This window comes from Acomys minous (genome assembly GCF_964271855.1).
Source record: "Acomys minous genome assembly, chromosome: 9".
Classification (NCBI taxonomy): domain Eukaryota; kingdom Metazoa; phylum Chordata; class Mammalia; order Rodentia; family Muridae; genus Acomys; species Acomys minous.
The window spans coordinates 96,161,071-96,304,724 of NC_140490.1; the positions used below are offsets into that span (position 1 = coordinate 96,161,071).

At 48.0% G+C, this 143,654-nt stretch overlaps 1 protein-coding gene, 1 long non-coding RNA gene and 2 pseudogenes across 6 annotated transcripts; 1 reads left to right on the top strand and 3 right to left on the bottom strand.

The window, feature by feature from the left end:
* Window positions 1–6,027: 6,027 nt before the first annotated feature.
* ELK3 (ETS transcription factor ELK3) lies at window positions 6,028–74,100 on the bottom strand. 2 transcript variants are annotated; one of them, XR_014781576.1, is made up of 6 exons: window positions 73,718–74,100; window positions 45,121–45,329; window positions 20,897–21,240; window positions 20,440–20,570; window positions 10,989–11,111; window positions 6,028–6,777 (listed from the first exon to the last, which is right to left on the bottom strand). XR_014781576.1 is itself a non-coding variant. In XM_084794645.1 (5 exons), exons 2-5 carry the CDS (start codon window positions 45,325–45,327, stop codon window positions 6,679–6,681), a joined length of 1,230 nt encoding a protein of 409 aa, XP_084650771.1. In that variant the 5' UTR covers window positions 45,328–45,329; window positions 73,718–74,100; the 3' UTR covers window positions 6,028–6,678. The 2 variants fall into 2 exon arrangements, 1 of the variants encoding a protein (XP_084650771.1); XM_084794645.1 differs by having other exon boundaries at window positions 20,440–21,240.
* Window positions 34,679–46,794, top strand: LOC311604610. Of its 2 annotated transcripts, XR_014781578.1 has the most exons (3): window positions 35,891–36,025; window positions 36,597–36,813; window positions 46,259–46,794. It is a non-coding gene; the product is annotated as an uncharacterized lncRNA (long non-coding RNA). The 2 variants fall into 2 exon arrangements; XR_014781577.1 differs by lacking the exons at window positions 35,891–36,025; window positions 46,259–46,794 and adding an exon at window positions 34,679–34,784 and having other exon boundaries at window positions 36,597–38,460.
* A 30,628-nt stretch (window positions 74,101–104,728) lies between the features above and the next one.
* Window positions 104,729–105,347, bottom strand: LOC311604533 (peptidyl-prolyl cis-trans isomerase A-like; annotated as a pseudogene). The gene has a single exon. The product of its transcript is annotated as a peptidyl-prolyl cis-trans isomerase A-like (transcript).
* A 27,508-nt stretch (window positions 105,348–132,855) lies between these two features.
* LOC311605031 (ferritin light chain 1-like) lies at window positions 132,856–133,405 on the bottom strand (annotated as a pseudogene). The gene has a single exon. The product of its transcript is annotated as a ferritin light chain 1-like (transcript).
* Between the last annotated feature and the right edge of the window lie 10,249 nt (window positions 133,406–143,654).

The window sequence follows — 143,654 nt, forward strand, 5'->3', positions numbered from 1 at the left end:
TAGTTTACTGAGTATTTTTATCATGGGAGGTTACTGGGGTTTTGTTTTGTTCTCTAAAGCTTTTTTTCTGTCACCTTTGATGATCATGTTGTTTTCTTCATTACTTTGATCGATTTTCATATGTTAAATCAACACTGCACTTCTTGGAAAAGCCCCCATTGGTGATGAATTAAAGTTCAAGCATCCTTTGTGAAAAATGTTTGAGAACAAAAGTGACTCCAATTTCAAGGAAATTTTCCCTTGTTTGGAATATTTGCATAGCCTGTGGTAGTTGAACACCCTGCTTCAAAATTATGAAATCTGAAGTGGTACAACACCTGAAAATGTTCTGAGCATTGTTACTCTAAAAGCTTCAAGGGTTAAAGGCCTTTAGATTTCATATTAGGCATGTTTGAAGTTGCAATTCTTTAAACATGCTGCTGAATCCAGCTTGCTAGTATTTTGTTGAGAGTTTTTGCCTGAATTCATAGTGGATTTGGCCTGAAGTCTTTGCAGCATCTGTCTCGCTTTGTTGTTGGTGCATTGCTTGTGTCAGAGGTGGAGTGAAGGGCATAGTCTCCCCTTCCCATACACAGAGTGGCTTAGGACTTTGTCCTCATTCTCCTGATACTTTAGTGTTTTGTATTTAGTTTTGATTTTCTTCCTTCCTTTCTCATATATGTGTGTGTATGTAGTCATTTTGATAATACATATTACATATATTAGTTATTTTTTTAGTTATTTTTTTAGTTATTTGGTTTTAAGAGCTTTATCCCCAAATGGCATCCCTTTTTATTATTTCTGTCAGTGCCTCTAGTTAAATATTTTCATCTAGGGCTGGACATGGTGGCGCTCGCCTTAAATTCCAGCACTCCGGAGGCAGAGGCAGGTGGATCGCTGTGAGTTCGAGGCCAACCTGGTCTACAAAGCAAGTCCATGACAGCCAAGGCGACACAAACAATTCTCATCTAGATTCTTAAATCAGTCCTTTCTTTGCTTTACATGTTCATCCATGTCAAAATGTTAAGTGGCAATACAAGCTCACAAGCTTGGTAGAATTAAAAAAAATAATGTGTTACATTAGAGTCAAAGAAATACATGATTTCCTTTGGAACTTTTTCTAATGCTAAGTTCAGACCCTGGAATTGCATGGTTAGGAGGCTGTTACCATCATTCCTACCCGAAAGTTCATACTTACGACCTAGAAAAACTACTGACAGCATCTGTCACTCCAAAACAGGAAATATCTAAGTAAATTACCACTTTTAAAGGAATGTAATGACCTGTGGTGGTTGGAAGGCATTTTTGTTTGTGGGTTTTTCTTAAGAGAAATTAGTTCACTGGAAAAAATTTTAACATTTTTGGAAAGCTGCCACTTCAGAGACTGGCATGTGTACTTGTGAGATGGACAAGCCTGGCATAGGGATTGTGACTGTCCCTACTGTCCTCTTCCACCTCAGTCCGATTGCAGCATCGACGCAGAAATGCCTGGGATAAGTGTTAATGTGCACAAGGATGTAGCCGAGGAGCCACCCTAGTCTTAGCACCTCTGTGTAAAGAAAGCTCAACAGCTGGACCGTGGGCAGGACTTGACTCCTGCTGGGCTCTGGCCTCCTAGGACAGTGCTAGGAGGCACTACCTCTACAGCTGTGGGGACAGTTCTTACCACCTGCCTTTTGGTTTCCCCCCGGGCTAGTATGTAATGAATCACAGGTGGTGGCATGAACCATGGGGGTCATTTGGGGATGATGTCCCTGCATCTTTTTTTTTTTCCTGGAAACATTGGAACTCATTAGAAGATTGCTTTGGAAGCAGTCCAGCTGTTTGGCTCTTCCAGACCACTAGCCAACCATTCTTTTCATTACTTCTTAGCTACCTAGAACCTGCCCCCCTTCCTCTCGACCTTACACTTGGCTGCTGCTAATCATTCCACACTGCCGTCTCTCACCATGATTTGTTCTTCGATCTCTTGTACTCCCCTAAATGTTTCTTTTCTTGCCTCTTTTAGAATCCCAGCTCTTTGTTCTGGACGTCCCCTGTACCCTACCCTACCACAGATTGGGCTGTGTGCCTTCCTGTCCTACTGCCTTCCTGTCTATTGTCCTTGTACTTCAAAATAGAATAACACTTAATCGCTTTTCATCATTGCTCACTGAACCAAAGGTCCTACGAGGGAGACGGTTATGCCTCGGGCCAGATAAAATCGTAGAGAAATAGCAGTGTTTGTTGATCAAGATGCATGAGTAAAGACATCCACGTTTGTAAGAAAAACTCATCACTTGCATTAACTTGGCCCGGTCTCTTCTCTTTGAGTGAACTAAAGGTGCAGCAGTCAAAAATTACACTAGAACTAAGCTTCAAGTTGTCTGTCTGTCTGTCTGTCTGTCTCTCTTTCTCTCTCTCTCTCTCTCTCTCTCTCTCTCTCTCTCTCTCTCTCTCTCTCTCTCAACACACACACACACATGCCTGCCCTGGACTCCCTTCATAGACCGGGTTGGTCTTGAACTCCAGTGATCTACCTGCCTCCGCCTCCCGCGTGGGATTACAGACGTGCCCCAGCACACCGGCCTCACTTGTAGGATAGTAGTACCTCCTTCCTAGAGCTGTGTGGCTGGCCCTGACTTTGAGCAGTGCTAGTATATCTGAGGTAGTTCAGAGGTTGGTAACTATCACTAACTGAAGCTGTCATGTAATGAAGTGAAAATGGGTCGTAGTTTCCAGACCCACTTGGAAGAGGGTACCAGAACACAGTATCAGTCCTGTCAGGCCAAACACGCCATGGGGGAAGGAAGTGTGGGTACAGAGAAGAGATGCCTGAAGATTAGAACAAAGAGGCATTCTGTAGCGCGATGAACTGTTGCATACAAACAGTACCACACGTTTCCTTCTTTCCTTCTTGCGTAGAAGGGGTGTTTCTGCAGTGCTTCCTGGAGCATAGTTGTGTTCACGTGCTTTTACCTAAGTAAATGAGTAATCCCCTGGCACACCTACAGATGTGTTACACCCTGTAGAGCTATGAACTTGTGTCCCTTTTGAAACTATACTACCATTGAACTTACCAGTCTGGGTCTCTGCGTATCCACTGTTTCTTCCTTCACACACATATACAAACACACACATACACATACACACACACACACTCTCTCTCTCCCCCTCCCTTACTCCCTCCCCATCTCCCCTTCTCCCTCCCCACCCCCCTCCTGAACCAGCCCACCTGGTGACTGCACTGAGCTCTTTGGAAGTAAAGCAAAGAAGAAGAATAATCTTCACTAATAAGTCTAGTTCATGCCCCTCTGGCAACAATATGGCTACAAAGGAAAAATTATGACAGTGTTTCCCTTTTACCTCAATCCCCCATCTCGGCATAGAGCAACTGACAGACCTTGTTTGTTTTGGTGGTGGTGGTGCTGTGGTGTGTGTGAGTGTGTGTGTGTGTGTGTGTGTGTGTGTGTGAGAGAGAGAGAGAGAGAGAGAGAGAGAGAGAGAGAGAGAGAGAGAGAAATCAGGTGCGTGTGTACATACACAGAGACGAGATGACATCAGATGCCCCCACCCCGCACTCTGCCTTACTTCCTTGAGACAGAGACTTTAACTGAATCTAGGCCTCTCTCCATTTCAGCTGAACTGGTGACCAGCAGGTCTCAGGCCTGTCTCTATCCCGCACAGTGCACAGCCATGCCCTGCTTCTCCCATGGACGCTGGGGATGAGCTTAGGTCCCTGTGCCTCTCCTTACTCACTAAGCAGTCTCATCAGTCCATGGCTTACAAGATCAGGAGACCACTTCAGACCATTTATTATTCCTTAATTCAAGCTCTGGTGAAGGAGGGAGGGTGTGTGTGTGCTCATGTTCATGTTCTGCACTGTAGAGTCTCACGCATGCCACTGTGCTATAGTCCTTGTGTCTATGTAAAGCATTTGATGTGCCATATTTAGAGATAGGAAACTGTATTTATCCGACTTGTTTACATAGGAAAAGTGATATCTGAGTCACTGTAAGTAAATGGAAGTAAACTATCCCACTTGCCTCTTAACACTTTTTGTTACAAAGTATTTATTCAGCAAAAACAGTATTACAGTAAACACCACACCATGTGGAAGTGGAGGAGGCTCTGTAGCTACAGAGAAGCTGTGCGCAGAAATTGAGCTCAGGCTCCACAGTGAAGTTCTAGTGCTGGGAATGTGCAAGCATTGGGGGGGTGGGGGGGGGAGAGAGAGAGAGAGAGAGAGAGAGAGAGAGAGAGAGAGAGAGAGAGAGAGAGAGAGAGAGATATTAATGTTCTTTGGAGCCTATTTTCTGCCTAACTCAATCCTGTTAAGAACACTGAAGACGGTAAAGCTGTTACTCTCCACACCTCCAATTCTCTTCAAAACAGTGAGTATTTGGATCCACCAAGACTTATAGTATTTTCCCATTTCTAATCAGTGAAACAAGAATATAGGATAATCCTAGTAGTTGGAAGAAAACAATAGCCAGATTTATAGTCATTTGAACAGTTCCAGCCAGCCGGCACTTATAGTTTAAAAGTTCACAAGAAATAACTTTGTTGTAAAAGCTGCACGTGAATCCCTTTCGTTTCCTTGTAAGACTCATGCATATCAAATTCTCATCAAGCACACTTCTCAACACTGTACCCGTGTGTCTGTGCGCGTGTGCGTGTGTGTGTGTGTCAGAGGGGTTGGGTTTTTCGTTTTCTCGAGACAGAGTTTCTCTGTGTAGCCCTGGACTCGCTTTGTACACCAGGCTGGCCTTGAACTCAGAGCGATCCACCTGCCTCCCAGGTGCTGGGGCTAAAGTCTTGACTCTCCCCTCAGCCACTGCTGTGGCCCCAGGCACTTGCCAGCCTCTCCCACCTGGTCCCGAGTGCCCATCCTGAGTAGAGAACAGCTGGAAGAAAGCATTCTCAGAGTCCCTCCTGGCTCTGACAGCACGTTCAGCAATTACAGTTCCCTGGGCCAGCTTTTTATTTTAGTGCAGATGTGTTCTTTACCATGAGGGAGGGGCGGGGCGTCTATTTATGGACTTGGAGCTATTTCCATGACTTTACAGTCAGGGCTTTTCCACCCCTTAGACAGGCAATTGCAGCAGAAAGTCTCAATTTGTAAGTATATAAACATAATTTTGGATTTTTAAAAATTCAAATGTTTTTCACAAAGTTTTTTTGTTTGTTTGTTTGTCTTTGTTTGTTTGTTTTTAACCCCCATATAATCTTTGACTAAGTACCTGGTTTGGAACAACCATCGAGGCACATTTCAGATTAGGTTTTTTCCACACGTGTAGATGAGTGTTCCAGCCCAGCTCATCTTAAACTGGAAGTGCTTCAAGTCCACAGTCCTGCATCAAAGCATCCCCTTATGCACAGGTGCTCTGCTGCCTTCACAGCTCTGACTCGCCACACACGAAGCCTTTGCTGCAGATCACCCAATGGCTCCATAGTGAGGCTCCTGAACAATTTTCTTTTCTCAGATTGCCTTTATTCTCACCATCAGCCTAATACAGAAAGGGCGTCTCGTGGCTGCTCATCTCTAGAAGCAAGGCCTCCAATTCCTCATCAAAACCTGTGTCTGTACACAGGAAGAAACCTGGTGTTACATAATCATCCCTGGGTTGTTTGAATTCACCATCTGAGCGCATCGTCCACAAAAGCCTTAGTTTGATCCTCCGCCGCCCCATCACCCCCTTTTTGGGAGAGACATGGGGACAGATCGCTAGGGATTGCACACGCCAGGCACACATTCTACTAAGCTATACCATGGCCCTAAAACATTAGGTTTTTAAGTATTAATTGTCATGCCAGTGGTCTGTAGGAACCCAAACTCCCAGTAGTGATATAGATACCAGATGGTTGTGGTTGTACGAAAGGAAAAGAGCAGGGCTAGTCTTTTAAAATTAAACATAAACCTAGGAAGTACCCTTGAGAGTTTGGCTGGCGCAGACTTGACGTAGCCTGAATACGCCAGACTTCCACCAGGAGTAGAAAGGCTACTGTAAACGGCTTTGCCAGCTGGCCTCTCTAAAAGTTCGTCTTTTAAAAAAACGCACTTTGGAACATGTTCTTTAGAGAATGTTTATTGTCTAAATATGGCTTCGTTCATTCTTATAAAAACATTACTTGGACATTACATTTACTGAACTTCAGCTCAAAAGAGGTTCTAAGGCGGGTCTTACAGTGATAGGAGTACACGTGGATATTGTCTACGTGAGGAAATAACACTCTACCGAGAGATGCTTGATGCTAACGTGTGCTTCAAACATTTCCTCTCAATACTAGAAATACATAAATCACATACATAAAACTAAACGCAAAGGAAGGCACAGCTGGCTATATTGTGTGTACAAGCAGAGTTCAGCATATGCGGAATTAAAGCGAGAAAGGCTTCACATCCTTATTAGTTACATTGAAAACATTTAGAAAGGTTCTTCACTGTCAGTGTTCAACACTTCAGAGCTAAAAGGATAGAAAAACACAAACGTTAAAATCCACTTAATGCAAAACAGACTTTCGTATATAGCTGAATATATATATAAAAAATGGGCTTTTTAAAAAAATGCTAACATACATCTAGATTATCCGTGTTATGAAAAGTGCAAACCAAGTTAACATGGTTTTACAATGTCCTTCTCATGACACAGGTAAACTAGCCCATGGGGACAGACTGGGTTCCTCAGCTTTTGAGTCCTTGGTTCTTGACGGCCGTCATCATGACTTCTGAGAGCTGGAGGGAAGCAGTGCTGGGGACGGAGCTCTGTCCAGGCTGGGCAGTGGCACCGGCATGTGGCCGTTGAGCAGTGTGGGGAACTGGAAGGGAAAAGGGGCAGTTAGTAACTGTGGCAGATTCGCTGAGCAGCGGCTTGCGCCTTCCATGCATAGACACATCAATGGAGGCAGTTCTCAGAGCCCAGCGATGGAAGTTGGTGGCTGATCCTAGGGCAACAGAGGGGGCCCAGAAAACGCCCCCTGTTCTGTGTGCCTCTGGTCCTAGAGTGCACTTTACGTGCTGCTGTAGATCTTATCCTGTTTTGTTTTTTGTATTTTTAAGAGGGGCTAAGCTAGCTAGCTTACAGATTGGCTTTCAGTGTTGAGGGAGTGAAGCTGGAAACCAAGATTCTTGTTCGTGCATACTAGTTTAAAACGAGGACTAGGGGGCTGGACAGGTAGTTCAGCCATTGTCCGTGCTCTATTAACAGAGGAGCTAAGCTTAATTCCAGCACCCACGGCACGTACATGGCTCAGATTAACTCCAGTGCCGGGAGATCTGTTCTCCTGGCCTCTGTGGGCATGCATAATTAAAAATAAAATGAATAGTTTTTCCAAAATTAAGTCTTTTACAAAAACGTTTTGGGGATGAGAAAGTGCTCTCACTGATTTACTGCCGATGCATCAGGTCACCCTCACACACACACACGCGCGCCGCACAGTAAGACTTGTGTGTCCTAGCTAGAGTAGTAAACAGTCTGAGAGCCGGATGGTCTGACTTCATAACTTGAACACTTAAGCTATCATCCCAGATGTGATGGCGCACTCACAGCTCGGGTTCTGCACTGCCAGAGATGAAACGTTATCCCCTGTTTCGTTCCGCAAAGTTAAATATTAAACCTAAGCACTCGTTATCAAACTGCAGAGCCTGGCACATGTTAGAAGTACAGTAAATATTTGTAGAATGAGCACATACTCTTTTCCTCCCTAAACTATTTCAGTGACATGTCCAGTGCCGTTGGTTCTAAGGGCTGCCATCTCATGGGGCATCTGGGAATAAAAAGTAGGCTCTGTTATCCACACTTTACCTCCAGCTCCCATTTTAAATTCCTTCACTGGTAACTGGCATGTGTGCAGTTTGCTGTCTTTACTGGAGCTTTGAGATTTCTACATTTTGTGGGACTTCGTTTCGGTCGTATTCTCAAATCTTTCTGCATGCAGTTTATATTGTCTAAGTCAAGGCCCATGTCCTTGTCACTACTCCCAAGGTGACTTGAGGTGAACTGCAGAAGAAGTGGCCTTGAGCTTCCATACTGTAAGAATAGTTTCATCTTCTCTCTTTTTGGTACCGATAAAAGAATAGTCTTTGGTTCTGGCTTTCTCCATGTGTTAGAATGCATTGCTGCCTGTTGTGCATGCACTCAGCTGTCATGCTCCTTTTGATTGGTTTGGTTTTGCTTTTGTTTTTGTTTTCCTAGCATGTTTATTGCCTATTCCCCCACCATAGCTGTAAAACTGTGCTGAGCTACATTGTCATTTGGAAACTGAGCCACTTCTGTCCCCTTCCTACATGTACCTGCTTGTGAGGTACATTCCAGATTTGATCCACCGGCTAGCTAAAACTGAATTGCACTGTATTTGGAGGTCAGGCTCTAGATTTATGCTCAGCCATGGCTGCTTTGGTCTCTGTCTCTCTCTTGTCTCTCTCCCTCTCTGTCTCTGTCTGCCCCTCTCTCTGTCTCTCTTTACTAAGACATTTTGTAAATAGAAACATTGCTTTTCCAGAAAAATTAGTGTGTTTTCTTCTCTCTTCTTCGATGAACTTCTGCCATATCTGATCTAATCTGCTCTAATCATGGCCTCACGTAGGCTGCTGCACACCTGTAACCCAGCATTCAGGAGGCTGAGGCAGGAGGACTACTGTGAGTTTAAGGTCAGCCTGAGCTACAAACTGAGTTCCGGGCTAGCCAGAGCTACAGTACAAAACCCTGTGCCAATGCTCTCCCTCCAAGATAGAAAAGCAAACAGAAGTGTCTCAGGGGATCTGCGCAGGCGCACCTCAGCTCCAGCCACTCTCTCCCTAAGGCTTTCCATTTGCTCTTCCAAAGATCACACAGCACACTTGCCCACTCTGTTCAAAATGTACTCAGGCCATATTTTCTCTTTCATTCACCAGTCTATGTAAATGAGGCTTATTACTACTTTTGAAGGGGCACAATAGCGTCTGAATTCCGAGAAATCCATTTTGATGTTTATTTTCATCGGAAGTCTCATTCCCCTTTGCATGCCTGTTGCTTACCGTTTTCAAAACTGCCACCTCCAACTTTTACCATACTCCAGTGCTTTTTTTCTTTTTTAATGCAAAGACTACTAATATTTTAAATGGTCCAGGGTTGTTCCTCCTTGTCTTATGGATGCTGTCATAACTTGAGAACCCCAGGCTATGCAACCTGTCAGCCATCCAGGCTAAGCTGTAGCCCCCTCCCACCCTCCCCGGCTGGTTTTCAAGTGGCTCTTGCAGTCTGTTTGTTGAAATTAAAACAGAAACATTTTGCAGGTAGCTTTTACAAACAGTAATCTGCAGAATCTAAATGTAAATTAGGAACCCCTAGTCTACAGAGGTTTTCAAAATATGGTTCCTAGACTAGAGTATCATTAGAAGCATGAATGAAATGTTTCATCGGGCCGTATCCAAGCCCGAGGGCGGGCCTAGCATCTTTACTTGACACACTATTCAATGTGACCCTGCCGCATGCTGACTTAAAAGAACCAACTGGGTGTGTGGTATGGAGCTCCCACAGATCCTGGCTCTCAGTCCACTGTGGACATGAACTATATTTACTGCTAGGAATACTGGAATAGAAACATAAAATTCCACTGGTTCCTTGTGGCTTTTCTCCCAAGCCCCGCCAATCAAATGGCAGAACTCCCAATAACAATGGAAATGAGACGCTGTTTCTAAGTCAGACATTTACTAAGCTCTGTAGAAGTGCCATGTGAGACTACAGCATTGCAGTCTTACAGTCATGCAGTTCCTTCCTGCTCTGCTTCTACTAGACTATGCCAATCAACTGTTCACTGTGCCTGACCAGAGCTGAGGCATGATGGGACTAAGGGCCAACGAGAGAAGGAAACCCGATTACTCCAGGGAAGAGTCACATCATGACATCCTACTCCAAAAGCCAGCTAGGAAACCAAAGGCACATGATAGCAATCAAAACCTCCGTAGCTTCCCCATTCTTCCAATGAGACCCTAAATCCTATTGTGTATATACACTGTGTTCTTGCAGAGAGAGACTCTGCAAACACTAACCTTGATAAGCCATGTGGCCAGCTTAGGTGAGAGAGACGTGAGCTCATAACATCTTCTGTTAACATCTGCACTTTGGCATCTTGTCACTAGGTCACCATCTGTGTGCCAATCCATGTGCTAGGGCCTGGGAGATAGCACACTGAACAGGACATGGCTCCCATCTTTTGGGGGGGGCTCACTCTAGTGGAATTTGCCAGGTCAACTGGCACTCATAATACAAAATGTCAAATGAAGCGGGAACAGGGGGCTACAGCCAGTTTGGGGTGAGGCTGGATAAGACCAAGCTAGAAATAGGGGAGCAAGGAGCTGGCACTGTGTCCACCTTGGTGTCCTTCCTGCCCCTCCTTGTATCACATATTCAAGACAGGAACACTTTGAGTTGGTGAGGAGCAGTCTTTGAGACTGGGAGGAAATACTGATCTCCACATGATAGTAAGGCTCCTGGAAGATTCCAGAGTGCTAATGAATGATGAATGTGCTCACCTACCTCAGGGAGGTCTTCATTATTATTTAACCATATGCTGCACGGTATTTTATTACGGAGATCAGAGCTCGATTATAATTCATAGAATGATGCAGGTTAACTTTTCTCCTCCAGTTTGGAAAAATTGTTCACTTATCTTTAATTTTTTCAATGTATTTCATGTGACTATCTTGACTAGTTGGATTCTAATTTTAAAGTCTTCTGTTGGGATTTTATAAAAAAAAAAATCACATTTTAATTTTAAGTCATTTCTGCAGTAAATTTTCCAGTTTTTTCTAGTCATGCCTAGGTATCCAGAACACTTGAAGAATCCATGTTTGGAGTCCTGATATGAGCACATCTTTTCTGCCTCTGAAAGGCTGTGCAACCTTAAACCTTAACGAATTCCTCTTGGAAACCTAACATAGTGCTCGAGTATGTGGCAGAAGGTACCATTAGAGCCTTTGTGGAATTTAGAGAAAAGCCGTCCCGTGGACGACCCATGTTTAATTTAAAAGCTCATTTTCAAACACTTACCTGGAAAAGTGTGTTTGGCCCTTGCAGCCTGGCAGGACTCAGCGGAGCAACCGGGCTAAGGCTGCTCCAGAAATGTATGCTGGAAAGCAGAGGACTCGGGGTCAGGAGCAGTCCATTTGGTGTCTAGAAGACAAGGCAACAGGCAGGTCTTGATAGGGGTTCACCTAACACCAGCCATGACGGAAAGCAGCAGAGTGGTCAGGTGCACGGGCCACGGACAGTGACCCAAGCCTCGCCTTCTCAGGGAAACTGGGCAACTTCAGTTCTGTCCACACGACTAAGAAGAGTTTAATCTTCTTCAATACTAATTGCACCCACAGTTCTTAGGTAGGTTATCCTGCCGAAAACATTCTGGTGGAAAGGTCCGATGTGTAGCGGCTTGTCAGAACAGTTCCTTCCACCCTTCCCCCTGCTCCCGGTAAACAGAGGCATGTACAGACAAACACAGGATCCCTAGGAGGGCCTGGGTTCTTATCAAACCCTTTGGCCACAGTGGACACCAATTACACCCAAAGTTTACAATCCCCCAGGGGCACACACATGCCTATAAAGGTCGTCTCAAGCTTCACTGCCCATTATCAACAGCCCTTTTAAGAATTGAAATTCTATTGGCATAGTCTGCGGCAGCTTGCTCGGAGCTGATTTTTGCATACTTCCCTCTGGATGTGGAGCCGGGAAGAATTCATTGCTCTGGCAATGGAAAGTAGGGCTGGAGAGCCAGAACTCAGCGTTTCTTAGAAGTGACAGGACTGGCATTTGCTTGCCCACACTCAGTAGGAGCCCTGGCCCACCAGCCAGCTAAAGGGCAGGAGAAACAACCCGCCCAAGCCAGGAAATGTGCACAGCTTTTATTCTCCACTGTGGGCAAGCTCCCTTGCTCGGGGTGTCTGCACCTCTGGTGAGCAGAGGGAGACCCTCAATAAGGCTCTTTGTGTGTAAGGACACAGCAAAGGCGCCAGCGTTTTCAGATTGCATCATGCTGGATGCTGCCCTGTTATTTTTTCCTAGAACCGGCCCTCGGCAGCTTCAATAATTTTATCAAGAGCATTTGAGCTTAAACCTAAATTGAAAGGTCTGTTCTGTTCAGCGGGAGAGAGGCAAACATCCAGTGGTCTCCCAGCCCAAGTGCTGAAAGGTAAACAAATTTAAACCAAGTTATTTGAGTCTTGGGTTCCATGGCATTTCCTTCTGCATATTGAATGGCCTGCAAGGTTACTAGGATAAATACGTGTTTTGAATCAGTGCTCCATTTTTTTTATTTCCCCTAGTTGGAGGCAATTTGACAAGTGTGCTAGGCCAGCTAGGCCTCATGGTTAAAAATCAATGCCTAAGCAAGAGCTCTGCCAGGGTCCCCGTGTTCAGAACCTCTTCTCACTAGCTAGACAGCCTCAGACAAGCAACCTACCCTCTCTGGGCCTCAGTCTTAATCTGTTAGCTGGGGAAAATGAAAACGCATGCGTGGAAGACAGTCAGATAACCTGAAACTCTTAATTCTACATATATGACCGACACAGAAATGTCAAGTCATGCTAAGTCTTAACTTTTTTCTTAAATTAGTGATTCAGTAATAAATATAAAAACATACCCCGACATACTCATTAAATGCACTTTATCTATTCGGGGGAGAAATTCTCAACTGTGAAGCCAACAATGCGGGTGTGTTGGGCTCCCGTCCCCAGACAGACCCAGGTGATCTGAGATACCCCACAGCCAGGTTCAAACTATAGTGTGTCACATTAACATTTAATAACTAATGTCATGGCTTCCTGGTCCACCCTCAAGGAAGACTTCTCAAAGTCTACACAGCCTTCTAGTGCATAGAGGACAGTTGCTGTTTTCTCTTCCAAGGCCACCAACTCACACCTCTGGGCAACAGAGGCTTTTATTTCCAGAGTCTACAGTTTACGTCCCCCTCTGGATTTGAGGTGTTTGCGCATTTGTTTCCAAGGAATACAAGATGTACTTAGAATGCAGTGGCCTTCTGTTACTCACGACTAATGCGTCTGAAATGTCTTCTGTAATATATGCAAACACTGCGCTGACTTCGTTCGCTCCTCCTCCCATCGCTGTGCTCTCTGGAGATCCTACGGCCTTAGAGGAAGACTTGTCTTCTAACTGAAGGGGAGCTTCCTGAAGAGCCCTGCCTGGGTTATCTCAGGACATTGTAGATCCTCTGTGGTGTCTGCCTGGCCTCCTGGAGGGAAGACTGCCCCCAGGGAGAGAAAATGAGGGGCAGTGTTGGGGGGGGCGGGCGGAGGAGGGTGTTGAGGGAGGCCATGAGGGAAGCTGCTAGCTGAACCCGTGCTTCCATTCCTCTGCCTTGGCAATGCCCGTCCTAACATGGCCATAAGACCTCCTATCTCAATGAAAGAGACAACCAAGGTCAGTGGACGATCATTTGCAAGCAGAAGGGCTTTCCCACAAAGATCTCCTTTCTCTTCCTCCCCACCCAACTCCTCTTAAAACTGGGTCTCGTAGAGAGCTTGCACATGTGACCTTCAACAGCAGCAGCAGCAGCAGCAGCTGACCTCATCCAGATGTGTTGCACATGTGTATTCTGGCTCATGGCCCCTTGTCTGCACCATGCACTTCAACTGTTTATTTTCTACCCCTGCCTCCCCTCAAACAGATGGGATTTCTTTTATTTTTGTTGACTCTTCTAAGAATGCCATGGAGCCACTCCCCCCTAGGTCCCCCACCCACCCAACATCTTAAGTGTTTCGCCTCGTAATTTGCATATTTTCTGATAACCTCTTTCCCCAGCCATTGGAGAATGTGTTGCTTGTACTTAACCCCCAAGTTAAGAGCTGAAGAACTCGGCTCTCTGACCTCCCTTCTCAACATCTGACTTCCCTTAGGTCTCAAGCCCAGGACAATCTCACTCGGTACCCGTACCGTGGCTCCTCTCAGCACTTCTCACCCCGCCTCCTACCATAAGCCCCTCCCTCCCAGGGGCGGGGCTTCGCTTCCCTTCCCCAGCCTGGTCCCTATATAACCCAGCCATTCCGGCTACACTGGTCTCTTGGCCCTACCACCTCTTTCTTGGTCAGAGGCTCCTCTCTTACTCTCCCTCCCCATCTCGCCTCTCATGGTTCAATTTAGTCTGCTGGCCATGTTCAGTCTGGGCACTTCCCTCTACCTGATCTAACCCTTTTATCTACAATTAAAAATCTCCATATTTTAGAAGTGGTCATGTCCTCCTCTTATTTTGTTGTTGCTGTTTTTCCCCCATTCAACTTCTCTACCTGGCATGACCTACACGTTCAAACTTGAACTGATCTTTCACATCTACCACTTTGTAAGACTTCCATTTCTGTCCACGGTACCATCAGCTGTATATCTCAACATATATGCCGACAGAGACCGAAAACATTTGCAGAGGCAAGAACACAGCAAGACATGATTTCTGCATACGTGGCCCTACCTACCACTCAGTGACCTGGTCACCAAGGTACAAACCGTATCTTCCTTGAACTCGTTTTCAGTGTTCTCTCTTTTCACTTCCTTCTGGACAGCATTTAAGACCCAATGACGTTATCAGTGACATTCTACAATAGCCACCCAGGCCAGACTACCTGCCTCGTATTCCCCGTCTATCCTGTATACAATGGCAGCGTGGTCACTCTAAAATGCCTCATCTAAAATCCATCCCGTTTCAGGAAAAAAAAAAAAAAAAGGCAGAGGGGGTGGCCTCCTTAGCCACAATGCTAAGCCCCTATAACTTACTACCCATCTCCCAACTGCTCCTGTGAACCCTCCTCCTAGACTTTATGCGCCCTGAGCTATCACATAGAGATTCATAAATTTACACCAATCTTTCCACACTCAACTTTCCTCACTCCCCAGCCGTGGTTCCCATGGTTTTAACCTTCCCTCACATGTTGGTGCCTCCCTGGCTTTGTCCCTTTATTCTCGCCTGAGCCTGGTACATCTTTACCAGAATGTATCATAACCTTCTCTGGTTTATCATGGACCACACCCCATAACCTTTTCTCCAGTAGCTTCCCATGGGCTTTGCGTTTGACCTCTGGCTCTCTCAAGAGGGTCACCAATTCCTATGGCTGGGTCTTCTCTACACGTCTCTCAGATGCAGCTCCTCTGGCAGTGTCTGCCCCTTGGCTGGGTATATCACACGCTAGCCTAGTTAGGTACAGCCCCTCCTCCTGTGTCTGTGCTATTGGGGTGATCTCTACCACTGTCACTCGCACCCTGCCAGGGTTTCCTCCTGCGCCATCCCCACTGCTGCCTTTACTGTTGAGGATGCCCTCCCATCTGACTAAACTACAGCTCTTCCTCTACTACCCAAAGCTGTCCTACATCCTTGTCTCATGCCCACAGTGCTCCCGTCATGTCTGCCAGAAAGAGTCCGGATGCTTCCTCAACACCCTGACCCAAGTGTGACGACGTGATGGGTCCCTCCCATGGCAACTCTCAACATTCTTTCAGTCCTCTGAACAAGTTAAACAAACCCCTTTGTGTCCTTTAACATTCCTTTTTTGCCTCCTAGCTCTCAGGGACTATTCGGCTTGGGTTTATGCCACATGCCTGTCTCCAACAACGGTAGCTTACGTGGGGGTGGTGCCCCCTTCAGGCTGAGGGAACGAAGCTAGGTGTTCTTGCGCCTTGTGGTCCTCGGGTCTCCTCTGCAGGGCATAACTGTCTTGTGTGCGACTGGGCGTGCCGATGTGTGCACTTCACCATGGCTGGGTCTGAAGGTTGTAAAACTGGTCACTTTTCATGTCCTTTTTATGTCTTGCAAGAACTTAGGTCTGGTGGTTATTTATTAACTCTACTGAGGGATTTGTGTTCCACTTGGCTTATGCCTATAGAAGCTGTTAACTTCCTATCAATCCATGTCTGGACCTCTCAGGCGGTTTTCATAACCCTAAATTATATATTGGCCATACTCTCTCTTCTGGGCAGCACCTGGAAGCTCATGAGAACTAGAAGAGTGCATCTCTCTAATAACCTTGGTATCCCCAGATGGCATTCACTACGTGAATCAGAGAAGAGAATGTGCTCTAGTCAGCGGCAAGGACTCGCTGATGACTTGAGTGGGTGCTCGAGGCAGTAGGAAACCATTCAGACTTTAGGAAAAGTAAAGGAACCCCTGCTCCCCGCAACATGTGCACCTTAAAAAGCGACATAGAGGCCAACAGACGGCAGGATAATGGCCCCTCAGAGTTAAGCGTTATTCTCAAAAGTTGGGCCAGTGGTAAAGGCACTTGGCACCAAGTGATAGTTAAGATCGATCTCTGGGTCTCACACAGTGGAAGGAGAAAGCCAGCTCCCACGGTTGTCATCTGACCTCCACGTATGTGCCATGGCACAAGTGCCCCGTCATCTCACACACACAATAAATGTAATATATAATTTTAATTATCAGAACTGGATGAATCTCCAGAAAGCCACAGAGTTGTCTTAATTTGATTTAAAAAAAAAAAACAAATACAAAACAAAACAAAAACCCCACAGTTTTAAAGAGTTCAAAAGAGAACTAGGATCCCAGGAGAGTCTGATCTGGAGGAATGAGCTAGGAGAATCTCGCGCATCTAATAGAACTGCCGAGAACTAGATGAGATGAGATGAACAAAGAGAGAGGGGCAAAGGAGGAGGGGACCCAGGGCACAAGGACAGAAGGCACTTGCTCCTTTTAATTGTTTATCTGGGGCACCTCACAACTTGGGAGCCAAAAGCATCGTATCTTCTACTTATAAAGACCTCCTACAAGGAAGTTCTCTGCCTGCAGGAAAGGTCATTGTGAGCAGAGCTGGAGGCTTGGCTAGGGAAGTGTTACCAGAAGAAGAAGGAAGTTGAACAGCCCTTGAGAGAAGGGAGACCAAAAAAAAAAATGTTTTTCTCCCGATGATAACGGTAAAAAGAGGAAGAGGGATGGGGGGGGGAAGGGGGGGAACGACACACAGGATGCCTGCTCTCTGGTTGTCCCACATTGCTCCAGACTCCCACTTTTTGACATTGGCTGAAAGCTGTCTTGCCACCCCATAATAAAGGAAGTCGGCTTCAGCATTTCAAACCAAGCAGGCTGTATCCAGGCAGCCACTAATCCCAGGACACTGCTAAGTAAATACCCTGGGGCATGCACACTCACACTCTGGTGGTGAATGCAAGCCCAGTGCTAAAACATATCAGATGTCAGCATCTTGCAGGGAATGGGTGAGGTGAACCCATGGGTCTTGGCATAAACGAGAAATACAGTGCACTGGTCCGGTCAGCCTTAGGTTCTAAACGAAGTTCACCTTGGAAAAGACAGGAGGCAGGGACGACGGAACATGTCAGGAGGAGGGACAGAATGAAACCCACAGGCAGAGGACAGAAGATCCAGCTGGCACCTGGGACTGCCAAGGTGCCTGGCTAGAGGCCAGGAGGGTTCCACGCTCCAGCTCCTTCCCCTCTCCTTAAATGTGGAAACTTGGGCCAACAGAGATTGCAAGCACCTTGCTTTTCAGCCACGTGCAGATGGGACCTCTGTGGCGGGGGCTCTGATCTCATCACTTCTCTGTACCTAGGTGGCTTTTGTCCCAGTTTTCTCATCCCGTATTGGAGAAGCTCCTGCCTGTGCATCGGGAACTGTTGTTGATTATCAACTTAAAACCAAGGGCAGTGTCCCCAGCTCTGTATAGCTCCTGTCAGCAGGGCAGTGTCCCCAGCTTCGCCGGTGTGCCCCTGACGTGAGGTGGCTCTGGCGCTGAGTGAGGGGTAGCAGAATCATGCCGGGTTTTTGTTTCTGCACATCAAGTTAAAATTGAGAACTTTCAAACCTGAATTTGGAACTAATGGCAGATGAATAAAAAGGACAGTGGTCACATGACGTGTCATGTCTAGGCTCCTCGACTTTAGGGGACTGGGTTAGTTAAGAGCACACACCTCTTATTTATATATATATAAATATTTCTTATATAAATATAAGAAAGCCGACTTGAGGGGAAAGGTTTGAAGGGTGTTCTCAGAGAAGACCAAATGCTATATGCTGACAGAGCCCCACTTCACATAGCCCACAGGAGAACGGAGCCGGTTTCCATGGTTAAGGGATGTGCTAAGGTAGGCAGGGGAGCCCCTGAGCCAGGGAGTGAGCCCTTCCTTATAAAGAGGTTCATTGTTTCTGAACCCCCCCCCCCAAGTAGGAAGTGCTTTGGGTGGGTGAGAGAGCTAAGAGTGGGTAGGTAAGCTTCTGGAGCAACCTGTTGTGGGGAGTTTTCCTATAGATCGGAATCTTACACTTACACTGACTTCAAGCATTGCCTAATCCTGAAGGACGTAAGGTTTGCCAGGATAAACCCCTTAGTGGCCTGTCTGCTCCCAGATAAAACCACTGAGTCAGGAGGCAGCTGTGGCTGAGTTTTGCTGGAGCTCTGCCCTTCTCTCCCCTGTCAGCTGCCATCGCACACTCCAGGACCATGGAGGGCCTGAGGCTCTACCGTGTCCCCCACACAACCTCCTTTACTGCCCACATGACTCCTTCAAAGCTTTCTCTGTTTCTCCCAAAAAGCCTGGGCCCCATTTTTTTTTTAATTTCCTGGCACCCGCTCAGTGAAGGGGGCATCCTCTTAAGCTTGACTCCCACATGCCTGGGGGACACAGGCCCTCTGTTACAAAGCCAGGCTTTCCTAAGCAGTCTCTCTAGGCTGTTCTAGTAGGTTCTCTCTCTCTGCTCCTCCTCCCTCTACTCCTAACCCCCCCTGCTCTGCCACCCTCAGCCACACTGACAGGTCCACCCCTACTAAGTTCACACTATCTAGGACCAAAGCCACAGGAGAAATCTGGGCAATTTCCTTTGAGATAGACAGGGTTGGCGCCAGCCCCACCCCAACTCAGAGGAGGCCATACAAGGCTCACAGAGAACAGATGCCAAAACTGGAGGTGACCTTGGCCTTACTTTAGACCACTCTCAACCTTACAGTCATAAACGCTAAGGCCAGACTGTCCACCTAGTGGCTCTAACTCCTAACTTGCACAAGCTGCCGCATAGAGGCAGTTTCTTGCCTGTTGCCGGGCAACCTTGCTTTGTTAGCTGGGATGCTAATTTAGGAGTGTGTGTGTGTGTGTGTGTGTGTGTGTGTGTGTGTGTGTGTGTGTGTGTGTGTGTGTGTGCCCATTCCAACCTCTCCCAGAGTCCTGGGCTCCTCCTCAGGAATGAATGCCGCTCTTAACTGGCACTTCACAAGAGTAGGCTGTCATGTCACCCCCCTGGGAAGCCTTGCAAAGCAGAGTAGGAAAGAGTTGCAAGCAGCTGGTCTGCAGACCCCACGGACTGCTGGTCAAGATAAGAGCAGCCGCTTTTCTCCCAGAGGGGTGGCAGAGAGTGTTTTGCTTCAGAGTGGATACTGAAGGCAGACAAAGATGGGTCCAAACCCATTCCTCCTACTCAATAGCTATGGAACCACGTCAAGATACTTCACCCTGTGCCCCAGTCACCTCAGCCAGGCCGTTGCCATGACAACAGTATCCACACCAGAGGGCTATCGTGACCCAGATGGCAAGGGGTGTGATGTGTGCCAAGTGCTTTGGTATATGCAAAGAATTTGGCGTCTGCTGTTGGGGCGACAAGGACAGCTAGGACAATGACAGAGGCAGAGCCCAGATTTCCATCTATAGCAGGATCCCACAGGGAACCACCATGTTCCAGGATACTGATGCCTGCCAGTTAGTTGGAGCTGGCTAGGTAGGGTAGCATGGCCACCATCCCAATGTTACTGTTGTTACTAAACAGCATCGCTCAGAGAGTAGCCGCCCACTGTCCCACACCTAGGAAGCTGAGGAGGCAGCACGTAGGCCAATGCTACTAACTCAGCATGACTGTGCTTTGGTCTGGGACCACCTATCCTGTCTGCCCTGCAGCTGAACCAGACACTACTGTGACACTTCTAAAGGGGAAAAGGCCGCCTTTGCCAGGGGCTCGCAGCAGCTATGACTTCTGCACTCCTTGAGCTTGCTTTCCTCTCGCCACGGTGGGACCTCAGCTTTCCCACAGCAACCCTGCTGGGGACTTTCCTTCTGCGTGTCACCCTTGTACTTCTTGTTAAAGGTCAGTGTGACACACATATCTCTAACACTGTTACCTGTAAACACAGATTTTCTTACCAGGATGCCTATGGCTTCCAATTGCCTCCAGGAAAAAAATATGCCTTAAAAACTTCCTAAGGCCTAAATGACCCCTAAAGTACAAATGTCCCTAGAGGTCTCCCCACCCTCGTCGCCTGTGTGTATGATCTATCTGAGGTCACTCTGGGTCGCAAAGAGCAAATGCCCCTCTGTTGCCAGGATACCCAGCCTTTCCTTGTGTGTGCCTCTCAGTCTACACAGTGACTTTTGGGACGCTGGCCAAGGGATGGATCTCGAGGAGATCGGGGCGGGGGGGGGTTGGGGTGGGGGGTTGGGGGTGATGGGAGGAGTTGCTCCTGCTTCCCACTAGGGTCACAGGAACAGTGTTTACCTGTGCGGTGAAGAAGGCTGGAGTGAGAGATCCCGAGGGGAGGGCTGGGCTGTTGAGCGCGATGGAGCCGATGTCGGTGCCGGAGAGCAACAGTTGAGGTGCAGAGATTTCCAAGCCTTTGGGTTTTTTGCCTTTTGGGGGAAGAGATGGAGACTTGGTTTTGGAGCCCGAGGACAGATTTAGGGGCTCCAGAGAATCCGAGTCATGGCAGGCTGCCTCCAGAAAGAGGCTTCTGTGTTCGGAAGGGAGGGGAGAGTTGGGGGACAGGGACGGGGACCGAGATGAGGAGGGTGACGCAGACGAAACGCTGGCAGCATTTGGCAACATTAAAGAGGAGATCTTGGCTGAGACAGACGAGGCCAGGAAAGCGGATGCCGCCGCCGCCGCGGCCTCGGATGTGGAAGGCAGGGACACCACAGGCCTGGTGGTATGCTTGTCTGTTTTATTGGTCACAAACCTGATCACAGTCCTGACTTGTTCCACAGGGGGACTGTCGTCACACGGCTCTTCAAGCTTCTCGGTCTTGATGGCCTTGAAGGCCTCAGGAGGGTTCTGCAGGGAGTTGATGGTGAAGGAGGAATAGAGGCCTGAGTGGATGTATTCGTTGCGGCTTGTGCTTTTGAGGGCAGCCAAGCTGTGCTTGTGGACCTCTCGGCCTTCGGGGGACACCTTACAGTCGCTGTCCTGCAGCAGGAGGCTCTCCCGGCTGATCTCTACCGCGTGAGGATCCATTTTTAGGATGTCCGGGAAAGAGACGAACTTGTACACGAACTTCTGCCCGATCACTTTCTTGATGATGTTCTGTGAATACAAGGGCAGCCGTTTAAAATGGGTGAGCCGGAGACAAGGAAGGAGGGCGTGCTAGAAGGACGAAATGTTGGCAGCAAAGACACCAACGTTGTCCCGATGTGATATCCACGGGGTGGCTAAGAGGGACGAAGCCGGAGACTGAAGGCTCATGTGTGTACTCTGGCCCTGCTGACCGGGAAGAGTGGCGTGGGCTCCAGCCTTTGACCACTTTCTCATCTATTATTTGTAATAATTGTGCAAAAGCTACCACTGAGTTAGCACTCAACTGTGGGAGCTGGGATGATTCCTACCTCAGCTGATGACGTAACGTGCACAGAAAGCCCACAAGCAGGTTTTGTCGTTTCTGTTTTACTGTTAGGAAAGAGAGCTGCGGAGATGGCTTGGCGTATAAACTGCAAGCGTGAAATTCAGTTCATCAGCACCCACGTAAAAGCTGGCCGGGGGTGGGGGCCAGCACTTGGGATAAAGGCGATCTCTAGGACTAGCTGGCTAGCTAGGTGAGCCTGAAGCCATGAGTGCCAGGTTCAGCAAGGGTCCCTGTCTCAGGAAGTAAGTAACCGAGGGAGGGACCTGATGTCAACTTTGTGCGTACACGTATACGCACACACGCACGCGCATACGCATACACGTACGCCCACATGTGCGCCGCATACACATGCAAAAAAAGTTCTAAGAGTTAAGGAAACAAACTTTCAGCACTGAAGTGACTCACACAGCCAAGATTAGGTAAGATGTGGCCAGGGAGTATTTCCTTCACCCTAACACGGTACGGTCTGACCTGCCTCTGGCCAGCTGAAAGAATGCAATGAAAAAGCAGCGTCGGGGAAATGTTAAGTCACCGCTCCTCAGCAATGCAACGTTTTCTTCTGTCAGGCAGCCATTTCTGGCAAGAGAGCCACTGGAGGGAAACAGATTGCCTGCTTGGATATTTATGGCATTTGGCTCATATTCGTAGTCGCTAGCTACTATCCTCTTCTGGCCCTTCAGTTAAGGCTCTATCCCTCCGACATTAGGGCGTAAATGAAAAGGAAAATCGCTATGAAGGCAAACGTGTTCTCAGCCCGAGAGAAAGTGGGTTTTATATGGAAGGCTATGCTTTATAAGGCAAATGGAGCCGGGAGAGTAGTCCCTGCAGATCCTACCCAGCTCCGGGTCTGTCTGGCAGATGCTTACTGCAGGTCTTGCCCTGTGGTTGACTCGAAGCCTTAGGTACTTCTAGGAAGGAAAAGATAGCTTCCCTCTGGCTCAAAGAGCCAGCACTGTTCTATGTGGGGGGAGGGACCCTAAAGGTTTCCCTACAAAATCTTCCTCCTAAACTTTTTTTTTTTAGATTTATTTATTATGTATATAGTATTCTGCCTGCCGGCCAGAAGAGGACACCAGATCTCATTATCGATGGCTGTGAGCCACCATGTGGTTGCTGGCAATTGAACTCAGGACCTTTGTAAGAGCAGCCAGTGCTCTTAACCTCTGTGCCGTCTCTCCAGCCCCATTTCCAACTAAACTTTGTGGAATAAAGCTGGGCGTGGTGGTGCACGCCTTGAATTCCAGCACTTGGGAGGCAGAGGCAGGCAGATCACTTTGAGTTCAAGGCCAGCCTGCTCTACAAAGTGAGTCCAGGACAGCCAAGGCTACACAGAGAAACCCCGTCTCAAAAAAAATAAAATAAAAATAAATAAAATCAATCATTTGAGGAAGAAGCACTTTAATTGAGAGCCCCACAAGAAGTCCGGCCATCACTGTAGAAATCCTACAGCAGCCCTTATAGAAGGAAGAAGGCAGCATCCTCCCACAGGCAAGCATAGAGATGGAACCACAACCCCTACACTGCCAGGACCTACTGGGGCTAAAGCCAGGGTCTTTCCACATCTCCACACAGCCGGGAAGAAAACACAGTCTTCCGAGGGCGAGGTCTCTATAAGTTCTGACTCTCCTTGGGGTGGTCATGGCTTGTTCTAAGTATGAGCATGTTGGGGTTTGGCCTATTAGCTTCTTTGTTACACTTTGTCCACCCCTTTAACAACAGGAGAGAACCCATTTGCCATGCGACTGAAGTTTTCAAGAAGAAAGTACGTGGGGGCATGCAAGGTCCCTAGGCAGCCCAGGAATGAACCCCAGAGAGACACCTTGTCCAGCACAGCACAGCACACAGGTACGCCTGTGTCTAGGGACAGGTCAGATGAACACCAGGTGGCTGGTGTGCTGGGGGTTCTGACCTGCGACTCGCCCCACCAAAGCCCATGACTCTGCTTCTGTGACTCTAGCTGACCTCACTCCCACACCCCAAGCTTGAAAATCTTCAGAGAAATGAGGGAAACGGAAAGCTTCCACCTGCGGCTGGCAAGTGGCATTTCTACAGAGAAGAATACCAGGCCTCGAATAGATACGACCATGCTGGGAAAACCAGCTCCCCACAGGAAAAGATCAAGCATGGGAGTCCCGGGCCTGCATGACCCAAAGCTATTCCTGTCATAAAGGAGGACGCAGTATGGAGCTTCCGCTGCTAAAGGCTGGGTGTTTGTATCGTGTGTGTGTGTGTGTGTGTGTGTGTGTGTGTGTGTGTGTGTGTGTGTTGTGTGTTGTGTGTACATATATATATTATATTTTGTCTTATTTATAGCTCATAATACTTTCCTGTTTGGCAGAAAGTTTTACTATTTTTTTCTTCTCATCCACTTTGAATACTCATCTAAATTGAGTGAATTGATTGAGCCTAAATAATTATACAGAAGGAGCAGGGAAACTGTTGCTTCAACTGTCCAGTCTCACAGACTACTCTTTTTTTGTGAAAAGTGTATAATTTTAAATTATTAGCTCAGAGGAATGATTACTGTATTTATGAGTAAGCCAACAAGTAATTAAGGGCTGTTGTAAAAGTGACATTTTTAGGGTCTAAAAGAGATCACATAGGTTGCTCTTTGGGAAGTCCTGAATTAGGTTGCTAGCATCCACACTGGGTGGCTCACAACGGCCTGTAACTCTCCTTCCAGGGGATCTGACGCCCTCCTCTGACTTCCTTGGACACCCACACATGTGGCATAGATGCACACAGACCACATAGACATAAATACAAATCTTCGAAAAGCACTTTAAGTCTCTCTTCAAAAAACAGGTTGGGGATTACAAGGCGGACACTGATGGAGGGCTGCTGGGCCCTTGACTCACAGGCCTTCCAGCTGACAAAGGACAGGAAAGTACAATAAAGACTTAGAATAGAGTATTACCCAACACCAAAAAAGCAGGAAGGACTGAGACATGCTACAACACGGATAGAGGTCACTGTGCTCTATATGTCACATTGTCGAATTACATAAAATGTGCGGTGTGAATGTATCAACCATCAATAAAGTGCTGTTTAGCCAATCAGCTGGGCAGAAGGACAGGAAGTGGAAGGCGGGACTTCCTGGGAGAGAAGAGGTTTTTGGACAGTTGGAGGAGGACGGTGGGAACTGTACACGGAGCGGCCCAGGGGTCATAAGGGCAAGTGTTCGGAATATATGTATGTTATAAGGTTTAGAGTAGTTTGTTTAGTTTACGAGTAGATTAGAATCAGGTCAGACTCTGCCCAGCGAAGTGCTGGCAGCTTTGAAGTACATTTTAGTCTCTCTGTGTCAGTTATTTGCTTTGTAGGCTGAACAAGATACAAAATACTGTAACAGTGCAGTAAGAAAAATACCCATCACAGGCTGCTGAGGTGGCGCCTGGGAAGATGCAATGGGAGGATGGGAAGTTTGAGACCAGCCTGGGCGGCACAGTGAAAGTTTCTTAAAAAGCTGAAAAGAAAAAGAAAACACAAGAAAGGGGCACAAAGAAGAGGGGAAGGGAGGGGAAAAAAATGAAAGGGAAGGGAAGGAAAAGAAAGGGAAAGGAAGAAGGAAAGGAAAGGGGAAAACCATTCAACTAGAATGTAGATTACAGTTACTCAGGTCTGAGAAGGTTCGGGAAGGAGTGAATGGATGGCTTCCTTAAGCATGGGCTTAAGGGCTTAAGCAATGCTCCCTCTGGGTATAAGCCTCAGTTGCAGAGCTACGGCAGCTTTCGGGAGTCGGGTGAACAGGGTGAGGATTATGCCTCATAAAGCTGTTTCCTAAGAAGAATGTGAAGAGCCTAATATGCACGTTCATCGGAAGACATTGGGTGTGACCCAGCTGCTCCATGGTGACACCCGTACATGCTAACCCCCTGCTCCGCAGAAAGAAGGTGGAAACACGTTGGGAACGGCTGGGGAGGTGGCTCCATGGGTTAGGGGCTTGCTTTGCAAACATGAGTGCCTGAATTCAGATTCCCCAGCACCCATGTGAAAAGTCAGGCATGGGGGCTAGACAGATGGCTCAGGGGTTAAGAGCACTGGCTGCTCTTCCAGAGGACCCGGGTTCGAATCCCAGCACCCACATGGCAGCTCAGAACTGTCTGTAACTCCAGTTCCAGGGGATTGGACACCCTCACACAAACACATGCAGGCAAAACACCAATGCACATAACAGGAAAATAAATTATAAGAGTATTTTATGACAAAAAAAAAAAGTCAGGCATGGTGGACTATGCCTATGATCTCAGCACTGAGGAAAAGGGGCAGAGACAGGAGGATCTCTGGGGCTCACTGCCCAGTCTAGCCAAATTGGCAAGTTGTGGTTTCTTAGTGAGACACTGAAAAAAAAAAAAGGTAGAGAGCTATTGAGGAAGACACCTTAAGTCAGCCTCTAGCCTCCTCCTGTACATGCACAGCTGAGTGCACCTGCGTGCGTGCACACGCACAAACACACATGTACGTGCACACACATCCCAAACCAGAAAACTGGCAACAGGGAGGCCTGTGACAATCATGGCTCTGGAGGCCCCACAGCGGGGCGTTAGAAGGGCTTTAGACCTAGGATGGGCTCCACCTCCTTAAAAGGCCAGCCTGCAGGGTGGATTCCATCTGGCTCCTTAGCCACAGGGGAACTTCTGCAAGGGCTGAAGCCTAGAATGAAACAGAGGCAAGGGTCGGGAAGGAACTGAGAGGTGCAAACATCAGAGAGATGCTCCTCAGCGCGTTAGGGGCTCCAGGTAGCCCTAGGCACATCTGCTGTCATGGAAAGTCAGGTATGTATCCGCAGCTAGAGCATGAGAGGAAAAGCAGGCTGGGGAACAGCTAAAAACAGCAGCTTTCTCTTCTTCCAGGGCAGATCCAAGGAATAAGAGGGACCTGAATACATATTTGCAGGCCGTGCCAAAAGGGCATGTCCTACTGAGTTGGCCAGGAAACCAGGGAAGGCAGCCATAACAGCTAGGGTTGGCTGAGCACGCATTTGCTAGACACCGCTGTAAGGGCTCAACAGCTAGTAGCTCATTTAACCATCTGTAAGACTATTACTCCATCTGACAGATGAGGAAACTGAGGCCCATGGACCATAAATTACACGCCATCAGCAACTCAGACTTGGAAACCCATACTTGGCTTTCCGGGCTCTTGGCCAGGGTAAAAGGCAATTTAAAGTCAGCACCAAGGCAGACCAGCACTTGGGTAGGGTACTTATTACGGTAAGTGAAGAAGATATTTTTGAAAATGTCTGCTTTTTCACCCCTTCCGTACCAGACGCACAAGTATTTGTTGCTCCCTGTTGCCTGGCAACCTGACAAACACCAGCGTGTGTCCAGCTGAGCCAAGTGACTTTCTGTGGTTCGAAAGAGACAGTTGCGGGCCTCTGCCTCCGTTCTGTGTGGGGGAACCAGCCACTATGTAATCTCTCCCATGAAATGTGGAATGTGACGCCTAGCCAGAGCCAACTCTGCACCCTTTCTGCCGAGCCTTAGGCAGCAAGGACAAGGACAATTTCAGAGAAAGGGGGGGGGGGGACAAGATTCCCCCACTTACAGCAGGCCCACAACTGTGACTCCCTGCAAGTGAAGGTTGCGGTTGGAAATGACCTCATTGTCATGTGACGCTGCCACTTCACTAGTGCAGGAGCCTGAGTTGTGAGCAGTCCCGACAGGCAACGGCACAGGGTGTCGGGGCAAAGACACCTCTCCCAACTCACCTCCCACTTCCCTCAGCTACTTCAGAGAAAGCAGACATCGCCAACAAACTGACTTCCGTTTCCCCTGCAAGACCAAGTGTGTCCCTAACTGTGCTTAAAGATGTAGGTGTGGACACTTCCCTCTCTCTTTGAAGAGGACAGGGGCCAGTGTAAAAAAAATCCCAAATACTATGTTCTCATACCTGTCTGGGTGGCAGTGCTTGGCATCTGGACCCTGCAGATGCTCAAGTGTCTTACATAAGGTGACCCAGGCCTCGCAGATAGCCCGGGCACAGCCTCCCCTATACCTTAAACCATCTCCATATTCTTCTTAGCCCTTAACTCAATGTTCGTGTTATGTGCATGGTCCGTGTTGACACAGAGAGAAGCATACACACGTTCAATACGGGCACATCGTTTTAAGTCACCTCCGTTCTGTGTCTGCTGAGTTCTCAAGTTCTGCTGCGTCTAAGTATGGGGGACAGATGAGAATTTCCCTAAACCTTTATGACCTGAATATATATGCATATACATATATATATATACCTACATATCTATGCACACATATGTGTGTGTACACAAATAGTACTAGGTAACAGATGCTTCTGTGATTGGATTTGCACTCCTAGTTATATTAGAATAATACTCAAATAAGCTCACCAAGCATTTGTATAGTACATGAATTTAACAACAGAGAGCAATGGCCCTCGCTGAAGCCAGTGGCCGCTGTTAATTTCATACATGTGTCTCATACATATATATGTCTACATGTGCTTTGCCCCCCCCCCATTTTTATAACTATATAGTTCTATTGTTGGATGGTTTCATACATGTCTATTAGGAACTGTAGTCTATCTCCTTCCCCACTCCCATTCCCCCTCCCCCTCCCCTGCCCCCTTCCCCCCTCCCCCCCCCCCCCCCGGCCCCAGCTCCTACCGTTGAAGGCCTTCTCCCTCTTCCTAGCCTTTCCTATGTGGGCATGCTCTACTTGATGTTAATAGTGCTGCCTGCATGAGCAGTGGGTGGGATGTTAACTCCTGGGGCGTGGGCAGCATATCCAAGGCTAGACCACTGAAGCCCGAGCAGATGGTAACTATCAACGGTCCCTCAGCAAGTGGTGGGGCCCAGTCTTGTACAGGTAGCCACAGCCACAGGTTCTTGAGTGCTTTGGCCATGTTCAGAAGATGCCTTTGCAGTGGCAATGTTTTCCAAACTCTGCCTCTTACAGTCTTTCTACACCTTCTCCCACCATGGGGTTTTCTGTTTTTGTTTTTGTTTGTTTGTTTTTTGTTTTTTTGTTTTGTTGACAGTGTCTTAGTGTCTTTTTGTGTAGCTCTAGCTCATCTGGAACTTGCTGTGTAGACCACACTGCCCTGGAACTCAAGAGAGATTAGCCTGTCTCTACCTCTTGTGTGCTGGAATTAAAAGCATGTGCCACCACACCCAGCACCCCATGGCATTCTTAAGCTAGAGCCCTCTACATAGACACCATCACACCACGTGCACACCCTTACAATGTCACACCTCCTTTGAGAGCTTCTAAAACTTGTGTTTCATCCCTGTGTTGACTCACTAAATACTTATCATGTATGTGTGGGACACAGTCCGGCAGCCCAGTTTTGATCTCTGGTTAAGGTGTCAGACTTTCGTGTGCTCAGACTTGTTACCCAACCCCCATCTTCTCAGCGACATTCTCGTCCTTCTACCTGGCCCAGCTCCCCTAACATTACTCTGAGGGCTCCCTGGAATCACAGCCTCTTGCCGTCTTCTGACCTTGCCACGTCCCCGTGCTGCACTCAGCCCTGAGAAATGTCAGCAGGTCACACAGCTGGGAGGGAAAGCTGTACAGAAGTTTCCTACAGCATCTGGGGTTTTTCCCAACCTCGTGCTGAGAGCACAGCTGGGAAAAGGGGACAAGGTAGGAGACCCTTTCCCATAGAAGCCTACTGGATACTCCTGCAAGGCTGTGCTTGGATTAAGTCCCAATGCCACCCGGTCTCCTTCCAGCCACAAGACCCGACATCCTCATCTACAGAGTGGACTGACCTACCCGCCTAAAGCTTGTAGCCAAATACCCAATAAATAAATCGACACAGGGAAAGACCACACCATTTCTCAGCTTTAGCGTTATCATCCTTATTTTTCTATTCCCATTTAGCCAATATTAATCCATTAACACTACCTGCTCCTAGCGTGGATGACAGTGTAACGGTCAATATGAACCTCCTAGGGTAACATGATCCATGGCTCAGCAGGCAGATAACATCTGGTATACACACACACACACATATATATGCATGTGTGTGTATATATATATATACTGACATTTACCATGAAGAAAACCTCATGTGACCCAACTAATTCTTGGAGGGGAGAAGCTGGGGAGGGTGGGCAAGAGCAGCGGCCTTCAGGGATCCACTGCTAAATTGATGAGTCCCGGGATTCACAGGGATGCCATGGCAGAGACACTGCACATCCAGTCCTAGGAGGTGCAGACAAGAACCAGACACCCAGAAGATGCCAACTGCTGCTTGATGACTCATGAAGCAGGAAATGTGCTGCCAGATGAGGAGGCACAGCCCGGATTCCTGATGGTGCCCGTGGCTCCAATGGAAGACCACTAGAGGCTGCTGGCCCCAAGGGCCTGTCACTGAAGTCCCTGACATGGGAACCAGGAGCCTGTGTGCTAACAGAGGGTGGCGGGTTCCCACGGGGCACATTCTCCCAGGAGATGCTTAGTATGAAGTGAGTTGTGGGAGAGAAGAATAAATGAACACACAAGCACACACACAGGCCACCATCTACCATGAGCCCAGCCACTTTACAAGGTCCACACGACCAGCCTGCTTTAAAGATGAAGAAGTCAAGAGTCACTGCTATTGTGGAGACAAGAGTTTTGACCTCATTTTCCACCATAGAGAAGTGAATTAATTATTCGGGCAGCCATAGGCCTGGGTCTCGTCACATTTCAGAGAACAACCGTGTTTTCACTTCCTTGTGAAAAATTATAATACCCAGGGGATGTCCCCCATCATCTCAGTGAACCAATGTTAATATATACATCCACATATAATGTTAATATATATACATACATGTGTGCATACATATACATATGAATACATGCTTAGAGGCGAAAGAAAGATCTTAAAATATGGATAATATAATGTAACCACGGTTATAGTATTCTTTTGTAATCTGTGTTTTCTACATGGAATAGATTTAGTGTGTGCTGCTTTTCAAGTTGAAACTGAGCCCAAGTCGCGTGGCTTGTAACTGCACCTGAAGTCTAAACGGGGCTATACTCACAGCCAGGCCTGAGACACTTCTGCTCAGCGACCTTTTCCAGAAGGCAGCGGCCCTAGGGCCACAGGCTGCTACTCTTGCTAAGGCAACAGAACCCACGGCAGTGCAGAGCAGCGGTGGGGTTTGCTGACAGGGGCCCAGGAACTGGCTCTTTGCTGAGGAAGCAAGGCTCTTGCTAAAGAAAGAATCCTCCTGGCTCCCTGCAAGGAAGCTCACATCCTAGAACCACAACCAGCCCTGCCCAGTCTGCCCATCCCTGCGGCAGGGAGGCACCTGCTTTTTTTTTTTTTTTTTTTTGGTTTTTCGAGACAGGGTTTCTCTATGTAGCCTTGGCCATCCTGGACTCACTTTGTAGACCAGGCTGGCCTCGAACTCACAGCGATCCGCCTGCCTCTGCCTCCCGAGTGCTGGGATTAAAGGCATGCGCCACCACGCCCGGTTGGGAGGCACCTGCTTTAATGGGACACCCTGGCATGAGGCACTAGGGCCTCGTCATCCTAGAGTGACAGGAAACTACCACCCAGTGCACATGGCTTGGTGTGGTGCACACAGTTAATTAAGGCTTAGCACCTATGGACCAACATTATGGGAAATAACACTGGTGTGGCCAGACCTGGGTTCAAACCCCAGCCTCCCTACTTGGTATAAGCCTAGGAACATCATTCAACTTCTGTGGGCCTCAGTTTGCCTAAAACAGAAAGGAAAATAGCGTATGAGACGGTTTGCTCTTAGCCAGCACCCTGCACACAGAGTCCTTGAACAACGCCTGGCTAAACGTGCCTGGATTCTGCTCGGCCAACAGTGATCATTACAGCACACGGTCTTATTAGTCCGCTGTGAGGCAGTCAGAAGCCCTTGGATGGCACCTCACTGTAAAGCCTATGAGGGACCCTCTCCACACTCAAATGCCCATTTCCGAGACAGGGGCCCCAAAGCTTGGAGCTGGGCTCCCACAGTCTAGCAATGAGAGTGGCATGGCTCCAAGTCACTGGCTTCCCAGGCAACACCCCACAGAGGTTCATCATGTGAGGTCATGTCCAGACTGGAGGCTTGACTCACTCTCCTGACACAAACCCTCAAGCGTCCCCCTCTCCAAAGTCAGAACGCAATGCGTGCGGGAGCCACGCTCAATGGTCCCTGTCCTCAACCAAGAAATCACCCTCCAAAAAAAACCCCAAGAGATGCTTTCCTATGGAAATGCCCAGGCTTTGAGAAACAGAACCAGAGTAGCCTGGTAAGCCTCCAAGTGTCACGTAGCTGTGCAGTGCGCCAGGCCCTGCCTCACCTCAGCCACGGGCCTGCCTGTGGGCTTTCGGGGGCTCGAAGCAGCTGGTTAGGATCAGCTACAAATTGGTTTTAGGCAAGGTCCTCTCACATTTGCCCCTCAAGGAACACTTACAAAAGCCTCCTTAACCCCATCAACCTGAGCTACTTCCAACTGGGAAGCCTCCTCTACTCCCACAGTGTGGTGAGTGGTATCCCCACCCCCGCCCCCGCCCTCGTCCTCCCCCTCCCCCCCCCCCAGAACTCGGTGCCTACTCACAGCCTTAGTATGTGACCTTATTTGGGAATAAGATCTCCGCAGATGAAATTGGCCAAGGGTGTTGAGGTTCGGGGTGGGGGGTGGGGGTAAGCAGGAAGTCCAATGACTGTGAGAAGAGGACACATAGGGACACTCAGCAAAGATGCACATGTGAAGAAGGCAAGAGGCCAGCGTATGGAGAATACTGCTCTAGAGTACCAGGGCCACTGGGAGCCACCAGGGATAGAAGGAGAGAGAGACTTCCTTGAAGCCATCCAGGGGCCCAGCTAACGCCTCACTTCAGATTTTTGGCCTCCTGGGGACAACAAAGTTCTGTTGCTTTGAGCTACCCAGTCTAGAGTTATCTGTTACAGCAGCTTTGGGGGGGAGGGGCTTCTTAAAGTTACCTGCGCTCAGCAGAGCCACCACCTCGGCTGAGAGCCCAGCATGTCCTCTGCACTGGTTGCTGGTCTAGGCACCAGGCTAAGCAGAGACGGGACAGCCTTTGCCTAAACCTTACATTTGGAGCGCAGAGGCACGCACGCATGCGCGCACAGACACCATCGCAGACTTCTAAGAATAACACACCCTGAGTTCGGCTCAGAGCTGGCCTGCTCCACCAGCTCCTGGCTGAGAGGTTTTTCTTGTGGTTTGGGTCACCCTTTCTTTATTTTCTGGCATCAGTGAACTGCAGTGTGAATCGGCTCACCAAATGCAGTCACTTGACACTGCGAGGGCTCCTCAGACTCGCTGTCTGAGCCACCATGGCATGCCGCCGAGGGTGCTACGAATGAGGACTCCCTTTTCTTGATGGTATGGCAGGACACCCGTCTCGGGGAGGCTCAAGCTGGATGCTGAAGGCATTGCTGTCCTGCTCTTTTCGCATCCACTTCGTGCTGGGTCCAGCTCTAACTCCATCCCGGCTCCTTTAAACACTCCTCCAAGGGTGTGTGTCTTACATCAGTTGGACCATACGGCTGCTCTGCCAGAATAACCCTTGTCAGGCTGGGCTGCCGAGTAACTACAATGGTTCTCCCGTGTTGACTGGACAATTCTAATGATGGCAGTTGGCCTGGGGACATTAGGGCCACAGGTGGTGAAGTATACTCCTACCCTGCCTCTGCCTGATTTTTGACATTTCATACTGAGAGTCTTAGGCTCAGCCTTCACCCTGTATTTATTTATTTATTTATTTATTTATTTATTTATTTATGTCTATTTGACACATGCTAGCATCATCATTTGGGAAAAGGAACCTCAATTGAGAAAATGCCTCCATCAGATTGCCTAGAGAAAATCTGTGAGGATCCCTTCCCCCTAGCTGGGCTGCCTTGTCTAGCCTCAGTGGGATAGAATACACTTAGTCCTGCTGCAATTTGAGGTACCAGGGTGGGTTGGTGCCTCTTAGGGGGTCTCCCCTTCTCTGAGAAGGAGACGGGGTAGGGGGTAGGGGTGTGAGGGTGGGACTGGGAGGAGAGGAGGGAGGAGACTGAGATCAGGCTGTAAAACAAATAAATAAATGGGGGGAAAAAAAGAAAAAGTAAAGAGGAGAACACAAGATAAAAAAAAAAGAAAATAGCCGGGCATAGTGGCACACACCTTTAATCTCAGCACTCGGGAGGCAGAGGCAGGTGAGTCTAAGACAGCCAAGGCCAACACAGAGAAACTCTGTCTCAAAAAACCAAAAAAGAAAAGAAAAAGAAAAAGGGAAGAAAGAAAATCCGTGGGGGCATTTTCTTGATTAATGATTGATGTGGGAGAGCCCAGCCTACAGTGGGTGGTGCCACCCTTGGGCAGGGAGTCCTGAATGGTGTAAGAAAGCAGGCTGAGCAAGTCTTGGGAAACAAGCCAGGAAGCAGAGTCCCTCCTCTGTGTCAGCTCCTGCCCCCAGGTTCCAGCCTTCTTCATGATAGAAACGAACCCTTTCTTCCTCGAGTTGCTTTATTACAGAAATAGAAAGCACTCTAAGTCAAGCACCAAACAAACAAACAAAAAAACAGGGTTACAAACGGTAAGAATGAGACCGATTTCCCGTCAAGATCTCCGCCTGTTAGAGGTGCAGCAGGCAGGGCAAGGTGGCTTCTAGAGCCTTCCCAGGGCGGGCATTTCATGACAGAGTTCCTTCTCTGCTATGTATGGAGGATGCCTGCTTCCTTCTCACTCATACGTTCTCCAGTTACAGGAAGCTACCACAGCAGACACTGTGGAGATGATACCTATGTTAAGAAGAAGAGGAAGGAAAAAAAAAAAGATGGGGGAGGGGGACAGTAAAGTGGATACAGTGCGGGACTGACAGGAGAGGGGAGGGAGCACAGAACAGGGAAGATAGAGACCAAGCACAGGCTGGCAAGGTACTGTCAGAGCTGAGTTGCAGTGGTGTCCTGAGGCAGGCAGGTGACAGGCGGGGCTAATGATGAGGCTGAGAGGTAGGCAGGCTCAGAACCAGTCGTGAGGCCTGCCGGCAAAGAGATTGGGGGGCGGGGGGGTTCTATGGCCATTGGGTGGCTAGGGTGGCACAGACAGGAGGAGGGTTCCAACCTAGCTTACCTGACTTCTCCCTCTTTGTCTTTCTTCCTCCTCCCTCTCCCTAACTGCGCCCCTCCCTCCCCGAACCCCCGGACAGGGCCTCACTATGCAGCCCTGGCTAGCCTGGAACTCACTATGTGCAGAAGACTGACTTCAAACAGCATCTGCCTCTATTTCCTGTATACTGGGTAACTATATCCTAGCTGGGTAATTTCTTGTTTTGTTTTGAAGATGTATTTATTGTTATTTTATGTGTAAGAGTGGTTTTTTTTTTTGCCTGAATACATGGATGTACAACCACATGAGTGCCTTGTGTCCTCAGAGATCAGCAGAGGGTGTCAGATCCCCCCTGGGATTGGAGTTATAGATGGTTGTGAGCCCCTATCTGGGTGCTGGAACCCAATCCTGGGTCCTCTGGAAGAACAGCAATTGGCCTTAACCACTGAACCATCCCTCCAGCCTTCAAACTGGCTTCCTAATAAAAGAAGCACGCCTTACCAGCCCAACACCTCCCATTCAGAGCGAGCTCCGAGCAATCCTTCCATTGACCACGTGAGCAGTCAGCGTTGGGACCTCTCTTTCTCCTAGCCTTGTGCCAGAAGACCCCAGCCTGGGCCCCCAACAATCTGCACTCATGTGATCCGTACCTTCACTCATGGAGTCAAAGGCTAAAACATCTAGGATGGATGCCTGATACCTGCTGTTTCATCTTAGGTGTGGTATTTAATAACCGCCCACACCAGACTCAGGGTCTCCGTCTCTAGAATTGGGTCCATCCCTAGGCACAAGGCCGGGTGCCTTGGGAGTCAGACAATGGTTTCAACAACTGTGCTATACCTAGTACAGGGCCCCACACACGTGGGCTTCCCTCCTGGCGTTAACCATCTGGAGCAGGAGCTGAGCCTGTTAAGGAAAGTGGGAAGAGGCCGCCCAGAGGAGCAGCTGGCGGCTGGTGGGTGGTACGAGGTGTGATGTGAATGTTAGTGGGTTTTGTTAGTTTGTCTACATGATCCCTAACTTTCCCTGCAGCTAAGAGGCCGGAGCAGGAATGCTAGTGCCCGCCAAGGGGGACTCGGCGTGGGCTGGGGCGAGAGCCTGATGCAGAGATTTGGCAAGGCTGCGGGACCCTCAGCAGCTGGGTACCACACAACAGCAGCCAGCCCGTTGGCGGTGGTGGCCTGTTAACTGTGTTCTCAAGACTGCCTCATCCTGTTTCTTAGCAACCGCTCTATTTGGGGGGAGGCGGCGGGGTGGGGGGGGGTGGGGGGGGTGGGAATGTGGAGCGCTACAGGGACACTAACTTGGAAGCATGTGCAAGACAGGAAGCAGCCCCAAATGACTCGAGGTATCCGACCACCTTGCACTCGCACGGCCTGCCCCCTTATCCTGGCAGCCTCTCCTGGGACAAGGGAGTGCAGCTACCAAACAGGTCTCTAGGAAGCAGCGGGGGGGGGGGGGGGTGCGGGGGGGGGGGCAAACTCACACAGGGACATCCTGGTTACCCCCCCTCCCTGCCATTGGCCTCTGGACAAGAGCCCAGGTGCCATCTGTTGTCCCCCAACGATCTGAACAGCTGACGTGCTACAAAGAGACACCCTGCACTCGGGCCCTCCATCCGCCGGCCCAGGGCCAGGCAGAAAGCTTCTCAACCATACACAGAGCACTGTCCAGCAGCCCAGACGGGCATTACAGAAAGTTCGAAGAGAGGGACACTTGCTGGACTCGTGTTCTTTCTCCACTCTGAAGATGTATCATTTTATCGTATCACAATTTATTGGGGGGTATTAAAGGATCCCAGCAGAGCCAAGGCTTTTTGGCACGGGCGGCTAGCTGCCTTCAGATGCATATTATTATATTATAACGTTTTTCTGGTCGTGACTGCACACCCCCATTTAAAATGAATTACCCAATTAAGCTAAGAAGGTGATGCATTCGACTTCCTGGGATTTGCTGCCAGTGACTCTGTCTTGACTGTTCGCCCCTAATTTCCCTCCAATTAGGTAAAGATCGCTCGGTGCCCTGTGTGTGGATCAGCTGGGATGTTGCTGTGGAGATCAGAGAGCTGGTTCATCCTATCACCGTTTTCGTCTGTGGGTGAGAAGGGAGCTGGCAGAGTTTCCAGCCCACACCCCCACCCCCACCCCACACCCGCGCCCGGGATGAATGTTCACTGCCAAAAACAACAGAGACAAAAGACGGAAAAGGATAAGGGACTGGGTAAGCTTCCGGGTCTCCAATCTGTAGCAACCCAGGTCGATGCTGTCAGCTTCCCATGAGCAGCTGCACCTACGGGGGTGCCAGGCAGTGTCACTTTCCCTCCCTGTCCCTGGGGTTGCTGGAGGAGGGGGGGGTGTGTGTGTGGGCTGCAGGCCCTGGCTCTGACGTCATGACAAGGCCGATTCACTCAGTGTGGAAAATGCTTTCTCAGTAACTGGCCAAAAAGGTTTTTATTTCTAAAATGCAAGTTGTATCATGGCTCCTTCTTGCTTTCCATGCCTTCCGGGCTCCCACAAGAAAGTACCAAGTACAACATGAGATGCTCCACGCTTCTCTCCCAGAAGAAGACGAGTGTCTCATCTCAATCCCATCTCCTAAATATTTCGCACTTGCAAAGGTCAGACGCTCACACTAGCCACCCTCCCACGTGCCGTTCTCCGCCTAGTCCTCCTTCCTAGCTTCTCGCAGCCTGGCACTAGCTGAGGTCAGGTTCAGCCCGGGAGCCGCTGGTCAACACGCAAGCTGACCCACCCAGAAGTCGGCTCTTCATCTCTGCTTCCCTACCTCCCTCATCTGGAAGGCCTGGCACCATGACAGTGTTAGCACTTTCCATATTTAGGGGTGCAGGAATGATTTGTATGTCTGTCCCCCCCAGCCTCACTGTTACTGAATAATGCAAGGGGAGGGAGGGACATTTTCAACGTGGGGACAAACGGTAAATCTGCAAATGCCCAAGAGTTATTAAGGAGTGAACCACTGGAACCGGGGAGGCGACTCAGTGGTTAAGGGCACTGGCTGCTTTTCCAGTAGACTTGGGTTTAATTCCCAGCACCTACAGGGCAGCTCACAACCATCTGTAACTCCGAGTCCCAGGGATCTGGTACTCTCTTCTGGGACCAGGTATGCACATGTGGTACATACATGTTTGATGCGCAAATATGCACATCAAGCACCCATACACGTCAAGTAAAATAAAATAAAATATTTTCTTTTGGTTTTTCGAGACGGGTTTCTCTGCATAGCCTCAGCTATCCTGAAACTCACTCTGCAGACCAGGCTAGCCTCAAACTCACAGAGATTTGCTTGCCTCTGCCTACCGAGTGCTGGGATTACAGGAATGTGCCACCACTACCCGGGCTTGAAATAAATTCATTTTGAAGTGAATGAGAGCAGTGTGCCCATTGGTCCATGGGGGAGGGGCGGAACAGCTACAGACACTGACTATGTACCAGCCCCTCCGTCCTCTGTTCTAAGATGGAAGATTTAAAACCAAGCTGGCCCAGTGTCCTGAAGGAGTGAAAAGTCAGCTTGTTAACAAAAATCTCCAAAAGACAGCCATATAATTACATAATCAGGTCTACCTTTCTGGGACTGTTGGCTTAAAACTAACTAGGGAGCCTACTAAAACCCTCAAGTCGCCAGGCGTGGTGGCGCACGCCTTTAATCCCAGCACTCGGGAGGCAGAGGCAGGCACATCACTGTGAGTTTGAGGCCAGCCTGGTCTACAAAGCAAGTCCAGGACAGCCAAGGCTACACAGAGAAACCTCGTCTCAAAAAAAAAAAAAAAAAAAAAAAAAAAAAAAAAAAAGCAAACAAATAAAAAACAAAAAACAAAAAATAATAAAAATAAAAATAAACAAATAAAAACCTCAAGTCATAAGAACTGTGCTGAGATGCTCATCCAGAGCATAATGCCACATCAGGGAGAGCAACCTATCCCAAGACAGTGAGTATCACTCAGGGCTTTGCTCAAATTTCTACTACCTCTGTCTTCCATGGCCCAAGGCTCAGACACAGTGCTCTCTCAATGCCTAAGAGTTTCTGGCTAGGGGTCCTTCAGCCCTCACCTAACTAACCTAACCCCCAGGCCTCCCCTAACACACTCCCGGAAGTAAAGCATACTGCTCCCTAGACTGGATATCCCTCTGTCCTGGAATGCTACTGGAAAGCTTCTGGTGGGCCTGTGGGGAAGGGGGTTGGTCCTCACTGGAGCTCATCATGGCAAACCCTGACCCCTCAGATTTTCCTAACATAACGTGTGCATGCATGAGGAATCTCAGAGATGTGCAGGTGGAAGCTGTGGCCACCCCAGAATCTGAGCCCTCAGCCTCAGTCACTTCATAAAACCCTTGGTGTCAGAGATCAGGGAAGTGCTGAAGTCCCAGTAGCTCGTCCCAGCAGCTCAAAATCTCCCAAGGCCAGGCTCAGCTCCCTCATCTCTGACCTGGCCTGAGTGCTGGCCGACAGTAGATACCGTGTGACATACGTGCTGTTGAATCTAGTGTCATCCCTGTCACAGCATCCTACTTTTGTTGAGCTACATGGATCAACAATAATAATAGTAATAACAATAATAATAGTAGCATGTGGTTCTGGGAGGAAGGGCATCTAAGTAACCAAGCTCCGTTGCCTAATGCGTTAGGAGTCGCAAACATGATCGGTAAAATGCCACGCACTTCTGAGGCTAACGCTGCCGAGTACCAGACACACATCCTCAACTCCAGATCTTCGTGAGATCCGGGGAGGAGAGTCACTGCCAAGACTCCGCTTTGTGATGGTGGAAGTGAAAAGAGCTGGTGGCCTCCAACATCCTTGGTCCCAAATCCAAAATCGTGATACTAAGGCCACCGGGAGATGGCCATCTTCCCCCTGAGTACCCAGGGACATGTGCAGGCTTTGACTCAAGAGGGACAGGGAGATGCGTTGAAATATGGGAGGGTTTTTTCAGAACAGCCTGACTATGCAGAAACAAGCAACTGCTATACGTTGCTGGCATCTCAGTCATTGAATGGCAGGGGGAAGGGGCCCTGACACGTCCCATGTCACACACCTATTCCGGAGGTTGGAACAAGGGCTTGACTTTCCTTCTCTGGATTCATCCAAAAATTTAAAACTAGTGGTAGACAAATGCGACTGTCCACATGACGATGCTGGCCAAGGCTTCATCCTATCTATCATGTGATGGGCACTGTGCTGGGGGGGGGGGGGGCAGGTGCCACAGACTATCCACCATGACCCTGAATTGATTCTGTTGTTGCTCTCGCTGTACATGAAAAGGAGGGTGTACTTGCCTAGCATGTGAGGGCCCTGGGCCCAATTCTCAGTGCCACAGGGGGAAAAAATGGGGTGAGGGAATGCTAGGGAGACAGCCCAGTCAGCAAGAGGACCTTAGTTCTGATCTTGGTGCTGGGGAGGTGGGGGGGGGGGGGTCAAGAGGACCCCTGAAGCTTACTGAGAGACCCTGTCTCAAAAGACAGCATGGAGACCTGATGCTGACCCCCAGCTTCCACATGCACCCACACACATGTACACGCAAAACCTAATAATGCAAACATATTCACACATGAATAAATAAACTTTAAAAGGAGGCTAAGGCCCGGAGAGATTGCTTCTTTCCCGACTGGATTCCAAACCTAACATCTAGTCCAAAGCTCACCCTATGCCCGCCTCTCTGTTCCAAGCCCTCTGTGGGCTGGAGGGCGCATGTTTTGAAGAGACGCTTGATTATAGCCCGTCACCCTGCCAGATGTCATAAGCAAAAAAAAAAAAAAATTTCCCTCCGTGTCTTAACACACATTTCCATATTTCTCCTCTGCCCACTTTTAATATGCTGAAACAAGCTAAAAATACAGCATATATCATATAAAAAAACAATGCTGTTCACAGGCTCCTCTGCTCTGACGAGCAGACGACAGAGAAACTTCCTTGCTAGGACAAACCAAAGGATGTGCATTTTCAGCCACCAGGGAAAGAATGCTCTAGCTACATACAGAAGGCCAGAAAAGACAACAGAAAAAAATGGCCATGGCTGCTGAGTGACAGAGTCGCTAATTTATCCCACTCACAGGCTGAGTGTGAGGGAGCAGCGGGATGAGGAGGTTGGCGACAGCCACAAGGACACTGAGAAGCAGAGGGGACCAGCCTGAGTCTGGGACCACTTCTCCCATCGCTGCCCTGAGAAACAGGGCAGGACAGGGCACATCACGTCATGCCTGTGTGGCCCGAGGGCTTCATATCCATAGAGACCCTGATCCAAGCCGCCCCTTTCCAGTGAGAGGCCTGACATCTATGTCGACCACGATGGCCAATCTAATGTTGTTAGATTTTAAACTAGAGATGTAAACCAGCTTAATGGATGCAGCCCATATCAGAGTGCTGCTGGCAAAAACGGAAGTGTTGGCCGGAAAACACAAAAGACGCCATCTTAGTGATGCAGTGGCGGTTTTCTTCCTGTTTTCCCCCCCTTGGCTCTTCTGCTCCTCCTGCAGTTTCCTTTCATCTCCTTTCTTTCTTCCCTTTCATCATCTTCCCCTCTTCCTCCCCTCCTTTCCCTCTTCTTTTTAAACTGTGTGTGGAGATTCTGTGGCTGGCTGTGGCTGGTCATGGCCTGGAGCGTGTCCCCCAGAGTTTGTCATTTGGAAGGCGAGTCCTCGGTGCGGCAATGCTGCACCTTTCAGAGTTGGAGACTGTGTCCAGTGAGCATGTGTCGTGTCACTGAGGGTTGTAGGCAAGATGCTCTCGCAGGGATGGGTCTTATGGGAGTGGATCATTGTAAAAGAGGGAGTCCCATCCCAGCCTCCTTCCCATGCATGCGCCCTCCTTGATGCCAACCCTCCCATCATGACTCAGCCAAGGGGACCCTGACCAGAGCCACTGGCTATGCTCCTAAGTCTCCAAACCTCTTTTCTTTGTATACTACCCAGCCTCGTGTATTTTGTAATAGCAACAGAAAATACAGCTTTCCATCTCTTTCATCTCTTGGGAGTGTTACAGGTGAAGAGTCAGCTGTCCTGTCAATATGTGTGCGCACTTCTGTAAGGTGAAAGGTCAAAGGTGGGGCAGACCTTTCTGGTGGCCGAGCCTGAACAACACACTAAGACAGGGAGGGCATCAGAAGCTCCTGCCTTCACTACAAGCTCCAGCTCACTGCTCCAAGGCTGCTTCCAGGCCACATGACTGGACTGTGATCTGCCCCAGGAAAAGAGGAAAAAAGGGGACAACCTAGCGAGCTGGCCACAGTGGCCAGCTGGGCTCCCGTGTTTGGGTTTTAAGCTGACAGGTGACATTTGTTTGGGCTTTTCAATACCAAAACTCTTGGTAATGAGAGCTGCTGAGGTGAGAAGAGCATGTGGCCAGCCTACCTGAACTCAGAGGTCCCAAAGCGGAAGTGAAGGTTTGTGTCCTAAGGAACCACTTGTTATGCTTTGTATAGGAGCACTGGTGCAGAGGACCTGTCTTTTGTTGTTGTTGTTGTTGTTGTTGCTGTTTTCGAGACAGGGTTTCTCTGTGTAGCCTTGGCTGTCCTAGACTCACTTTGTAGATCAGGCTGGCCTCGAACTCACAGCGATCCGCCTGCCTCTGCCTCCCAAGTGCTGGGATTAAAAGCATGTGCCACCACGCCCGGCTCAGAGGACCTGTCTCATGGGAGTGTCATCTAGTTTAAAGGAGACAACAGGAAGTGCCTGGGACTGGGCCCTAGACTCCTAAGAGACTGTCAGCCATGGAAACTCCTTCTTTTAAAAAATGTATGTGTGTGTGTGTGTGTGTGTATGTGTGTGTGTGTGTGTGTGTGTGAGTAATACTTGTGTATAGGTGTGTATGCATATATATGTATGCTTGTGTGTATGTATATTGTACTTGTATATATGTATGTTTGTGTGCATATATGTGTGCATGTAAGTGAACTGTACCTGTGTGTGTACATGTATGTGCATATGTAGGTGTGCTTGTGAGTATGTATATTGTACTTGTGTGTACATGTGTGTGTGCGAGTGCACTCACCTGTACACAGCATGCACATGCATGTGGAAGCCAGGAGACTTCTGGTGTCATCCGTAGAAACACCTGTCCCCTCCTTTGAGACAAGGTCTCTCTTTGGCCTGGAGCTCACTTATTAGGCTAGGTGGGCTGGCCTGTGAACCCCACCGACCTACCCCAGTGCTGGGACTGCAAACATGAGCTCTCACGCCCAGAGTTTCTCCGGGTGGGGCTCTGTGAGCTGAGGACCTCTTGCTTTGCTGTCTATCCCTCCAGCCTGAAGCTGCTCTCTCTATAGAGCCAAGGCCATGTGCTGTCTAAACAATGGCCCCGTCAACCACTCAGTCTGTCCCCAGCCCAGGACACAGATCCCTTCATATTGACAGGACACACCCTCAGGGACAAGGCCCGGGCCACGAGGAGGTGACTCTAGTCCCAGGCACACAGGCTAGCCCTCTTTTCTTTGATACCTTGATTTAAAACAATGGAAGGGCCAAGCTTCAGGCTTTCCGCCAGCAGACAAGGCAGACTGTTTTCCTGCAGGGCCCCCAAATCCCATGGCAGAACACAGAACCTGGGGAAATTGCAAAGCGAGACGCCATCTGCTTGGCTTCCGGGCGGTGCAATTAGCTGAGAAGTGCCTTTACATCTTCGTAGGGCTCGGAATTAAGTTGGGATTAATTAATTGCCACACTAATGGGAAGCACCTTTAGCGCTCCAGTGACATAATCACATGCAATTAGGAGCACAGAAAGGATCGCTTTATAATTAATGACGTCTTCACGTCCTGAAATGTGTAATCCTCCTGTCTCCAGTTCCAAAGAGGTTTGCAGACAGCTTGTACTAAATATAGAGCCGGAACTAATATTTAAATCATTTTTAAATTCACCTTTCTATATGAATAATGAATCCAGAACAAAAGCTCACTATGATTACCAGGATTCTAAGCCTTTATGTCTATGAAGCTAAGTAGTCAGCAAGCATGGCTACAACAGAGATGGCCAATAATTGTGGGTCTGACACATTTATCCTGAATAGAAGGAATTTTGCCCTACTAACCATATTAATTTTTGAGAAATGCCATAAACTCGCACCAATCGTCCTGGCTTCGCTGTGATTCATCTTAAAAAGCAATCTAGCAGCTGGGGAGATGGCTGAAGGGCTTAAAAAAAAAAAAAAAAAAAAAAACCATTGGCTGCTCTTCCAAAGGGCCTAGTTCAATTCCCAGCACCCACATGGCAGCTGACGGCTGTCTGTAACCCTAGTCTTAGGGGATTAGCGCCCTCTCCTGGCCTCAATGGGTTAAGTACACACAAGTGAAACACACACACATATATTACAGCACTGACTCTTAACCTTATGATGTAGAAATGAAGCTGGCTTTGCTTCTAATTTGGGAAGTTACTGGCAAGTCAAATGTCACACACTGAGCACAGATCTAAGTAGTTAAGAGTGCAACGAACAGCTCAGTGAATTCTCACAGACACCCTGATGCTGGAATTGCTATGCCTCCCATTTCACAAACGGGGATACTGAGGTGTCAGATCCTTAATGGCTGTAATGTGTCCAGGGCTGGGAGTGTAACTCAGTGTGGAGTACTTGCCTACCACACACATGGCCCTGGGTTCAGTCCCTAGCACACAAGAGTGAAATACAGCACGGCAAACTCCCAGGAAAGGCCTTCTTGACCGAACTCCCGACCAAAAAGAGCAGACAGACTTTTGCAGACTGTAATTCTTTGTTTGGTTTGGTTTTTGAGATAGGGTTTCTCTGTGTAGCCCTGGAACTCATTACGTACACGAGGCTGGCCTCGAACTCAGAGATCCACCTGCCTCTGGTTCCTGAGTGCTGGGATTAAAGGCGTATGCACCACACGCCCGGCTCAGCCTGGATTTTTTATTAGGTCCCTAGTGCCACCTGACGTCTTACCCTTGCTACCAGCAGCCTTCTTCAGCAAATTACACAGGAAAAGGTGGGTGGCAGGCTCGGAGCCCCCATATACTAAGGGTTTCCATAGGAGGGAACTCCTCAGCAGCTTTTCTCAAGATTAAAGGTGTTAAGTTGCCTCTATTTTCTTGTGTTGTGTTTTCTGTGTGTAGTTTGCACACATGTTTATGTGTGTACGTGGGCATAGAAAGGCCAGAGGGCAATGTCAGCCATCATTCCTCGGGTTCCATATGCCAGCCTTTCAAAAACAAAAAACAAAACAAAAACAAAAACAAACAAGAAAAAAAAAAAACTGGGTCATTTAGTGGCCCGGAACTTGGCAATTAGGCATGGCCGGCCGGCCAATGAGTTACAGGGATCCTCCCATCGCCGGGACAGCAAGCATATTCCATCACATCAGGCCTTTGTCATAGATTCCAGAGATTAAATTCAGCTCCTGGGCCTGTAGGACAAGCTCCTCACTGCCTGAGCTGCCCCCTAGCACAGCACCCATTCATCTGAGGATTGCCCAACCCCTCCACCCCAACCCCCCCACTGCCCCCACTCCAGCCGCTGTCCCCACCCCACCCCACCCCACCCCATGCCGGAGGCGGCTTGCTTTACCTTGTCGTAATAGTATCGCAGCGCTCGGCTCAGCTTGTCGTAGTTCATGTTTGTCTTGTTCTTGCGGAGGCCCCACAGCTTGGCCACCTCTTCCGCCTTGAGGAGCTTGAACTCGCCATCATTTGAGGTCCAGCAGATGAGGTGCTCATGTTTCTGGTCCAGCAACAAGTGCAAAAGGAACTGCCACAGGGTGATTGCACTCTCCATACCTGGGAGCGGGAGGCAGGAGGCAGGCAGGCAGGTCAGAGCTCAGGCCTGCAGGCCAGAGGCTAGAGGCTGCGCATGGTCCGTTCCACCCCACCCCAGTGGGCTGCCTAACCGCCCCCCACCCCCCCCCACACACAGGCTTTCTGGTTGCAAGCAGCTTTGATCCAGAAACACAGGGGCAGGTGCCCTGGGATCCTGAAGTTCAAGACACGCAAACCAGCAGAGGCCACTCTGTGCGAGGTAGAATAAACCAGAAGAACCTACCATCTGTGCAATACGACCCCGTGCAACTCTTCCTTGGCCAACTTCGTCTGTTCCCACCCATCACATCAACTTCGCGTTGGCCAGTAGTCTCTGCCTATCCCTGCTGAAATGGGGCCATGGGCACCTGCTAGGGCCAAGTGAGTTTCCATGGAGAGGCGGGGGCGGGGGGGGGGGGTGATAAATAGCATCCCTTGGTTGAACTGTCCTTGTCACGGGATATAGCCAGCTTTGCTTTGCAGAGAGGGGACCTCGGTTACTCTTTGCACTGTCAAGGATCTCCGAACCCAGGACAATGCTTGCACAAGGCGGATGCCCAGTCAGTAGACGCTGGGTAAAGAATCAGTCACTGAAGAGAACTTCAATTTCTCAAGCACGTGTCATGGAGCTGCCCCAGCCCCACAGTGTCAAGCACGCAGGTGGGAAGTGGTTTTCCCATCAGGAGAAGAAGTCCCATAAAAGATGTTATCTTTCACATTTGCCCATAGCATCAGCTTTGCTGTTCCCTTCTCCTGACATGCTGCTCTCTAGTTCTTGAAGCCCAGCAAACTCCCGCTCATCCACCCTGTGCAGTGCAAGGGGGAGGGGGGCGGCCCGCTGGAGGTTTTGAATTTTGATCACTTGAGTATATTCATAAGAAATTACCCCTTTGGCTCTCTTTCTCTTCCAGTCCCAGGCGCTGTGGGAGCTACGAGTTACTGTGCAGACATGGCCAAGTCCAAGAACCACACCACACACAGCCAGTCCCACAAACAGCAAGGAATAGTATCAAGAAATCCCCGGTGACAAAGGTACGAGTCTCTTAAGGGGGTGGACCCCAAGCTCCTGAGGAACATGCACTTTGCCAAGAAGCATAAGAAAGCCCTGAAGAAGGTGCAGGCAGTGAGTGCCCGTGCAGAGGCCATCAAGGCCCTTGTGAAGCCTAAGGCCATTAAGCCCAAGATTCCCAAGGGCCCCAGCTGCAAACTCAGCCGGCTTGCTTCCATCTCTCAGCCCAGGCTTGGGAAACAGATTTGAAGCTTCATGACCAAGGGTCATAGGCTCTGCCGACCAAAGCCCAAGGTTCAAACCAAGGCAGAGGCCGCAGCCCCAGCTCAGCCTCCCAGAGGTGCCCAGGCCCCTATGAAAGCCCCATAGAAAACGTTTCTGCCAATGTGAAGACAGATGGACTGGTGTGACACACCTACTTACAACTATTTACAGATGACCAGGGTCCTATACTGTTTTTACAATAAACCCGAGACAAGATTTTAAAAAATAATAATAATTAGAAGGAGGAGGAGGAGGAGAAAAAGAAATTACCTCTTTGTTTTATTATTCTTATTTATTGTACGTGTGTTTACGCATGTACATCCATGCATACCATGGCATGTGCATGGAGGTCAGAAGACAACTTGCAGCAATCTGTTCTTTTCTTCCACTGGGACCCTAGGAATCGAACTCAGGTTGCCAGGCTTGCAAGCAGGCGCCTTTAGATGCACTGAGCCAGCTTGCCGGGCCCCCTCCACTTATTTCCTTAACATCCATGTAATTGGGCAAAGCTTCCCTCCAAGCCACCTGTCCTGGTGAGCAAAAAACCTCGGGTGTTTTGATCTGGGCAGATGGAGTTGAGATGTCAATGCTGAGTTACAGAGGCTCAGCGAAGATCTCAAAGTGTGGACCAGGTTTCTACCTCAAGACATACACCAAAAAAGCCAAGCTGTGAGGTGGAGACAAGTGTGACAGAAGGAAGGGACACCCTATATGGCAAGGAGACACTGGGGTCCTTGGGACAGCCCAGGCAATGAAGGACCGTGAGAGAGATGCCAGGAAGACAGAACAGTGGCCGTTAGAGGAGCTTCCTACAATGAGTCCATGTCAGCTCCTCACAGAGCAGCTTCTTGGTGGCCAGGGAGCCAGAGAGAGGCAGGTTGGCATCTTTCCGCCTTTTCAGGCCGATCCAAGAGGTCAGGGGTACTGCTCAGTGGGCCAGCATGGCAGGGGCCCGGAGTCAGCCCCATTGCACTACCACCAGAACTAGCTTTGGTATCCTGTCAGCAATGCTATTCCCCCCTACACCCTGCCACATGAAAGCCCCCCCAGCCACCGCTTTCAAGCATTCACTTCCGGTTTCTTCTCACAGGCCCAGCCAGAAGAAAGAATCCTATTGTTTCTCCAAGCACCATGGGTGCCAGATGGGTGTCTCTGGTAAAGAAAGCCCAGACTAAAAATGTGTTACACACACCCACCGGCTGTTTTATTTAGAACCCTTTAAAGGGGGGGGGGTGGTATTTGTAAAGGGATCACCCTTCACCACAGCGGGGTCGGTCCCTGGGTTTGTGAGTGTCAGCCCTGCCGCTGCTGTCTTCAAACCACACAGCAACTGCTGAGTTTAAGGGCTGCGGGCAGGACACGCAGCCTCATGGCTCCAGCCCCTGATGAGCTCAAATAAGCCACACACATTTCAAATTCTTGGGCGTCTCCAGCCAAACCTTCTGGCCAGTGAGTTTTGAAAGTATCTTTGAAACTTAGTGGTTTCTCAGAGGAGCCTTCCTGGAGAGGCAGAGAGAGAAGCCAACAGCTTGAAGCTCTGTGGAGAGGGAAGTGCTGGGCCTGCCTCTCGCTGGCTCCTAGGCCAGGTGGGCGCACACCCAGCGACCCCTTCCACCTTTAGCTGCCAGTGTCTCTTGGCACATAGGTCGTGGTGAGCAAACACCTCAGGTGGTTTGATCTCTCTCTCGGCAAATGGAGTTGAGATGTTGACGCTGAGCTGTGGCGGCTCAGCAGAGATCTCAAGGTGGGGACCAGGTTTCTACCTCAAGACACACAAAAGCCAAGCTGTGAGGTGGAGGCCAGCAAAGGCACCTGTGCATTTTATACCGTGGGTCCACCAGAGTCCTGGTGGCTTTGTGTCTCCTGGAATCCCTTCTGTGAGCTCCACACTGGGAAGAGGGTCTCTGAGCACAACCTGTGGAATGCCACGTGGATTCCTCCATCCCTACGGCTCTCTCCTTACAGACTTTGGGCAGAATTTGGACACCAAGGAAAGTATAGCATCTGTCCCCAATTTTTCTCTGCTTCACTCGTTTAAGGGGCCAGGCAGCGCTGCACTGTGGTGGGTCCCTACATCCTCAGTTGGGCTTAGCCATGTGCCTTGATCTAGTCAGTGAACTATGGGGGTGAAGTGATGAGATACACCAAATTGACCTGAATTTTATCAAAGCCTGGCACAAACTCAGTCTGAAGAAGCATAAGTAAAATAAATGCCATGATGAGTCAAGGATTGGGGGGGGGGACAGTTTGTTACACAGCACCACTGCTGCAAAGAGCTGACTGCTACAACATCACACATATCTGTCCCTCCCTTTGCTAGGATGCCCTCTGGACCTCAAAGAGGCATGGAGGGGCAGAAAGGGAAGTGGCCAGGGTGGGGATGGTGGGGATGGGGAACCTAGCTGCAAGGGACTCTCAGATTTCTAGAATAGAGGAAATGGGCCCACAGAGGGCAAGAGTGGGAGATCAGGACCCCAGAGCCACCTGAAAGCAAGTAGGGCAGAGCCGAGTTTGTGAGGCAGCAAGCTGGAGCACGGGAGGATGACCCAGAGTTGCTGGGAACAACTATGCTCCCTGGCTGTGACTAAGGGCTGGGACTCCGTGTGTGGAAAGCGGTCCACCCAGCACAGACTTCTCCCAGTACTGTACTTAACTCGGTTTACTGTGGGACTTAGGAGGGAAGAATAATTTGGGAAAGTATTGCACTTGGGTTGGCTACGTCATCACAGCAAACATTTATATGGATACACTGTATCTATGAGACTGTATCATATTGTAACACTGCATTAATACAATGTCCTGGCAGCACAGCCTGCTTTAAGTTACACTGTACCATCAGCTGACATTCATTTGGCTGGTTGCCCAGACCTGCTAGCTTCCAATGAATAGAACACTTGAAAGAAATGTTAGAAATGTGACAAATGCTCCCACATCCATTCCCCGGGTAGTCTGGGCTTTTTACACACACACCCCCACTTGGGTTTTTGTTGGTTCAGGATATGTCAGCACACACAAAGGGCACCCATCAAATCAGGATGGTGGCTTCTTTCCTCTATTTCTGGAGCCTCAGGCTTCTGTATTCTAGATCTTTATAAGATAAACAAAAGAGTATTGTGAAGTACAGGCCTCTAGAATAGAACTTTCCGGAACTTGCTCCCCAAGGTGCAGTACATTGGTCTCTGTTCTAGTATCCCTCTTCACCTGGCACGCCCACCCTCGCAGCCTCTAGTAATGACAGCTTTGCACTTAAAGTCACCTTTTTAAAATCTTCCACATATTGAAGAGAACACACAGCACATTTCGTTGTTATTTACGGCTAATTAGAAAATGTTTCTCTTGCCCTGCCCAGATCTTATTTTGAATATATGGAATTTTATCAGGTATTTTAATGCCGCTTTACAAAAAAAAATGATTGTGGGGCGGAGGGGCGCATATGCACACCGTAGCATAAAAGCACATGAATGGAAGTCAGGGGAAAGTGCAGTCAGTTCTCGGGGATGGAACTCAAGCCTCCAGGCTTGCCAGCAAACACCTTGCCTCATCAGCCCATTAGTGCTTTCTATGCCCTTACCCTATTCCAGCTTTAGGGGGCACACTGCTCTTAAGGAGGAGCTGCCCCAACTTGCCATATTCATCGGAGCTCACCTCCAGCTGCTGCCTGCAAGACCCTTCCTTCTCAGGATGGTCTCTACAGCTGCTACAGAGCTGACCCTGGCCCAAGAGAATGGACGCAGAAGCCACTGAGCTCACCAGCCCTCTCCAGGGCCTCCTTCTACTTTGGAACACCCAGGCTAGATCTTAGGGGTAGTTGTGTGGGGTGGGGGGTGGGGTTATGCAGTATAGTTAGATCACTTGGTCCAGTGCTGGCGAGAGGTGTGCAGAAATGACAATCCTTACACACGTTAGCACAGCTTACAGAGGAAAACCACACGGAGGAGCCTAACTAAACCCTCAATCCAGCCATCCCACTATGAGGCGCATATCCAAAGGAAATGGCACTGGTATAGTAAAGAGAGACATCTGCACCTCTCTGTTTGAAGCAGTCACCATAATCAAGACTTGGAATCAACCGTCATGTCAATCAACTGATGGGTCCGTTAGATAGGGCATATGCGTCATGGGATGATGCTATTTGGTCACTAAAAAGATAAAACTGCAACATGGGCCTGGAGGGCATTATGCTAGGTGGAGAAGGCAGGCTCAGAAAGCCAAGCACAGCACACTTCACACCACCACTATTCAGACTGTAGTCCAAGACGCTCGGCTCAAAGAATGGGAGAGCACAACGCTAGTTACCAGAGCCCCAGAGAAAACAGAGGAGGGGGTGGGGCAGAGGCTAGTTAAAATAGATACTCAAGTCACAACAGACAGGATGGGTAAATGCCGGGTCTTCTGCGCCTGTCCTAATATACTGCATGTTTCCAGGTAGCTAGAAGCCCGGGGGGACGATAAATGTTTGTGTACTGAACGTACTAATGTTGCTGATTTGATCGTTACACGGTACGCAAGTATCAAAACACCACATCGCACCTCATAAATACATACAATTACCGAGCCAATTAAAGGATTAAAAACAACAACAACAAATTGGCTTGTCAGGTTTGAAAAGCCTCCTCTAGAGGGGCAGGAAGCAGAGTGACACAGTGGCAGTGTTGACAGCTGTCTGTCTTGTACACTCTTTACAAAGCTGGGTGTTAAAAAGGCTCAGGACAGGCAGCTCTTGAAGGATGATCTGAAATTCAGAAGCATCAGCCCGTTCTCTCCCAGCCTGCTCAAATGAACGATTAGCTTCACACGTGGCAGACGATGTTTGCGGAAGGCTGTCCACATCTCACTAAGCAAAACAAAACAAAAAACAAGACAGGGCCAGTAAGACAGCTCGGCGGCGGATGAAGGCACTTTACTCAACAGCCTGACAGCCTATTTCTCTCCCCAAGACCCACACGGTGAAAGGAAAGAAGCAACTCCAACAAAATTGCCCTCTGACCTCTATGCGCATACCGCGATGTGTTTCCCAGATAGACACTCGCATGGACAGAGAGAAAGAGAGAGAGAGAGAGAGAGAATAAATGAATATTGTAATAAAAAAGAGAAATCAGGCTGGAGAGATGGCTCAGCAGTTAAGAGCACTGACTGTTCTTCCAGAGGTCATGAGTTCAATTCCCAGCAACCACATGGTGGCTCACAATCATCTATAATGTGATCAGATACCCTCCTCTGGCCTACAGATGTACATGCAGGCAGAGCTCTGTATACATAATAATAAATAAGTAAATCCAAAAACAAAAAAGAGAAATAAATAAATTAAAAGTTACGGGACTGAGTATATCAATGTAGATCCTTTTAAATAAGATGTACATATACTGTCCCCAACCGAAAACATCATCCTCTATAACTCCCCAACTCTTCCTTCCTCCCTTTGCTTTCCTTTCTTCCCCTTCCTTCTTTCTCGCTTTTTAAAGAACCTATCATGCCAAGATGCTGTCTAGTTATTTGGAACACGTCAGTAAACAAACAAGAGGGCGTATATCCTTATGGGGCTCAGATGTCAGCGGAAGAGGCAGGCTGAGAGCAACAAGACGCATGATGAATTACATCACACAGTATGTTGAAAGGCAGGGGCTACGGAAAAATCACTAAAGTTGGACAAGGGGGGGCCACGCGGAGTAGGATGCGCATGCGGGCTGGGCCAGGGGGTACAGGGGGTGCAGCGGTGCAGGACTGAGAGATGGCCTCGCTGAGAGGGTGAAAATGAAGACGCTTCTTTGTTTAAAAATGAAATTTTCAAACAGATTTTTTTTTTTTTAAATCACAGTTGCCAGACAGACACGCGATACACACAGACCAAAGGCATTCTTTTACTCACTAATCGACAAGGGAAACTAGGCAGATGTTATAATGGGATCAAAACTCTGAATAGTGGGGCACTTACAGATGAGGAGTACCAAAGCGCATAAGCACATGGAGACAAAAACGGGGGGGCGGGGGGTGGGGGTGGGAGGGGTGGACAACGAAGCGTTGTAGGACAGGGCTGAGTCTATGGATCAGAATTAATTTCACAGCCAACTCTCTATAATGAACAAAGCTGTAAACTAGCTTCCATACACATCAGAATGCCGCCGGCCGGAGGGGTCTTCTCCGGGACCTAGACGCGGCACGGCTTTACTGAAGCGGGCTCTTTTCTGCACCTTGAAGATGCGAGGCAAAGGAGGACTCGTACATACAGGGAAGGCTACTGGGTGGGTGATAAAGACTCCAGAGCATCTCTGGGTTCACCTGAGAGCATCTGCCCGGCCTGCCTGTAGGGCATTGGGGGAGGGGGGTCCTTTCACCTTTCTGTACATGTATGTTCTCACAGGTAAAGTGGGGTGATGGTGGTGGAACTGATGGTGGCAAGGAGGATGAAAATACCCGCCTCGCAGGATTATTGTTAAATGTCACAAAGTCACTAGTGAGCTATATCTGAGACGCAGCAAGAACTACTTAAACACTAGCTCCCATAAGGAAAGCTCTTCACAGGTGCCGCGACACCACGTGGCCTCCACCCAGCTCAAAAGCATCCTTCAGATACTGCATGCGGTTTGGGTTTTTGTCGTTAGGCAATGGCTTCAATACAGTCACCAATGTCCCGGTGAACGTTCGGCTACATTATGCGTGTCGGCTTACAAGGTGACAGGGAACGTAAATTATGTACACTGTTAGGACTGTCTCGTCTGATATCCCGGCAGGCAACACAGCCTCCATCCTCCCTTCTGAGGCCTCCAGGTTTGGGAAGTCCAGCAGAGCGACCCCTGCTGTTCAAGCTGCGCAGCCCTGGGAATTCTTCTTGCTCCAGTGGATCTTGTGTCCCTGGAGTCAAGGCCAGGGAGACAAGTGGATGAGAGACGCTAAGTGGGAGATGGGGTGGGGATGGGGGCGGTCAGACAGAGCAAAGAGGTGGGAGGGGAGCATGGGGAGAGTTCAGCCACTGGCACTGTCGGGTGGGACGTTTTCTGTATACTCCAAGTGAGTGCTTCCTGCCTCTGTGTTTTCAACACTCAGCATTTTTTTAAAAATGTAAACACAAAATGGCGTGTATTCTTCCTGGTCTTCTCTCTTGCTTAAAAAAAAAATAACTTAAGACAGAACCACAAAGCGAAAGATAAAACAGACGGGCCGCTCTCGCTGGCATCCCGTGCACACTAAGGGGGCACTGCCTACTTGAGAGACTGCCTTTGGGCTTCCAGAGGTCCCATCCCACTCACTCCCGCTCCCTACTTCTCCCCCCTGGAAAACTCAGGTCCTCTTTTCGGAGGGCGCTTTACCTTCTGTCTGCCACAAGGTGGCGCCAGATGTCTTGCTGTGAGCTGGCTGCAGACTCCTCAGCCAGAGCCAGAGGTTTGAGCTGCCATTCTTAGAAATCCAAAAGGTCACTAGAGTGCTCTCGTGCGCTCGCTCTCTCTCTCTCTCTCTCTCTCTCTCTCTCTCTCTCTCTCTCTCTCTCTCTCTCTCTCTCTCTCTCTCTCTCTCTCTCTCTCTCTCTCTCTCTCCCTTTCTCCCCCCTCGCACTCTCTCCCCCACTACCCTCTCTCTCTCCCTCTCTCTCCCCCCCACCCTCCCTCCCTCCCTCCCCTCCCCTGACTGATATCTGATGCCTCTTTGCACATTGTCACCTTTGCTTCTGCAGATGTACAGAGGCGGCCACTGAATGGACAAAAAGATGCTCTTTGATTTTCTTTCTTTCCCTCTTTCTTTTTTGCTTTGATTTGAAACAGGGTTTCCCTACACAGCCCTGGTTGCTCTGGAACTCCCTAAGAAGACCAGACTGACCTGGAACTCACAGAGATCCACCTGCCTCCGCCTCCTAAGTGCTGGGATGGAAAGTTGTGCCCCCACCGCCCCTGCTGTCATTGGCTTCCTTAAGCTTACACATGGTAACTACCGAAACGAGCCAAGAAAGTACAGAAACAGGAGCTGAAGAAAAGAAGGGACACTCCTGTGTCAAGGACACGGAAAGGAGATGCTCAGTCAGCATGCTGCCTTTTTGTTAAAATGTGTGCGGATCCAGAAGCGAGAAAGAGTCCGAGCTTTTGCTGACATTTCTCCTTGTCCCGTGAGGAAAGCGTTCAGGATGCCACTGCTGTCCACAGGTTTAGGCAGAAACCTCAAACCCACTGAAACCAAGGACCAGGCAAAATTCCTGTTTCCTGGCCAGGACCCGGGACAGGTATATCTTTAAGGTGTGAAAGGGTAACTTGAAAGACATGGACACATAACACCTACAAATTCTGAAGTCTTTTTGTCTTAGGCAGTGGTTCTTAACCGTCCTAACTCTGTGACTTTTAATACAGTTCTTCATATTGTGGCAACCCCACCACCACCTATAAAATTATTTTTGCTGCTACTTCATAATTGTAATTTCACTACCGTTGTGAATTATAATATAAACATCTATGCTTTCTGGTGGTCTTAGGCAACCCTGTGAAAGGATCATCCATCTCCCAAAGGGAGGTTGAGAACCACTGGTGGGTATAGTTTTGTTTGTTTGTTTTGGGTTTTGTTTTTCTGAGATGAGACTAAGATTATTACAATTTATTTTCAAGAAACATTTTAGTCATTTGCTGACTGTCACGAGTGAAAAACAAATGTATGAAGTCAAAGGGTCCACGTTGCCCCAACGTTCTTCCCAAGGGGAAAATCAATGTCTGCGTTCTCGTTTGTTGTGAAATAACCCATAGGTTGTTCAAGTTTTTAAAAGAAGGAGAGAACAGCCAAGAGAAGTGGGCCTTATTCCACCTAGTGATTTATCCTCTAGACTACGCAAGACACTTTGCCCTGTTTTTAAAATGAGTATTCCATCTGAGGAGAGAGTTTTCAGGAGGAATTACCTACAGCCACTGTCATGACGGAATCACAACCCACAGTGTACACAAACTGCCCGACACCTCCTGGAACTGTGTCATCAGTGGGTAAATTAGGAACGACTCCATTTTGGTTTGCTGGTGGCTCACATAGGAGGGTGTTTTCTTTGGAAAACTAAATGGACGGCTACCCTGCCTCCATGGGGACAGTGGCCTTGACTGCTTTCTCCAACATCCGAAAATCCATCCACTTCCCACCCCGCCCAGCAGGGCACAACCCAGCCCCATCTTGTCCCACTTGTTCAGACCTCTCTAGACTGCCTCGCATGGGTCCTCTTTGATCTCTAATATGGTATCGACCCAAAGATTGTTAAGGCACAATTTGTTCTTTCAGGGCCTGGAGAACAGGTGGGTCGCCTACAGGATAAATAAATATCCGGTGTCCCAGAAGCACGCACCTTCGATATGCCTCAAGATGCAAGCTGATTCTAACTGGGATAGCCCAGGGAAAGCTCAGACTAATATCCTGCAAAGCCAATGCACTGCCGTCATGTCTGGCATGTTCCTATAAGGATAAGAAGCCAGGCTTCCCCAGACGGGCTAAGTAGTTTTAGGCCAGTATTCCCTTAGCATCCCCAACAAGCCCAACACAGCACATGGTGAAAAGCACTCGCTAACCAGGTGTGTAATGACCACCACCCCCCCTCTTTTTTTTTTTTTTATCTTAATTTCTTTCTGGTGGGATTGAAATATTTTGGCTTCATAGATATTAATAAAAGCTAAATCTCCCAGGTGTTTAGTAATTGCCCTCTTGGGAGAAGTCTGGCATTATCCCCTTTTCTAGAGTCTTCTGATCATCCAAGCCCTTATGGCTCTCCAGGTAGCCAGCCACACAAGACAGAGCCAACCTCCACTTACTCTCTTATTTGAACACATCAGACCACAGTGTCATGGGGCAGCTAGACCAAAGATCAAAGAAAGAAACCAACTACTCTCCTAGGCTTCCCAATGGAGGCTATAGCCACTGGGCTGTCCACATCTGTGTATCAATAAGTCCAGAAGACAGAGGAGTGTGTATGTGTGTGAATGTGGGGAGGCGTGGGGGGTGTGTGAATCATGCCAGGTAACCAACTGCAGTAACAAAGCAGACTACGTCTTGAAAGACAAATAGGGCTGTAAAACACAGAGGCTCCTGCATGGTGGGTACAGCGCCCCACCCAACCCCCACCCCCTGCCGCAGGGATGTGGACCATGTTTTTCTTTAAACAGAAAGGCTGCCCCTTTCCAGACGTCTTTGGATGAAAACCTGACCATTTACTTTCTATGCGGTTGTTTTCACTGACTGGGCTCTTTGCATGAGTTTTACGTCTGGCTGGAGGCACAGCCCCCACCAGAGGGTTCTCAGGCTTTGCTAACACCCAGTTTCCTCTTCTTCTACAGGTTGCAGGCAGGAAACTGGAAAATGGGCCACAGGAAACCTGGCCTCCCACATCTGTCCCACTTTGTAACTGCAGCTCTGGTTTCATTTGGTCTATGTGTCAGCTCTATTTTAACCCTCCACACGACAGCCAAAACTGCTCTCTGAAGAAAGAAAGAAAGAAAAAAGAAAAAAAAAAAAGAAAAGAAAAAAGAAAAGCCTAGGTGCTTATGGCTAAGAATACTCCTGAAAGGTTTTTGGCTTCTCCCATGCAATTAATCGCACCGATTTGATCAAGTCGCCAGCAAAAATTCAAGACGATTTCATAAAACCAGACACAACCCAAGTCATTTTGGGTAAATAGATTTACAAGCTGCCTGATGAATTTTAACTTGCCGGGCCTTGATGGCAAAACAGGAAAGACGCTGTAAATACCCCTCTCTCCAGCCAGTCCTGCTGTGAGGCGGTCCAAGTTCTGTTTTCCTCACAGAATCAGAATCTTCTAGGTTGAACTATAGGAAACTGTTGTTCGTATGAAACAAAAACTATTAAATAACAACAGCCTCATATATTCTCCTAAAACATATGACCGCATACCTGAAATAGGTGTGAATACACACATCTTCACAACCACAGGGAAGGTTCTCCCTTGTGCATTTGACCCGTGGACCGTTTTGAGAACTCTCTCGGGGAAACTATTATATTCATGTTTATGCATATGGATATAAACGCGTATATCTTTTAAAACATATCACATCAATAGGGTTTGTAAAGTTCTAAAGGGAATCTATAAGTTCCAAATCGAGAGTCCTGGTCTGCAGGGCTGGAGAGATGGCTCAGCAGTTAAGAGCACTGGCTGCTCTTCCAGAAGAACTGGGTTCAATTCCCAGCAGCCACATGACGGCTCACAACCGTCTGTAATCAAGCTCCAAGTGATCTGACACCCGCATACAGGCAAGCATGCAGGCACAACACCAATGTGCATAAAAATAAAAATATATAAATCATAAAAAAAAAGTTCTGTCTGAGGAACTGCCAATACTGAGACTTCAGGAACTTCCGCAGAGCAAGGCCAAGACCCAAACGTCCGCCCTCATAGGAGCCTTCCCTTTAAATGCTAATATCCGACGGTCATTTGTGCACCAAGCATTGTGTTTAGTGCATTAAGTTCATGCCTCAGGTTTACACCCTCAGTCAGTCCCATTCATCACGAAGCCATGACTAAAAACATGAAGACAGACGCATGTGGCCGCAGGAATGAGAAAAGCAGACAGGCACCGCCCTCTCTGCCCCGCCCAACCCAAGACTATCTGCTCCCAAGTCCAGGTTCCTAATCACAGTGCCTATTGTCACACTAGAGCAGCAACTCTCAACACATGGGTGGATTTCACAGGGGCGTCACCTAAGACCATCAGAAAACCCAAGTGTTTACGTTATGATCCTTCACGGTAGCGAAGGTATGAAGTAGCAGCAAAATTGATTTTGTCTTCGGGGTCACCGCAACACAAGGAACTATATTAAAGGGTGGCATCGCTAGGAAGGCTGAGGACCACTGGACTAGAGGTGTCCTACACCTCTCTGCTGCCAAGACAGTAGTTAGTCAAAAGGCCAAGCGGCATTCTCAACAGGATCAAGTCAGGACGTCATGTCCTTCATTTGTCATCCCACCACTCTGTGACTCTAGGTGCTCAGACTGGGTTCTGCTTGATGAGAGATTCTCAGCTGGGCATGGTGGCACATGAAGGCAGCAGCAGGCGCATCTCTGCGAGTTTGAGTTCGAGCCTGGTCTACAGTGCGAGTTCTAGGACAGCGTGCTACCCAGGGACCCTGTCTCAGGAAGTGAAAAAAATAAAAAGAATCGGAGCCATTCTGTCACCATTTCTTTTGGCCTATTTCCTCAGGGAACGGAGATAGAAATGGACAGACAGACAGATTGATGGGGGAGGGACAGAGAGACAGAGCAGGGAGAAAAGCAGACAGACATACCAGGTTCACTCAACGTGACATTTTTATTTTTATTTTTTATTTCTTTTCTTCTTCATCATCTTTTTTGTTTGTTTGTTTGTTTGTTTGTTTGTTTTTGTTTTTCAAGACAGGGTTTCTCTATGTAGCCTTGGCTGCCCTGGACTAACTTTGTAGACCAGGCTGGCCTCGAACTCAGAGTGATCCACCTGCCTCTGCCTCCCCAGTGCTGGGATTAAAGGTGTGCGCTGCCACCGCCGCCACCACCACCACCGCTACCACCCAGCTCTTTTCTTTTTCTTTTTTTTTTTTTTTAAGACAGGTTTCTCAGTAGAGCTCTGGCTGTCCTGGAACTTACTCAGTAGACCAGGCTGGTCTCAAACTCAGAGATACACCTGCCTCTTCCTTCCAAGTGCTGGGACTAAAAGCATGTGCTGGCTCCCAAAGGGATTTTTAAATGGAGGATTGAACCTAGACGCCACACTGGGCAAAAAACTGTTGACAGGAAGGTAGTAACTTAGCTCTCTGTTCACTTCTTCAATTTTTGAGTCAAAGTTTGAATAAGATGCAGGCTGACTATGGAGCGTAAGCTGACAGTGAACTTGCAGTCTGCCTGCCTCAGCCTCCTGAGTAGCTAGGATTTCGGGCCTGTGCTACCAGCTCTAGCTCAAGGTTGGCCCTTAGTGACAAAACAGGACTAGGAGAGACAGGTCCTTTTTTTTTTTTTTTTTTTTTTTTAATGTGTAGACACAAAGACTGTAGAAAGATTTTTTTTTTTCAGGATTTCAAGTAAAAAGTATGTAATCCAGGTTGGGTACATGGCTAAATGTTAGAGAGTTCCAAGACATTCGATTCAATAATTAATTCCAGCACCAGGGGTTAAAACCCCAAAGCCCCACAAATAGAAACAAAGTAATAATATACAATCCTGCTGGTAAGAGAAGGCTGGAGCACTCAGCATCAAAGATGGCTTAACAAAGAGATTTTATGACATTTGTGCTTGCTTGCGTTATGGTCAGGAAGAGTTTATTCACTTAGATTCTCGTAGCCGTTTTACAAAGAGAAATAAAATATCAAATGAAAGGTCATTTTCCATATCACTTCTGGGAGACGGAAAACCGGAATCTTTCAGAGAAACTTGAAAGCTTTACTGCGCTAAAGAGGCAGCTCCTAGAAGCAAAAATTCAAGCCCTGTGCACTGAGAACCTCTCTGAGCGACACAAAGTGATGGTAGTTTTTCCACATCCAGAAACCGAGGTGCTTCCTGCCGGGGAGCGTCCTCCACCAGCTCTCCCATTGTGTTAAAACTCTAAAACCTTTCTAAATCCGGACTTCCGCCTATTATGTTGCAGGGGCGTCTTTCTGGGAAGGGGGAAACTCCTGAGGCAAAAGGTAGGAATTCCTGCAGCACCACCCAGTGGAAATATGCGTGTGTGTGTGTGTGTGTGTGTGTGTGTGTGTGTGTGTGTGTGTGTGTGTGTGTCCAGGCACTGAGTCCCCGCACTGTTCCTTCTGCATCGATGGCCCCTTGCTTGCAAGCGATCTCCTCCAGCTCAGCTGCCCTCTCTTGCTGCTGTGCACACACAGGCTGAGCAGGCTCAGGAAGCATGTTGCAAGGCTAGGAAGGAAGGGGTCCCAGGTTGGGGTTAAGTGTGAGCCACCTTGCAATCTCTTCCTCTCTAAAGGGCCCCTAGGGATTCTGGGCATGGGAAATCTGCACAGCTATGCTGGACATCCTCCAGCTGATGCAGGGACAGCCAGGCTTTTCCTGGCAGAGAGGTACCCAGCCATCTGGGTGCCTTCCTCTTCTCCTGGTGCGCTGCACCTGGCCTGGCCTCCTCTGACATCTGCACTGAGAGACTCTTGGGAGACAGTTACAGGTCCCTTCCTCCCGGGGTCCTGTCTCCCTATGAAGATGACCACCGCTGCCCTTCTGAGGCCTGGGGTCGTCACAGCCAACAGCAGGCAGGTTGTTTATCTCCGTGTCCTTAATCGACATCACCAGAGCGAGGCTCTCCATCAGGGTCCTGCTTTTCTCAAACATGTGGTGCATTAGCCTACAGTGTTCTAGGGAAGTGGATGGAGGGACAGCCTGCCAGCTTCCTCCACAGAAGCTCTGGCAAGGGGGCGAGGCCACGCCTACCAGGGAAGATCAGAACCTACTTGTGTTCGCCACAGAAGTTAAGGCAATAACTTCTCAATAGCAAAATGTCTATCTTTCTAGCAACGTCTCTCTCTCTCTGTCTATCTGTCTCTCTCACACACACACTCTTATGCCACAGCCATCACTAACCACCAACATCAACATCATCATCAGCATCACCTCAGACAGATACCAGCCCCTTCCTAGAACAGCAGCAACCTTCCTCTCTCCCAGGACTAACCCCCCACAGCAGCTATTTGAAATCTCTTGGTTCTTAACAGTATGGAGATAAAGAGATAAAATACTGATCTCGTCTTTGCTCAGAAGTGGGTGAAAATGTTCCTATCCAGCAGCTTGGATCTACCGATATTCTCATGGGGGGGGGGGGGGGAGGCTGTTAGTGATAGTATAATTCTTTTGCTCTTGCTTAAGAAAAACACTGTTGAGGCTGAGGCAGGCAGGGCTGGCATTAGCTGGTCTCTGGGGTTGCTTCAGACAGTTGGCTTACACGTGGCTGGTGTTTATGAGCAGGAGGCGGGGCTGGGGACATTTGAGAGGGACAGAGAGCTCCTCACACAGTGGTTACCTGTGCCAGGAGATGGGTGCTTCTGACTCTGAGGCTGGGGTCATTCAGCTTCCCTATCTTTCTCAAAGTGACTCTCTGTCATAGTTCAGGAAATGCAAATTCCACAGGTGCCAATGCCCACAGCTCAGTCTGGGCCTCGGATTCTCTCTGTCAATGAAGCTAGAGCCTTCGTGTTTTGTCGCCTGCTCATGTGGTGGGCAAATGTGGAGGTCTGGTCACATCTAAAGTCAGGAAGGTGGCAACTGGCCCCGCCGGCTTCACTGACCCACCTGCGCAGCACATTTCTCCTGCATTTTCCTGCACATCGGCATCACATCTGGCCAGATGTGACCTGGCTATTGTGTCACACGCAGAGAACTTCTTCCAGTGGCAAATGATTTCTCAGAAGATACTTTTTAACATGAAGTAAAAACCCAGTGTCACTGAGGTAAAAGTAAGCCAGGAGCCACTCAACTCTTCATGAATGCCTATTTAAAACCACGCCTGCTATGTCAACAAACAACAGCAAGTGAAATAGGACAGTAAGTAGGACACATTTAGAATAACTTGGTATTCTTGGTAGACGCTGTTTTGGTTGGTTGGTTTCTGTTTTTTTGTTTTTGTTTTTGACAGGGTTTCTCTGTGTAGCCCTGGCTGCTCCGGAACTTGCTCTGTAGACCAGCGTGGCCTCTAACTCAGAGATCCATCTGCCTCTGCCTTCTGAGTGCTGGGATTAAAGGTGTGTGCAACTGCCGCCTGGCAGGTAGACACCATTATTTCTAAGAAGACTATCGCAAAATACACAGTGCGTAATTTCAAAACTGAAGTCTCCTCTAATGACTTATTCTTAAAAAAACTTTCAAAAGCTAACCATCAAAGTTCACTAGGTGAGGAGTACTGCAGACACTGCTGCCAATGGCCCACTCACTCCCATGTCGTGAATGACGTTACACAGAGGTCACCCAAAGCATCCGGTGAAAGAGACGATACCAGTGTCAATACGGACCCTCATCCCCAAGCAGTTTCACCTCCTTGAACCCCTCTGCTGGGATCTGCCATCCATGTTGGCCCTTTCTGAAATACCACATACAACTTGATGCTGTTTCTTTTTCCAGCATGAATATATTAGCTATAAAAATAGCCAGTTCTGGATTTAGATTATTCTTCCTCTTTCCTAAAGAAAAGTATCCCTTTTAAACATGTTATAATCCTCTACAAAAGGTCTTAAAGTGCCTCTCTCTGTCTCTGTCTCTATCTCTGTCTCTGTCTCTGTCTCTCTCTGTCTCTCTCTCTCTCTCTCTCTCTCTCTTGTGTGTGTGTGTGTGTGTGTGTGTGTGTGTGTGTGTGTGTGTGTGTGTACATGTGTTGGAGTACGCATGCATATGGAGGCCAGCAGGCAAGCTCAGATGCCATTCTTGGGAATAGCCACCTTCTGGACTGAGAACTAACTAGCCAGTGAACCCCAGGAACTGGACTGTCTCTGCCTCCCCTACACAGGGATTACAAGCAGGTGCATCCACACCTAATCTTTTTACCCGGGACCTAGGGATCAAAAATCAGGTCCTCTTGGTTGCAAGGCAAACATTTTACCTACTGAGCCATTCTCCGCCCCCCCCCCCCCAGGGCAGTTTCTGCTCTTTTAAGAACAAAATTCTAGGTCTGACTTGTTTCTCTTATTGTTGTATTGCTATCATTTTGTCCTGTTGTTCTTTTTGAGACAGGGTCTCTCAGACAGCCCAAGATAGCCTTGAAATAACTGCACAGTCCGAGGCAGACTTTGAGCTTCTAATCCTCCTGTCTTCGTTTTTGGAGCACTGGGACTGCAGACCCAAGCTACCACGCCTAGTTACTGGAGTGCTGGGAGCAGAACCTAGGGCTTCACATGTGCTGGGCAGGCATTCTCCTGACTGAGCATCTTGATTACTAAAATAACTAACTTAATTTTTTGTTTTTGTTTTTGTTCGGTTGGTTTTCGAGACAGGGACTCACTTTGTCAACCAGGCTGGCCTCGAACTCACAGAGCTCCGCCTGCCTCTGCCTCCGCCTCCCAAGTGCTGGGATTAAAAGTATGCACCACCGCCACCGCCTGGCAAAATAACCAACTTTAAGACAATTTCAATATTATGTACATTATTCTATTTGGCTGCATATCACAAAGGCAGGAACAGTAAAGTAATGGGGATACTAAGTGGCTGGCTGGCCACTGCTTTTGCCTCCACCATCAAAGATGAAGTGTGTCTGTCCAACGCCAGCTCTACAGGCACTAGGTATACAGACCAGGCGTGACCATGTACTTGTGTCTAGGAGCATTTAGAGATACAGTTCTAAGATACATTCTGTAAAAAAAGAGATATGGGGATGGAGAAAGAGGGGTGGGAAAGAGAAAGAAATAGACAGAGACAGAAAACCTAATGTCCTCTGGTCTGAGGGCCAAGCTTGGAGAACAGAGATGGACGCTGTGAGAAATAACTTCCTTATCAATGTCCCCACGCCCTGCATTCTAAGACTTCAAGTCCAGGATCATACAAGGAAACTAAGGCAGAGCATCTTCTCACTTAACCTTCCCGACAGCCTGGGTGCTGTCTTTATATGTTCACAAAGGTACTCGCTGGCATTACTGGGAGTCCAAGCTTTCTCCTTTCCTGAAAATTACAGAGTAAATCCGTGCTCCCGCCTCACTTCCTATAATGAAACAATGATGCTTCCGGTTGGAGAAACGCGGTAAACAACACTCCCTCGGGCACCGCCCTACATACAGAACTAGGCCTCAAATCCCACACAAGGCAGGCTTTCTCCCTACATAGGAAGAGGAATTGTTTGGGTCACTGTTTCTGAGGTCACATCCTGTCCAGGGTTCTCTTAGACTCAAGCATCTCTCCCGCAGCCATTGCTTACCTAAGCAAACGCATACGCACTCTTCCCTTCCACCCTACTCTCTTTCATTAAAAAAAAAAAAAAGAAAGAAAGAAAATGCCAAAAAAGGAGCACTTATATTTCAACCTTAAAAAGCAAATCTTCTAAAGTCCAATAGGGGGACAGCGTAGGGACACTTCCAGCACAGGTTCAATGAAGCCCGCCAGTGAGGAGTTCTGAACTTCAATTGTTAGACAGGGTTTCTCTGTGCAGCCTTGGCTGTCCTAGACTCTCTTTGTAGACCAGGCTGGCCTCGAACTCACAGAGATCCGCCTGCCTCTGCCACCCGAGTGCTGGGACTAAAGGTGTGCGCCACCACGCCTTTTTCTTGTTTACAGTATCTCTTAGGTTAGTGCTCTAGTCTGAGTGCAGGTGACATTTTAAGGATGACATGCTAGGGTAGGGGCAGTGCAGTCTCCCAGCCAATTCACAGCCCTACTACGGAGCCGGCCCTGGGGTAAATCTTAAGGCTTGTTTTGCTGTTGTTTTGGTCACTTTTTTTCTGATAATTAGGATCATGGTAGCAGGGCTGAGGGACAGGGGGTGCAGGGTGTACCTGCTTGATCACACATTCTGGCTAAACCTGACTTGACCCCAACAAAGGGCTCCTTGGCAAAACCCAGGTGAAAATTGGTATAACTAGTCCTCTGTCAAAACAAAAACAAAAACCAAGCTGGTCTTTAGCCTGTCTCTTCGATTATTTTAAGTTCCAGCAGAAACATCACTGATTTCAAAAGGTGACAGATGAACGGTACCTGTGCAGCCGTTCCAGGCAAAGAAAGACTTTGAGCCAATGAACACAGGGTGTTATTCAGGGCAACTGTGAGAGAAGGCTTGTCAACTGAAAATCTCCCCTAGAGGACTATGGCATCTCTACGGTTGATGAACTCTGACAAGAACAACGTCTACAGGAACGTCTCTCAGGCTGTAGCCAGCTGTTCTCAGTTTAACCCTGATCCGAAAAAGCAGAGCGAAGTTTGTCTCCATCTTAACAACACACTTTTCTTAGAAGCTTAAATGAAAACTCTGGCGAGTGACACAGATGCTCTTCTTAGCTATCTTCCGGATTTAACCGGGAGACTTGCCTGACGCTAATCCAGCAAGGCACGGTCTAGTAAAAGGCTGGATTTATGCACAGCAAGGCCCTTCACCAAGCCCAGGCTACACTGATAAGGCTTCTCCCCTCTGTTCTGTTTTTAATTCACCAAATTTCAGGTGCTGTACACAGGCCTGGAGTGGACGCAAGGATGAGAAAAACAGATGTGGGCCCAGAGCGAGCTCCCGGCCCAATGGGCATCACAGATGTGGGACGGACGCGTCATGCCACACACATGCATGCAAGTGTCCCTCACTCTCTGAAACGACCTGGGTCAAGGGTGTGGACAACCTATTATCACATAGCCTTAATCCCCGAGTTTGGGATAAGGGGTATTAATATCGAGTTAGGAATACTAGCCAAGTGTCCATAAATATATACCTAAAACTGACCAGCTTCTGGGTTCAGACTACAAGAATTTGGGTAATGAAGAAACGTGGAGATAAAAGGCCCAGAGAGAGAGGGCTCAGGAGGCCCAGAGGAAGACTGAGAGTCAGCACAACCTTCCCCAGGGAGCTGACAAAGGAGCTGAGAGAAAGCTGAAGGAAGAGGGGGAGGGAAGGGAGGGTGATGGAGAGAGGGGCAAAATATCGCGTTTTCTTTTCTTTCGTAAGCAGAATCTTGATTTGACAGAGGAGAGAGAGGAAAGAAAGCCGAAGAGGAACTATTTAGGAGGGGAAGAGGTGGGAGGGAGGGTGGAGAGGGGGATGTGAGCTTGGTACAGTGGCACATGTGACCGGGCATCACACGGTGAAACCCACCACTTTGTAGACTTTAAAAGAAAACAGGAAAAATGATTAAGTTCTTTTTAAAAAGAAATAAATAAAGGATGGTTATTGATTGCAAGCCTCTGGAAGAATAGGTCCTTAGGAGAATGCTTTTTGTTGTTGTTTTTTGAGACAGGGTCTCACTAACTCAGAAGGTTAGCCTTCTGTCCTGGAGTCGCTTTGTAGACCAGGTTGGCCTCAAACTCACAGCAATCCACCTGCCTCTGCCTCCCGAGTGCTGGGATTACAGGCATGCGCCAATACGCCCGGCTGAGAATGCATTTATAAAGGCCCAGTGGCAGGGCATTCAGTCAGCAGAGCAGAAGGAAGGACCACATGTCGATGTGTCATCAACAGTGTGTAGCCGCAGTTAGAGGTCTGGGTCTTCACCCTGCGCTGGGCCCACTGGAAGGATCTGGTGGGGCCGGGGAGCCAGAGCAACAAAGGCTGATGTGAGCGTGTGAAGGATTGTAACTCCTGATGCTGCCAGGATAAAGAAGGCAGATGCCCTTCGGAACAGTAGAGGTGATGGAGGGGACCATCCTGCTCAAACAGAAGAGGCGGGGCGTAGCCTGGAGACAGGAACCTTCTTAGGGCCAGCTCAGACTCAGGCCAAACCACGTCAGCCACTGTGCACGACCCCACCCCCACCCCCACCCCCACCCCTGAGTATGAGAGGACAGAAGGTCCTTAGAAACAGCACCACACTCAGTTCTGTCCCAAAGCTCAGGGAGAACAGAGGGAAGCTAGGCAGATGGCACTGCCCTTTGGGTCCCCCGTTACTTAAGAAGGGCCTGGTGAAATCCAAAGAGAAACTTAAATTGCCACGTTTGTTCCTAAGGTGGCAGCAAAAATTCTTAGCCCACTTCCTCAAGGTCAAGTGTTTCCTCCTAAAAACACTACAGGACTCAGGGCATGACAGTCAAGCCTCTCAGATGGCCGGTGGTGGCACATGCCTGTAATCCCAGCACTCAGGAGGCAGAGGCAAGTGGATCTCTATGAGTTCAAGGCCAGCCTGGTATACAAACTGAGTCCAGGGCTACACAGAGAACTTTGTCTCAAAAACAAAACAAAACAAAACCAAAAACCAAAAAAACAAAAAACAAAACAAAACAACCAAACAACAACAACAACAACAAAACCATAAAAAGACAATCAAGCCTCTCCATTTCAGTCTACTAACAGCCAGCCAAGGAAACGGAAGCACAGTTAGTTTGGAGGCAATATTTTATTTTATTTTTTTCCTATAACATTGGTTAAAATATGTGGTTTCTTTTCTTTTTTTTTTTTTTTAACATCAAGTAAAATAAACGAGATCCCTCCTTTTCCTGCATGAGGAGGAAATCCGTATGCCCTACTGATTTACGTTTAACCATACGAGGATTACAGTATTTTATCAAGGGCCTAAGAATCTGCTTGATAGAATCATATGATTGTCTGCCCTGAAATAAAAGAGAAAATACTCAGGAATACTTTGAACTGACGGAAATATAACTATTCTTCATTTAGAGAGGACAGCTACATGGATGTATACAATTATATTTAAGATGTGTGTTTGGATGTATGTAGGCTAACGACTTTTTGCTTCGCTTGCTTGAGACAGGGCCTCGCTATATAGCCCAGGCTAGCCTCAGACTCATAGCGATTAGACTGCCTCAACGGCCAAAACGCTGGTGTCAAACGTGTGCGCCACCACACCCAGCAGTGCCCGCTCCCTTCCTGCTAAGGTGAAAAATGATGTCAAGGCTCTTGCACTGCTTTTTCTGTTTTGTTTTTCTATTGCTGAAAGCTCTAACCTAACCAGTCTTGAGAAAATACACACAAATATTGTTTACACCTACCCTATGATTCCTATCAGATTCATGGCTAAATGGGAACACCCTTAACTCCAGGAACTTAAAAAACAAAAAACAAACAAACAAACAAACAAAAAACACTAACCGCCTTGGAGCCACTTCGAGTGTGTGAGTAAAGTCATTTTAGTTTGACTCAAATTCAACTAGGCTATGACAAGCGATCAATCCGCTTGATAACTTTAAGGGATATACAGGCAAAACTCTCAGCTAAGTTATGAATGTGTTCCATTTAACTTTTAAAGTAGCTTAGTAATTCTTCCCAGAAAATGCAAATTGCTACATGACGGTCAAGTTCATTCCTAGTGACAATTCAACCCAAGTCGCACTTGGCTGAAGTGACCACTGCAGGGGTTTATTCTAAAGCTGCTGACACTCGTGTGGACGTCCAGGAACGAGTACAGGGCTATTTAGATTCTGATTGTGGAAAAGGATCGCAGAGAGTTCAATATTTGAAGAGCAGTTCCTTCAAAGACGGAACAAGCTACTGTCTTTGAAGGCCTTCAGGATTCGTTAGCGGAAAGCTAAACACACAAACACGGGGAGTGTAATTTAATTTGCCAGCGCTATGCTCTCAGTGGCAAAAGTAGAGGGAGTCGCCATGGTTGTCACTGCCGTGGTTTCTATCAAAAAGCTGAATGGCCCCAATTCAAGCCGACCATGGGCAGTAGTAATATTGAGCTTTAAAAAAAAAAAATCAATTTAAAACACCAAAGTTTAGGAAGTGAGAATAGAGCACTAACTAAAAGTTGTCTGCCTGGACCCTCCTCCCCTCCACAGCTGGCTCATCCCAAGAGGTATTTTTCAGTTTAACCTCCGTTCTCTTCCCTTGGCTGGCATTCTGTTCTGATGTGTAGTGTGCCCTCACTTCCTGTTGCCACAGCTCGACACTCCACTGCAGATCATGACTCACACCTAAGTCACAGAGAAAACTCATCGAAATCTCAAACTTCACAGCACACAGGAACCCCATCTTTCAAGAGGACAGCATTCTTAAGGCCATTACAGATGACGAAGCGCCAAAGCAGTTCATTAGAAATCTTGTCATCGTCAATAAATACAAGCTCAACGTTTGGCAACTTGAGTCTCAGTACTCATTATTAAAATGTACTCTGTGGGATGTTATGTGAAAATAAGCTCTTTTTTTTTTTTTTTTAGGAGTATGCCATGACTCCAAACAAAACCTTATGAGCACACATGTTTCCCGTGCATCTGTGTACACAACACACATTTTAAAAGACTACAAAAACATACAACAAAATGTTAGTTAGCAGAAAGGTTTTGGGAGATCTTTATTATTGTCCTTGTGGCTTTCTGTGTTTTCCTACAGTAATTTGTGATACTCTTCGCAACCAAGAAAAACAGAAAAAGTAAGCTTTAGAAGATGTTTGTTGACTGCTGTGGCTCCTGCTTGCTCTAAATCACCCTGAAAGAGCCAAGAGGAGCTATGACAACAGCTACATGGAAAATGTCTGCCCAGAACACACAAGGCTATTTGATGAACGCGAGGGTCTTCATGACACTCACGAACACAAAGGAATCAAAGCAGGCTGAGGAAGGGGCCACCAGAGCAGAATCAAAACTGACAGAGAGCCCACTGCTTTTAATGCATGAGGAGGAGGCCGAGGCCTGGGAAAGAGCAAGGACTATGTCATTACCTAGACATGCCAGGCACCCAAACTACCCACGAGTAAGGAGCACCTCGCCTTTAAAAAAAAGTCTACACCAGGAAGTCATGTTCATGGGTAAATTTTTAATTAAGTGTTTTGGCCTTGTCAGTAGGTGATGTTTTGTAACATCTGACAATACTATCTATAATTTGGGAGCAGAGAAGACACCAAGTCCAGTATCTTATCTGATCGCTGAGAAGGAATATTTTAATTTATACACACTGCCTGGAAGTCCTTTAAAACCAATTTCAGGAAAAGATTTAAGTTCCAAAAAGTTATGACAAACATAAATTTTAATGTATGACCTCAGGGCTGCAGTTACTGTATATTAGCAGTTTTGAATTAATTGGTTTCTTACAGAAGACAAAGGGGGAGGGGCATTTAAGTAAATTCTTAGGTATCTTCAAAATTCAAATGGGGCTAGAAAACAGGCCCCCTCTCCCTCATCTGAATATTGCCCTTCCCATCTTAAAGGTATCGGTACTGGTTGTGTGAAGACTTGGTGCTTAGGGAGATTCAAAAATTCAGCTCATGCAAGTTATAAAATCACAATGTCAGTATCTGTCATCCTGTGGCACAGAAAAGGTGACAGACAGGAGGTGGGAGAGAGACAAGGGAGGAGGGAGGAGAGACAGACAGAGAGACAGACAAAGACAGAGAGGGAGAGAGACAGAGACAGAGACAGACAGACAGAGACAGAGAGACAGACAAAGAAAGAGAGAGACAGAGACAGACAGAAAGAGACAGAGAGAGAGACAGACAGACAGAGACAAAGGCAGAAACAGACAGACAGGCACAGACACAAAGAGTAGGTTGCCAAAATATAAAGGACAGCAAATGCCCACTTGTCGAATGAGTGCCTACAAGAGCTTTGATCATCTTCATCATTTCGGGAAGTCAAAACTGCTGGGTGTAAGTACTCCTGACAGTTAGGGGTGGCCGATTATGTATGGGGAGCTGTCCTGGACATTGTTGGATAAGTACAAGCATCTCTGGCTTCTGCCGGGTGGATGCCAGTAGCATCCCTGCAGGTGTTCCTTGCAGGAAGCAAAATTATCCCTGGTTGAAAAAAGCCACAGAAGTAGAACTTAAGCATCTTCAACCACTCGCACTCTGAGGCCCTCCTTCTGATTAGAACGGTGGTTCTCAACTTGTGAGTTGAGACATTTTGAGTAGGGGGGCATCTCATATTAGATATCCTGAATATAAAATATTTACATGACGATTCACATAATAGTAGCAAAATTACAGCTATGAAGTAGCAACAAAAATAACTCTACGGTTGGCGGTCACCACAACCTGAGGAACTGTGTCATAGGATAGAAGCACCAGCAAGGTTGGGTACCACTAGATTAGAAGAAAAATGTCCAACATTCAACCCCGGGGAACTCTCCTGTAGGCTGATGATGGAAGGCTCGCCCATCAGCTAAAGTTTTGTAGTCCCACTGGACACCCAGCACCAATGGTTTGCGGACCACCCACTTAGCACTAGGAAAGGTGCGAGGGGACATCCTGAACTCCAGCCCACTGACTCACACAGGGTGGGCTGGCTGGGTTGTTTTTTTAGGACATATCTGCCACCAGAGAAATCTTGGCAACACCTTGGAGGTTCTCAAGAGAGGGCAACATGTCCCGTGCTTCCAATGGAGCTGTCTAAAATTCTTTGCCCTTTTTAGTAATTCTACACATTTCTAGTCAACATTTAAAGGCAGACAGAGAGAGAGAGAGAGGGAGAGAGAGAGAGGGAGAGGGAGAGGGAGAGGGAGAGGGAGAGAGACTAGTGAGTTAGAAGGCCTGAGCTATATTTGGCATCGAAAGGCCATCACTTTTCATGCTCTGGGGGTTTTTCAAGCAGTCATTACTGGAAGCTCTTAGTACACTGATGGACAGTCTCCTTAACTGTCTGACCTGCACACCCTCCTAACACAATCCGTAATTTTATAATCCCCATAAATTCAAACCCATAACTGACCTTTTCCAAATAAACGTGTACCACAGAAAGGGAGAAAAGGAAAAGAGACCAAAGAATACTTTGTTGGGCAGTAAGGCTCAGAAATTGATTTAGGTTCATTAATAGATGCCTGCACAGCCGGTCCCCACCCGACCCCACCCCACCCCACCCTCAACAAAGCCGAGGCACAGACAGGAGAGAAGGGGCAGGCATGTGTATTAGTGTAAGACTTGATTGGATAACAGAGAACAAAACAGAACACACACACACACTCGCACAGAGGAAAAGCCTGTTCGTTTGAAAACCAAAATGGCCAAAGAGACTTCCAAGTTTTTTGAGACTGTGCCCTGGAAAGACTGGCGAGGTGGAGAAGGCACCTCTTAGTCAATAAGGCTGTGACTCGCTTAGATCTGCAGAGCCAGCTCCTCAGGCGGACAGTGGCTCGCACAAAACCCCTCCTGTACAGAGCAGCGGAAACTCCCAATGAGATTAGTCTCTGTGTGTGTGTGTGTGTGTGTGTGTGTGTGTGTGTGTGCGCGCGCGCGCGCGCGCGCGCGCGGGTGTGTGTGCGCAGACATTACTTAGCAATGACTAAAGGGGCTCTCTCTTCTTGCAGCAGCCAGTGGAAAATTCAAGGAACATTTTCCCCCCTGCCCTCTCCCCAGCCAACTCCAAAAACAACTCGGTCTCCCCCCACCCAACCCCCAACTGCCCCCACCTCGGGCAGAGGACCACAGGGAGTTAAAGGCCGGCAAGGGGCTTTCAAAACGGCAGGGCGGAGGGGGCCGGCAGGGGAGGGGCGGGGGACCCTCGAACACTACAAAGGAAACTGTAAAAGGCACAAATACATAAACCTGAGAAGCAGCAAGCCACAGTTTCTTTGTGAGCTCCTCAGTGAGTCATTTTCAAGATGCTGTCTGCAGCCAGTTTCAAAGCGGAAGCGCACGGCAATTAGTCTTGCCGTTTCCAGACAAGCCAGAAACTCTCCCGACACTCGTTTTTTTTTTTTCCTTCTAAAAAGCCCCTTTTGCAGTTTCTGAAATAGCCTTGCTCGCTTCCACCCCCCACCCGCCGCGTAACTGCAGCTTATCCTCCGAATGATTCGGTTCAGAAAAACGTAACAAAACAGAGACCATTTAATTTTTTTTTAGATCCCGCCCCCAATTTAATCCCCTCTTCTCCTAAAAAAAGTTCCAGTAACATTACAGGCCAGCAAGTAGTTGGAAGTTAAAGAGCTGAAAGCTTCAAGAACATCCCTTCCCCGGCCCCTCTCCCAAATTCGAATGCCGACTAGCAAAGCCGACTCGGCCGGCTTTTAAATGTCCGTTTGACTGGGCGTGAGCCTGGGGCGGTGACCTGGGCGGGGGGTCACCTGCCCAGCGAGAGTGGACGCAGCCTGGCGCCCCACATCTCCATGGCCCACGTCCTCCACCCCATCTCCATCACTGTGCCACTCCCTGGATCTGAACACCCGCATCTTGGTGCCCACATTATGGGATCCGGACTGCAGCCCCAACTGGAGGTCAGCGGCAATCCAGCCTCCAGCCTCCAGCCACGCAGCCCGTTCCAGTCACCATCCCCAGTCCTAGAGCCCCAGAGCCTTGCTCGCCATCCTGCAGGGGTGCGGGAGCTTGCACGCCGGGTGTCTCCTCCCGGTTTAGCACAGCAGCCCCCAGGCCGGCGCACGAGCTCCCGCGGTGGCGGGGGTGGCGGTTGCGGTGACTGCGCGCAGCATCCTCCCCCGTAGGGACGCACCCCCATCCTCCCCCCACCACGGTCCACAATCCACCCCACAGCGCCCACTGCCCCACCCCCACCAGCTAAAGAAAAGAAAGAAGAAAGGAGGGAGGGAAAAAAAAAAACTACCCGAAGAAAACTTTGCAACCACCGGAGCAACAGGCAAAAAGTCCTGCAACCTACCCAGATGTGGGGGAGCGCTTGGGAGTCTTCTTACGGAGATTTCTAGGAGGACCCGGGCAAAAGCCCCCGACTTTCCATGCTGACAGGCGTCTGCAGACGGTCTGTTGCTCTTGTAATGAGATCCTGATTTCCCCCCCCTTTTTTTTTCTTTCTCTCGCTCCTCTCTCTTTTTTCCCCCCTCTGGTGTGTGTGAGAGCAGGAAGTTGGAGCAGTCAGGCCGAGCCTGCTCACTTCCTTTACTGCATTATTCCCCAGGCGGTGTGCAGTCTGTGTAAACAGGCTTTTCCGCCCCGCGCCGCGCGCCCGGGCCGCGGCTGTGCGCCGGGGCTGCCCGCCCAGACCCGCGCATACCCCGGCGCCGGGCCCCGCGCCCGCCCGCACGCCCCGCGCGCCCCCGCGCCGCGCCCGCCCGGCTTCCTGCTCGGCTACCCCAGGGGAGGAGCCTGGGGACCCGCCGGCCAGGCCGCCGCCCCTCCACTCGACCCGGCTCAGTTGGCTCCGGGGGGGCCCTCGGGTCCCTAAGCTGGCCATCACCCCTCTACTCATGACCCGCAAAGTTGGCCTGAAAAGGAGGTCGCTGGGCTCACTGTTCTCTACCCATAGGCATTTAAGAGTTGGGGGAGGGGGTGCAGGAGGGATCGCGAGTGGGGTTCAGGGCTTGGATGCTCTGAACACCAGGCTGCTTTTAATGCGGACGGGACGAATTTAGGATGAAAAGATGTAGGGTGTACACAAAAGGAGATGGATTCTCCCTAGAGATGGTGTCGGATGGAGGGACCTATGTAACAGCATAATATAATTAATAATCATAGTCATCACTTGAAGCCAGCTTTAGAGTTGGGGGGTCCTCTTTGGGGAAAACTTTTTTAAGAGGCACACACCAGGAGCCAGGTTTCTTAAAGACATGGGTAAAGTGGCTTTAACAGATAACACCTTTTCATGGCTATTTAGGAGCTCCAGGTGGCCCCAGATTCCAGAAGGGGCAGCCTGTGGTCTTAAGACTGGACTCCCAGCCCCTAAGGGCACTGGCCAGGATCTGATTGGAGAGTTGGGCATTGCTCTGAGGCTGCTGTGGGGAATGGATCTCTTATACAAACAAACAAACAAACAACCCTTAACACAGTTCCCCAAACCCAGCCTTCCAGAACCTTCCAGTCTCATGCCTTCACTCTTTAGGGCTTTCAGACTAGTGGTTTTCAAAACTAAACTAAATGCTCAGCATGGGGGCACAGGGACTTGATAAAAACCCTAATTGCCCTTAACGCATGCCCCACCCCCACCTCCCCCACCTCCTCCACCTCCCCTACCCCCCCCCCAACGTTGTGTCTGGTATGATTATCAGCTCCGTAATAACAGAATTACATTTTGGTAAAGGAGTGCTTTGAAAACTAAGCCACACTGTGCTCATCCCAGACCGACACCAAATCTCCATGTCAGAAGAACCACATGCTGACATTTCCTGGCTTTTTTCCCCCCCTAGTTTTCTCTCCCCCCCACCCCCACCCCACCCCTCTCTCTGAAAGATTACTTGCTTGTCAGTATTTTGTTACTGTTAAAGGTTCAGGATTGGATTCATGAAGTTAATACCACTACATCTCCTCCACCTGCAAGTAAGTGCCCGTCAGAACATCTTGTAAAACAGGGCCAGCATTTTCAACTAATAACTGATGAGTATTAACCTGTTGGGTGGGACCAGCGAGATGGGCCTGAAGTGGATCAAGGTAAGAAGTGAAACAGAAGGAGAAACTATAGGAAAGAGGGCTGTTTGTCAAACCCTGATTTTCCACAGCCAATTTTCCACTTTGGAGATTGTCATTTCAAGCCACTGGTTGGCTTCTCTTGTCACTCAGCAAAACTCAAGACTGTGTCCCTATTATGATCCAGCTGTCTGCGTGAACTGAAGGTAGAATGCAAACTTAACCATCCAACTCAGAAGCTCATACACTTAGGAACACATGTTGCCATTTACTTTAAAATGTATGCACAGCCGGGCATGGTGATGCACACCTTTAATCCCAGCACTCGTGAGGCAGAGGCAGGTGGATCTCTGTGAGTTTGAAGCCAGCCTGCTCTACAAAGCGAGTCCAGGACAGCCAAGGCTGTCTTGAAAAATAAACAACAAAAAAGTATGTGCTTGGGAGAAGCCAATCTGAAGAGGCTACGTGCTGTATGATCCCAGCTTTTCCAGAAAAAGCGGAACTATGGGGGCAGTGAGAAAGTTGTGGTCACCAAGGAGGTATGAATGGTCAGAACCAAGATTTTTGGGACCAGCCACGAACTTCTCTGTGTGATGCTACCATGGTGTGTGCAAACACACATTATCAATAGGAGTGAGCTCTCAAGTGAACCCTCGGTTTCAGAAGAAGTTGTGCCATGGCAGGTTCATCATTTCTAAGTGGTGCATCACTCTGAGAGGTGGGGGTGGGGGTGGGGGTAGGAACACAGTACCGGTACAGCAGCTCAGAAAGAACACTCTAGAAATCTGCACAGGTCTCGCTAGAGATTTAGCTTGAAGGTAAAGTACTTGCCTAGCATTTTCGAAGCCATCAGTTCAATCTCCAGCACTGCCCTTTCCCCCCCCCCCCAAAAAAATGGTGGCGTGGGGGGGGGGGGGAAGGATTGCAGGTAGATGAAGTAGGGTTGGAGTGAGAGAAGAACAGAACAGGATGAATAATACTAGACGCCTAAGGGTGAGTGATTCTGGGGAGAATCTGCAAAGTGGTTGGCAATCGTTGCTTTGAAGAGGTGTCATTACTTGGGAGGCAGGGGGCATGCCGCGCAGGGGGTTAGGGTTTGAGAATGGACAGCCAGGTAAGCTAATGGGAAGACAGCCCAGTTTGGGGAAAGTGTTCATTGAAAGACCCTTCTGAGCTGTGTTTCTTTCAACTATCCAGCCTCCATGAGCTTGAACTAGCATCCATTTCTACCTTTTTTTTTTCTTTTTTTTAAGAACAGTGCAAGCCAAATTTACATCAAAACAACATGCGTTATGGATTAAGGCTTTAAAACGTTTGTGAATTTCACTTAAAAGGGTATTCAAAGGAGTGTCATAGACTTGCGGATGGCCTCACTGGCAGCTGACCTTCCAGGTGAGAGGACTTGCTGAGGGATGCTGAGAAGCCTGGAGTTGGATTGTCTCAGGAGTCTACTGCCTGTTTCTGTGTAGACAGGGTGAAGGAGACTCTCTTTTTCCTCTGTAATTATAGCTTGAGGGGAAACAAATAACAAAATCTGCCAGGCTTAAGTGGAAGAATTTACCTCTTTTTAATTGTAGCTTTGAAAATACAACAATAAAATATACCTGTTTTAAATGTCTAGTTCGGTCGTGTTAAGTGTGTTTGCTTTGTTAGGAAGCTGATCCCGAGAACGCATTCATCTTGTAAAACTGAAATTCTGTAACCATTAACCAACCCTCACCCCCACCCCATGGCCTGCCCCAAGCCTTTGGCAAGCCTCATTCTGCTTCTCGCTTCTGTGAGAGTGATGGGATGCGTCCTGTAAGTGGAGCCACACAATATTTGACTCTCCTCGATTGGCTTATTTCACTTAATGTAACATCCTTGAGTCTAAAGCTGAATACTCTTCCAGAAAGTATATGTATAGACACCCTCGGTGGGCATTTGGTTGTTTCCATCTCTTGGCTACTAGAAATCGTAAGAGCTTATTTACTTTGGTTTATTTTTGTGACACTGGGGATCAAGCCCAAGGCCTTTTCATATTAGATAAAAGTGCTTGGTTATCTACAGAACATCATCCCAAGCATTTATATATTTAAAGTGGTTAAAGGCAAAAATTTTAAAGAGTAGCATTTTGTAACGTGTGCACATTACATAAGACTCAGCTTCAGTACCCATAAAGTTTTATTGGGAGATAGACATTCTTCTTCATTTATACATTGCCTAACATTGTGTTTGTTCTACAATGGAATGGATTAAAAGCTGTGACAGAGACCATATGGTCTGTACAATCCAAACTTTCTGGTTCTTTACAGGAAACATTTGTCTACCACTGGCTTAGCCAAATGAAATTATACATCCTTCTTGTTGTTTTGACTTCTTCTTCTTCTTCTTCTTCTTCTTCTTCTTCTTCTTCTTCTTCTTCTTCTTCTTCTTGTTTTTTTTTGGGGGGGGGTTGGTTTGGTTTTTTGAGACAGGGTTTTTCTCTGTTAGCTCCTGGCTTTCCTAAAACTCACTTTATAGACCAGGCTCGCCTCAAACTCAGAGATCCTCCTGCCTCTGCCTCCTGAGTGCAGGAATTATAGGTGGGCACCACCACACCTGGTTACTTTTTGATTTTTGAGATGGGATCTGGCTATACAGCCCAGGCTTATTTCAGATTTCTGATCCTCCTGCCTCAACCTCCCAAGTGCTGGGATTATGAGGCTACACCACCATGCTGACAATGGCTTGTCCTTTAAACTGTCTTCTTCCTTGTTCTGCAGAAGGTCTTGTTTGTCCTATCAGGTGAAAAATCTAAGCATCTTTAACAACCTTCACCTCTAAGAATTTTATCTTCAAAGGAAACCAAGACGTTTGCTTCATTTAATTCCTCTCATTTGGTCTTCCCAAGAGTCGAAAAATAACAGGCTCTTAACAATCACAGCCCTGAGATGTCCCCTCAAGATTATATGTAGTTTCACAACAGACCTGAGCCTTGTTTCTGAGGCCCCTAATCCTGGTTTCACATCAGCTGCGCACACAGGGCTCTCCCCCCTGGGAACCTGAGGTCAAACCTAGGAATCTGTGTTTCTCCAAAGCTCCACCCAGACTACGTTTGTCCTTGGAAAGCATTTGTAAATGCAATGCCCATCCCTTACTCATCTCAAATCCAGCCTCCTCCAGGGAGCCTTCCAACACACCTAGATCATTTCTCCTTACCTATATACTCTCATGTTTGAATTAGGTGGGGACCGACTGAACAATTTGTTCCTACAGGTCAAATACTTCATTGAATAATTTGTCTCTGCCCCGTGGGCCAGATTCTTGGAGAGGGAAATATGACCTTTTGGCTCTTGTAGACACACTATCCAACACATCTGGGAAATTGTCAGAAGCCCTTCTGCTCACACTCACCTGCCAATTCCGATGCGTGCTGCAGCTGGGTTCTACCGTGCACTGATTCATGGGATATGTGCCCTACTACTCAGCCACTGACACAGGGGCTCACCCGTACCAGCCCCAGCCTCATTATGTGTCTTCTCTTCCTGCTGTGCACACCCAAGGCATCTTACCTGCACCAAAACAAATGGAGCAGGGAGCCAGATGTGGCGGCACACATCGGTAATGCTGGGATCCAGGAGGCTGGGGTAGGTGGATCACAAAGTTTAGGTCAGTCTGGATTGGAGAGCCAGACACTGTTTCAATTGATCAATCAATCAATCAATCAATCAATGCGAAGCAAACAAACTAACACAGTAAAAGCAACACGCCAGGCCATGAGACCAGTAAAGGGTTAGACTCACATTTGGCGGAATCATGTGGCATGATCTATTTGGAGAGATACTTTACATTACACCTTACTTGCGTGTTGCAGAACAGTTTCTTGTTAACTAGTACGATGTTTTGACTCCTGGTTACAGTATAAACACCCAAAGACAAATTCTACAGTTGAATGCATCTGAAAGAGAAACTGTTCGCTTGACTCCGTGATGGCTTCGAGTTATTTATATGAATCACTCTCCTATGAATCCTTTATCACCTTAACGCCTACTCAAAAAAGTGATAATTAAATATTTATTTATTTATTTATTTGCTGTGCGTTTACGCACACACATGCGTATGCTTAGATGACAACATTTTAAGAATCAGTTCTCTCTCTCTCTCCCCACCTTGTCTTGAATCAGTCAGGGTGTCTCTTGTAGTTTCTGCCCCTGCTCCGTGTACTCCAGGTTCAATAATAGCCCATGAGATTCTGGCAGATTCTCCTGTCTCTGCCTTCCATCTTACCACAGGAGTGTGGAGGTTACAGGTGAGTGTATACTGGTATTCAGCTTTTTATGTGAGTTCCAGGGACTGCACTCAAGCTGTTGGGCTTACACAGCCAACATCTCACTTTTACCCAACAAGCTACTTCCCTTGTCATGTTGTTGAAGGTACCCATAGTCCATAAGAATAGGAATGGTGGCTGGGCGGGTGTGGTGGCGCACGCCTTTAGTCCCAGCGCTCAGGAGGCAGAGGCAAGTGGATCGCCATGAGTTCGAGGCCAGCCTGGTCTACAAAAGCGAGTCCAGGATAGCCAGGGCTACAGAGAAACCCTGTCTCAAAATAAATAAAGGAATAAAATAAAAATTAAAAAAGGAATAGGATTGATGCATGAGGAAGTTTTACAGTGGTGTGGTACAGATGTGAACAATCTTCAGAGGGAGAACTAATAGGTGGACTAAAAGTAATTTCAAGTTTTTAAGTGTTTAAGTTCATCGAAATTGGTTAGTACTTTGTACTCTCACACCCACCCCAAATCTACGTTTGTATCAGTAGAAAGAAGGAAGAAGAAACACGTAGTGAAGGCAATGTATTGCAAATCCCTGAACCGTGAGTCATTGCTGTCATTTCCAGGACAATGGCGAACCTGCCCGGACTAGTCAAAATCACTTCCCACATGACATAAGTGTGGTAAACCCAGAAAAGCCCAGATAGACTCAGCACAAGGCAAGGCCTTGAATACCTGTGCTAACAGCTGGTTTGTGTTTTAGACAAGTCGGTCAAGAAAATGGAGGATTTTCTCTTTTTGTTTTGATCCTAGAAGGTGATGGACCAGGCTTTACAGGAAACTGCAGTCTTTTTCCCACCCTCTGCCACTCTCCAACTACCGGAAGCTCAGGAAATACCATGGAAAGCAGGATGCCATGCTGTGGGTTCAAGGCAAGGATGGGGACAGTACGATTTGAAGTTTCAAGGCCAACACTTTAACGATGGAAAAAAGCTAAGGGTTTAGAAGTTTGGTGTCGTGTCGCATTTAAAAGATCCCTGACAGTCAAATGACAACAGTTCTTTAGACTGGTGCAGGCCAACCAGGCTGTCGAGGAGAACTCCAGACAGGCCTTCTGAACACAGAGAAACTCCGAAACACAAGCACAGGGATGGGAGTCCTGTTTCCTTAACAGCCTGCTTGGACTGGCTCAGTTATCCATGGCGGAAGGAGCCAAGAGAGAAGATGAAAAGGAAAGAAGCTGCTACCTGTGAGGCTTCGTAGGTAGAGGCAAGCACTGGCTGCTCTTTGGAGCGCAGCACAGAGGTGAAGGTGACAGATTAAAGATCGGAATGAGTTAATGGCGACAAAACTATATTATATAGAAATGCAGGTTTATTGGAAGCAGCGCGGGAGGGAAAGGAAGAGCTTGTGCTGGGGGTGGGGGAGGGAGGGAAGAAGAGTGAGCAGAGAAGTGGGAAAAGAGGCAAGGGGCAACAGAACCAAAATGTCTGAATCATATAGTGAAGGGTCTCTGGGAAGGGGAAGCCCCGCCCCTAGGTAGAGGGCGGGGCGTGTCAGCCACACCCTGCAGTAGGGCCTAACATCTGGGAGAGCATTTCCTTCACATTGACGTTGTAGAACCTGGCATTCTTGTAATTGGGAAATAACTAGAAAAAGGGAAGGGAGGAGGCTCAGAATGAGGACTGGAGTTTGGATTCCCCAAAACCAATTGTAAAAGTTGGGCGCTGCGCAGGCATGGCAGCTTGCCCAGCCAGCAGGAGGTGGAAACAGATTGTCTAGAGCCAGGTGACTAGGCAGACTAGCTGAAAAGGCGGTCTCCCTCCTCAGTGAGAGAGGCCTTACTGGTGGAGAGAGGTGGTTGGAGACACCTGATGCTAAGTTTGGACCTCTACACATTCATACACAAATGCATCTATGCACATTGGGGGGGGGGGAGGGGAGGAGGGAGGGGGAGAGAGAGAGAGAGAAAGAGAGAGAGAGAGAGAGAGAGAGAGAGAACTCTGAAGACTGTTGAAGACTGTTTCAGGGAGACAGGTATTGGGTTCCCACAGAAGCATAGACTGGCTAAGCGAGGCCATGATGTTGTCTTAAGACCTCCTGTGTTCGTGAGACGCAGCGGAAGTATCCCAAAGTGAAGATGGTGAGAAAGGCCATTCTGTAGGCTGCCTAAGGTTTCTGGCTGTTAACAAGCTACAGGGACTACCTTAAATTAGCTGACTTCATAAGCCTCTGTGAGGGATCTGAAGACAGGAAATTGTAGGGAGCAAAATTCTGGGTTGGATGTGTATTGTTTGACATGGGTATGGCCAGGTCAAGGGTCCCAATGCCTTAGACCCACAATAATTGACAAGGTCTTCCCGGGGTTGAGCTAAGGGAAATGACAGCCTTGCCCTGGTCCATGTGTAGATATTGATAGTGTGGGCGGAAAATGACCTCCTAGCTTCCCCACCACCACCACTACACACACACAACGTTGTTTGGCCTAAAGACTGCTGCCCTGCAGAGACAGCCTGAGATCACCTAACCCGCCTCATTGTTCAGCTGGATGCGATGGCCACACATCCTTACTCAGCTGTACACAATAGAAGGCTGAGCTTCTGGGTTGCTGCGCTTCTCCATTTGAGAACCAAGATGACCCAAGCCCAGCTTTTCTGGGTCCAGGGGCCTGTCATTTCTTCATTCCCCTGTGGTCCTTAGTCAGGGTTCCAGGACCGAGATGTGCCCTCTTAGGAAGTGTCAATGAATGCTCTTAAGAGGAAGAGCCTTGACAGCATGACGTTCCTACCTAGCCCTTCCTTGAATAAACACCATAGGAAGGTACACAGGGAGGAAAAGGCATCGTTATTGGGGGGATATGTATTATATCCACACTCTCAATAGTTCCCTGCAATAGATGAAGTCTGTTGATACTTAAGATGAATGAATGAATGAATGAATGGAGGGATGAATGAATGAATGAATGCGTCAAGCCCAGGAAGGGAAACTGCAAAGCCAATGTTCTGATTCCAGCACTAACTTCTATCATCTTTCTTACATCCAGCCTCATGACCTATAAAAGGAAACGGTGCTAGTTCATAGGCTTGCCTACATCACCCACCGTATGCCCTTAAAGGATGCTGTCTGCGTTACCAAAGCCTCAGACTCCACTGGCCAGAGCCAAAGCCAAGGCTCCAGCTCCCATTGCAGTTCTGGCTCAGGTTCAGGTCCCCAAAGATACCCAGACCTCATGAAGGCTCCAGAGTAAGGGCCCGTGACCCCCATCATAAGGACAGGGTTGATGTGATCTCTGGCTGCTGTCTGTGCGGCTGGTGTTCTTCCATGCTGCCTGTATAAGTGGTGTTGGGAAGAAACAACACTCTTGTAGGTCTGAAATTCTGTACCTATAGGGTGGGTCCACTTTTGAGGAAACCTTGCAGTGTGTGAGATGTCACCAGGAAGATGCTGGGGATAAGCGAGCCCCCTCTCCACGAACAATGCCCCAATCCTGTCACCCCTGGCCTGAAGTACCCCTTCCCCCTGACCCAGTGTGTCCCATACAGTACCTACTATACTATATGTGTATACAGAACTGTTTGCTATATGTGCACATAGCAGCTGTTCACGGGCTAATTAGAATGAACGCATGCCCCCACGGGACTAGTAGAGCTTGGAAACTGGCAAGTGAGTGACTCAAGAGGATGAGCTACTGAGTCATGCAAGTTATTTCCTGAGGTGCTTGGTGTCCTCCACGTCAAATCCAACCTCAAGTTCCTGGGGCAAGCGACATTCCAGCTACGTGTGGTACTGCAACCTGTAACCCTTACAGCTGAGGGGTAGGAGGAGAGACAGGTGGTCCTGGGTGCTTTAACATGCAGCATTACAGAAAGACAGACTCCAAGTCTCCCTGACAGACTGAGGGTCTGTCATTCACAAAGGACCGGAGGAACTTTGTCCCGTGAGACTACTGTCTGCTCTTCAGCCTTGTTCCTGTTCTCTGAAAAATACTTTACTACCCATCTAAGGTGCCTACGGCTCCCCCATTTCCCTTTGCCGTCTATAGAACAGCATCTAAGTCTTTGAGCATTTGTTTATTTATTTTCGGCTCTTCCTTTTTTTAGTGCTGGGGCCCAAGGCCAAGGCCTTACACATGCTCAGCTAATACTCAGCCACTGAGCCTGAGGTTTTATATTCTATATGGCTCTTGTACATACACACATTAATAAATCTGTTGTGGACCTCTTCCTGCTAATCTGTTGTAATTTTTCTTAGATTGGCCATAGTTTTGAGTCCTTTGGAAGGAAAGGTTGAATTTCCTTACAGTGGGAAATGGCAAAGGTTTAAGCTCCAGCGCAGGGGTTTGATGTTTTGTTTTGTTAAAAGCAAAATAGGAAATGAGTTTAGCAAAGGGTTTTATGCAGAGAATAGACATGATTTGGTTTGGTTTGTAATTTAAAGCGGGGGGGGGGGGGGAACTGCTTAAAAATAGTCTTGGTAAGAGGTAGGGAGTAGAGGGGCCCAGAGAGATGGCTCAGCAATCACTTCTTGCTTTTCCAGAATAACTGGATTTGGTTCCCAATATCCACATTGGTCACCTCAGAAATGCCTGTAACTCCAGCTCCAGGGGGGAGCCCATGCCTTCTTCTGGACTCTGCAGGCATCTGCACTCACACATGCATAAACGCGCGCGCGCGCGCACACACACACACACACACACACACACACACACACACCACATCACATATGCACATAACTAAAAATAAATAAACCGAGGGCTGGAGAGATGGTTCAGCTGTTTAGAGCACCAGCTGCTCTTCCAGATGACCTGGGTTTAATTCCCAGCACCCACATGGCAGCTCACAACTGTCTATAACTCCAGTTCCAGGGGATCTGACACTGTCACACAGACATACATGCGGAAGGCACGTTAAAAAAAAAATTTAAAATTAAAAAAAAAAGTCAATAATGGACTGAGAGAACAGACTTGATGGAAGATTAGTATATTCTGAACAAGCATCCTGGGGACTTAGAGCAGGAGCCTGGCTGACGGACGAGGTGGCCAGAAGGCCAGCTGTCCCACATAGACTTCCTTCTCTCTGCTCTAGCGCCGTCACACTCCGTACAGCCAGGGGACTTCTTAGAGATGCCATTTCATGCCCAGAGCTCATGAGGATTCATATGCTGTACCCTGAGGTCCGCAGAATTGACCGGGGGCGTGCCAACCTCCTCATGTCTTTTCTTTTGACTCACCTACACAAGGGCAACCCTCCTCCTAAGCCAGCCCTGGGGAGACTGTCCGGGCCCAGGAATGCCTGGTGGGGCAGAGCTGTGGGTCTACCTGCTGCCTTGGATGTAGTGTGTGCCTCCCCCCATCCCTCCCCCCCCTCCCCCCCCCCCCACTGCACCATTTCTCTGTCTTATTCGCAGCATCCGAGTGGCTCGCTAAGATTCCAGCTGGAGAAATGCAATCTTACTGTTGGCTTCTTCAAATCCATTTAATTGTGGTGAGAGAACTAGGTAACTTAAGCCGAGGTGAAGTGCCCCGGGTCACTGACTGTAACCTTTCATCGGAGACTACTTGCTGGCCCTTCCCTGTCCGCCAGCCCATCTCACTTTGAGTGGACAAGCCTCCTTCCTCCCCCGGGGGAGTGGGGGGTTTCCCCCATACCTACCTAACCCTTCCTTCACCCTACAGTTCAAACATCACTTCCTGCTAGAAGCTGTCCCTGAGGGCCAGCTGCCAGTCTATGTATGCGCCATGATTAAATGTATTCAAAGCACCAGGGATCTTTTTCTTCACAGAATTCACAACAGTCCTACGTTTATACTTAACTCAGGAAAATGGGAAATGGTTGAACCACGCCTTGAGTTGGCTAATACATCGTCTGATTTTTCTTATTTTTAAAACTGCACTCATCTTTCTTCCGTTTGTGCCATAGTGCTGTGGGGGTGGGAGAAACGTAAACTCCCTGTTAGAAGGTATCAGCCTCTTCCGGTTTAAAACAATCTGTTTCCCCCCAAATAATCAGCTAATTCAAAGATGAAAATTCCTATCAGGGTTGCTTCCTGCCTTCCCTCCCTCCTCGGGCTCCAGGGAGGGGCTGCTAGCTGCAAGGTCAAAGAAAGGTTGGGTAGGGCTTGGGTGGGTAGAGCTTGGGAGGGGCTACCTCTGATCCTGCCCCAGGGGAGCTTGGCACCTTCTTCTGCCTTGTTTCGAACCGCTAAGAATAGCATCTGCTTCTGGGTTATGTGGGACCAGCTTGGCTTCTAAACTTCAGCTAAACAGTCACCCATGGGAGTGTGTGGTGGCCATATTCTTGCCCCACCAACTCTCAAATCAGTGGCGAGGCGGTCTACAACACCGGTTCTCAACCTGTGGGTCGCGACCCCCCGGTGGGTGGGTCCAACCACCCTTTTGCAGGAATCCCCCTAAAAACCATCAGGAAATAGAGACATTTAGATCGCAATTTATAACGGCGGTCGAAATTGCAGTTATGAAGTGGCAACAAAAATAATTTTATGGTTGGGGCCGGAAGCATTACCGCAACACAAAGAACTGTATTGAAGGACTGCAGTATTAGGAAGGCTGAGAACCCTAGGCTCCTACAAACCACACATAAGCCAAGAGGAAAACAAGGCAATCAAAGGCTCTTCTCCTTGGAGAGACCCGGACTGTGGCTGCCCTGTGGGTTTATGGGATGCCTAGAGGGAGAAATTAACTTCTAAGAAGAAAGCAGAGCTCAGCTGACTTCCTGTCTGCCACCTGGACACTCCCCTTCCCTGAGGCTTGTTAGGGGCCCTGAACCACGGACTTGAAGTCTGCCTTTCATTCCCTAGAATGCCCTCTGCTCAAGTGCACACCGTCTTTTCGGCTGCAAGAGACCGCAGGTAGCCTTTCCCTCTCCCTAAAGAAATGCAAGCTTCTGGAGATGAACCACAGCCCGCCCTTGCCCCGCCCCCTTCTCTATTCCTCTCCCTTATGACCAACATCATCCCGTGCACAGAGGCTCAGCGGGTTTTCTTCTCCTTTCCAAAGCCTGTCTTTTAAGATTGACCCTAACAGCTGAGTAATGACCTCTGTTTCCTACCTGGCATCCACCCTCTCTAGATCCACCCACTCCGGGATCAGGGACTTGTCGGGAAACACAACCTATCTCCGTTTGCAGCCGAGCTCCTATTTGGCAATCTGCAGACCTCTTTTTCAGCACCGCCTACTTCACAGCTAACAATATACTTGATCGTATGATTAACACCGAAGAGTTCATGGAGCCACAGACTGTCAAGGCTGCCAGGGACTGTTCAGAACGGTTCTTTTATTTCAGGCGAAGGACCTGCTATGGTTTCAACATGCCCTTCAAGGTTTGTGTTAGAAATCTGATCCCCAGCCAATACCTGTGAGAGTTAGAACTTCTTTGAAGTGACCAAGTTGTGAGGACTCTGTCATCATGGGTGGCTTTTTTTTTTTAATTGCAAAAGTAGGTTCTTGAAGAACCTATGCATTCCTCCTGTAAAGATATGCCATGAGATAGTGTAAGAAGAAGAAGACTTACATCATATGCTGGCCTCTTAATCTTGAACTTCCCAGTTTGCAGACCCGTGAGAAATACATTTCTATTGTTTGGCTATTACCCTGCCCCTGGCATTCCGTGGTGCTGGGTGGGGTGGGGTGCAGAACCAACCCACAAACAGCCTGGAATAAGTTAAAACCCAAAGCCTAGGAGTCCAGTCCCCAGCAGTGGCAGGTTTGGCTCGTCCACCTCGTCTCCTGCTTTCTCTTCTTACTGCTCCCTTCAGAGTCACTGTGTTTGTCAAAGTCACTGCTCGCTGGAGATCTCATCTCCCTGTTGGCTCTCAGAACAGAGTTAGGGCTGTTCCAAGAAAACTGGTTACCTCAGTAGATCTGCTGACAAAGGTAGACTCTTTTCCTTCTCTCTCTCTCTCTCTCTCTCTCTCTCTCTCTCTCTCTCTCTCTCATCTGGCAGTTAGATATATAACTGTGACATTTTCAGCTGGAAGTAACTTAAATTTTATGATTAAAAAACGACCCTGTCATTATATACAAAACTGTAAAGAGCCCTCCTACCACGTTCTTAACATTTAACCCAGTGACAACAAATTCTGAGTTCTTTTGAATTAACATCAGTGAGAAAAAAAATTTAAAAATCATTTGTAATGGGACCACCCAGAAATAACCGTAGTATATATTTTAGTGTGCATGCTTACAATTTGCTCACATACATGCGCATGATTCTTTTTAAAGTAGGATGTATACTTAGTATTCCCTTTGTAAATTCTTTAGACACACTTAACTAAATGGGCAAGTAAGTTAGTGGCTCATTCAAGATCACCTTGGGGAACAGTGTTATTACTTCAATGACTTATTGGTGCTGATACACCCAAGGCCTTGCCTTTGAAAGGTGTTGCTAATGATTTTCTCTGTACAAATAAATATCCATTCTCTGATGGATTCCATTTTGTGATAGCAGTATCATTGGGTAATGTTGGGAAAGGCAAGTGTTTCTATTTTGGGCCAAAATTAATTTGACGGTAGAGTCTTCAGTGGGACCTTTGAGCCACTGGCTCGGATGTAAAGCAAGCATTGCAGCAGATGGATTATAAAGAAAATTCCATTGGTTTGTAATACTGTTTTCACAATGCTGGTCATTTGTAGGAAATTGTAAAGAATTTTATTTAATAGCCAGAGCACCTTTTTTTTCTTCACAAGTAAATCTTACACAACCTAGGTTTGAGGGGAATTAGATTCTCTGTGCAGTTGTTGAAGCTTTAACTGGTCCATGATTGCTTTGCCTTGCTTGCCCAATGGCCTCCCGCCTTTACCTCTGACTTCTCTTTATTAGCATATGTTAATTATACTGGAAAGGACTCCAGGCCAGCTTGAGCAAAGCCAACATGGCTCTGGCCGGCCATGCCCTTCTCCCCCCCATTCCCTGTCTTGCTAAAAGCATTAGATTACATTCCTAAAGCTAACCACCAAGGTCCATTCCCTTGCTGGTCACTTCCTCCTCCTGAGGCAGAGCACCAAGGTCCAGCCATCAAAATATTGAAGTCCTGCCATCAAAAGCCTATCTTTGGTTCACCTAATTAACATGCCCAATTAAAATTAAACACCTCATCCTAACATGACGTTTCCCCTTTTACCTTTATCAATTGCCTTTTTTTTTTTTTAAATAGGCCACGTCTGTCTCCTCTCTATCCAAGGGCAGTCCTTTGTCCCACTCCAGGACAAACACCCTCTTCCCTCTCGCTTGCTCCCTTCCCCTTCTGCCTCTTCCTCTGTCACCTGTCCTTGTCACCTGTCCTTGTCCCTTGTCCCTGCCCTCTGTGTCTCTGGGCAAATAGATCTCCTTTGTGCTGAGAACTTGGTCTTGGGGGATCCTGAGCTGATACCGATTTCTTACGATACCTGAAAATGCGTTTACTGGCTTTTTCCCACGTGCAAGTGGTGAGTCGTCACCAACTCTCTTTCTCCCCCCACCTTCTCTCCCTTTTGCTCTCGTGTCTTGCTTTTTACTTTTGGACCCCAGATGCACACCATTTTATAAATAGTCTAGCAGAGGAATCGGAGATGTCGCAGATGTCTCGTGGGCCCAGGTGAGTATCAGAGAAGTGACAAGAGCAGGCTCGGGAGTGACAACATGCTCCGGAAGCAGCAAAGGTCTGGCAGCAGGTGTTTGGGGAGGCAGTAGGGAATATGGGGTCGACATCTGCCCTGGAAAGCACACACTTACTGTTGTTGTTGTTGTTGTTGTTGTTGTTATCATGAAGATCTGTTTGTTTTTTAATCTTTCCTCTCCTGATTTTTTTTTTTTTCTTCTTAGTGTCAGCAAATATTTCAAACCACGTTCCACTCAGTAGCTCTGATCCTGGAGCTAGGTGAGGTATTTCAGATTCTGCCTCTACCATGTTTACTGTGCTACTGTAAGTGAAAAGATGAGACTCTCTGCACCTTAGTTTTTCTCCTTTGTAGAATGGAGGGATCACAACACTGCTTCCCTTGTAGGTCTGAGACGAAGGACGAGGAAGCTAGCACATAAACACACACTCACACACAAATACTCACATGCTCACACACACAATGCTTGCACAAACATACACTCACACATATAGTCACACACTCATACACCCATATTCACACACACCTGCACACACTCAAACTCATACACACACACACACACTCACACACATACACATATATACTCACATATACACACACTCATCCATATATTCATACACATACAGTTATACACACTCATATATATTCTCACACGCGTATATTCATACTAGTACACATTCACACATACACTTGCACATAGTCACATACATACACTCACACTTAAGCACACTCACATGTACAATCACACATACACACACACATATACTCAAACACATATACTTATTACACACATTCATGCATACACTCACAAACTGCACACTCATACATATACTCACACACATGCGTTCACACACATATTCACACACACATACACACACCCACACACATACTCACATATACATACAATCACATACACATACACCTACACTTATACACACACACAGCTTATTACGCTTTAAAATGAGAAGCCGCTGTATGGGTTAAATAAAACCCGATTTTGTCGCTCTGGTCTAGGATCAGGAAAGAAAGGTTTGAGTGACCAAAGACAGTGTAGAAAATCGGACTCATCTTCTCGCCTTTTCCCAAAGCACACAGACATGTGTAATGGCCTGTAAAGGTCAAAGCGACCCTTAATAACTCTCCAATTTAGTAATAGACACACTGTCTCACTAGTCATGCAGCCTGCCAGCAGGAAGGGGGCTTTGTCGTGTGTCCTGGCGGAACTGGATAAGGCTAGTCCTTCGCATGGCAAAGTACTAGGCCCACGCCATCTTGGCCAACTCCACTGCTGACTCAGTTATGCTATGCTAATCATCCAGTCTCTCCTGAAGTGGGGCAGCTTCCGGGTTGCTATCCTGTCTCAGTTTCCTGGCCTGGCACCTGTCTGACTACTTAGTACCCCCACTGGACCAGTTTTTAAATGTCTTATTTACCACCACCACCACCACCACCCCACTTCCTCCCCCATGCCTGGGAGCCTTAGTCTCCATCTCTGTAAAATGGGGATGATATTATTAACTGCCTCTTGAGTTGTTAGGATAAATGAGGGAATCTGTAAAATAGAGAGCCCAGTGCTGGAAACCTGGCATTCCCTCTCACCATCCCCACAAATAACACTGCTGGCTCTACCATTAGGCGAAAAGCGTGACCCTGGGTGACCTTTCTGCAGGATCTCTGGCCAGCTAGAGAGTGGCGAGTGCGGCTCTAGCAGGCCTTGCCCTTCCCCCACTCCCCTGCTTTGCTAAACCACTATTTTACATTCCTAGCGCTGGTCACCAAGGTCTATTCCTTTTTTTTTGACCACTTCCTCCTCCTGAGGCTGACTACCAAGGTCTAGCTATCAAAAGCCCCAGGGACCTCCCTAACTCAGGGCAACAGCAGGACATCCAAGAGAAATCTCAGTGAGAGTCCAAAAGTAATGGTGTAGCGGAAGCCAGAGGCCTTGTATCAGACCAATGAGTCACTGCAATGACCATTTGCAAGCAAAAAAAATGTGGACAAAGGGGTATACTGTGGAACACACTGTCACACACCTTAGTTTCCATGGTGAGAAGGTTCTGTTGTTGTTGTTTGTTTGTTTGTTTGTTTGTTTGTGTTGTGGGAAGGTTGCAAAGGTGGAGGCAGATATAGAGGGACTGGGAAATGAGTAGAACTGGGGTGCACCGGTACACAAGAACCAATACTAAAGCGGGGAGTGGTGGCGCACACCTGTAATCTCAGCACTTGGGGAGGCAGAGGCAGGAGGATCTCTCTGAGTTCAAGGCTAGCCTGGTCTACAAAGCAAGCCCAGGAGAGCCAAAGCTACACAGAGAAACCCTGTCTCGAGAAAAAGTAATAATAAGTTTTGTTAAAACAGAGAGTCCCCTTTGGCCTGCCTAATTAACCTGCTAATTAACCTGTTTAATTAACCTGCCTAATTAAATACTTCATTCTAACATAAAGTTTCCCCCTTTGCCATTATACACCCTCGTTTTCGTATGGGCCATGTCTGTCTCCTCTCTATCCGGAGGCAGCGCTTCCTCTCCATCCCCAGACAAATATCCCTGCTCCCTCATCCTCTTCTCCAGTCCTTGTCCCTTGTCCTTGCCTTCTGTCCCTCTGGGGCAAAGAAATTTCCTTTGTGCTGAGAACCTGGCCTTGGGGGTTGTAGGCTACATGGCCAATCTTCAGCCATCTTGTCAGAGCCTAGTTTCCTCTTTCTTCAGCAGTCTGCCATTCACCAGAACCAACTGACCTTGTCGTAGGTCGGCAGTTAGACACCTGTTGTGGTTTATTGTGGGGGCTGGTCACTCTAGACACCCCCCCCCCCCCAGCTACTCCTTTCCAGGTGAGACTACTGATAAGATCAGATTAAAGGCCAGCTGCCTGTGAGCAGCAGTTCCGGGAGCTTTTTCCTAACTAACCAGATCTTTCATGACTTTCCTGGAATTTCTCTCTCTGCAATTACAGCAGCTGTAGAGGTAGATACCTGGTGGAGCATTCCAGAGTTAGGTATCCATAGCAACCCTTGCTTACGCAAATACCCATGCCTCTGCGCCTATATAAACTCTGTGAAATTTTTCAATAAACGGGGTTTGATCAGAATGCAGACTTGCCCCCCTTCTTCGTGTCTTGTGTTCTGTCTCTATACAGGAAAATTCTCCTCCCGAGTGTTAGTCGAACCCCGGTGGGCCGGGGCAGGGGGTCCTGAGTCAGTATCAATACTGTTCCTTACACTTTCTCCATCTGGAAGACAGTCTGGGTCACATGGTACACTAGTGAAGGCCTGTGGACTTCATGTACGTTCAAGGTTTGAATGATAAAAAAACATTTAAGCCAGCATAAAAATTGTATAATGTATTGAAGTAGAATTATTTGAGGAGAAACTGTCAAGTGAACAGAATATTTCTTGACCCCTTCGTGTCATCGCCAGGCCAGCATTCTCCAAACTCAGCGTCGACCCCGTCTTGGCTATTGATGTGCCCTCAACAAACGTCACATTGCCTGGCTATGGTAAGTGCTTCTACGAATTTGTTGAGCGGCTGTGAGTGCCATGCATGGCTAAAGACAGCGGAGCCTTGTGGGGAGAGCAAACAAAGCACACTAGGCTCCAGAGCTTGGAGCAGGGTGGAAGGTACCCAAGGGTTGGCTGGGAAGACAGGGCATCCAGGATCCTGTTTCTGGGAAGGCAGTATGGGAAGAATGATGGAGAGCCATGCCCGGTGGTCTCCATGCCAACAGAAGAGAACAGGGCCTTGGTGTTAGATGAGATGATGGAGCTCAGGAGTAGAAGAAGCCTAGGTGCCTCCTTGGATGTTTCAAAGGTCTCTCACTCGGAGGCCTGTTGATTTCAGGGTGTGGCAGGCCTGCTTCTTCTGGCAGAAGTGACTTCCTGTTGAGCCCCGTGGAGCAGAGCTCAGAGTTCCAGAGCAGTCCCTCTCCTGCCTGTCACTCTCAGCGAAACTCACGTCCAAATGGAAGGCAACAGTCGGGCTTGCTACCCGTGCTGTTCTCTCTTACAGAGCTAATAAGAATGTCCCCGGCCTCCGCAGGACCAGCTCCACTCAGCCTGAGACTCACACAGATCTCCCTGGCAGTCGTTTCTGAATGAGAGGAGCAAACCTCGGGTATCGGCTCCTGGAGCTGGAGTCAAGGCACTGCGGGCTCCTGCACAGGCATGGTGCTTCTTGTAGTATTAAAATGCACAAAGTGACACAGAGCCACCATCTGACAGAAGGTGACCTCCTATCAAAGGTCCATGAGGTCTCCATGGTCCGTTCTTTCTTTCTTTTTTTTTTTTTTCTTTTTCTTTTTCTTTTTTTTTTTTGGTTTTCCAAGACAGGGTTTCTCTGTGTTAGCCTTGGCTGTCCTGGAGGACTCGAATTATAGACCAGGCTGGCCTTGAACTCACAGGGATCCACCTGTCTCTGCCTCCCAAGTGCTGGGGTTAAAGGCATGTGCCACCACTGCCCAGCTGCATTGCATGGTCCTTTCTGATGAGGTAGGGCCAATGCCTTGCTGCTAAATATATTAAAACCCACCCTTGTCCTTGAAATGTAGCCCAGTGTCCAGAATCTCATATAAATGTGTGCATGGATAGATGAGTTAATGGATGGATGGATGGATGGATGGATGGATGGATGGATGTAGATGAATGGGTAGATGAACAGACAAACGGATGGACGGAGCCAACAATTGTCCAGTATACATATGTGGCAGGAATGTGTTCTTTTTGTCCTGTTTTCTAAGCTTTCAGGTCTCACTCTTCCCAGAACTTCCTGAATCCATCTCAAGCAGCTTGAAACCAGCTGCATAAACTCAAGGTCACCCTCTTGGTGGCACCTGGGGTTTATATGCAATATTCTCCCATCGCCTTCAGAGCTGGACACAAAAGCTTTCTGTAGTGAGAAGCGTATCTAAAGACCAAGCCACAGTTTGCTTTGCATAGTTGAGTGAAGAATTGATCCCTGGTTGAACATAATGGTAGCCATTTATTCTGGGAAAAGCAATTCAGAAAAAGATGTCCCTTAAAACTCTATAGCGGCCCACTTGGAGCTCTTCTGTGGAGGGCTGTGAAAGACACTTGAGCTTTAGAGCTGTTTTGAGGGGACAGAAGGTGCTTTAATTTCCCATAATAGAGGCACTGAAGAAGTCGGTCTATTATCTGTAACTGTTTGCTCTTGAAACGTGTGATCGGTCCTATCTGAGAAGTAACGGATGCTCCTTTTAGTGCCTAGTGGCCCCCATTAAGAAGCACTTTAGAAGTGTCTGTGCAGTTTTTAGCTGGAGTTGTAGGGCTTTCAGTGTCTGGGAAAGGGGAGAGAAACTTCCTCTGTTTAGGGTTTGCCCTTGCACAGACCTTCTCCTTCAGCTCTCAGTGGTGAGTCTGACAGCATCTCTCTCTCTCTCTCTCTCTCTCTCTCTCTCTCTCTCTCTCTCTCTCTCTCTCTCTCTCTCTCCCCTTCCCCCAACCCCCGTTCCTGTCACCCATCTTCCCAGCTTGCCTAAGGGAGCCATTTTGATTCCATACAATGAGATAAAGAGACGGACTGAGTGGTGAAGAGTCTCCGAAGCCCCAGCCTTTTGTATCTTGTATATTTTTGTTGTTGCTAAATTTCAGATTTAGCAGTGGAACTGTTTCTTTCTGTCATGCCCTTGGTTGTCCTAACCTTAAACCCAGAGTCACCTTGCAGCTTCCCGTGAGAGGACAGAATACAGGGTGTGGGGAGGGAAATCCCAGTCCCTCTGGAACCTTTGGGGAGGACAAGGTCCAACTTCTCGAATATTCTTTAGGAGTGAAACTCAAAACCCATCTCTGGGCCAGACTGGGCAGCCAGACAAACCCTGGCCTTCTGAGGGGGAGCAGAGACCCCTGGGATTAAGCCCAGCTAGCAGCGGGCTCCTGTGTAGCACCTGCCCTCCCCCCAAAATGACCAATGGAAAAGAGAGAACAGACTCAGGCCAGGCAGGATACAGGCTCTGGAAAGAGGTTGTTTTTTGTCTCTATTGCCATAGAAAACACATCCTCTTAACTTACTAAGGAGGGAAACGCCTGGTTGCCCTGCTGGAGGTTACCAAGGTGAACAGAGGCCAAGATTAAAATCTGCCAGCCCAGAGATGCAGTGAAGCACGGAAAAGGCCCAGAGCGGAAATCTAGTGTGCTATTGGTAAATTTTTTTTGGATACTGTTTACGTTTGAACTTTTCTCTGTTTTCCTGTCGAAACATCCGTACCCTCTTCCTGAGTCCCCACGAAGGCCCGGACAATGCAGTCCCCGGCGGCGCTGTGGGTCGGACATGGGCAGGGCCCCACTTCCTCCTTCCTGCAGGGATATCCTTTCCTATAGAAGAGGTAAGAATGCAAGGTTCATGTGAAAATGTTATTATATCCCTTATCTCAGTCATTTCGGCCTCTGCCATTTGGCGACGATAAGTCCGCCTGGCCACATTCACAATAGAGGTCGCCCCTGGTCCTAGCTTTGGTTCATGCTGTTTTCTCAGCTGAAGAGGGCAAACAGGCTGTTAGAAACGTTTGCTTGTTTTCCAGGATCTTATCAGGAGTTCATGTCTAAGGCCAGACACACAAGGGAGGGCTCCATTTTTTTTCCCCTCTCCCCTCTTGCTCTTCTCATTGTTCTACACGGAACTGGCAGGAAGTGAGAGTCCTCCACCTGTCCCGCTGGGGAGCGAAAACTGACTCCATTCTGTTCAGATGCGTCCTCTGCCGCCACAAGTTGGGCACATTTCCGTTCACCCCGAAATGAATGTGTCCCACATGTACACAAAGGCGGGATCTCTCAGGACTGGAAAAATTAGTCTGTTCTTAAATGGAGACCTTGGGGGTGGTGGCAGCCACTGCTGACTCTCTCACAGAAAACTCTTCGCCCAGAGTTCACAGAAATCAAGAGGTCACACGCATGGCTGCCTGCCAGTAAAATCTAAACCGCTGGTGTGAGCCACAGACAGAAGCTACCTCTGTATGGAGAATTCTAGTGATTCTGGCCAACTGTCTACCTTCCACTTACAGGCCCAACCTGTAAGGTGGGTGTGGACAGGAACGGGCCTTCGCCCCAGGGCTTTGTGTCTTGTAGAAGTAACCCCAGAGGGTTAACAGTTTAAGGGAAGCAGTTGTTTTGCAGGCAAAGCCTAAGACCGGAAGTTGCATAGAGCCCAGTCTATTTCATGAACTGGGAACCTCACCATTCAATATGGCCACTTCATCTTGTTGCTCAGAGTTAGATGCTGGGATGCTGCTCCTAGGTAGAGTCACTACACCACCCATTCCACCTGAACCACCTTCAAGACCACCAGAATCAGAAGGCAGCATGGCTCCACTCAACTGTGGCCTCACAGCTCTGCCTCTGATCAAAGAGCTTGTGTTCCTGTCTCACCTCCTAAAGTTCAAACTGCTGGCTGTGTGTGCTCTCACCCCAGGAGTGGATATTTGTAGGTTAGGAGAAACCTTCTAGCTGCCCTCTTCTCAGGCCCTGTGGGATGGCATTTGCTGCAGGCTTCTCTGCAGGTCCACAGCCTTGGCTGTGTATGATGAGAACCTACCCGCCCTCAAGTTTAGCCTAGGGTACCCACTGATGTTCTTGATGCAGAAGTCCAATAGAACTTGCCCGCCCGTCTCCTTGGCAGTGTCTCCACGCCAGTGAGATGGCCAATGCGGGAGCAGTTAGATCTTTGCTCAAGAGTTAGGTACTTAGCTGGGCAGTGGTGGCACATGCCTTTAATCCCAGCACTTGGGAGGCAGAGGTGGGTGGAACTCTGTGAGTTCGAAGCCAGCCTGGTCTATAAAGTGAGTCTAGGACAGCAAAGGCTACACAGAGAAACCCTGTCTCGAAAAACAAACAAACCAAAACAAAAACAAAAGTTAGGTCCTTGAGGGGAAAACTCTGTTGTTTAGGCCATACTTGCTCCCAAACCCTAATATTTCTTAATTTCTTTCTTTCTTTTTTTGGGGGGGTTGTTTTTTGTTGTTGTTGTTTTGTTTTGTTTTTTTTTGAGACAGGGTTTTTCTGTGTAGTCTTGGCTGTTCTGGACTCACTATGTAGACCAGGCTGACCTCGAACTCACATCGATCTGCCTGCCTCTGCCTCTTTAGTGCTGGGATTAAAGGTGTGCACCACCAGGCCTGGCCTATTTCTTTTCTTTTTGTGCTCACTGCACCCTTAAAACTTTGAGATGGTGGGGACTTTATGTGTGAGTGGCTCTAAACAGCAAGGAAAAGACTTTCTTTGACTTCTCTGTGTGTGTGTGTGTGTGTGTGTGTGTGTGTGTATGTGTGTGTGTGTCTGTCTGTCTGTCTGGTGTTATTTGTCTTTTTGTTGTTATTGTTGGTTTTTTGTTTGTTTATTTGTTTTGTCTTTGGAGACAGAGTTTCTCTGTGTAGCCTTGGCTGTCCTGAACTCACTTTGTAGACCAGGCTGGCCTCGAACTCACAGAGATCCACCTGCCTCTACTTCCCCGAGTGCTGGGATTACCGGCATTCATGCCCAGCGAAGTGTAGCCCATCAAGGAAGTAGAAAAGACCCACAGGAAAGGTAAAACATCTGGCAGAAATGTCATGGATAAGCACAGGTCTGAGTCTGAGGCCAGCCTGGTCTACAGAGTGAGTTCCAGGATAGCCAGGGCTACACAGAGAAACCCTGTCTCAAACAAACAAACCGACAAACAAACAAAAAAGAAAGACACAAAACCAAAAGAGAAGAAAAGAAAGAACCAGGGAGACTCCAGGAAAAGAAAAGATGTGACAGGTAAGACATGAACAGCTTCCGCCCCCAGGGGCCACCCATGATTCACTCTCAGCCTACGTGGTCACTTATGCCTGGTCACTTACACACTATTGCCGTGTCCTCCCACCTTTGCTCATGGCTGCCTAGGATATCTGGTAGCATTCTTCTCAAGCAAGAATGACAACTACCCTTGTCCCCAGGCATGGCTACTCAATGTTTGGGTTCATACAATCTGGTCAACCCAGTATCTTGAGATGCTTGTAAATCCCAAAGGAAGGTGGCACTGTTGGACATCTGAGAAGTTAATGAAAAGGAAAGAGAAGTTCTTTGTGTTCACATTTGAAGGCAGAATGGACTGCATTAAACGCTGCCCGTGCTAAAGCTCTGTCCTTGGGATCCACACTCCTCCTCCTCATCGAGGAACTTGGACTATTCCCCACTGAACTGACCTAGGAAGTCACTTGTATTATTGCTAATTTATGCTAAATAAATACTAAATTATGTATGTTGCATTCCCCAGTTGTCACTTAACTTTGACATGGATACTCATCTTGGCCACTTTGCTAATTTTCTATATTCCCATATTTCTCACCATAAAACACTGACCTCACATCTCCCGGCGTCAGGGTTAGTAGCAGGCTCAATCTCTGTTCTTTGCTGGGATTTTGGTCCCAGTGTTTTAACCACTACTTTCATCGTTAGCACATTAGTTCCAGACCTCAAGGGCCTCAAGTAGCTATCAAACTGCATCCTGCATCTTGCCTAAGACAGAGTGAGGTACAGTCAAAATGGAGGCCCAGGGACCATAGCTCTGGTTTCTTTCACACCAGAAAAAGGAGATCCACCTGGGATGAGACAAGGTACCATATTAAAAGTTGAATATCCCTTATCCAAAATGCTTGATATTAGAAGCATTTCTGATTTGGGACCCTTTCTCTCTTTATATTTTGGAATATTTATGTTTATAATGTTTATGTTTATAATGGAACACAAATGTAAACTTTAAATTTATTTATGTTCCTTATATGCCTAATACACAGAGTCTAAAAAGTTGTTATACAACTACAGGCTCAATTTTCTTTCTTTCTTTTTTTTTTTTTTTAGGCTCAATTTTTTAACCAATATATTTTATTAACAACTTAGTGACCGAGCATACATCCCTTATAACCCGACTAACCAAAACAATAGGAAATGAAGATTAATGGACACAATAACAAAACCTTAAGGATATCAGTTCTGAGGAATGATTCTCCAGGCGTGAGCCATAGGATTTCTTCTGCTGGAACCTGGGGTAACCAGAACCCAGAACCTCAGCAGGAGCCAGAGCCCCAAAGCCTTACCTCGAGCGATTTTCTCTAGGAGCGTCTCAAAGTGCAGCGATGAATAGTCAAATCTATCCCAAGTCTCCAAAAAACCCCCACCTCCAGTTCTGGCTCATTTATATATCTCCTCTGAGAGTCTGTTCACGGGATCTTTTCAGCTGGCAACAATTAAGCTCCTGCACAAGGTGATTGCTCTTCTAGTAAATTAACCTCACCTGTTCTCTCACAAGACCGTTCCGATCCCACACTTGGGATCCTAAAAACCAGGTTTATCTCGCCTTCATACAACATTTTTATTTGTGTGTAAAGCCAAGCTTGTGTATGCCGACTGATCAGAAAGCACAAACTTGCCAGGCAGTGGTGGCGCACACCTTTAGTCCTAGCACTTGGGAGGCAGAGGCAGGCGGATCTTTGTGAGTTGGAGGCCTGCCAGGTCTATAAAGTGAGCTCAGGACAGCCAAAGCTACAAAGAGAAACCCTTGTCTCAAAAACAAAAAACAAAAAAACAAAAAAACAAAACAAAACAGAAAAAGCACAAAGTTGCCATCTTGCCATCCTCGTGGACAGTCAGCGCTTATCTTCTTCCAATAAACAAGTTTTCCTGTGTTTATTATTATTCTGACCTCAACAGCACACGAGGGGTCAGGGTACAAGGACTGGCTTCTCCTGTAGCTTTCTTTGAACTGCAGGATTGCCCATGGACTTTTGTTAAATGACAGAGTACACCACCCTAGAGGTTTTTTGTTTGTTTGGTTGGTTGGTTGGTTTTGGTTTTTTGAGACAGAGTTGTCCTGGACTCACTTTGTAGACCAGGCTGGCCTCGAACTCACAGCGATCCACCTGCCTCTGCCTCCCGAGTGCTGGGACTAAGGGCATGCGCCACCACCGCCCGGCTCACCCTAGAGTTTTTAATCTGCTATGAAGAACAATCCCTACTGCCTTTTGGTTCTCCTCAACTTCTCCCATGTGTCTTCCAGGGTCTTCTCTCAGGCACGTCGTCGCCAAAGGATCCACTTAATGAATGTCTCTAAAAATTAATCCTAGAGACTGGATGCTCAAAACCAGAAGTTTTTGTTGTCACGCACAATCTCTTATGTTTGCCTTTTACTTAAAAGATTTCCTGAATATTCATTGAATTGTCATATAATTTCACTGTGTATAGTGTGTGTGTGTATGTGTGTGTGTGTCCCTTTCATGGTGTGCCATTCTCAACATGTCAACCTTCCTCTTTCCATACACACAGACTGGTGTATCAGACCCCATCAGAGAGGTTTCGTTGTGAAATGCATAGCGGCTAAAACAGTGGAAACCGATCTCTTAGCAGAGCCATCCCTACGGCCGCAGGAGTGTTCTTTCTGCAAAGCTTTCATCTCAGGTCCAGGAAAGAAACTGACAGGCACAGGCACTTCCACTGTGGTACCTTCTCCTTGGATGGACTGCTGGCTAAAATTAATGAGGCCTGACTGGAGACTGGGGATTCTCTCTCGGGACGTAGGGGATTCTGCGGGAAGTTATGGTAGCCAGAGGCTTGTGGTTGGGAAGGAGGAGTATTGTATCGATGTGTCTTCCACCAGTTGGTCCAGCAGTCATATCCATCTTCAGAATTTCACTGCCCAGCTTCTAATCAAAGCCATTTAACCTGTGGCTACCTCTGTTTCTTCATTCGTCGAGGGTAAATGCCTACCTCGGAGGCTGGTGAGAGGACAAAGGTTTCATCTCCGTGACGGTTTTTATCATTATTCTCATTTTGACTGAATTTGGAGTCACCTGGTAGACACACCTCTGCGTGTACCCACGAAGGTGTTACCAGAGAGGTCTAACTGAAGAAGATAGGCCCACCCTGTTTTCTGGTGTGGGTGGCACTGTACCAACCAGGGACTGGACTGAAAAAAGGGACATGGGGCGGGGATCGGAGGCCATATGACTACCAGCATCCATCTCTCTGTTTTCTAAGGACAGATGCAATGGGACAGTGGCTGCAGGCACCCAACACCATGATGGACTGTGTTCCTTCAAACTGTAAGCAAAACAGACACTCCCTTCCTTAGGATGCATTTTTTTTCCCCAGGTGTTGTCGTATCGATGAGAAATGAACCCATCAGCAGAAAGCACTCGTTCATAGAAACACACGATGGTCCTCATTGTGGTTTTACTGGGAAACACCGTGAACACTGAAGACTGGACGAGTCCTGCATAAGTGTCCAAGAAGGTCTAGGAACTCTGGGGAAAGATAACAAACAGTGAAGCAGCCGTGACTGTCTTGGACAGGTTGTTGTTTGGTTGGTCAGTTGGTTGATTTTTACCCATTCCAGAAGCTTCTTCCACTTTTCACCCTACTCGCCCCACTCAAAGCCATTATCAAAAGAGGATTTGAACCATTGGCCAGAGACGCTTCTGTCTGCAGCAAGCCATGGTTGCTAACTGGCCCACTGTGCTGAGAATGAGTGGCCGCTGAACGTCCTGCCTAAATGGGACATCTATACCACTCCTGCAAGGCCAAGTGAACATGGTGGGAGAGGATCCAGGCAGAAAGAGGGAAAGAGCTGGAGAACGAGAGTTAGTGCTTTAATGCTATGTTCTAGAACTGATACGGTTGCTGTACCCACGAGCTCAGAGCAGCAGTCGCTTCCTGCACAAGACTCGTATGTGACTGTGTATCCATCAACATTCCGCCATGGATGGGAGAGGAGCTCATAAGGCCCCTCCCCTCCAGAAGAAGTAGATAGACAAATGCTACAGGGGAAAGGGTGTAACAGTCATCCATGGTGATGCCACTGGTGCACTGGCCTCACTCAAACAACTAACCTGCCACGCATCCAGGGATCCTAATGAAGTGCAGTGGATCACACATAAAAGCAGGAAGGGGACTGGAGGAGGAGAAGGGATTTGGTAGAATGGGGGAAGGGAATGAGAGAGAATAAAGGGAAAGGCTTTGATCAAAGAAATTACAAAAGGATACGCAAATATATGAATGGAAGGAAGATGTCTTCAAGGGGGGGGGGGGTTGCATTGAACCAGACTGATTTTGAACAATGCCCAAGTTTTGTCTTTGGCCCACACTGGCTACAACATAATCACCTAGCTCTTCCCCTGCCTTCCTTCCTTCCTTCTCTCCTTCCTTTCTTCTTTTTCTCTCTTTCTTTTTCTTTCTTTCTTTCTTTCTTCCTTTCTTTCTTTCTTTCTGTTTTTTTGAAACAAGGTTTCTCTGTGTAGCCTTGGCTGTCCTGGACTCACTTTGTAGACCAGGCTGGCCTCGAACTCACAGCGATCTGCCTGCCTCTTTCTTCCTCCCGAGTGTGCCACCACACCCAAATGCTATTGGGGTTTCTAAGACTCAGGCTTCATTAGTAGATAATGGATAGAGATAAGCAGTGGAAATGTTTGGCAGTTGTTTTTGGCTCTCTTCCTCTTGGTGTGATCACATTTTTCTTGCCTCCCTTGAAGGGTTGAATAAGATCAAAACGGCACATTGGGTCAATGAGGTGTGTGTGTGTGTGTGTGTGTGTGTGTGTGTGTGTGTGTGTATGAGAGAGAGAGAGAGAGAGAGAGAGAGAGAGAGAGCGCCTAGCACTCAGGAGCTTAAGGCAGGAGGATATTGAATTTGATCCTGGACTACACATCAAGATCTTTTCTCAAAATTGACACAAACATGAACACATACCCATGCATGTACAGGGCTGAAATGGTGTCTGAATGGCAGAGTGCTCGCCTACCAAGACTTTGAGCCAGTCTCCAACACCCAGACCAACAGAAACAACAGTAGCAGAAACAACCAATCAGTGGTTATACCCCCTTATGTGTTCACGGGGCAGGAGGTGGGGTGATTTGTCATTACAGCATGACTCAGTCTCTCTTAACCGACGCGAGGTATTTTTGGCAAATTACAATGATGTGATTTGACTATCCACAGGCAAATCTTTATGGTAATAACTCCTTTGCTCTGTGACTCATCTTACCACCTGGTGTCAGTTACGTCCACAGCTCCCAGGCTTCACTTCTTAGTCTTAAGTCTGACCTTCTACCTCTCCACTTCAGTAACAAAACCCAAGGGCTGCACTGCGCAACTGGGGTCCTCGGCCATCTGCTTGACTACTCATCTTATGGTCTGTGACTTCACCCTACTACTGTACCACCCTGGCACCTAGCATCAGATCCCGGAGCCATGCCCTGCATAATGTGTATAATAGTGAGAAAGGCCTGTGTGGTTCCCCAGAATGGTACTAATTTTCACGATTGATAAACCAACGTGCCGGGCCGGTGTCAAAGACTGTTGTGCATCGATTGACACTGACAGAGAAGTTCGTGTGTCTAATCTACCAGGTGGCAAATCTGGTATGACTCTGTTCATACCGCCTAAAATATTTTATATTTACAGAATCCCTGCACGTGTACTGACTGGCTCCAGGCTGCTGCTCTGTATGGAGGTAGATTGCTGGGGTGCGAAGAGGAAATGGTGCAGGATGTTTGATCCCATTGTGAACCCTGAGATTGTGAACTGTAAAAACCTGTCTTTTGTCTGGCGTGGTTCTGCCCTTAACACATACCTTTAATACAAGGACTTTCTGTTTATTGTAAACAGGTGATTTGGTGTGGTTCAGCCAGCCCTAGCACACACCTTTAATCCAAGAGCTTTCTGTACACAGGATAAATGATAAATAAAGGTTAACCCTAGGTCAAGAGGTGGAGCAAGAAACCAGCTGACAGGGATTAAAGAGTAGGAGCGCCTTTGAGTTGAAGGATAGTTAAGACAGCCTGGAGAAGAAAGGGCTCTTGAGCTTTGTGCTAACAAGGTCTTTGGCTTTTCCTCCTGGGCTGTCAGATGAGCTGGCAAGCTTTTGGGTTGGGGCTTTCGGCTTTTGGTTTTTTCCTCTGGGATGTGAGCTGAGTAGGAAGGTCAGCTGGGTGCTTTCTCTGCCTCTCTGAGCTAGCAGATTTTCACCCCAACATCTGGCTCCTGCGTCTTTATTGGAAAAATTGAATGGTTGGGATTTACTTTTCTTATAAAACAACAGGAAAACTCTTCCACATTCGCTGCTGTTGGTTCATACAAGATGCATTTTGTTGCTTGTGTGGTGATAGCAGCAATGCCTGCTGTGCTTGAAGATACTGAGATAACCCTCATAATATAAAACACAAAAAAGACTCCCGTGAACTCTGTCTGTCTGTAAGGAAACTGAGGCACCCAAGGCCATGTCATTTGCCAAAATTCACCGTGTGTGTGTGTTTCCCATTTACTTTTTATCCATAATCATAAACTTGACTCTGCAGTCCAGCTAGACTTGGAGGGGAATGAGGAAAATATGGAACCCAAAGAACTTTAGTGAAGGCAGAGATTACAGGATACTGCGAGCTGATGGGGGTGGGGGCACTCTCCTGAGCTACAGAAGGAACTGTCTGGTGGGTAAGATGCCTGCAAGTCAAAAGAATTAGAGTTATCCACAGTCGGAAATGGTGATCTTCCTTCCTGCTAGTCTCGCCATCCCTGAACCCAAAGCGCTCCATGGCTTCCACGATGCTCATGCCTTCTTCCAGCCACCCAGTCTTGGCATAGCAGGTAAAAAACTGGGAACTATCTGTGTTTGGTCCAGCATTTGCCATGGACAAGATGCCAGGACCTGTGTGTTTCAGGATGAAGTTCTCATCCTCAAATTCCTCCCCCTAGATGGACCTGCCGCCAGTGCCATTATGGTATTTGAAGTCACCACCCTGGCACATAAATCCTAGAATAATTCTGTGAAAGGAAGGACCCTTATATCCAAAGGTCTTTGGAACTTTGTCTGCAAACAGCTCGAAGGAGATGCGGCCCAAGGGCTCACCGTCATCTGTGATGTCAAAGAACATGGTGAGGTTGGCCATGGCTGCAGCAAATGACGACAACAGGGCAGTGGCATCTGCAAAGCCCATGATGTGTGGTTTTTTTTTTTTTTAAGATTTATTTATTTATTAGTATGTATACAGCACTCTGCCTGCACGTACACCTACAGGCCAGAAGAGGGCATCAGATCATGTTATAGATGGTTGTGATCCACCATGTGGTTGCTGGGAATGGAACTCAGGACCTCTGGAAAAGCAGTCAGGGCCCTTAACCTCTGAGCCATCTCTCCAGCCCATGATTGTCTTAATTACTGCATCACTCTTTGAATGAATAAGTGAGATTTGAAAGCCTCTTCCTAAAGGCAGTTCAACCCTCATATCTGTGACGTCATTTCTGATCATATTGTTCATCCAAACATTTACTGAAAACTTTCTTTGTTTATTTGTTTTTGTTTTTGTTTTCGAGACAGGCTTTCTCTGTGTAGTCTTGGCTGTCCTAGACTCACTTTGTAGACCAGGCTGGCCTCGAACTCACAGCGATCTGCCTGCCTCTGCCTCCCGTGTGCTAGGATTAAAGGCATGCGCCACCATGCCCGGCTATTTACTGAATACTTAACCATGGACAAAAGGCCTGCTGGTATATGGCCAAGAATACAAGACAGCCAGGTCACAAGCCTTGCCGTCCAGGAGTGTGTAGTCCAGGAAGAGAGAGTAACAAATGGAATGTGTATGAAGACACATCCGATAATGGTTCTGAAGGAAGAAAAGACACGCCCATCCCTGGGGAGGAGGGAGAAGCTGTGAGGGCAAGAAGAGCCTTCGGAGAGAAGAGCAGCAGCTCACAAAGTGGAGAAGGCTCTGCCATCTGCTGAGGCATCTCCTGCCCTGGTTGGAAGGAAGTGAGACCCCTTGACTAATGTGGATAAAAGCCAATGACCGGATCAGAGGAGCAACTTACTAGTCACAGAAAAACACACCTCAAATATCAGCCACGTAGGTTTACATACACTCATTTACACTTTTAAGCCAGTGGTTCTCAACCTGTGGGGTCTCTCTCAACCCTCTTCAAAAACTTCTATCTCTAAAAATAGTTACATTACAACTCATAACAGTAGCAAAGTTACAGTTAAGAAGTAACAATGAAAATAATTTTATGGCTTGGGGGAGGGGGTTGGGTCATCACAACATGAGGAACTGTATTAAAGGGTTGGGGCATTAGAAAGGTTGAGAACCAATGCCTAGATAACCCTGTGGGCAGGCACTTTCCCAACTTACGAGGAACTGAAATGAATTCTAGCTCTCCAGCTCAGCTTGAGCCTAAGCAATCTGGCTTCCCACGTCAGCCTTAGTCACCGCTTACCTGGTCTAGTTTTTGTTGGAGATACGTGTCTGGTAGGAGATGGTTAAGGGAGGGGGAGACCTAAAGGGCAGGAAAACCATTGCAATGTTCCAGATCACTGTCCCGGAATTTCCACAGCGTTTCATTTAAAGGCTCATCAGGCCCTTCTTTCAATAGTCAGGTTTTACCTGGTTGTGCACTCTCTTGACGGGAAAGAATTGAAACCAAGGAACCTGCAACCCATGTAACATCTCACACATACACACACACACACACACACACACACACACACACACACACACACACCGTATGCAAGGGTATTATTGAACAGTTTTTGACATCCTGTCGTCTTTTACTCAGTAGGGAGTGTATCTCAGGGGCATTTAACAGAGCACGAAACATGGTAGTTTACAGTTTGACACCTTCCCGGGAAGACCCTGAGATAGAGGCTCTAAAACACCTTTCTGTGGTGGGCGAGTAGCATGGCTTTAACAAGAAGGGCAGAAGCAGACTCAATGACATTTAAGACTCCTGCCCAAAGTCACGCAACTTCTCAGCTTTAGAACCTAGGCTCAGATCTAGGCCTCTGAATCTGAGCCCGGATCTGTTTCTACAACTGAAGAACATTCCAGATTCCCTTGGACAGTGCTTTTCTAAACTAACATTGGTGTTATATTTTGCTTGTATGAAGCCCTATGTTTCAAGAAATTCCACCCATCTTTTCACCACGTAAAGTGGGTAGGCAGGCAACACTAGATGTACCTTTTAAAATGTTTTTTTGTTAGCATATACACAATTGGCTACATTATGGAATTTCCCTACATGTATGTATTTGGATCACATCCACCCTCTTTTAGCCTCTCCTGTCCATTAGTCATAATCCCCTTCCTCTTTCCTACAAGGCTAGATAGACTTTTCAGGTAGGTGACCCTTAGCAGTTTTTAGGGTGTCAGAGCTGGAGAGGGAAAGAAGCAAAGTATGGACCCCATGGGATGCTGTCACCACCCACCACATCCCCTTGGGTCTCAGCTTGTTGCTCGGTCCCTTTGAAGTCCACACTCAACGTTGTCGCCCTTGTGTTCATCCACAAACACTTTGAAGTGGATCTGATGGGAATTCGTACTCTCTGACTCACTTCTGCTTCAGAGAAGCTGCTTCTGAATCTACTCACCCCAGGTATGTCCAAATCTCTGCAATCATTCACAATCCCCCGGTCTATGATATAGGAATGCATAGAAAGTACTGTTTGTGAATATAGCCAGCCATTGATTTTTTTTTTCCCCGAGACAGGGTTTCTCTGTGTATCCTTGGCTGTCCTGGACTCGTTTTGTAGACCAGGCTGGCCTCGAACTCACAGCAACCTGCCTGCCTCTGCCTCCCAAGTGCTGGGATTAAAGGCGTGCGCCACCATCGCCCGGCTTCATGGACGGTTTTGACTGATGGGTATGAGCCCCTGTACAATGGTTGGTTCTGAGTGTTCACATAAAAAAAAGGCACAGCCCTGGCTCTCAGTGATGTCTGTCCAAGACCAACAGAAAAGAAAGACGGGCAAGGCAATGGAATATAATAAAAGAAGACAAGTGGGCTGCGTTGGAATACACGGAGTAGAGACACGGAAAGGGCATGGGAGCCATGGTTGCAGAGAGAAGAAAGTGCTACCTGCAGCAGCTACCTGCTGTCTTGCATGTTCGGGAGGAACTGTTCCAGAGCAGACACAAGCTGGAGAGCCTTTCAAGCTGGCAGTAACATAGACAAAACGCCAAGGAGCAAGCTGCATGTGCTATCATCACCCATTCGATACTGTTGAGGCGTAGGACAGTGGTGGAGACGATGACGAGACTGAGGGCAGGCAGCACCCAGACCACAAAGGGGCCTAGTTTACTAGTATGAATGCACTTGTGTTGACTCTGTAAGTGCTGGGAACTCAGAAAAGTGTTTAAAGCGCGCGCGCGCCCACATACGCACTCTGTCTGTCTGTCTGTCTGTCTCTCTCTCTCTTACACACACACACACACACACACACACACACACACACACACACACACACACACCCTGTCTGATTTCATTAACGCCCCATATCGGCTAGACTCACCTTCAAGATACATGCGTATTTGCTATGAATATTTAGGAAGCTATGCGAGAGACATTTTTAAAATGTGCTGCTTGCAAGAAATTGTATATCTGAAAAAGGCAGAGAAAGAGGAGAAGAGAGTAAAACTCATAGCAACTCCAGAAGGAATTTTCAGCCTTCTTCTGGCCCCTGGGGCAAGGTGGGCATGGGAAACGCATCATCTCTTATATCTGCAGGCGTCTGAAGCAAACCAGCGATTCATGCTGAACGTAAAGGCAAGCGGTGCCCATTTTCCAACACTGCCATGCCAATTCCAGCTGCAGCAAGAAGGTGACAGGAGCCGGGAGGCCCAGTTGTGCCAAGACACATATTTCTAGTGGGCACACAATTCAGGCATTGCTAGTGAAAAAAAAAAAAACCTCCCCATTTTCCTGGTTGGATTTCCACAGTGCTTGGCAGCTTGGAGGTGAGGTGGAATGTGCGGTTCCCAGAGTGGCTGCGTGCAGAGTGCCTCGCAGCCTCCTGATGGGCTTACAGAGGGTTGTGTGGAAATCTGCAGCAGTGCCGGCGCGTGCTCTCGCATTCTCACACGCACACAAACACACACACACACACACCCCACACTCCAATGCGTTACATTCAATAGATATGCTTATCTGTACGCGTATGTATTTCAAATGGCACATAAAATTTGCCCAAAGGCATGTTGCAAACTAAAGTCACAAGAGAATGGCTTCTCTATGGAGTGTCTCTCCAGTGCGGAAAGCTGGGAATGGCGAAGCGAAAACACACCCGAGCATCCCAGATGTTGGTGTTTCGGTTTGTATGCGGGAGCTGCAGGGTGGCTGGGAAGAGCTGGCTCCAGCCCAAGGCTAGGGAATTAGTGGGAACAACTGGACCCTTTAGAATGACTGCACCCCCTCTGTTGCTGCTAAAAAAAAAAAAAAACCTACTCAAGTCTATGTTGCCCGATGATCTTTTAAGTAGCTATACGTCTACTTAAGTATATTTGTTTTAACGCTAAATAAAACTTAGAATTTCTGCTTCTCAGTTGCAGCCGCCATATCTCATGTGCTCAGTAGCCGCTGTGTGGTGGGTTGGCTATCCTAGTAGATGACTATTAGCTAACCTGCCGCATGGAAGCAGAGGTGCTTCATGCTCAGTCGAGACAGGAGCTGAGATCAACTCAGAGTGCTGCTCCAACCTTGGTGTGTGTGTGTGTGTGTGTGTGTGTGTGTGTGTGACAATAAGGGCCGAAAGGACTGTCCCAATGATGTCCCTCATCACCAAGTACCAGCTCTGTCTAGCAACTGCAGCGGCCTTTGTCTAGTCTGTAAATTGAAGAAATTGATTTTTCTCATTGCCTCTCCATGCGCCATCTTATATATGGACACGCTGGCACCATAGAGACAAAAGCCAACGTTCACTGAAGGCAAATTATCTTACGTTTGCTATTTTACACAAAAGCCAAGATCATACGGGAGTTCATGTGTGGGGGGGGGTCTTCTTGGAGGAGAAGAAAGGGGAGGGAGGAGAGAGGCTGGAGGAAGAGAGAAAGAGGCAGGTCCTCCGTGGCTTTGGAGTAGATACATTAGTTCCTTTCTCATTGCTGCGAGAAAAATGTCTAAGGAGCACAACTTATTTTGTCTTACGGCCCCGCACAATACAATCCCCGTGGCAAGGAAGGTTCAGCAGCAGAAGCTGCTCTGGTTGCATCTGCTGTCAGGAAGCAGACGGAGAAGAATGTCACTGCTCAGCTCCTCTTGTCCTTATCCGGTCTTGGACCCCAGCCCTTGGCATGGTGTCACCCACTTTTTGGGTGGGTCTTCCTACCTCAGTTAAGCTGCTCCAGAAAATCCTCACTAGCATGGCCATTTGTTTCCATGGTGATTCGAAATCCTGTTGAGTTGGCAACCAAGATTAACTGTCACAGCAGATTCGTTCTAAAGAGAGGAAACAGTTGTATCTGTGTAATAAAAAAAAAAAAAAGGAACTTTGGCCACACAGAATGATGTCATGGGTACATATACACATAGAGACATCACGGATATTTATGAAAATAGGGACATCATGGGTACATATGCACAGAGGGACATTTTATATATATATATATGTATATATATACACATATACACACATACACACACACACAGGGGCATCATGGGTACATATGCACAGAAGGACATCTCAGGTACATATGCATACAGGGACATCACAAGTACATATACACAGAGGGACATCACAGGTATATAGTCACAAAGGGACATCACCAGTACATATGCACACAGGGACATCACAGGTATGTAGTCACAAAGGGATATCACCAGTACATATGCACACAGGGACATCACAGGCATGTATTCACAGAGGGAAGGCTGTATGAGTGACCAGTACAGTCGCAGAAAACATACTGGCACCTTGGTCTTAGACTTTCAACTTTCAGAGACAGGAGAAAATAAATCTCTTCTATTAACCTGTTACAGTCTGTGCTGCTTTGTTATGGTGGCCCAAGGCATCTAACCCATTCAGTGTTCTCTCTCTCTCTCTCTCTCTCTCTCTCTCTCTCTCTCTCTCTCTCTCTCTCTCTCTTTCTCTCTCATAATCATCTAAAGATTGGCCAGCTAAAGATCTGACAGCACATTCACATATCAACATGCCATCATATCGACCTAGGTGTTATATGCTTTGGCCATGTGTTATTGGAAAGTGTCTTAGTAGTGTTTTGCTGGGAAGGAACACCATGACCAAGGCAACTCTTATAAAAGAAAGGATTTAGTTTGGGGCTAGTTTGCAGTTTAAGAAGGCTGGCATGGTCACCATGGCAGGAAGCAGACAGGCATGGCACAAGAGCAGTACCTGAGAGCTTTATACATCCTGATCTGTAGGCAACGGGAAGAGAGAGAAAGACTGGGCCTAGCTTGGGCTTTTGAAATCCCAGAGCCTCACCCCAGTGACACACCTCTGCCACACCTCCTAATCCTTTCCAAACAGTTCCACTAACTGGGAGCCATTCTCAGTCAAGCCACCCCAGAAGACACAGAGACCCTGTGGTGCTTAGAGGTTCGAACCCATGGGGAATAAAACTTCCAAGAGCTGAGCATGAGAAAAAGAAACAAGCCATGGAGCAAATGTGCATTGAACGCAGCCTGCACAGAGCTGTGTGGTGCACACTGCTCTCGCACTCGGCTGAGAGGCCAGGAGCCCCCGTACCCACCTTTATACCCTCATAATCAGTGGCCAGGGTCTCTGAAATGAGTGGAACCCCTTTGGAGGAAACGCTGCTGTGTAGTGTGCAGCTGGAGGCACAGGTTGCTGGAGGTAAGACTACAATTGCCCATGCTAGTAAGACCCGGGAAAGACTGTGGTCTCAGTACATCATGCCATCGTGGGGAATAGTGATCAGAGACAAACTGAACCTGATCCAACAAGAACCGATTCTGGATATGGTGCCGCTAGTGGGTAGAGTGCTTGTCTAGCAAGTGTTTTTTTTTTTTGTTTGTTTGTTTTTTTAAGCCCTGGGTTTGCCCCTCACCCCCAACCCCAACACTGCATAAACTGGGAGCAGTGGTCCTAGCACTTAAAGAGTAGAAGCCAGAGGAAAAGTTCAAGGTCATCAGTGTCATGAGTTCAAGATCAGCCTGGAATATAAGGGACATTGTCTTTTAAAAAGGAGGAGGAGGGGGGAAGAGGAAGAGGAAGAAGAAGAGAGAGAGACCCTGTCTCAAAAAAACAAAAACAAAAACAAAAAAAAAAAAAAAAAAAGAAAAGAAGAAGAGGAGGAGGAAGAAGAAGGAAGAGGAAGAAGAAGAGGAGGGGCAGGGGAGAGCAGGAGGAGGAGGAAGAACAAGAAGAAGAGGAAGAGGAAGGGGAGGAGAGGGAGGAGAAGAAAAACCTTTCCACATTAAAATCTGTGAAATGAAATCTGTGCTTTCTGTATGACTCTGAAGCAGGGTCAAAGCAGGAAATCAGGGACAGTCAAATGGCGATACTGAACAAGGAGCGTCTGTGAAGGTGTGCGTGGGTCAAAGAGCAATCAGCCAAAGATGATGAGGAAGCCTCGAACTTGGAGCAGCTGGCAGCTGAGACCATGGTGGATGGTTGAGTGGCCATTGGCTCTTACGAGGCCATCAAGAAGAAGTACCCCAACACTATTCTCCCATCTGCTGACGTCTAAAAGAGACCTAATGGCTGAACCCAGCACAAGCTAACAGGCACACAACCCCAGATCATGCTATCTCCGTAGATTCGGAGTTGCCGAGGCAATAGGACAGCCCAGGACAGCTTCCAAGCACTTTGGTCCATCCAGTTCTCCAGCCATCATCACTGTGTTGGGAAAAGTGGTGATTCTATCAGCTCACTCCTTCTACGGACCCCCCACCCCCCACCCCTTCAGCCTCTGTGGTTAGGTGGACCCGCCCTCACTCTCAGTAGGTTCCCTTTGTGAGAACTGGGATGAGGCCACGGGCTGGGGCTGACCAATGAGGGTTTTCCATGTCTTTGGAGCCATAGCAAACCCACTCAGCCATTTAGCATCTTTATCCTTTTATATACACACAGCAGCATAGATTTGGGAAGGAGTCTAAGTGCCTTGTCTCACTGGACTTTAGAACAGAAGCCCCATGACTACAGTCACCTTGTTTCCTCTGTACCCTGCTATATGTGCAGTACTGAAAAGATAGATGCTTACCATGCGTTTGTTGGGTGAATGAATTCCTCCACAACCATACAGGTACCATGTGGTACATTCGAACCCTTCTTCTTCTTCTTCTTCTTCTTCTTCTTCTTCTTCTTCTTCTTCTTCTTCTTTTAATTATTTACTTGTTTATTCACTTTACATCCCAAATGCAGCCCCAACCCACTCTCCCCCTCTCCCTCTTTCCCCTCCCCTTCTCCTCAGAAAAGAAGATCGCCTCCCCCTCCCCCAACCTCCCCTCCCCCCACAGCTGTACCAACCAAACCTGGCACATCCAGTCTCACCAGGACTAAGCCCATCCTCTTCCACTGAGGCCAGACAAGGCAGCCCAGCTAGAGGAAAGGGATCCAAAAGCAGGCAACAGAGTCCATGTTAGAGACAGCTCCCATTCCACTTGCTAGGGGACCCACTGGAAGACCAAGCTGCCTGTCAGTACCTATGTGTCAGGAGTCTTTGGTTTGGTGCTTCAGTCTCTGTGAGCCCCCATGGGCTTAGGTTAGTTCACTCTCTTAGTCTTCTTGTGGAGTTTTCATCCCCTCCAGAACCCACACTTTTTAATGACAAAACTCATAGTCCTAACAATCACATCCCTTTTCCTAAGTTAAGCTTGTAGATCCACGTAGGTCTGAAAGTTTGTTTGAGGATAATTCTAAATGTTGGCAGCTTTTTGCGTTTACCTACAGGCTGGTTGTATTGGTCTAGCCTGTATCACTTAAATGTATCTGCCATGGTTAGCTATTTGTCAGCATGACAGAAGCTAGGGCACTTTGGGTAAAGGGAGCCTCAACTGAGACAATGCCTCCTTCAGACTGGCCTGTAGCCAAGTCTATGGAACATTTTTTTTTTTGATAGATGGTTGATGGAGGAGGGTCCAGTGCACTATGGGAAATGTCATGCCTGGGCAAGTGGTACTGGGTTGTATAAGAAAGCGAGACTGAGTGAGCCACAGGGACTGAGCCGGGAGGCAGTGTTCCCCCCTGGCCTCTGTTTCGGTTCCTGCTTCTGGTTCTTGCCTCTGAGATCTCTTCATGGTGGACCATAACCTGTAAGCCGGGGAAACCCTTTCCTCCCCAGGCTACTTTTGGTCACGGTGTTTGTCACAGCAGTGAAAAACAAACTAGGCCATTACCTATACCATGAACAGAGACAGTGAGAGGTTCTCATGGCCACGTCTGTGTTTGTCCCCATCGTCCTCCGGTGACAAGATGGCTCCTCTGCTGTTATCTAAGACTTATGTGGAAGGAATATGGGTGGACTTATTTCCTAGCTGACTCACAAGCGATGCCCATGAAAGCCAAGTGACATCACAGAATAATAAGGTAGAGGGGTCACATGCAAAAGAGCAGCCACTCGGAGGAGGAGGTCGGAGTTTGGTCTCCTTGTGATCAGAGTTAATACCAACTGACACGCTTACCTGTATGCCGAGCTGTACTGGTAGCACAGAGATTTCTGCCTTGTTTTGTTTTTGTAAATTCAGTGTAGGATTTTACGGTTGCAGAAGAGTTTAGCTACAATTTTATGATTAAAGAACGTAGAGCAACACACAACTTAAATCTACCCTTTGAATGTTTTCATTTTTCCTTTAAAAATATGCCGAAGGCGTCACTCAAATATAGGGGGGAAAAAAAAACTCCAAATCTGTGCTATGCTTCAGAACATGGTTACGAATGGCTGGTGACAGAAACTTAACGGGGGGGGGGGGGCAGCTCAGACCTAATTAGGGGTGTGTAGAAGATGACAACTCAAAGCTGGAAATAGCTATTATTTATTCTGCACTGCTTAGTCATCACTCAGCAAGCTTTACGCGTCCCTTCTCAAGTCTCCTAGCGACTTCGCCATGTAAATGTTATTTCTCCAGTTCACAGATGAGGAAGCTGGGACCCAAAGAGGCGTGCAATACGTGTGATACACACAACTTGAAATGAGCAGGATTCAAGCCTAGTCTTTCAGGCCTTGGCAACTAGATTTTTTTTTTTTTTAGGCTTTTCCTGGCATCAAAATAAGTTTTTAGCCACTAAAGGATGAAAACGTGTTTTTTAAAATGTAAATTCCATCTTTTAAATGTATGAACGGCTTTATAAAAATGAACAGAGATTTGTAAAAGCAAATGTAATTAGCCCTTTCTCTTTTGAGACCTTATTAGTTGGTGACAAGGGATACTCTTGCCATCCTATTAGCCCCGATGGAAGAACTCACGATGCCCATGTGACCCAGGACGAGCCTGTGGACATTCCCAACATGAGCTCTCGCTGCAAAACTGTGACGATTTTACATTCTGAGCATCTTCGAATCTAGCTTCTCTTCCTACGAAAAAAGCATTCTGGGTGAGAGCATCAGACGACTGTTAACTCTCCTCACAGATGGAGGGCGCAAGAGTCCAGCCTGAGGTGGGTGGAGCTGAGGCTGTGCTGGCTGCTGCCAACCTTTGTGGAGATCCACCAAAGCGAGAAGTGGCCCATCCAGGGTGGGAGACATCGCGATGGGGCAACCTCTTGCCAGAGGCGACTATGATGCAATCCCTTAGGCTCCCCCCTACGCCTCCCCCCAACCAAAATCCACGAACGTTCGTAAGTACTTCACATAAGGGGTGTTATTTGCAACTTGGAGATTAGAAAACTGAGTCTCATAAAAGTTAGTGACTGGTGAAAAATAAGCCCGTGCCAATGGCCGCTGCCATTGGGTGGCATGCCATAGGCACCCCATAACACCTGTTGTTGATGATGCATGCCGTTTTGCTTAGGGCAGAAATAGAGAAGAGGAGAACACGGAAGTATAGAGAAAATAATTTCTGCTGAGCTAGCAGAAGGCATATACAAGAGCTGGTTTCAACAGGCCAGTTCTTGCTGTACATCAGCCCCAGCATTAAGAGAGGCAAACTGTGCCCTGAGAATGGAATTTAAACACATTGCCCCCTTTCCTAGGTTCAGGACCTGCTTGCGCTGTTCCACAGTAATTTAAACACCGGGAGAGTAGAAATAAACATGGTTTTTTCGTGCGGAGATTATATACAAGGCAAGGTCCGCAGTATACCTGCACAGCCCTGGGTCTCAGCTAACTTAGAAAGCCCTGAGGAATCGGTTTCAAAGTGACAGGCAGCAGGCGGACAAGCATATATACATATAATATTTCAAATATAGCATTTCAATGCTTAGGTCTTTGTGACATGCTGTTTTTCCTTCTCAGCCAACTCTCCTTCCTTTATCTGATCAGACATTTTATTTTCACTTTTATGACTTTATTTCAAAAATGAGATTTCAGGGCAGTGGAGAGTCCTCCTTCCAGGGTGAAGGTGAACCCCTGTCCCTCCACTTCTGACACTTTTTCCCTGAGACACTCAAGACTTGTCCAACGTGCCTGTGGCTGTTGGGCACCGTTGTTTGTCTACATCTCCATCGAGACGGGAACAAACTCAAGGTGACAGAGGCGTTACAGCTCTGACAGGAAGTTCCGACCTTTTGACCTGGGAAACAGAAAGTAATGTGAAGAGGAAGACGATAAAGAAAATTACCAGGAAGAGGTTTGATTTGTGTGCACCTTCCTTGCTAGCCCATAGATGTTTTGAAGATGGACTCAGTCCAGCCAGGCTCCTTGTTATTAAAAAAAAAAAAAAGAAAAGAAAACAAAAAAAACTTAGCACACACAGAACCAAGGCAAGCCATCCTAGGAGGAGATGGAAGGAAAGGTCGACAGGGCATTCCTCCCCCGCAGATGAGTGTTCCACACTTGAGTCTCGCATTTCCTCTTCTCCCTCTCTGTCTTCCGCTCTTGCTTCCTCCCGTGTGGTGTCTCTTACCCCACGTCTACCACTTTTGCCTTCACTGGGCCCCTTCTCCTGTTCTTGGTGGCCCCCTTCCTCCTCCTGCTCTGCCCAAGTCAGTCATCTCCACGGTGATGAATGTCTATTCTCTGTTCCTCCGTTTCCAGTTCCACCACTTGTTCTCCTTAGAGCTGGAGAAGCAATGTCTCCTCCTCTTCGGGGTCTGTGGAGTGAGTGATCACTCACACTGTGTTTCCCTTTTCTCATCCATCTCCGACCACCCACAAAGCCGGCCCTTTCTCCTCCTGCCAGGATGCCTATCTTAAACATTTTACTCTGCCTCTAGTCCCACACAGCCACAGCCCTTAACATTTTTCACCTGATTTGTTTTAGACCTTCTAATTCAGTTCTGGTCCCACCAGTGCCCCCCCCCCGCCCCCTCCCCCGCCCCCACCCTCACCCCCATCAACCCGCTGACTTACTTAACTCACCTTACTTGCCTTGCTTTGAGAGCTTCAGTGGCACCCAGCTCCCAAGAACAAGTCTATACTCCACCGCAAGACACGCAGCTCTTCACCATCCAGTTCAAACCTACCCTTCCTGCTCTATCTGCTCTGGAGTGCTAGGTACCGGCCATCACAGATTGAGTTAGCAAAACACTTCTTCTTAACGTGTTTCGTCCTGCGATAGCAGCTGAGTTCATGGCCAAGCCCACCCCACTCCCCACTCCCCCAATGAAAATACACAGGCTCTTCACCCAGGCTGGGTCTGAGTTGCCGATCTGAGTCTTAGGGCAGGTACCAAATACCAAGAGGTTGTGTTAACCTCTGGCTAGGCCCAAGGGTCACACCTATCTTGAGCCTAGTTTTTCTTGTTATGATGATGAGGTTTACATGACTTCACACTTAGCCTCCGGCATTAAAAGATGATGGATAAGACACACAGGCTCCCCGGGGCCAGTTGTTCCAGGAGGTGGTACCTAGTTACGTTGCCTCGGCACATGCTCTGGCTGGTCAGCAGTGTCTGTCTGGAGGCACCAACTCATCCAGGGATGATGTCAGACCCTGGGAGGACTGACTCATGCTGCTCTGCCTCGGACAAGTCAGATTTATACAGGAAAGCTCTGTTACTAGTCGGCCACGGCAAGGCAGACAACTCCCATCTCCATCCCAGCTCACCTTTTCCTTAGATCAGTGGTCCATGCCTATAAATATGTTCCCGGGGTTATTGGTTTTACTGGCTGGTTTTATGTGTCAACTTGACCCAAGCTAGAATCTTGTGTCAGAGAGGAAGGAGCCTCAGCTGAGGAGGTGCCTCCATGAGCTCCAGCTGTAAGGCATTTTCTCAGTTAGTGATCAATGGGGGAGGGCCCAGCCCATGGTGGGTGGGTGGGGCTATCCCTAGGCTGGTGGTCCTGGGTTCTATAAGAAAGCAGCCTGAGCAAGCCATGTGAAGCAAGCCAGTAAGCAACACTCCTCCATGGCCTCTGCGTCAGCTCCAGCATCTAGGTTCCTGCCCTGTTTGAGTTCCTGTCCTGACATCCGTCAGTGGTGAACAGCAATGTGGAAGTATAAACCAAATAAACTCTTGCCTCCCCCAACTTGCTTTTTGGTCATGGTTTCTCATGGCAGCAATAGAAACCCTGACTAAGATATTAGCAAACCACATTAGTTATCGAGAGATTAGGCACGTGGGTTTGGAGTGAAAAAGTCTTGTGATTCTGAAGCCATTGTTTCCTGATGCTTCTCTTTTGTCCCATGTGACTGTTAGGAGAGTTGGGTCGCATGCAACAGAAACTGGCCCTGGCTTTAAAAGGTAAAAAAAAAAAAAAAAAAAATGGGAGTGGAAGGGGGTGGGGCTAGAGAGATGGCTCAGAGGTTAAGGACACTGTCAGCATGCTCTTCCAGCAATCAAATGGTGGCTCACAAGCATCTATACTGGAATCTAATGCCCTCCTCTGGCATGCAGATGTACATGCAGATAGAACACTCACATACATAAAACAAATAAATAAATCCTTTTTTTTTTTTTTTTTAAAGAAAGGTTCCTGGAAGAACGATGCCTGCTTAAGAGTCTCCCTGAGCATTCTGTCTGGAGGCCTGCCCAGCTGGGCTCCATCCTTACTACCATGCTTAATAAATAAATATATTATTTATATAGTATTCACGTATGTGCGCCAACAGGCCAGAAGAGAGTACCGGATCTCATTATAGATGGATGTGAGCCACCATGTGATTGCTGGGAATAACCAGTGCTCTTAACCTCTGAGCCATCTCTCCAGCCCCTTTGTGCAGTTCTGTTACCTGTAATTACCTTATTGGCTTTTTCATCCTCAGAATCTTCCTCATTAGACTGCCTACTCCACGGGGCCAGAGACACTGTTATTCACCTTTGTTATTCTATCTCGAGAAACTTCAACACTTCCCAGCTCCACCTAGTAGGCTCAGAAAGATATACGGGTCAAATCAACGAGTGAAACAAAACAGAGTTGGGAACATAAGGCCCAGGAATGGCTGCAGATACTAAGGCTCCATAGCAGGAAACTTCTAAGGATTCTGTGTGTGGGTGTAGCTGTGCCATGGGGGAACTCTGGTTCCTTGTATCTGTTTCTGCTCTGGGCTCCCATGCTCGGAGAAGAGAATCAACTGGGCCAGAGGAGGATGACAGGCCTATTCTAGAAGATAAATTTCAAGTCATGGGATTGGCAAAAACAACAACAACAACAACAACAACCAAACAAAACCAGAGCTTCATGTGGGTAACAGGAAGAAGGAGGGTAGAACCCCAAAGAATGGACACCGAGCAGATGTTCTTTCCTTTCCAGCATCGCAGTCATGGTAACCCTGCTCTCTAGAGGACTCTCCACAGATCTGTCCATCAATGGCCACTTTTCTTGTTTTCATGACTGGAAGTCTCACTTGCTCAGAGGAGATAAACTTGCCCAGGGCCTGCCGACTTGAGCAGTGTACGCCTTCTGAGCGTATCTCCATACATTTGTTCCTTATTTCCTAGCTCATGAATAAAACATACATCTACTTGATGTTTGAACAATGTGTGTTTTCACTTAGCCCAGTCTTTGTTTTATGTAAACCTGAATTGGGATCACATTGTTGTGGCTGGTAGCGTTATTTACCCAATAGCCACCTAGGGCTGCGATCTGCTTAGCGCTGGGGTTAAGCCCTAATCAGAAGCAACTTCTTTGCTTATGAGTGAACTAGAGGTAACATACACCCCAGTTCTAGACTAGCAAAAGCCATGTAAGGCTTACCAAGGACTTCTGTTGAGGATCTGCCTCCTTGTTGAGAGCGTCCTATGAGGAAAGAGATGGTTTGTGTCTTTTTTTCACTCCCTTCTCCATCTCACTGTGTTCCTTGCGTGTTTGGCTATACATCTGGGGCAGTCATACTACAGACATGAGGTAAGACGTGTGAGGAAAAGGCCAGCCTGAGGAAAGTGGCTGGATGACAGACGATGGAGATTTAGGTCCATGATGACATTTTGCAGCCTGCAAATCAACTCTGGATTCTGAAATCAAGGAGAGATATCCATATGGCTTGATCACTCTGTCTGGTTGACTGTTTCTTGTAGTCAAAAGTGGCTTCCCTCATATCCCATCCTTACTCACACTTAACCCTTCACTTTAACACATCTGAACGTATCTCTTGCCAATGTGATGAAAGCTTCAGAAAGAAATAAAAATCTACTGAGAACCATTATAAACATCATTTTTATATCTACTTATTCTTTTCATTGTTATTGTTAATTTAACATTTTTATTTTTTACATATTCATTTATATTATTACACATATATACAATAGACTACCTATAGCAAGAAGAACCATGATACAATCAGGAATTATATAAATGTTACATTCTTAATGTTTTGGCTATTTGTATTTGACAGCCTTGGAAGAAAGCATCTTTCCTATCTTGATTCATCTAGAATTCTGAATGTAAATCAGTCTCTCTCACATATTGTCACTATCAACCTAAAATATCTATCTAGACCTAAAATCATCTTAAGCCCTAAACAACTAAGCTTCATTGTAAAACTAAGCTACCTGGTCTTCAACTCCATCAGAGACTTGAGAAGGAGTAAACTTGATTACCTGAGTATGCTGGGAGTACAGGTTAGTAGCTTTCCAAGTGGGAAGAGATGACAGAGACAGTTTGCTACCTGAATAGTCACCCAAAACTCTCTATTAATGTTGGAGCATCTTCTTCAGCCTTCTGGCCCAATATATCTGGTAGACATATTTCTTGTCTTTTTGTTTGTCTTTTCATTTTTGTTTGGTTGTTTTTCTTTTTTCAAGACAGGGTTTCTCTGTGTGATTTTGGCTGTCCTGGACTCACTTTGTAGACTAGGCTGACATTCAACTTGCATCAATCCGCCTGCCTCTGCTTCCGGAGTGCTGGGATTAAAGGCATGGGCCACCACGCCCGGCTTTATATCTACTTCTTGAAAGGAGATTGTCTTAGTTTCATTTCTGTTGCTATGATTAACACACACACACACACACACACACACACACACACACACACACACACACACACAAAATCTAGCCAGGCATGGTGGCACTCGCCTTTAATCACAATATTCTGGGAGGCAGAGGCAGGCAGAACACTGTGAGTTCAAGGCCAGCCTGGTCTACAAATCGAGTCCAGGACACCCAAGGCTACACAGAGAAACCTGTTCTTAGAAAAACAAAACAATCAAAAGCCACTTAGGAGACGGGGCCTTATTTAACTTACAATTCCAGGTTACAGTCATCCACTGAACAGAAGCTAAAGCAGGAACTCAAGTCACATCACATCCACAGAAGAGCAAAGAGGAAGGAGTGCACCCATGCTTCCGGCTGCTGCTCCTGCTCAGCTAGCTTTCCTCGGTTGGACACAGGTCCAAGCTGTGAAACTGTGCCTCCCATACTCAGGGTGGGTCTCCCGGCCTCAGTCAACGTTCAAAACAATCTCCACCCCCCACCCCCACCCCCGGAAATGTTCACAGGCTAGCCTGTTCTAGACCATTCCTCAGTGGAGATTCCCTTCTCAGGGGGATGCTAGCTTGTGGCCAGTTGACATTTAAAACCTACAGTCACGGAGGTCATTTGCAATGTGTGAAAGAACACTGTTTATGTCAGTTATACACTTGCTAACAAGTATCATTTAACTATAAAACTGTTCAGTTACAGTGTAACCCGCCCCAATCCCGGTGGGGTTTTAGAATTTCTATACAGAAAGGAGTTAAAAGTGGCAGCTGAGTGGGAAGTGGAAGCGAGGTGTTGAAATGGCATTTGCATTGTGCTTTGAAGGTTGAGACACACGCAACTATCAACTATCCCCACGGAATGAGGGGGAAAGCCAGGCAGTCCCCTAGCCCCACCTCCACCTTCTCACTAAAGCTGCTTCTACCCAGAAACCAACTTGTTTGTGCATTTTCGTCCCCCCCCCCCCTTAGGACTCAATTATCCCTTGGGAAGGCTTTGTGGCATGGGTTTGGAGACTAGAAAGTTAGAAAAACGCAATGTGATCCCCGGCTGCCTAAGTCGCTTTGCATCATCTCTCACACTTAACAAGAGAACGTTGGGCTCAGGGCGACTGCACAAAGCACAGCAAAGTCGGGTCCACAACCTCAGCCTCCTGATTGCTTCCCTTCCCGCCGCCTCGGTTGGTCTCAGTTTAGAAACAGAGCAGTGTGGCTGAGGAGGGCTCCTCTCCATGGGAACATAAGCCTTTCCCTAGCAGAGAAGAGGAACAGAAGAAAGCTGGAGAGCTGGGGCTGAAATAACCACCCATCCCTTAGAAGATCTGCAACGTGGTACCCACAGGGCATCCCACGCCTCATCCTGAGCATGTATTAATCCAGTGCGCTAGCTGCCTGCTCTCCCTCAGCTGCCTGTATGAGGCTGATCAGCGGCCACTAGACCATGCTCACCAGAAAGAACGCTAGATCTTTGAGAAGAAAGGAAAAGAGATGGCCCCTGTGTTTCTCGGCGTGTGCAATTACAGAATATTTTCAATTTCTCACTAAGGATGTGATCTCAGAAGAGGGGCCCTGTATCCTACAGGAAGGAACGAGTGCCATTAGGGATGGGCTAGGGGACCAAGTGAGTGAGCAGAGGTGAGGCAGGATGGTTGTCAAGCCCAGCGCAGCCTTGGGTTTTCCAAGCTTAAAGGGAAAGCAGGTTCCAGAAGAAACATGGAAAGTTAGAACAGGTCTGAATGGAGAAGAGGTGCAAGGAAGTAAAAGAGAAACTCGTGTTGACAGACAGACAGACTGACAGGCTTATGCACAGAAGTGAAGGGGAGGCACTGTGACTTCTCCACTCAGGACCAGGATAATGATGTCATCTGCGTAAGTGAGGCACAGTGGTCTGGCAAACACGACAAGAATGTGGGCCAGAGGGCCCTGGGGTTACTTCAGGTTGCCATGGTGTTCAGCCAAAAGCAACAGAGTCAGACAGAGAAAAAGGAGGCAGCTGTGGGCCTCAAGGATGTCAATGCCTGCTCTGAGGACCAGGACAGAAGAGTCCTGTTCACCCCTTACTATGTCAGCCAATGGCTAGAGTGAAATGTAGAACGTAGCATTTGAGGACATTTAAGGAAGTGGCACCTCCACTTCCTTGCTGTGTGACATTGAGCAAACAACTCACTCATAGCCCCTGCGATCGGTGTTAGGTGAGGCTTGGGAGGCAGTTTGAGCTTCCAAACTGCCACGTAGAGAGAAGCGGTTCTGCCTGCTTTTCCGGATGCGCGCTGACATAGGGATGACTTTCGTCCTAACACACCATGGTTAAAAATGGCAGCTATAAGTCAGTGGCGCTGCCTGTCACTGCATGTTCATAGACCTCCCTGGTTTCCATGGTCTCAGCCCAGGAGGAGAAGACACTCTAAACAGTCCCCCACAGTCACTTCAGAGCCACCTTCCCGCTTCCCTCTTCATCCCAACGGCCGGCACCTTCTAGAACAGTGGCTTTCAACCTTCCTAACGCTGCAACCCTGTAAGGCAGTTCCTCAGGATGTGGTGACGCCCAACCTTAAAATGATTTTTGTTGCTACTTCATAACTGAAACTTTGCTACCGTTGTGAACCATGAGGTAAATATCTGATATGCAGGCCGTCTTAGTTAACCCCTGTGAAAAGGGGTCGCAGCCCACAGGTTGAGAACCGCTGTTCGACAGCCAATCATTTTTCACCTCCACGAGGTTCCTGCATTTTCTCATTCCAGGCCAAGGCCGGCTGGGTGATGACAGTCTCCTCTGAGGAAGGAGGGTGATGTCGAGAGGGGCTTACCTGAGGCTTCTGAAGATGGCATACCAGGCTGGAAAAGGCAGACTCAACGCTTGGAAGCAGGCAAAGCCGTTGCCTGGCCGTGAAGCAAAGGCATCCATTGCAAGGCATCCAGGGACGGATGCCAAGCCAAGTAAAGCTTGGCACTCCATGTCTGGGAGGGTCACTGGAGACAGGATATACAGCAAATTAGGGCCCAAGTCACTCCAGACTCGGGACAGGGCTTGCAAAGGAAGGTTTTACTCATTCAATGTGCAAATGAGGACTCTTCAGCCTCAAATCTTCAGGCCATGAGTGGCTAGCCTTTCGGGTTTCTTGTGAAACCCTCAACCTATGTCCCCTAATCTCTTGTGCTCTCCTTCCCTCCTGCCCAGACTAGATATCACTGGCCATCACTTTGTACTTGATCTCCCTTCCCTAACACAGGGTCCCCAAGTCCCCAGACTTCACTCCACCAACGGCAGCGCCTCCACCCAGCTCCAGGCCACCAAGTGCCACCCATCCGAGCAACGCCTGACCCAGTGCCCTAGACAGGGTTTCTCTGTGCAGCCTTTGGTCCTGGACTCACTTTGTAGACCAGGCTGGCTTCGAACTCACAGAGATCCACCCACCTCCACCTCCCAAATGCTGAGATTAAAGGCGTGTGCCACCGCTGCCCGGCTCAGATGAGGGTCTTAAAACACCTCTGCCATTCTGCCTTCAGCTTGTGCACATCACAGCCACCTCCTTCCTGTCCCTCACATCGCTGAAGAGCCTTGTTCCTACTCTTGGGGACCGTGCTCTGTATCTCCTGTAGGGTTTCTGTGTCCAGCAATCCTTTCTTCTTCCTGTATCTCCAACTCTTCCCTCTCGCCCAAGGACATCGCAAACCTCAGGCTTGTCCACGTTTCTGCCATCTTTTTAGAAAAGAACCAGAGGACTTGGGTGGGAAGTGAGACAGTACGACAGCATTCAGGGTGCTGAGGGAGGAAGGAGAGAAGTCAGCCAGATGAAGAAAATGAACTGTGGAAAGGCACATGTCCAATTGTCAGAGACCTTGGCAAGGCAAAAGCCTATGGGAAAGCAAAGAAGGGCAAAGGGTCCGCAGGAACAGGGCGCCCTCTCTATGATGCTCATGAAACTCCTCTGGTGCCCTGCTTGCGGGTAGGGCTTCTTAGCCCACATGCCATGAGCTTCTAGCTCCCACATCAGGCCGGTGAGATGGTCAGGGGATGAGATGGGGCAGGTGACCAGAGACTTAGGGCACTTCAGGAAATGCTTACACCAAGCTATGGTGGGGCAGTCCCCAGTGGCTTCAGCAGGCAGATAGAAAGCAAGGGCTGAGCTGCCCGGCAGGAGATAGCATTTGCACTGGGGGAAAAAATGTCATCGGGGCAGATCTCTTCAGACCCAGGAGGATCTATAGAAATAGACTCCTCTCAAAGATGGGGACTACTGAAGGAAGAAAATGATGCTATTAGCAAAACATTTGCATAGCAACAAAGAAGGGGGGCAGGGAGGGGTGGAGAAGCATTCTTGAGTCTGTCAGATAAAGAAAAGAGGAGACATTGCCCTCCCAGAAATAATGAATCAGAAAGGACAGCCTTTAAAAGAAAGCATCTAAGCCCTGAGAATGAAGTAGGTATCCTGCTTGAAAGAACTTCGGAAGTGAGGCCAGCAGTCTTTTATTTATTTATTTATTTTAATATTTAATTTTATTTTAATTTGTATGTGTTGGTGTGAGGGTGTCAGATCTTGGAGTTAAAGATGTTGTGAGATGGCATGGAGTCTTTTATTTATTTATTTTTTAATATTTAATTTAATTTTAATTTGTATGTGTTGGTGTGAGGGTGTCAGATCTTGGAGTTAAAGATGCTGTGAGCTGCCATGGGGCGTGGCTGGAAACTGAACCCTGGTCCTTTGGAAGTACAGGCAGTGCTCTTAACCACTGAACCATCTCTCCAGCCCCCAAGGCCAGCAGTCTTACAGGCCTTCCTCAGACATTTATCACTGGGCAGCCTTCAGCCTCTTGACACTGCTCTTTCCCCCCTTCCCCCCAGAATCCTACCTCCTAGGCTCCCTGGCAGGTGTGACAGTTAATCACACACAAAGGACCATGGGAAGGTGCTTTGAAACAGATGGAACCACTGCTGTTAGTGACGAGACCAGAGGATGGAGGCTCCAGCAAGCCACTGCACCGGCGCTGTAGGGCCAAGTTGGTTCAAATATAGCGAGAGAGAATTAAGAGGACATGAGGGCCATGAGAGCAATGCGAGGACGGATGATACCAGGGGAAGTGAAACTCTGAAGAAAGGGGGGGAACAGTTTTATAAAGATACATGAGGGAACTGCCATCTGCAGGAATGAGGTTTTTTTTTTTTTTTTTTTTTTTTTTTTTTTTTTTTTTTTTTTAAGGTCAGTGCTGGCCGGGGATTCTGCACCAGGGGCTTTCCTATCGGCTGCCTTGGTGGATCAACAGCAAGATTTGATTTCAAGATTACCAAGTCCTTAGCTGGGCTTCTTCTCGCATACTTTTGACTCCAGTACTAGAGACAGGAGGATAATAAAATAAGTTCAAGACCAAGAGTGACACCCTTTTGGGTATCACTCAACAAGCAAGAGAACAAGCAAACAAACAAACAAACAAACAGGGCTGGAGGTGTGTGTAACTCAGTGGTAGAGCCTAGCAGGTGCAATCCCTTGGCTTCAATCCCCAGCACCGAGAGTTCTTACAAAGATGGAATCTCCACTTTGCAAATGGGCAGGGTGGTGAGACATGGCCAGTCATAGGGAGAGAGCTCAGGCCTGGTTTGGACAAGCTCCTGAGTAACTCCATGGTGCTGGTTCCGGTGCACAGCCACGCCGGGACCATTGTAAGATGGCAATGATCATGCTGATCTCAAAGAATAAAATGGGATCCTATCTCCGAACAAATCTCAGGAGCCCTTTGGACTGTAGGCCATGAATGGAGAGGTAGGCGGGGGTAGGGAGTAGAGGAGCCTACATTTATTGTGAGCCAATGTAATTTGTGTCTGAAAAGATAAGGCCAGAGGGAAGGCTTATCCAGAACAGCAGCTCATAGCTTAGGAGGTCCTTGGCAAAGACTGGAGACGTTATTATTTGTCACATTCAAGATAGAAAAACTGTTGGCATATGGAGGGCAGACCCCCAGAGCCGTCAACCGTTCTATAGCATATAGGACAGCAGCCTAGGATGGCAAAGGACTGAAGATGGGTTGGAGGGATGGCTCAGTGGTTAAAAGCACTTGTCTTCTCCCAGAGGACCGAAGTTTGGTTCCCAGCTCCCACTAACGTGGTGGCTAATAACCACACAAACTCCAGTTGCTGGGGATCTGGTGCCCTCTACTGGCCTCTGCAGGTACATGCAGGCAAAAGGGTTGTCAGAGTTTTACCAGTGCCACGGCTGAAAATCCTGACAGGATCCAAGGCTGGGTCTTTGTCACTCTTTTTATAGTTCATATCAATACACCAGGCTAGCCCAAAGTGCATGTGTGGAGTGCTCCTTGCTCTGAAGCAGTGAGGGAGGGAAAATGCTGGCTAGTGGCCCAGGGATTGGTTTAGGGCTGTCAGCAATCTTTATCTGAGGCTGAAATGTGTTTGTTACTCACAGAGGTGCCAAGCTTGGAGGAAGTGATACCCTAAAACTCCATGACGAAGAAGTAGTTTTCCAAAAATCAGAACGAAATCTTTACAGAAAAAAAAAAATCTGGGAAGACTGAATAGTCAGGGAAATCCCTCCCATGCCACCAAAAGAACATTTAAAGCCAGCCTGTACTCAAGACTGGGAGGCCTGAAGACCAAGATGGGGTTTAGCTATCCTCAGGCTGAGCAAAACCATATTAAATAACCCAACTGTGGAACTTTTGCATTGGAAAAAAAGATATAATGAAATGCCTAGGAATGCCATACTAATAGCTTAAAAATAAAAAGATATTCTGAAAACCAGCAAAAGGGGGCCTGGGTCATCTAACATGGGGAAAAAAAGATGACATCGTGTAGCCATATTTAAACACAAGAAAGATGAATACAGGGAGAAAATGGCCAGATGTTTTCTATCTTCATGGAGGAGCAAATCATAGGAAATGGACTGAGACTGCCACATGGGGTGACTATGAACACAAAAGCGTTCCTAATTGGACCCTGGGATGCACTTCGGAGAAAGGCCATTCAATTTCTGCTACACTAGGTTGCTAAAAATACACCCAAGAATTGACCTGGCCACAGACACGGAATCGATATGACGACGTCTCACCATCAGGGCCCAATTTTCCAGTTCTTCATGCTGATGCCTTCACAGGGCCTGGCAAGTTAGCAGATGCGAAGGGAGGGAGTCCACTGTTCACACTATGATCTACATAAGTGAGTTTTCTAAGTACCCCAGTAGATAAGATTTTTTTCATCTCCTCTCATTTATTGGGTTGACTGGTGGCTTTAGGGTCATGTTGACAATGCCTGTAATTTTATGGGATTGTTTTTTTTTTCTCCATGGAGCACAGCCATGAACGTATCAATTATATTACGCTCGTGGGCCGCCAAGTAGGGCCCCATATTGATCGTCCTGTTTAACAGCTCATTTATGAGTGGACTGATACCAGCCTACATACACCCCATGTCATCTGAACCAATTATTCAGACCGGAGCAAACAAGGGGAGGAAGTGGCCTCAGGTTTTGGATTTGCTCTAAGGGTGTACTCTGGATCGTGTGTGTGTGTGTGTGTGTGTGTGTGTGTGTGTGTGTGTGTGTGTGTGTCTCAATTTGAAAGCAAACATGTGAGGTTGAGCAGGGCAGTGGGGCAGGGCAGGGGCTGTAGAAAAGGAAACATGATCTTGTGAGTTCTAGCCTTGCACAAAAGTAAGTCAGCGCCATATCCAGGTGAATTTATGGACTCATAGATGGAGAAAGACTAAATCCATTGGACGCCATATCCTTGGATCAAGGAGCACCAAGTTTTTGCAGTACTGTTGACCCCTCTGCGCAAGGGCTTTAACCTTTGCATAGTTGTAGCCTAAGTGGGAACGGAAGTAGTTTGGCTTCATCACCCACCGACTGTTTCATATTTGCTCATCTCTGGACGCTCACGTTCTGAGCAGCAGCCACCACCAGCGTCTCAGAGTCTCTGAAGGTACAGCCAGTTGGCAAAATAGCATGGATGGTTCACACCAAATGGTACACATTGGAACTGAAGTCGTATCAAGGGTGACTCCTATCCAAGCTGTCACTTCACCTGGGCGTGTCCCCAAAGCAGTATGGTTGCTTGTCCCCTAAATCTGAACCCCCACAGTCTTTGATAACTGGGATCCCAGCCAGATCCCAGACTCTGCTTCCAAGCCTTTTTAAGCCTTAGGAAAGGTGAAAGGATGTCAGGCAAAGAGATTGCAGCAGAGGTGCTATTATGCCAAATCTGGACCGTGACCTTAAAGATGAAGGACAGCATCTGCTTCTTCCTTCTCCCCTGCCCCAGGCCTAGGACTCAGGCAGCATGACAGGACCCAAAGCAACAACCATCAGTCATAAGGTAGGGCTTTGCTGAGGAAGACAAGGAGACTCACCCTGTGATGCAAAGTACATGCAACTCAATGTTTTCCCCACTAGCTAAATCAGATGATAATGAACCTCTACTACTCAGGTGAACAGCCTGAGTGCTGAGGAAAGACAGACACATGAATGACCAGGCATCATCCAGGTACTCTGTCTGCTCAGGCAGGTAATGACTGTCTGTCCCCTTAGCAGACACTGGGCATTGGCGCTTGGCCCTCACAGACACAGCATAAATATTAGCTAGTGCAATTGTGTAGCCCCTCCTTAGGAGGTGGTGGCGATGCTGAGGAACAGGAGTGACTAGAGTTACTCTAGACATTGAAACCATCAGAGTCTCTTAGCAGTGAGCCCCAGTCTGGGTGACTGGCTCACTTCCTATGGCTTGCTTGCCTTGCTTTTTCGTACACCCCAGGACCACCTGAGTGTGGCACCACCCACAGTGGCCTGGGCCCTCACACATCAGTCGAGAAAGTGCCCCTATAGACTGGCCTGCAGGCCAATCTTACAGCAGCGTTTTGTCAACTGAGGCTCTGTGCTCCCAGATGATCATAGCTTGTGTCAAGTTTACAGACAAAGAAACTACCCAAACACATATGACATTACATCTCCGTAAATTGGCTTCTGAAGGAAGTTTGAGTAAGAAAAGTAAAATTCTGCTTGTAGCTGTGGACTTCCGCTCCTCCCCGGAGCTGTCCGCTCTGCCTTCTCTTTGGAAGACAAGAACAAGGTTGCAACTGCTTGTGGTTACCTCCTCTCTGACAAGCAGTCATCTCAGTTTATGGTGATGCTACCACGGCGGTGAGGGTCAAAGCCTGGGCCCCCCCTGGCAGCCGTAATAAGCCAGCCTCAGCCACTCATCCTCAACGGGCCAATTAAAGAGACAAGCAGTAGTTAGAAGCAGAGAAAGATTTATTCCACATGGCCACATGGGGAAGAGGCACAAAGAAAGAGGCTCAATCCCTCCCACACCCCTGCTCCCTCACCCTCTCCCTACCCCTAATCTTCAGAGTTCTGAAGGCTTTAGGTTTAAATAGAGGGCAAGAGGCAGGCATAAATAGATCCGCAATCCAGGTCAAGGTGTGGTCCGGACCAGCATTGCCTACCACTGCTCCCTCCCACAGGGTGTTCTGACAAGTTGTCAGAACTGTGTCAGATCTCTTCCTGGAGACAAGTTCCTCCTCGGGCTGCATCAAGATTCAGCCTTTTCCTGCTCCTAGCATGAGTCCTAGGAAAACTCAAATTTTTTGAGGCCTCAAGAGCCTCAGAGCCTAAAGGAGGGTGAAAATGTCTCTCCCTGGCCTATCTTCATCTGGCCAGGATGTTCGGTGATGGGCTCCCCCAAGGAGGAGGAGGGGGTTTTCCTGAGAAATATGTGAAGTTGAATCTTTTTGTCCCCTTCTTTAGTTCAATTCCCTTCATTGTGATGGGTCAGGGAGGGATCAATCCTAGGTGGCTCCTACCAAATTCGCAAAAGCCCTACCCTCCATTGCCTGCTCTGGTGCGTGCCTTCTGGAACATTCCATTGTTGCTTTTGATCCTACGAGGAAGGATCTGAGTGAGACGCTGCCCTGCTCTCTGCTCAGACACAAATGCCAACCCAGGTCTTTAGCCACCCTAAGACTGTCAGGGACAAAGAGCTGGCCAAGTGGGCCGGCTGCTGTCAAGATACTGAGCGAGAAGCTGTCTTGTATGCTGCTGAAGAAACATTGCCACTCAAGGATGCTAAAGCACCAGGAGACATTAACAGAAAGTCAGATTATCTTCCCACTGCCCCCCCCCAGCCCCTGCCCCCCCAAATAACCAATTTACCATATTGATGTCATTCATCGGAGAAGAATGCAGACACAGCTGCAGGGGGAAACAGGCTTGGGGGAAGGGGGGGGTCAGTGTTATTTTAATGGATTTAGTGGTGCTTATGATATGCTAAATCGGATGGGATACAAGACCCGATATATCTTTCCCCAGGACAGAGCTAACACCGCCTGGTTGGATTTTTAAATGAAGACAGACTACTGGTCGTGTTGAGTGGCACTATTGGCCAGTTTCATTTGTCAGCAGGGACTTGGCCCCTGTGGAGAGGCCCTGTGAGGATGACTAATCCTTAAGATTAGTGAGCTGAGTGCACTTCCTTCCAGCAGTTTTCTTTCTCAATTTCATGAATGGTCACGCTTACTTCCGGTGTGACTGTGACTAAAAAAGTCATGAAGAAAATCATTTTTCACTCTTGGTCTTTCTGGCTTTCCAAAGTATGCTGGGGGTGGGCTCTGGTTGCTGTTGCCTAGCAAGTTACAGTTACTACCTAAGTGTTACAGAGTACCTGGGTCCCCAGGTATCGGGAAACTTTCCAGGTTCTTGTGGCCTAGGCCACAGAATTGGACAAGGGACAGAAACATCGTTAGAAATGGAAATAGACAGACTGTCATCATTTAAAAAAAAAGAGAGAGTGAGACACAAGAGATCTGATATGGAGAGATTTATTTAGGGGAAGGAAAAGGAGAGGAGTTAGGGCCTGAGTGAGCCATGAGGAGGGGAGGTGGGGGGAGGGGGAGGGAGAGAGAGGCGGTAAGGGGACGGGGTGTGTGTGTGTGTGTGTGTGTGTGTGTGTGTGTGTGTCAGGCTAAGTGGATCTGCTTGTGAACTAACCCAGGTTATTTAGGAAGGAAAAAGCGGTCCCTAGAAACAGCGTAGGCTTGTGAAACTGAAAAAGCAGCTCAAACAAACCAAAACAAACAAAAACCCCTCTGGACCTTGAGACTTGGGTCATCTAATGTAATACTTGTCTGCCCCACATTTGAGGACCACAGGCATCTCCTTGCGCTCTGCTCTTTGAATGTAGCCCAGGTGGGGAAGGGTTTCTAGTCTTTCTTTGCCAACTGGCTTCTTTTACATGTTACTTTAATTTTTCTTTCCTGTTTCAAAAAGCTTGATTTTTACTTGGGAGGGGCTCCAGGTTGGTTACAAAGATGCCTTAGTGGCTTGAGAGGTTCATTCAGGAGGAGGTGCTAAGGCTGGCTGGTGTGGAGCTGAGGAGGGAGGTCCCCCCCCCCCCCCGAAGGCGGGGAGGCCTTCTAGTCGTGCTTAAGAGTGAGCCGCTCAAAGAAAGACTCGCCCAGCAATACCTGTGGCATGCCAGTCTGCGCTGGCTGCGGCCCAGTCACCTGACGGATGTTGGTCAGGTGGTTGCCCGTCTTCTGGATGAGCTTCACCTCCTCATCCAGGAAGTGGTTTTCCAAGAAATCGCAGGGATGAGAGTCTACGCGAGCAGAACGCGGGGAATGAAGAGCCAAGAGGGCCTGGCAGCTTCCATGGCCTCCTGGCTTCTGCCCCACTCATCTTGAGATGCTTCTGCACATCTTGGAAGAGCGCCTGGCCCCTGCGATAGTTCTGCAACCCGAGGAGACGCTAGGCGCCCTCATGCTTCTTGGCCTCGCAGAAAAAGTGACCTACACCCTCCAGAGCCACGTCATCCCGATCAAAAGGGTAGCCCAGAGAGAGGTAGGTATAGGAGGCCCGCAGGTCCAAGTTGACCAGGAGGTTCACGGCAGCTTCCACTACAGTGGAATAATCCGGACGAATCCCGGAGCTCACGGCGGATTTGCTCGCTCGCATGCACGCACGCACACACACTCGCATGCTCGCTCACACGCACGCACGCAGTATGGAGCTAACCTCAAAGAGTTGGGGCGGGCTGGTCCTAGGAGCTGAGTGTGACGAGGAGATGAGGCTGCAACTGAAGAGACTGTAAGGCGGAGGAAGCTAACAAAGAGGGAGTTCCCGGGCTGTTCTGCCCAAACACTTGCTTGCCCAAACCAAGCAAGACACAGATCCACGGGACCTCCAAGGAGCCGCTCTCCATGTCAATCTTTTTGTTGGTTTTGTTTTTCGAGACAGGGTTTTTCTCTGTAGCCTTGGCTGTCCTCAACCCACTCTGTAGACCAGGCTGGCCTCGAACTCACAGCGATCCGCCTGCCTCTGCCTCCCGAGTGCGCTCGCCCAGCTCTACGTGTCAATCTTAATGTAGATTTCTCCAGTTTCTATTGCGGCAACTCTGCTACCACCAAGGGACTCAGATTCACTCCTAGAACAAAAGCATCCTTCCCAAGTGTATTGTGACATAAAAATGACGCAGTAATAAGGTAGAGTTGCCTGGTTTCTTTATGTATGTATGTATATGGGGGGGGGCAGGGGAATGCGTGTGTGTGTGTGTGTGTGTGTGTGTGTGTGTGTGTGTGTGTGTGTGTGTGTGTGTGTTCAGGTAGAGGCCAAAGACAACCCTAGGTAGAATTCTTTAGGTGCCATTCACCTTTTTGAGATAGGGTCTCTCATTGGCATGGAACTCACTAAATAGGCTAGGCTGGCTGGCCAGGAAGACTCTGTAAGACCTACCTGTATCTGCCTCCTGAGCAGTGGGATTACAAGGACACGCCATCAAATCTGGCTTTTATTTCAGTGGGCTCTGGGCCTCGAACTCATGTCCTTGTGTTCACAAGGCAAGTAAGTGCTTTACCACCTCAGTCCAAGTTGACCCATTTCCAAACCGAGTGAAGAAAGTGGTCTGGATAGCCATCTGGTGGCCATCTTGGCTAACTCATTCACGTCTTCCCTTACATAGAAGCGGAAGCTGGGTGTGGTGGCGCACGCCTTTAATCCCAGCACTCGGGAGACAGAGGCAGGCAGATTGCTGTGGGTTCGAGACCAGCCTGGTCTACAAAGTGAGTCCAGGACAGCCAAGGCTACACAGAGAAGTGGAGAACATGGAGAAGGTGAGGATGGGCCACAGGCAGACAGGTGAGGCTGCATGTCTTGGATTGGTAATCTCCGCAGCTCTACATGCTACAAGGCCATCCATGCTCACACTGCTGCTTCCGCATGTGATGACATTGTCCAGCACAGCCCCATGCTCCAGTCCTTTCTCGCTCCTCCCTCCCCCCTCCTCCTTCCTTCTTCTCTCTCTATCCCTCCCCTCTCTCCTCCTTTCTCTGTCTTCTCTTTATATAATAGCTTCATTAAGCTATTACCTATATGCCCTATAATTCACATATAGTAACAAACTATGCAGCTCAGTGAGTTTTGGTGTTTTCTCAGAGTTGTGATACCAACACCGTTAGCGATCAGGCACCTCCACAGCCAGCTTCAGGGACTTGATGACAACAGGACACGTCTGCCAAGATGAGACACGCTTCCACTGCCGCCCTGAGCCACATGTCCTTTCCCTGCGCACATGCTGCACCGTCCTGTAAAAGGACCCGCTTTCTTTCCCTCCCTCTCTCTTTCCCACCATCCCCCATCCATAGACAGCCTCTGTGTCCCCTCCCTTAATAAACCTCCCACCTGAGGCCTGTCACATGGTGTGACTTTATGGATCGCTTTGTATAGTTCCACAGCCTAAATTTCAACAAATACCACAATCGATTTGCAAAAACTTGACTTTTCAGTGCATTAAAAAAGAGAAAGAAAGAAAGAAAGAAAGAAAGAAAGAAAGAAAAGATTTGTTTATTTTACATGTGTGTCTGTGTGCCTGTTTCTCTGTATGTCATCACATGCCTACAGGTGCCAACCGAGTCCAGAAGAAGATGGCAGATCTCCTGGAACTAGAGGCACAAGGTATTGTGAGTCATCTTACGTGGGTGCCCGGAACTGAACCCAGGTCCTCTGCAAGAGCAGCAAATACTCTTAATCATTGAGCCATTTCTCCCACCCTTGGCTACTTGAATTACCGACCTTATTCCTTGAGAACAAAAAGTTTGGGAATAGATGAGAACTTAGCATTGAATCCAACGATCGAGAAGAGCTTCGCATCCAGCTCAGAGAGGGCTGCTTAGCAACTGTGGCTTTGCTCTTACACCGACTTCCACTCACCACGAAGACAAAGGGCTGCTACACGAGTGTGGTGAGAGAGTCCTTTCCTAGTCCGGCACTTGGGTCTGTCACAGAGCCTCATCTGTGTGAGTCATAGGCCAACCTTTCCATGACCACCTTATATGGAGTTCCACACTGCGAGCCTTAGTGAAAGCAGACATGGGGGGTGGGGGGCGGAGTATTACTGGGTGGATATGATCAACGTGCATTATAAAAGTATGCGTGGAAGAAAGCATCATAATGAAACTCATTCTTTTGTGTAGTTAACACACACTAATAAATCCCGTCTGCTGACAGCTGAGCACGGCCACATACACTTGTAATCCTAACCCAGGAGGTTGAGGCAGAAAGGTTATGAGGTAGAAGACGACCTGAGGTACACGGTAGGACCTAATCAAAATTAAGTAAGCTTTCTGATAGTCATCCTTGGGGTTCTTAAAAACCCTTAAAGACAATCATACAGTCATTCAAATAAAAGTGTTTTTGAAGCCTTACTGGACCCCAAATCCCCAGAAGTTGTAATCTTGGGTTGAAAGCCAATATGAAAAACTGAGTGGAGTTGCAAGAGTTGGGGGTGGGGGCTGTGGCTCAGGATGTGAGCCCTAGGGCAACCTCCCCCACCTCCTCCTCCGTCTTCTTAAAAGCTCCTAGCAAGCCAGAAGACAGGAGAGCTCCTTGCAAATTAACTGGGCCTTCGTGAGTTTTTCTAATTTCCCAGGGGTCAACAATGGTGTGCCAAAAAGTATCGCTTCAGGGCCATCTTTTTAAAAGCAATATTTGGTTTATCAAAGTGGTAGGTATGAAATCTTTGCTGTACCTTTTAAGATCCAGAGTCCATCTTATGAATCGTGTGCTACTTAGAGGGTTTTAATATGTGATAATAGAAAGCTTACTTACTGTTAGTTCTGCTCAGACTTAACAACTTTAAGATATTTTTTGTTTGTTTGTTTGTTTTTCGAGACAGGGTTTCTCTGTGTAGCCTTGGCCATCCTGGACTCACTTTGTAGACCAGGCTGGCCTCGAACTCACAGCGATCCGCCTGCCTCTGCCTCCCGAGTGCTGGGATTAAAGGCGTGCGCCACCACGCCCGGCTTTAAGATATTTTTTTAACTGCATTGATAGACTGGCTAGTTTTGTTTGTTTGTTTTTATTATAATTTATTCAGGTTACATCTCGATTGTTCTCTCCTCATTGTATCTTCCCATTCTCACCCTCTTTCTTCTGCCCTGTTCCCCTCCACTGGATCTCTGACAGAAGAAGACCTCCTCCCCCACCATATGACCACAGCCTATCAGGTTTCATCCAGATAGCCTGCTTCCCCTTCCTTTGTGTGCCGGCCTGGCCTCCCCCACCAAGGGGAAGTGATCAAATTAGGGGCACCAGAATTCATGTCAGAATCAGTCCCCACTCTCCCCACAACTGTGGAGAATGAGCTGTCCATTGGTTAGATCTGAATAGGGAGTCTATTTTTGTTGTTGTTGTTGTTTTTTTTTTGTTTGTTTGTTTGTTTTTTTGAGACAGAGTTTCTCTGTGTAGCCTTGGCTGTCCTGGACTTGCTTTGTCGGCCAGGCTGAGATTGGCTAGTTTTGACTTGTTTTTCAACAACAGTTAACAAGGCCCCTACCATGTTCAGACACTGTCCTCAACAGTTTCCATGATTTGCCCTTTAAATTTCAGAGCAGGGCCTAGCTCATGGCTCACGATTCAGACTGTTGTCTCTATTTCACTCACAGGGAAACTGAGGCACCAAGATAATTCTCAAAAGGCCACTTAACTAATAATATCAGAGTTAAGTTTGAAGCTGTAAAATTGGACCCCAGAGCCCTGGTTTGTCATCTTACCCTCTGCATTAATCAGCTGACTGCAAATTAACTAACTAAAAAGAAAAACCCTGAGTGCTCAGACATTCCAATAAAACTAATAAAATTGGGCCAGGCATGGTGGCACATGCCTGTAATCCCAGCACTTAGGAGGCAGGGGCAGGCGGATCACTGTGAGTTTGAGGCCAGCCTGGTCTACAAAGGGAGTCTAGGACAACCAAGGCTACACAGAGAAACCTTGTCTGGAAAAACCAAAAGAAAAAAAAAATAACCCTAGTAAAATTAAGAGTGGTAGTGTGGGGCCTGGAGAGATGGCTCAGTAGTTAAGAGCACTGACTGCTCTTCCAGAGGTCTTGAGTTCAATTCCCAGCAACTACATGGAGGTTCACAACCATCTATAATGTGATCTGATGCCCTCTTCTGGTCTGCAGGTGTACATGCAGATAGAGTATCCATACACATAAAATATATCTTTAAAAAAAAAGAGTGGTGGTACATCCCTGTGAGTCCAGCATTCTGGAGGCTGAAGGTGTAAAGATTGAGGCTAGCCTGAGCTACAGAATGAGATCCTACCTCAGTAAGGAAACAACACACACACATACACACACACACTTATATTGTGTTATGTAACAGGTTCAAATTTCTATGTTCCATGAAGACGAATGATAGCTCTTCTAAGATTATTATTATCATTCCTGAAACTCAAAGTTTCATTTTGACCGTCAGGGCCGCAAGGTAATATAGGTCAGGGGGCTTTTCTGAACTGATGTACATACGAGGTTTTCGTTAGAACCTAGACAAGCCTGGGTTTCTGGCGGTGAGTAGTTTTCAGTGCTTATCATTTGGAGCAAAACCCCGCAATGTTACTATCACCACAGGGAGCTAATTAAAATTGGCAACTTCTGTTTTCTCACGAAGACGCTGTGTTTCTTCCTGACAGGGATTGCCCCCGGAGAGCAGTTGCCTCCCACCGACCTCCCAACCTTTCCTCACAGTTCATTTTCCTGCCTGGTTCAGGTCTCAGGCTAGAATTTCTAGTCTCATCACCGCCGTTGTCTGGGCTGCCTGAATCTCTACACACAGATGCTCTGCTCTCTACCCACTGGAGAGACATCAGAAGCACTTCCCCTACCCACATGGGGATGTCTAGAACTTTCTTCGGGCATCACCAAATGTCTTTGCAGGGGCAAATTTGACCCTACTCAGGAGCCATTAGGATAAGGAAGAGTGGGACCCACAGGTGCTCAAATTAGGGCTGCATATGGAATCTTCCATGGTAACCCTGACAGCTTGAATTACGTCTCCAGGAGAGAGCAGGGCAGGATCTGACAGTCCCGGAGGTGAGAAATTAGACACTTTGCCTTTTGTGTAGCTTGTGCAATTAGCTGCCTGCTCCCACTTTAAAAAAAAAAAAAGGACTTGTCACATTTCCCATTTCCAAACTTCTCACCAACTGATGTGACTATTCCCGGGGTATGGTAATCAGTTACCAACCACACACAAAGGAAAAATGCCCAGAATTTTAGAATTTGGATAATGTGGGGTTAGGGGAATGGGGCACAGAACCCAGATAGATTTAGAGTTTATAGTACCAAGTCTTACTCTACGATAAGGAACCGTTAAAATCCCACTCATGTAACTCCGTGATGTCTTGGCCTGGACCCACAGATCTGACCTCCCACTGAAGGTCCAGTGTGTTCCACCCGCTCCATCCGTTGCCACAGGAGCCCTGCTAATTGGTATTCCCGACCCTGTGTGTGCTACACTTGTGCCATTTAGCAGTTTAGATACTTAATCCTTCAAGCCCATTCCCACCCAACTTACTCTTTGCAGCACACTTAGAAGCCAGGACTAGGGGACTAGGCGAGGCAGTCACAGTTTACAGATGTCCAGCCGTTACCATGGGGCGGACACTGTTCTATACAATCTTTGCTTTGGATGCCAAAGAGGATTTCCTCTTTCCAGGTCTGCCCACTGCACTACCCACTGTTGTCCCTTGGACCAGAAGCATACTTCCTGAGGCCGAGCAGCATCTGCCGCTGTGACCTCGGTCGGGGTGGGGGTGGGTGGGGTGGGGTAGGAGGGTGGGACTCTTAAGAGCAAAAGTGCCAAGAGTCCAACCATGTGGCAGGTGGGCTAGAGAGGTGGCAGTGTCTCAGCTGGGGGCCGCTGGCTGGTTGGGTGTGGGGTAAGAAACAGAGCTGGTCCAGGCCCTCCCCCCCCCCCCCGCTGGGGTGGGGGGTAGGGCTTGACAGCCCACAGTGACCTTTTGGGGCCCCTGAGAGTGAGGGGAAGAGGAAGCCCCGGTTTTGCTGCTCTGGGCTCAGGACTTCCTGAAGGCGGGACTCGTGTTCTTTGCTTTCCTGTGGGTGCCACGTCAACAGGTCAGCAGAGGCGCTCAGATACCCACCCACCGAGGAGGGTCAGAGTTTGCAACACCAGAGACTCTGGTGATGGCTCTTTCCTCGCCTTCTGGACTCCGAAAATGAGGCCTTGGTTACAGTTAGAGCCACGGACTTCCCTGGTATGCAGTGTCCCTGACTTGGAAGCAGAAAGCGCTCTAAGCTGAGACCTCGGCCCCTGTGAGCTTAGCTAGCTTCTGGCTTCAGCAAACAAAAGTCACTTTTCCCATCATGCAACACGTCTTTTCATTTGTCCTCATTTCCTGCTTCCTTCTCTTCTTCTCTCCTCAGGGTCTGCTCAGCTATGAAAGAAACGCAGTGCTGTGTCCCAGAACTGTCTCTGGTCAAGCAGTGGGCAGAGCCTCAGGTGTTTGCCCTCGACTCTAGTAGACCTTAGTGAGGGTCTCAATTCTGTTACCAACTTAAGTGCATTAACCTTAACCCTGGTCTTCTGAGTCACTGACATCTCTCTCAGGGAGGACGGTTGTGTGTTTTGGGGTGTGTGTGTGTGTGTGTGTGTGTGTGTGTGTGAACATAGCCAATCTGGTCTAATTCCCTCACTCTAGAAGAACACATAAAAAAGCATTCACCCTCAGATAGTGGAAGGTAATCAGAAACAAACGCCTCTTCTGAAGTTGATTCTGCAGCCGAGGACTTTTTACTTCAGCCCTCTCTCCTGGCCAGCCCTCCATCTGCTGTCCCCAGCTCAGTGGAAAACAGAACACAGTAGCCGAGCAAGGAGATTGGGGATTTAGACTGGCCGGCCTGCCTGTGACTCCCAACAGGCCTTGCTTGGGTGAGTTACTCTGTTTTCTCATCTATGACCAACAACAGCGGTCTGGAGGTTGTCCTGAAGGAGACAAAGAAAGGGCGCCTGACGGATGGAGAAAACATGCACAGCTCCTCTTGGGAAGGGCAGCACTGTCTAACTTGAGAAGCAGTGTGGGCTGGGCCCCACACTCCCAGCAAGACAAAGGGAGGATTTTCTTTGCAGTTCCAGGCAGGAAGTAGGGAGGCTGGAGGGGCAGGAAACTCTGCTCTAGAAAGGATCCCTCCCTAGGAAAACGCCCCTCCCTCCACCAGAATCAGATTCAACTTTCCCCAGTTAGTAGAGTAACTTCAAGTACGTGATGGTAAAAACAGAGATGAACTGAATTCTGTCCCCAGGGAGCTGGGGGGCGGCGGGGGAGGGGGAGGGGGAGGGGAGGGGGTGGGGAGGGGGTAGGGGTAGGGGGACAGAAATATGAAAGCAGTTCGGGATGAGAGATGGCAGAGGCCGAGGGTACCATAGTCATTGTCCTGGGAAAGGGGACTCTGACCATCAGAGGCCACAAAGAGGACAAAACAATTTCAGAAATATCGAGGCACTGAGCTGGCCACCTGGTTCCACAGACAAAATTGTGGGTTAGTGTGATTCTTCTGTTTCCTGATTTCCTGGGCCCTTCCTTCTTGATTTTTTTGTTTCAGTCTCAGTTTAGACGTTACTTCCCCCTGAGTTCCCAAATATGGGCTAGGAGTGTAAACTCAGTGCCCCTCCCAAGGGTTCTGGTGGTAGGAGATGTGTCGTTATCCACCCCACCCCCACCCTACACCCCCCACCTACACCCCCCACCCCCATTATAATCGCCCAACGAAGTAGCTGGCTTCCCACTCACTAGGCTGCCCACTTGATGAGGTCAAAGGTAAGTGATCTATCCCACTGCATAGAATCATCCACATAGTAGGATTCCAATGGAATTCATGAGCAGAGAAGGGTAGCTACGGGCAAAGTACAGCCTCTTATGTCCAGTAAAAAGCAGGTTCGCATCCTCACGCTGACACATACAAGCTGTGCAGTGCTGCCAGGAAGTGTTGCTTAACCTCTCTGGGCTCTACTCAAGCCTGTGAGCAAAGGTGGGGGCGGGGGTATAGGGTCAGTCCATGGCCTCAGGGAGAGACACCTGGAAAGTGGTACCCAGGGTCCATCCTTCTGTCTGACAGACCTGTTGAGCTCACACTTCGTTATCACATCCCAGGTCCTAGCCAATCACAGTCCCTGCTACTCATCTTGTCTTGTTACTGTTTCTCTTAGCCTTGCTAAGCTCTTCCTGCGTGCCAGGTGCTGTTCTAAACCAGGAGGTTGCAAACTACAGCCTGTTTGACACATCCGGTCCAGCACCTGTTTTTGTACAGACTATCCATGAACTAAGAAAGGTTTTTACATTTTTTAAATGCTTGCCAAAAAAAAAAAAAAAAGATTAAAAGATTTCATGACACATGCAAATTACTTGAAATGCAAATTTTGGTGCCCATAAATAAAATCTTACTGGTGGGTCAGCCCTATTCATTCTTCTTTGTGTGATCTGTGACCACCTATTTTAGTCCCCCACGCGGCTGCTATAACAAAATGCCATAATATGGATTGCTTATAAACAACAGTTTATTTCTCACATTTCTGGGAGCTGGGGATGTTCAAAGCACCAGTATTAGGTGTTTGGTAAGGGCCCTCAGACTCATGAATATGATGTCTTTTCACTGTGTCCTCACAGTGTAGAACAGGCTCTACGGTCCTTATAAGGAAGGGTTTCACCCATGTGCTCAACACCCCACCCCCACTAAATGCTGTCGCCTCAGGGATATGGACTAAACATTTTCTGGGAGACACAAACATTCAGATTACAGCTGTTGGTTATCTGCAAGGGAGGCTGTGATCCATCAAGCCAAAAGTATCTACCATCTGGCCGTGTAGGAAAAAACTGTGTTTTGTTAGCACAGCTCTCGGATGACCACGTCCCAGTGAGAGTCAAGTGAAGTCAATGTGCTTACTACCCTCATGAGACAGACGAGGGTCCTGAGGGGAAACAGGCTAAGTCACACTACAGTGTTCCACAGTTTGTCAATGGTAGAATGGCATCAGTCGGGGGAAGGTGACTAGACAGGGGTTTAAGACAACTGTCCATAGCCTCCTGTGCCATGTCAAGGATCCTTGGCTTGGGAGCTCCCATATCAGGGAAGTGGCATGATAAAGTAAGATCCTGAGGTGACCAATGTGACCATGAACTGGAAGGAAAAAGGGTAGAAGCAGTAGCGTAGGTCACAGATGGTAGTGGCTGACAGCGTGGCCTGTTCAGCTCAGAGGATCAGGAGGCAGGGAGTTCAGACTGGCCACGCTGCCACCAGGATTGATGGGGCCCCAGCTGCCATGTCTCCCATGAAACTGTGAGCAAAAATAATTCCGAGACAGGGTTGTCTGTGTAGCCTTGGCTGTCCTGGACTCATGTTGTAGGCCAGGCTGGCCTTGAACTCACAGTGAATTGCCTGCCTCTGCCTCCCAAGTGCTGGGATTAAAGGCATGCGCCAACACGCCAGGCATAATAAAACCTTCTAAGTTGTTCTCGTCAGTGATGAGAAAAGAAACTAAAACAGATACGCTGAGCATATGCATAACTTAACAGTTCTCCAAGCAATTCTGATATTCACTCCTTTGGCCATTCCTACCAGTTGTTAACAGTGACCATAGCTGAGTGTTGCAATTACAATTTTCAAAGAAGATTTACTTAGTTTATATGTATGAGTGTTTGTGTGAATGTATGTATATGCACCATTTGTGTACAGTGAGGTGAGGACAGGGTGTCAGGACCCCTGGAGCTGGAGTTAGAGATGGTTGTGAGAGACCAGGTAGCTTCGGGGAATGGAACAGGTCCTCTACAAGAACAGCAAGTATTCTTCACTGTTGAACCAACTCTTTAGCCCCAGTTACTTTAATTTTGGTCCATCTTTCTGTCTCACTGATGTTAT

Coding starts and splice junctions, on each gene's coding strand:
- ELK3 (XM_084794645.1), bottom strand. CDS start 45,327: ATGGAGAGTGCAATCACCCTGTGGCAGTTCCTTTTGCACTTGTTGCTG. Junction 11,112..20,439: donor CAGCCTTCTTCACCGCACAG/GTAAACACTGTT, acceptor CTTGTCTTCTAG/ACACCAAATGGACTGCTCCT. Junction 6,778..10,988: donor GGCCAAACACACTTTTCCAG/GTAAGTGTTTGA, acceptor TTTCCCTTCCAG/TTCCCCACACTGCTCAACGG.